The 141524-nt window shown below is 45.7% G+C and overlaps 6 protein-coding genes, 1 long non-coding RNA gene and 1 pseudogene across 7 annotated transcripts; 4 read left to right on the top strand and 4 right to left on the bottom strand.

Annotated features, from left to right (window-relative positions):
* Positions 1 to 23672: 23672 nt before the first annotated feature.
* On the bottom strand, positions 23673 to 36239 carry Zbtb8b (zinc finger and BTB domain containing 8B). Its single transcript, XM_048434305.3, has 4 exons — positions 36126 to 36239; positions 32997 to 34000; positions 26557 to 26735; positions 23673 to 26140 (listed from the first exon to the last, which is right to left on the bottom strand). The coding sequence occupies exons 2-4, from the start codon at positions 33958 to 33960 to the stop codon at positions 25826 to 25828; spliced, it is 1458 nt and encodes a 485-aa protein (XP_048290262.3). The 5' UTR covers positions 33961 to 34000; positions 36126 to 36239; the 3' UTR covers positions 23673 to 25825.
* A 14626-nt stretch (positions 36240 to 50865) lies between these two features.
* LOC146895185 (uncharacterized) lies at positions 50866 to 52699 on the bottom strand (annotated as a pseudogene).
* Positions 52700 to 61176: 8477 nt separating this feature from the next.
* Positions 61177 to 85906, top strand: Bsdc1 (BSD domain containing 1). Its single transcript, XM_087904577.1, has 11 exons — positions 61177 to 61228; positions 61439 to 61499; positions 64797 to 64913; positions 66729 to 66896; positions 68968 to 69022; positions 71298 to 71413; positions 71788 to 71856; positions 72016 to 72094; positions 72623 to 73093; positions 82836 to 82939; positions 84641 to 85906. Exons 1-11 carry the CDS (start codon positions 61218 to 61220, stop codon positions 84671 to 84673), a joined length of 1284 nt encoding a protein of 427 aa, XP_087760703.1. The 5' UTR covers positions 61177 to 61217; the 3' UTR covers positions 84674 to 85906.
* On the top strand, positions 61506 to 63833 carry LOC148122676 (uncharacterized). Its single transcript, XR_015737489.1, has 2 exons — positions 61506 to 61689; positions 61794 to 63833. It is a non-coding gene; the product is annotated as an uncharacterized LOC148122676 (long non-coding RNA).
* Tssk3 (testis specific serine kinase 3) lies at positions 85758 to 87763 on the bottom strand. The gene is made up of 2 exons (XM_048434303.3): positions 87619 to 87763; positions 85758 to 87072 (listed from the first exon to the last, which is right to left on the bottom strand). Exons 1-2 carry the CDS (start codon positions 87761 to 87763, stop codon positions 86411 to 86413), a joined length of 807 nt encoding a protein of 268 aa, XP_048290260.1. The 3' UTR covers positions 85758 to 86410.
* Positions 87764 to 88334: 571 nt separating this feature from the next.
* Fam229a (family with sequence similarity 229 member A) lies at positions 88335 to 89091 on the top strand. The gene is made up of 3 exons (XM_048434304.3): positions 88335 to 88483; positions 88562 to 88708; positions 88827 to 89091. The coding sequence occupies exons 1-3, from the start codon at positions 88347 to 88349 to the stop codon at positions 88927 to 88929; spliced, it is 387 nt and encodes a 128-aa protein (XP_048290261.1). The 5' UTR covers positions 88335 to 88346; the 3' UTR covers positions 88930 to 89091.
* Positions 89092 to 109835: 20744 nt separating this feature from the next.
* Positions 109836 to 112175, top strand: Marcksl1 (MARCKS like 1). The gene is made up of 2 exons (XM_087904576.1): positions 109836 to 110111; positions 110921 to 112175. Exons 1-2 carry the CDS (start codon positions 110025 to 110027, stop codon positions 111434 to 111436), a joined length of 603 nt encoding a protein of 200 aa, XP_087760702.1. The 5' UTR covers positions 109836 to 110024; the 3' UTR covers positions 111437 to 112175.
* A 147-nt stretch (positions 112176 to 112322) lies between these two features.
* Positions 112323 to 138130, bottom strand: Hdac1 (histone deacetylase 1). The gene is made up of 14 exons (XM_048434297.3): positions 137997 to 138130; positions 130837 to 130949; positions 125489 to 125606; positions 119834 to 119908; positions 118552 to 118690; positions 117954 to 118095; positions 117076 to 117168; positions 115329 to 115437; positions 115108 to 115248; positions 114473 to 114581; positions 114265 to 114395; positions 113637 to 113789; positions 113137 to 113185; positions 112323 to 112877 (listed from the first exon to the last, which is right to left on the bottom strand). Exons 1-14 carry the CDS (start codon positions 138043 to 138045, stop codon positions 112850 to 112852), a joined length of 1449 nt encoding a protein of 482 aa, XP_048290254.1. The 5' UTR covers positions 138046 to 138130; the 3' UTR covers positions 112323 to 112849.
* Between the last annotated feature and the right edge of the window lie 3394 nt (positions 138131 to 141524).

Raw genomic sequence — 141524 nt, 5'->3', positions numbered from 1 at the left:
GACAGGCATGAGCAGCCGTGTACCTGACTTTCTCCCACATGCTAGGATGACAGGTGTGAACAGCCATGTTCATTGCTTCACACCTTTTTTTTTAAGGATTGATTATCAGCTGCTGTTTTGCTCATGATCAAGATTATTACCAATTTTGACTTGTCTCCTTCCCTGCCCCCCACCACCACACTTTCTTTGAGACAAGGCCTCTCTACAGTCCTGGCCAGCCTAGAATGCATTTATTTAGACCAGACTGGCCTCAGACTCACAGAGATCCATTGGCCTCTGCCTCCTGATTGCTGAGATTAACATGTGCCACCATGTCCTACTCTTCTTTAAAAAAAAAAAAATCTCCATTTCCAAGTCCACTTGGAAACTTGGTGACCAAAAATGAAGTCAGGCTTTATTGTGAAAAGTATGTGGCTGTAGAACTCAGATCTTAGGTTGGTTACATATTCTGTGTTGTTTGTGGTATCTGCCAACTCCTTTTTTAAAAAAAAATTATGTGCATGGCTGTTTTGACTGAATGGATCTGTACACTTGGTGCATGGTGTCTGTGAAAGTTAGAGGAGGGCAAAAGATCCTTTAGAACTGGAGTTACAGACGGTGGCGAGCCATCATGTGGGTGCTAGGAATAGAACCCGGGGCCTCTGCCAAAGCAGCTAGTGCTCTTAACTGCTGAACCATCTCAAACTTAATTAAAAGTCTAAAGTTCAAAGTCTCTTCTGAGATTCATGCAATCTCTTAACCATAGTTCCCTAAAAAAAATCAAAATCAAAAAGCAGATCACATCCTTCCAACATATAATAGCACAGGACATACATTACCATTCCAAAATGCAGAGAAGGAAGCATAGTGAGGAAATACCAGACCAAAGCAAGACCAAAAACCAGACGGACAAACTCCAAACTCTGCATCTCCATGTCTGAAGTGAGAACGCTCTTCAGATCTCCTTTCAGCCTGTTGACTGCACACACTTCTCTCTCTTGGGCTGGTTCCACTCCCTGTTAGCAGCTCTCCTCTGCGGGTGTCCCACGGCTCTGGCATCTTGAACATCTTGGGGACTTCAAGGCAACTCAGGCATCAGCTTCAAAGCTTTGTGCAAGGGTTTCTCTAGAATCAAATAGGGACACCCCTGACACATGCCTGGCTTCAGTGGCTTTCCTTAGGCATGGAGGCAAATTCTGTAACCTGTTTCTTCTATCTAACTAAAAAAATGTCTTTTTTAGAAATTTATTTGTTTTTTATATATGAGTGTTCAGTTGTCATGTACACCTGAGGGCCAGAAGAGGGCATCAGATCCCATTATAGATGGTTGTGAGCCACCATGTGGTTGCTGGGAATTGAACTCAGGACCTGTGCAGAAGCAGCCAGTGCTCTTACCTGCTGAGCCATCTCTCCAGCCCCATTCTACCCTATCCTTAACTTTAAAGTCAGCCTCACAGTGACTGAAGCTGTCAGGCTCTGCTGTCTGCTGGGGCTGGAACATGGCCCCTCGTTCAATGACGTCATCACCAGCTTTCAGTTTCCCACAGCTTCCTTCACTGCCTAAGCTTGGCTGTTGTGGAACTTGCTGTCTAGACCAGGCTGTCCTCAAACTCAGAGATCTACCAGCCTCTGCCTTCCGAGTGCTGGAGTTAAAGGCATGCACCACTACACCTGGCTCTGGGCTCGTCTTTAGTTCCTTTTCACAGGTTGGAAACTCAGCTGGGTGGGATTGTGTCCTGCGGTCACCGCTCCCTTTATTACCTTTCTGATCTGTTTGTCTTATTGAATACAGGACTCAGCTTCATTCCACCTTATGGTTCTCCTTTTCTCCTCCAATATTTTTTCCTTGCTCAGCTTGCTCCTTTTCATTACGTATTTTCATTAGAGTTAGCACTAGTAGCCACAGGACAGAATCTGTACTAGGTTGTTTTGAGATGTCCTCTGTCAAGGGAATTAATCTTTAAAATTCTCAACTTTAACCTCAGGCAAACTCCTCAGACCAGGGCAAAAAGCAGTCGTACTCTTCCCCAAAATATCACAAGAACGATTTCTAGGCAACATGCTAAGATTCTTCTCTGAAACTTCTTGAGCAGTCCCCACAGTTCAACTCAATCTTAGTACCACTGTCTCCCATGTTCTTACTAATGTGGCCCATTAAGCAGCACTTAAAGCATCCCACTGCTTTCTTACCCAAACTCCCAAAGTCCAGATTCCTCCAAAGAAAAGCATGGTCAGGCTGGGCGGTGATGGCACACGCCTTTAATCCCAGCATCCGGGAGGCAAAGGTAGGCAGATCTCTGTGAGTTTGAGGCCAGCCTGGTCTACAAGAGCTAGTTCCAGGACAGGCTCCAAAGCCACAGAGAAACCCTGTCTCAAAAAAAAAAAAAAAAAAACCAACCATGGTCAGGTGGTCGGGTCTTAGTTAGAGTTTCTATTGCTGTGAAGAGACATCATGACCAAGGCAACTCTTATAAAGGAAAACATTTAATTAGGGTGGCTTACATTTTCAGAGGTTTAGTCCATTATCATCATGGTGAGACAGTGGCATGCACACCGTGGTGAGGGAGAAGGAACTGCTACATGTTCGTATGCAGGCAACACGAAGTAGGCTGTCTCAGTCGGCGTGGTTTCAGAATATATGAGATGTCAAAGCCGGCCTCCACAATGACACACTTCCTCCACCAAGGCCATACCTCCTAATAGTGTCACTCCCTTTGGGGGCCATATTCTTTCAAACTACCAGTTTGTGAATTTTTTTAAAAAAGTATTCACTTACTTATACACGTATGTATGTTTTGCCTGCTTGTATGTCTGTGTATTACATGTGTGTCTGGTACCCATAGAGGCCAGAAGAGGGCATTGGATTCCCAGGTACTGGAGTCACAAATGGTTTAGAGCTGCCATGTGGGTGCTGGGAATTGAACTCAGGTCCTCAGGAGGAGCAGCCAGTGCTCTTAACTGTGGAACCATTTCACCGTCCCTGGATTTTAAAAGGGATTTTATTTTTAAGTGTGTATGTATGTGTTTTGTTTGTGTGTGTGCTGCGGGAGCTCCTTCCACTCCTTCAGCCAATAGCTGCTGAGATACCAGCCCATTGGGGCGTGGTCTCTCTCTCTTTAAAAAAGCAGCGGCTGTCCTCCACTCACTCTCTGGCTTCCGGCTCCGCTTCCGGTTCCTAGACTCCTTTCCTGTTTGTGCAGAGGAGCTGTTGTCTGGGACGGTAATCTGTAAGTTTTTTCCCCTTTGAATAAATAACCATTCTATTGATCATAATTCCAAACTGGTGTGGGATTGTTTGTGACTTACGCCTTCATCTGGCACCCAACGTTTGGTTGTAGAACCCTCCCTTCACCCCACTCAACTGCTTGCCGCCAGCTCGGCTAGTCACGAGCCCTCCCTCAGCTGCAGCCTGTGCCCTGTGTGTGGAGCCAGCAGTTCAATTAAACCCCACGCCTCCCGAGCTCCACAGGCTCGGGACAGTCTCTGCCTGCCTTGTTTGCTCTTTTCTGAGTTGTTTTAAAATCTCCCTTGTAAGTGCGGAGCTTGAGTGGCGTGAATCAGAACACAAACAGTTGCCAAAAGCTGCAACCCCTCGGGGCGACTCGGTCACGTGGAGGCACACGCGGCTTCCGGGTTCCTCTTTTCTACCCCTGGATTCTGGGTTTCTGGTTCCGTGTATGGAATTGATTTAATCACATTTTCTTTGTTGAGCAACTTATATTTCCTAGTTTTTAACAAATACTAAGGCAGACACTGAAACAGGACCCCGTTTCCATCACCTTTGCAGTGGTTCTAGTCGCAACTTGACAACAGCGCCGCCTACTAGACAAGAGGTAATATGGCAGTTTTTGTTTCCAACGCCAATTTTACTGTTTTCTTTATTAATACAATGGATTATGTCATGCAAGGTTTATATGACTATGGGGATACATTAATTTACTTGTTACTAGGTTTCAGTTTTCTTTTCAATATTTTATCATTAAGAAAGATACGATTTTTATGGACTAATAATGAACAACTAGTTGAAAGGATTAAAATTATTAAAAATCAGGGGTTATCTGAACAAGTGGATACTATGATAGACAAAACTGACTCCATATCCAAGGGTACAAGGAAGTTACCTGAAAGGGTTCAGGCTGTTGAATTTGACGTTCAGACGTTACCACAAAGTTTTGATAAGGTAACAGATAGAATGTACCTCCAGAATGGGAACCAAAAAACTGATACCTTAGTGAAATTCCTAGAAACACGGGTAGGTCAGGAGATTCAGGATTTAAGGGAGACAATGATAAAAAGATTAGAAATGATTGAAGAAATTATTAGAGCTGGTGAACAGAGTAAGAAGGCACAAGGACAGAATACAATGCCACCACCAGCTGTTAGAACTGGCTTACCCAGGGTTCTAACGACATACCCTGTAATTTATTCTGACAAAGGGTCAACTTCTAAAGGCTCAAAGGGAGTTAAAGAAGCTAGATGGACACCAATAGCAATGAATGATTTAAAAGAAATTAAGCAAGCTGTCGTTAATTATGGCTTGCACTCTGCATTTGTTAAGGAAATGATAAGGACTTGGGCTTCTAATGTCAGAACTACCCCCCATGATTTCTCTCAGCTAGAGTCTGCAGTTTTAGATGATGGGCCTTCCTTGATGTTTGGAATTTATTTCAGAGAAGAATCCAAACATATGGAACAGCAAGGAAGAGCAAAAGGTGTGGAGGTTTCCCAAGATCAAATTCTTGGTGTAGGAGCATATGCTGATCCACAGGTCCAAGCTCTTTATGATGAAGAAGTGCTGTCCTTATGTCACAAAGCAGCCTTGAATGCTTTGAATAGAATACAAGATCCAGCAAAAAGGGTCGAATCATATACCAGGGTTAGGCAGGGACAGAGAGAACCATTTACTGACTTTGTGCAAAGATTAATTAAGGCTCTGGACATAGGGGTAACAGACCCAGAAGCTAGACGAATACTTCTTGAATCTCTAGCTTTTGAAAATGCAAATACTGAATGTAAAAAGATAATTGGGCCTTTAAGATCTAGATCAGCACCTATGGAAGAATGGATACAGCATACAATGAATGTTGAGACGTTTAGCTATAATGATGAATCCTGGGTAGGAGAAGCGATTTCAAAAGCTATGAGGAGACATCAAACTACCAGGTGTTTTAATTGTGGTAAAAATAGGACATCTGAAAAGGGATTGCAGGCAAAGAAATTCTAGGAATAATATCTCCTCTGGGAATGACAAAAATAGGAGACCTCAGCCTTCAGGTATATGTAGGAGATGCGGTAAAGGCCGACATTGGTCCAACGAATGCAGGTCAACAACAGACAGACAAGGCAACCCGATACCATCGGGAAACTCCTTGAGGGGCCTCTCGCAGGCCCCCAAGCCAAAAGTGGCCCAGTCATTCCCAGTTACAGTGGAAAATGTGTCTCACCAAGAAAATTAAAAACTCCAATGTCTGTCATAAAAAGTAATACTGGTCTAAATGATGAATTACATGTGGAGAATGAGTCAAAAAACTCAGTAGGACAGAGTAAACGTATATTTTGGCAGACTTCTATTAACGATCAAAGACCAAAGCTAAGAGTCTGTCTAAATGGCATTTTTATTGAAGGCTTATTAGACACAGGTGCGGATGTAAGTATCATTACTTCAGAATCTTGGCATCTGAATTGGCCTCTTCAAGAGGTAGATGTTCAGTTCCTGGGAATTGGAACCCTATCTCATGTAAAACAAAGCACAAGATGGGTGGAATGCATAGGGCCTGTAGGGCAAATAGGAAGACTAAGACCATACATAGCCGATATTGCAATAAATTTATGGGGCTGTGACCTGCTACAGCAATGGAATACCCAGATTAACATTCCTGTAGTTCCAGGAACTCGCAATTCTGGGAAGGATATAATGAGGTATTATGGAAAAAGGTCACCAGCCATTCAGGCTGTACAAGAACATACAGCCAATAGCAAACCTTTAGAGGTATCAACAGCCCTACCTTTAAAATGGCTAACTGAGAAGCCAATATGGATCAAGCAGTGGCCTCTAGCTGAAGATAAGTTACAGGCTTTGGAACAGCTGGTACAAGAGCAACTAGATGCTAACCATATTGAAGAATCAACCAGCCCTTGGAATTCTCCTGTGTTCGTTGTAAAAAAAAATCTGGTAAATGGAGAATGGTGACAGATCTAAGAGCTATCAACAAGGTAATTCAACCTATGGGTCCGCTACAATCTGGAATTCCTTTGCCTTCTCTATTACCAAGAGGATGGCCTCTTATAGTTATTTATTTGAAAGATTGTTTTTTCACTATACCTTTGCAAGAAAAGGATAGAGAAAAATTTGCCTTCACAGTGCCTACTTATAATAATTCTCAGTCTACTAGGAGATATCAATGGACTGTCCTCCCACAGGGGATGCTCAATAGTCCCACATTGTGCCAATATTTTGTTAATAAGCCATTGGAAATAATTCATAAGCAATTTCCCAAGTCCATAATTTATCATTACATGGATGACATTTTATTATCTGATTCAAATAAAGATACTTTGGAAAGTATGTTTGAAGAAGTAAAGAAAGTCTTGCCTAGGTGGGGATTACAAATTGCCCCTGAAAAGATTCAAAGAGGAGATTCTATTAATTACCTAGGTTACAGAATAGGGTTAGAGAAAATTTGAACGCAAAAGGCACAAATTAGGAGAGACTGGTTACGGACTCTTAATGACTTCCAAAGATTGTTAGGAGACATTTCCAGTCTACGACCAGCTGTTGGGATAACACCTGATTTAATAGTTCATTTAAACAAAACCTTAGATGGTGATAAAGATTTGAATAGTCCCAGAAAATTGAAAGTTGAAGCAGAAAAGGAATTGACAATGATTGAGGAAAAATTACAGGAGGCACATGTGGATAGGGTGAACCTGAATCTTAGTTCCATCGTAGTCATACTGCCTTCCAGAATTTCTTCTACAGGGATTTTAATGCAGAGGGAAGATATTATTTTAGAGTGGATATTTATACCTCATAAACCAAGTAAAAATTAAAAACTTATGTAGAAAAGGTCTCTGAATTAATTATAAAAGGTAAACTGAGACTTCATCAACTAGCAGGTATAGACCCAGCAGAAATTATAGTGCCTTTTACTACTGAGGAAATAAAAAAGTTATGGGAAGATAATGAACCATGGCAAAGAGCTTGTGCTAATTTTCTGGGAGAAATTAACAGCAACTATCCCAAAAGTGATAGGCTTAACCTCATAAAGAGAACTTCTTGGATTCTTCCTAGAATTGTAAGTGATGCTCCAATAACTGGAGCCCGGACATTTTATACCGATGCAAATAAATCAGGGAAAGCAGGTTATAAATTGGAAGAATTGAGTAAGGTGGAACAAAGCCCTTATAATTCTGTCCAGAAGGCAGAATTATATGCCATTCTTATGGTGCTAAGGGATTTTAAAGAACCTCTTCGTATAGTTACAGATTCACAATATGCAGAAAGAGTTATCTTGCATATTGAAACCGCTGAATTCAAACCAGATGAAACAGAGTTGACTTCATTGTTTATCCAGTTACAGGACATAATTAGGAATAGGCTTTGTCCAATGTACATAACACACATCCAGTCCCATACAGGTCTGCCTGGCCCTCTAGCACAAGGTAACAATGAAATTGACCAGTTATTGATTGGAAGTGTTCTGCAGGCCTCAGAATTTCATAAAAGCATCACGTCAATAGTAAAGGCTTAAAGAAAGAGTTTTCCATTACATGGCAACAAGCTAAGGACATTATAAAGAGATGTCCTACTTGTTCTTTCTATAATCAAACACCATTGCCTACAGGGAGTAACCCAAAGGGTACTCAAAGGAATAAAATCTGGCAGATGGATGTGTTCCACTTTATGGAATTTGGTAAATTAAAATATGTACACCACACCATAGACACGTATTCAGGTTTTCAATGGGCAACTGCCCTGAGCTCAGAAAAGGCTGATTCGGTAATCACACATTTATTGGAAGTTATGGCCATCATGGGTATACCTGCACAAATAAAGACAGACAATGGTCCAGCATATGTATCTAAGAAAATGAAATGCTTTTTTGCTTATTATAATATAAAACACATTACAGGTATACCAAATAATCCTACAGGTCAGGCAGTTATAGAAAGATCAAATCATACTATAAAGGATATGCTGAACAAACAGAAAGGGATGAAAGATATCCCCAGAAATAGATTGCATAATGCTTTATTAACCTTGAATTTTCTTAATGCTAATGAGAAAGGAACAACAGCAGCAGAGAGACATTGGATAATGGAAAAAACTTCTGAACTAAACCAACCTGTTTATTTCAAAGACGTGCTGACCTCTCAATGGAAGCCAGGAGATGTGCTACATTGGGGAAAGGGTTTTGCTCTTGTTTCCACAGGAGAAGAAAAATTGTGGATACCATCAAAATTAATAAAGGTTCGATTTGAAGAAGAGAAACCTCTTGGAAAGGAGAAATGACAGCTCATCTACAACAATGATATTCATACAGGTAGTAAGAAAAACATATAGAATGGGGGCAGGGTTCTGTTCTTATCTCCACAGGAAAACACTCATCTTTGAAAAATTCAAGAGACCCTGGATATTTGAATACTGACAGATGGAAAATAACGGCCTAATAGGGACTATCAAGAAAACTGAATAAGTTCTGTAAGTAAAATATACTAAATCATATTTCTAAATTTATAGAGCTGGTTTTGGAGTTGGACTCTGGCTCAGTCCCTCTCTAATTCTAAGCCTGTTGTTAAAAGAAAAACCCAGAGTTTCTGGAGTTTCTGTCTCATGTCAAAAGCCATGATATGGGACAGAAAGAAATATGAGTTTAGGAAACATCTTTACTTTTCTTCATATCTATCATACCTTTCATTAAATATATCTATCATGCCTTCCATTGAATATATGTATGTCTGTATATGTCTATATGATTACTGTTTAAGTTTTCCACAATGAACAATGAGTTTTTCCTGCAGTGACATTTGAAGTTTCCAGGAAGAAGATGGGGCCCCATAACAACAACTCCACCCAGTTGAGATGACGTCATGATACTGATAGCGCTACTACAAGACCTGTTTTGGGTACCAGCTGCAAAAGACGGTTCCAACGTGGTTAGCTGAAATGGTGCACATCTTGTACAACATTCTGGCCAGACCTCCACAAAATACTCAGAGACTATTTGCAATTTTAAAAGACATTGATCTTGAAATTTAACCATCATTTTACTTTCACAGGATCCCCCAGAAAGAACGTTGCCCCCATGACAGCTGGAAGTAATTCTAGAGAACGACATCCCCTCTCCCAGTAAAGTTTGTCCTTGGGTTTAAGGACATCATTTAGGGGTTGGTTATAATTAGTATATGGTTGAGGGTTGGGGAGAAATTTTATAAGCGCAGGAATCTTTAAAAAAAAAGAGGGATAATTGGATTATGGGATAATAGATTTGTACTTGTAAGTTATTGTTTTTAGACAACTATATTGGTATAGATTCTTATATATTGATACAAAGTTAAATTATGTTGACTATTGTATACATGCATGCTTCTACCTCTGTTTAAAACATTTTTATGTATTGATATATATATTGTATTGATATATGTATATTTACCATATTGCATTGTAGACTTCTACCTCTGATTAAGATACTTATATATTGTTTATGTATTGATATATATATATATATTTACCATATTGCAATGTATACTTGCACATTGTTTATATTTGGAGGTCATATTGTCCTCATTTATTGCACAGTTGTTTATTGTCTCAGTCTTTAAGTTAGATAGGTATTGAGAATTATATAGATCAATAGTCATCTAAGTTTGTCATTTATAATTAGACTAATCAGGTTCTTTAGATACATAGAGATTATATTCAGTATAGATAAATAATTTTCAACCTCTTCAAAGAGCTGTAGAAAATGGCCTTTAATCTAATTCAGAGTTCTGTGGTAGTGAGACACAATCGCTCCTGGCAACACTGATCTATTCCCGAGAGAATGTTGAGCACCAAAGACACTCCACCTGGAGCCTTTCTTCTTGCCAGAACTGGCCTTTGGGTAAAGAAATGCCCATACCTCAACTACTGACAGAGTTGCAGAATATCTGTAAATGGATAAAACAGGACTGTCATATCCTGCCAAGACAGGGTAAGATAGTTTTGAAAAGTTTCTTGCCTTTGAAAATGGTATGTCAGTTTCGTCAGGCCTTAGCCAAAGTTGGTTGCTTCAACGCTGCAAACGTGACTTTGGGTGTTTGCCCAGGTAGCCAGCTATCTCTGTGATTTGTTACATGTTCTGAAAGTTGTTTGATTGCACTTCCTAATTACTTAGGTAACATTATTTCCCTTCTCAGATCTTCGATGGGATTGAAGATTATATAAATGTAGTTACTTTCCTCTCATGACTTGGCCAAGTTATTTGTTATACAAGACTTAAGCTAGTTAGAATAGGATATTTGTATTTATTGTATATAATTTTGTAGGTTTGTACTTATTGTATATAATTTCGTAGTAGGCTTAGAACTCTCTTACTTAAACAAAAGGGGGAGATGCTGCGGGAGCTCCTTTCACTCCTTCAGCCAATAGTCGCTGAGATACCAGCCCATTGGGGCGTGGTCTCTCTCTCTTTAAAAAAGCAGCGGCTGTCCTCCACTCGCTCTCTGGCTTCCGGCTCCTAGACTCCTTTCCTGTTCATGCAGAGGGGCTGTTGTCTGGGACAGTAATCTGTAAGTTTTTTCCCCTTTGAATAAATAACCATTCTATTAATCATAATTCCAAACTGGTGTGGGATTGTTTGTGACTTACGCCTCATGTGTGGGCATGTGTGTGTAGATATGTGCACAAGTGTAGGTGTCTCTGGAGGTCAGAGAGAATAGATCCATCTGAAGCTTGAGTTATAGACAGTTATGAACCACCCAACATGAGTGCCGTGAAACACAGTTGGGTCCTCTGCAAAAGCAGTAGCTGCTCTTAACAACTGAGCCATCCATCTCTCAAGCCTGTATCTGCACATATGCATATGCACATGCACGCGCACACGCACACACACACACACAACTGTTTGAAGGTTTATTTTTATTTTTGAGTGTTTAACCTGCATACATACATACATACACATATACATATGTACCACCTGCCTGCAGTGCCTGAAGAGGCCAGAAGAGGGAGGCACAACCCCTGGAACTGGAGTTACAGATGATTAGGAGCTGCTATATGGGTGCTGGGAACTAAACACAGGTCCTTTAGAAGTGTAATTACGTGCTCTTAACTCATGTAACACAATCCTATGTAATTGAGGATAACCTCAAACTTCTGATCTTCCTGCCTCCATCTCCTAGGAGCTAGGAATCAGGAGCTCCATGCTTGTGAGGCAAGCTCACTACCAACTGAGCTACAGCCTCTGTCCTGGAAAAATCATTTCAAGCCAGATGGTGGGGGTGCACACTTTTAATCCCAGCACACAGGAGACAGAGGCAGGTGGATCTCTGTGAGTTATAGGCCAGCCTGGTCTACAGAGCAAGTTTTAGGATAGGCTCTAAAGCTACTCAGAGAGACCCTGTTTCAAAAACCAAAACCAAAAACTTTAATAATAATAATAATAATAATAATAATAATTTCAAGAAAATGTTGGGCCAGGCAATGGTGGTGCATGCCTTTGATCCTTGCTCTCGGAAAGCAGAGGCAGGTGAATCTCTGTGAGTTCAAGGCCAGCCTGGTCTACAAAGGGTGTTCCAGGACAGCCAGGGCTGTTACACAGAGAAACCCTGTCTTGAAAAAAAGAAAAGAAAGAAAAGAAAAGAAAGAAGACATGTTGGATATTTTTACTTTCAAAAGTTTTTAACAAATAGAATGAACAGACTAAGATAAAATACATGATGTATATTAAGTAGTTAGACAAGCCAGAAATTTCGATTTACAATATATGTGTGTGTGAATGTGTGTATGTGTGTGTGTGTGTGTAAATGTGTGTGTATGTGTGTGTATGATGGTGGTGGTAACAAAGCTACAGATCTATGAGAGTGTTATAAGGCAAAGAAATTACATTAACTTCCCCTACACTCAACCTGCGGCTTCCCCGCTCCCTGACTAAGCATGACAAGAATGCAGGCCATGATCACAGGAAGCTGTGATCTTTATCATACATACTTTATCATACAGCCCAAGCAGCATTTTGGTCCTATAGGTAACCAAGGAAACAAATGTTATCACTGGGTGGGATTTTCTGCCTGCCCAGACGTGTTTGCTATCAGCATAAGACTGTCAGGACCTGGTTTCTGACCTTACCCAGCCATTGGGGAACTAGGAACTTCACTTCAGGTCTCTGTAAAGTAGAGCGTGCTTCAGGTCCTTCCTACCGTTCAAATCCTTTGACGGTCCTGTCTGAGAGCTGTCCTGTGGGTTCCTGAGGTGCCGAGGAGCTCCCATGGGTGGCCGAGCCCTGTCCAGAGGCTATGGGCTTCTCTATTTGCCATAGTAGTAACAGTTTCCTTCTTTCTATCATATGAAATTAACCAAACAATAGCTGTTTGCTGTTGCTTTAAATCTAGTTTCAATTGAAAAATAAGTATCGTTTTCATTTTTTTACATTTTTACAATGAGTGGTTTTACTCTCTTACTTTCTTACGTAGACCCTGATGGTTTGTTTGCTTGGTTGGTTGAGTTTTGGCTTAGTTTTTTCCAGACAGGGTTTCTCTGTGTAGCAGTCCTAGCTGTCCTGGAACTTGCTCTGTAGACCGGGCTGGCCTCAAAACTCACAGAGATTCACCTGCCTCTGCCTCCCAAGTGCTGGGATTAAAGGTGTGTGTCACCACTGCCTGGAAATACTGATTTTTTTTCTTTAAAGAATTCTAGAGTGTCTGAAATATATTTTCTAAAGATTAGAATATTCTGCAATCAGTAGTTTTTTGTTTTTTTTTTAAACACAGGCTAGCCTCAAATTATATACAGTTGAAGACAACCTTGAATTCCTGATCCTCCTACCTCCGCCTCCCAAATGCCACAATGCCTGGAACAAAAGGTGCTGAGGGTCACACTATCAAGAGAGCTACATGTCTAGCTCTGAAGTGTGTACACTTTGTTTCTATCCCGAAACAATGGGGAGTTCACTGCCGTGGGGTCACAACAAAGGCAACTTGGTCAAGACAGCTTGTGCTGAGGCTGTAAGCCTGTGTGAGGGCTCCCACCTGCCTGTTCCCCGAGCCCCTGCTGGCATCCACCACACACTGTCTTACAGCGCTTTCCCTGAAAAGCACGGTGCTTGCTCACTGAAAAAAATCAGAGTCTGACATACGGTTAGAACTTCATAAATTATTGTTGGGTAACTGTTGAATAAATAACCAGCTATCATCACTTTTTGATGGGAAGCAACTGAAGTAGGCAAGGGCACTTCATGACATAGCAATCATGGAAGCCAGTGTTTGCTGGCTTCTGGGTGAATACAGGTTCCCATCACAGTACGACAGGTGGGATCCTCAGGAGCTTCCAGTCAATAATCTCCCTATAGTAAGACGTATACACCTGTACATCATACATACGACTATGTATGTATGCACCAAAGAATATAGGATTTTTAAAAAGAGTTTCGTTTGTAGATAGATAGATAGATAGATAGATAGATAGATAGGTTTTATTTTTAAAATCAAACTGAATTATTTTTAGTTATTTATTTTTATTTTCCATACAATGGTGTTTTGCCTGCATGTATGTCTGTATGAAGTGGCAGATGCCCCGGACAGGAGTTACAGGCAGTTGGGAGCTGCAATGTTGGTGCTGGGAATTGAACCCAGGCCCTCTAGAAGTACAGCCAGTGCTCTTAACCACTAACCCATCTCTCTAGCCCCTAAGGAGAGGTTCTTAGTATTCCTGGTAGGCCTCAAACTTACTATGTAGCAGAAGATGACACTGGATTTTTAAAAATAAGTATTTTATTTATTGGTTTTTTGAGTCAGGGTTTCTCTGTGCAGCTTTGGAGCCTGTCCTGGAAATAGCTCTGTAGACCAGGCTGGCCTCGAACTCATAGAGATCTACCTGACTCTACCTCCTAAGTGCTGGGATTAAAGGCATGTACCACCACCACCCAGCTTATACCACATTTTTTAAAATTTTTTGAGACAGGGTTTCTCTATGTAAGAATCCTGGCTGTCCTAGAACTAGCTCTTGTACACCAGGCTGGTCTCGAACTCACAGAAATCCACCTGTCTCTGTCTCCCAATTGCTGGGATTAAAGGTGTGTGCCACAACTGCCCAGCTTAACACATATTTTCTTTTAAGATTTATTTATGTAATATATATATATATATATATATATATATATATATATATATGTACAGTGTTCTGCCTGTGTGTATGCCTACAGGCCAGAAGATGGCATCAGATCTCATTATAGATTGTTGTAAGCCACCATGTGGTTGCTGAGAATTGACCTCAGAACCTCTGGAGGAGCACCCAGTGCTTTTAACCTCTGAACCATCTCTTGAAACCCTATAACACATATTTTTATATGTATTATACATGAGTGCTTTGTCTGTATGTACATCTGCACATCAGAAGAGGGCATCAGATAGTTGTAAGCTGCCATGTGGGTGGTAGCAACTGAACTCTGTAGACAGAAATTTCTGTCCAGCCTGGTCCTACAGCCTTTCAGTTCCAAAGAAACACACAAAGGCTTATATAAATTATAAACTGTATGACCCATTAGCTCAGGATTATTACTAACTAGCTCTTACAACTTAAATTAATACATAATTCTTATCTATGTTTAGTTGCGTGGCTTGGTACTTTTTCTCAGTAAGACAGTCTCATCTTGTTTCCTTAGTGTCTGGGTGGTGATTGCATCTCTGCCTTTCCTATTCCCAGAATTCTCCTAGTCTGGTTGCTCCACCTATACTTCCTGCCTGGCTACTGGCCAATCAGCATTTTATTAAACCAAAACAAGTGACAAATCTTTACAGTATACAAGAGCATCATCCCACAGCATTTCCCCCTTTTTTCTTTTCAAAACAAGACTCTGAATGCAATCTCCTTTAGGTTTTTTTTTTTTTTTTGACCATTTTTCCAAAACAACTTGTAACCAAACCAACACACTAACTAAACAAAGACAAACATCCATAATCCATTTTTGGGGGAATGTAGGTATAGTTTTCTAGGCTACTTCCTGCTGACTAGAAGCACTGATAATCTTATAAGGACCCAAAGAAAGTTTAGGATTATGGTTAAGTCCTGAATGGAGTATTCTGTGAGGTTGGATTATTTAGCCAGTAGTCTTGAACCTGTGATGGGTATAGAACTCAGAGGAAAATGCAACAGAGGTCCTTTGAAATGTTGGATCATCTGGGTCATCTGTTCCCATTGGAGATTTTTCAGGGAGTCTTCCTTGATCAAACATTATTTTTATTAATTAATAATGAATCCACAGCCTCTCATTTCCTGTGGAAACAAAAGCAAAACCTCTTTTCCAAAGTAACATATCTTTTGACTTAAATTTTGAAGACAAGGCATTTTCAAAATATATAGGTTGGGTTAATCCAGCAGAATTTATAATCAAGTATCTTTTAGCAGCTGCTGTTCCTTCCTCAGCAGTCAAACAATTCTAAGACAATACAATAACAGACAGTATCCAGATTCTCTGTGTATTTTCCATATTGATGTGACTTTTTTTCCCCTCTACTTCTTTTATTATTAATTTTTGGTTTTTGAGACAGGGTTTCTCTGTGTATCTTTGGTTGTACTGGAGGTTACTCTGTAGATCAGGCTGGCCTCAAACTCACAGAAATACACCTGCCGCTGCCTCCCCAAGTGCTGGGATTAAAGGCCTGTGCCACTACCACCCAACTACTCTATTTCTTTTTTTTTAAAGCACTTCCTTTTTTCTCCCAAGCCTACATATATTTTTAAACACATTATAAGCCATTTAGAGGTGTTTTTTTTTATCTGAATCTGTCTTTACTATATTTCTCTTTTTCTGAACCATGTGAATCTTCAATCTGCTAAACAGCATGGCGAGAATTAAAGCAGCAGTTTTGGTGGCTGGCTCCACCCCATTCCTTATCTCTGAGAGTCTAGCTTCTTGGCAGAGGTACTAGTGGGAGCCATGTTTATTGCCACAACTCTGTGGAGTTTCAAGGACCATGCCACCACCAAGAAGACTGCTGCCATCTGCTCAGAAACACCATTTAAGTGTTTGGTGGCAGAGCCTCTTAAAAGAGCTTCAAGGTTTTTGCCACTAATGCTGAGGTGGGAAGCCTCTCTTAAAGGAGACACACCTCTGCTTGCCTCTGGCAAGCAGAGCCCACCCAAGACAATGCTGCTATCAAGAAGCTGTGCTTGATTCTTTGTATCTAGAATCCCTTCTTAAGTTCTCTCAGGTTTTTTGTGGATGTAGTTGCCGATCATTGGATGCCATTTGTAGACAGAAGTTTTTGTTCTGCCTGGTCCCACAGTCATCTAGTCCCAAAGAAACACACAGAGACCTATATTAATTATAAACTGTTTGACCCATTAGCTCAGGATTATTATTAACTAGCTCTTACAATTTAAATTAATCCATAATTCTTATTTATGTTTAGTCACGTGGCTTGGTACCTTTTCTCAGTGAGGCATTCTCGTTTTGCTTCCTCAGTATCTGGATTGTGACTGCATCTCTGCCTTTCCTCTTCCCAGAATTCACCTAGTTGGTTGCCCTGCCTATACTTCCTCCCTGGCTACTGGCCAGTCAGCATTTTATTAAGCCAATATGGGTGACAAATCTTTACAGTGTAGAAGAGTTTTATCCCACAGCAGAACTCAGGACCTTAGGAAGAACAGTAAGGGCTTCTATTTTTTATTTTATGTGTATGTATTTCATGTTTTATGTTTTGCCTGTGTAGATATCTGTGTACCATTGATGTGCATGGTAGCCACAGAAGTCATAAGAGGGTATTAGATTCTCTGGAACTGGAATTACTGATGGTTGTGAGCCATTATGTGGGTGCTGGAAATCAAACCCAGGTTCTCTTTAAGAGCAGTTAATGTTCTTAACTGAGTCATGCCTCTAGCCTCATGACATTTTTGGTGGTGGTGGGTTTTTTTTTTCCGGTGGTGGTGGTGGGGGTGTTTCAATACAGGATTTCTCTGTGTAACAGTCCTGGCTGTCCTGGAACTCATTTTGTAGAACAGGTTGGCCTCTAACTCACAGAGATCCTCTTGCCTCTGCCTCTACCTCTGCCTCTCGAGTGCTGGGATTAAAGTTGTGCACCATCACTACCTGGCTTTATGGCATTTTTTTAAAGAATATTTTCCACTTAAATATTTTGATCATGCCAGGAACACCTTTAATCTCAGCACTTGGATACAGAGGCAGGTGAATCTCTGTGAGTTCAAGGCCAGCCTAGTCTACACAGTGAGTTCTAGGACTATCTCCATGGCTCCTGGGAAATCCTGTCTCAAAACACCAAAAAAAAAAAAAAGGAAAAGGAGAAAAAAGAAAATATTTGATTATATTTCCTCCTCAAATTTCTCAAAGTTCCTCCCTACCTCCCAACTTTGTTCTTTTTTACTTCTCTCTTTAAAAACAAATAAATAAAAGACAAAATAAATAAACAAGAAACAGACAAAAAATAATCCCACAAAAAGAAATGAGGCTGGGGCTGGTGTTGCACGCCTTTAATCCCAGCACTCAGGAGGCAGAGGAAAGCAGATCTCTGTGAGCTTGAGTTCTGGTTTATATAGTGAGTTCCAGGACAGACTGGGCTATGTAGAGAGACCCTGTCTGGAAAAAAAAAAAGACAACTTAAAACAGATAGAAAAATAAACAAGCAAAAGACCAATAAGACAAAAAAAATGCTAAACAAAGCAAAATGAGACAAAGTCTACAAAAATACTACTTTGTTTTGTGTTGATGAACTGCTATTGGTTAATATGCTCAGGGAGACTCCACAGAAGAAACCTGGTTTTGTTTGTTTGTTTGTTTGCCAGCAAGCCTCAGTTGAAGATTAGGGGTGGGGGTCCTGGTTGGGGGTGGGGTTTGTGTCCCCTTTCCCCTTTCAGTGCTGTTACCCTATGTTGCTCGAACCAGCGAAGCCTTGTGTGTGTTACTACAGTCTTTATGAGTTCTTATATGCATCAGTCCTGTTGTATCTGAAAAACACCGTTTCTTTGGACTCACTCATCACTTCTGCCAATTACAATCTTTCTACCCTCCTCTTATTCACAGATGCCTGAGCCTTGTGGGGCTTGTGTGTGTGAGGTGTGGGGTGGACTTTGATGAAGACATCCCATTAAGACCTAGTGCACCAAAATCTCTCACTCCTCCACACTGCCCAGTGTGGGTCTCTGTGTTAGTTCCCATCTACCTCAAGAAGAGGCTTCTCTGATGACTGAGTGAACAACTGGTGTTTGGCTATAGCAGAATGTCATTAGTGGTCCTTTATTGGTATGTTCCTTTGGCAGAGTGACGGCACTAGGTTTCTCCCTAGTTCCATGACCTGTCTAATCGCAGGTTCTCAGCCCCTTTAGCAGTGTCAGGTATGGGTTCCATCTCTTAGAATACACCTTCATGTCTAATAAAAAACCGTGGTTGGTTACTGAGGTGACATCTGTACCAGTACTGCGCTGGTCTATCCTGCAGGCAGGTCACTGTTAGGTTGCAGAACTTGTAGCTGGGAGATACTGATGATTTCCCTTCTCCTCTGGTAGCATGCAGGGTACCTTCAAGTACCATGAACGCTTACTGATGCACAATATTTTGATGGTCTCATTTTGATTGCTTATCCAACTCTTACAATACTTCAGAGCAAGCTGGGCAGTGAGAGTGTACACCTTTAATGATGTGGGATGTCCTTCTATGTGTTGCTTTTATTGGTTAATGAATAAAGCTGTTTTGGCTGATGGCTTAGCAGAGTAAAGCCAGGTGGGAAATCTGGACAAAAATATAGAAAGAGAGTAGGCAGAATCAAGGAGACGCTATGTAGCTATCAAAGGAGAAAGACACTAGAACAGAACCTTACCCAGTAAGCCGCAGCCTTGTAGGGATACACAGATTAATAGAAATGGGTTAATGTAAGATGTAAGAGTTAGTTAAAGAAGCCTAAGCTATTGGCCAAGTAATGTTGTAATTAATATAGTTTCTGTGTGGTTATTCGGAAACAAAAAAAGAGGTTTCCACTTACAGGCAGGAGGATCAGGAGTTCAAGGCCCTCCTCAGCAATATAGCTAGTTCCAAGTTAGCCCAGGACATAGTATCCTATCTCAAATAATAAATAAATCCCTTGTAAGTCTTAATTTTGTTCCTATCTTCTGATAAAGAAATCAAAGATAGGAAATGACTTAGCTATGACAGAAGCAGGACTCAAAACTGGGTTTTCGGGTGTCAACCAATGGATCTTATGCACTGCGTTCGATTCTCTTCAAGGTTCAAATGGCAGTTTCCTCATGGTGATACATAGATTAATAGAAATGGGTTAATTTAAGATATAAGAGCTAGCTAGGAATACATTTGAGCCATTGGCCAAACAGTGTTATAATTAATATAGTTTCTGTGTGATTATTCAGGTCTGGGCAGCTGAAAAACATAAACAGTCTCAGATTATGCTTTAATCCCAGCACTTGGGAAGCAGAGGCAGGTGAATCTGAGTTCAAAGCCTTGGTCTATAGAGTGCGATCCAGGACAGCTAGGGCTGCACAGGGATCTCCAAAACCCCCCCAACCAAAAAAAAAACCTTCAGAACAATTTGTAAACAACGTATTACTCATAAGTAGCTAAACACAAGAATGAACATTACTCAAGAGAGGAAAACTGAGTTGGTGATGGCTATGTATTTCTCTCTCTCTCTCTCTCTCTCTCTCTCTCTCTCTCTCTCTCTCTGTGTGTGTGTGTGTGTGTGTGTGTGTGTGTGTGTGTGTGTGTGTGTGTGTGACTTAGTACAGATACCCAAGGAAACCAGAAGAGGGAACAGATTCCCTGGAGCTAGAGTTATAGGCAGATGTGGGTTGTCTAGCATGGGTTCTCTGGAAGAACAGCAATTTTTTTTTGTTTGTTTTTTGTGGGTTGTTTGGTTGTTTGGTTGGTTGTTTGGTTGGTTGGTTTTTAGAGACAGGGTTTCTTGTACAGCCTGGCTGTCCTGGAACTCACTCTGTAGAGCAGGCTAACCTCAGACTCACAGAGATTCACCTGCCTCTGCCTCCCAATTGCTGGCATTAAAGGTATGCACCATCACCACCTGGCCACAGCAAATGTTCTTAACCATCAAGTCATCACTCCATCCCTAAGTGCTGGCTATATTTTGGTAAGAAAATCCTCTGGTTCTAAGAATTAGGCAGAGTACCTATTGTGCAATTACTTCATATATCATTTGATAAAAATGATTCATTTGCTTTCTGTATGGGATTTTTGACCTTTAGTTAGCTTTCCTAGCTCGGTTCCCCTGACAACCTGATAAGAGTTATACATTTTAAAGTATAAATTTTTCAAAATATTTTCAAAAGGGGGCTGGAGAGATGGCTCAGTGGTTAAGAACGCTGAAGCTACTCTTTCAGAGGTCCCAAGTTCAATTCCCAGCAATCACATGGTGGCTCACAACCATCTATAATAGGATCTGATGCCCTCTCCTGGCATGCAGGTGTACATGCAGAGAGTTCATACATAAAATATAAATAAATAAAATTAAGAGTCCTACATTTACTATGTTGCTAAGCAATATCATATATGGTAGAAATGTCCCTAAACGGTAAACTACACCTGGAATGAGAGAACTACTACATACACCTTAACAGAGCCCCAGCTCTGGGGTTTCCCGAGTATGGTAGCTTTTGGAACAGGCACGTCTGACTGAGACCCTGGAAGCTATGTCTGAGGCTGTATAGAAGGTTTAGAATCCCAGGCAGCTGTGTCATCTGCATAGGGCACCCGAGCCACGCCATACGGACAGCTTCGGGGACCTGATAGGAGCATAGTAACCGGTTCTGACCTGCTACCCAGCTGAGCCCCACATCTACCTTTCCATGCCAACCTGGTGCCAACTATCTGATGCTCATGCATCTGGATGGACCTACCTGCAACCTACAGAGCCCCTGGACGGCACAGTAGTCCTGTTTGTTTCCTTTTTCTGAGAGTAGAGGACGCCCTAGGGCTACGGATGGATAGTAAAAGATGCGCAAGTGTCTGGAATGTATCTTCTTCTTCTAAAGAAAAACCCTCACCACACCCCGCACAGCCCTCACCACACCCCGTACAGCCCTCACCACACCCCGCACAGCCCTCCACAGCTGGTTCACACCCGCAACGTGCCACCAAGGTGTGCATCTCAAATGGATGCCTTCCCGTGAAATCCCCACGCCTGCTCTTTCCAACTCATCGCCAAAGCACAGAGTTCTCACCCTAAGCTAGTGATTCTTCTCTCTCTGGTCCGACAGCCACTAACAGCAGAACAGCATCTTTCTTCTAAATGATCAGAAACCACACTCAGAGTAATTTCTTCATTTTTCCCCCTTTGGAGTCTTACTTACTGTATAGCACTGGCTAGCTTAAATTGCCTACATAGACTGGGCTGGCCTCAAACTCATAGATCCACCTGCCTCTGGAACCCAAGTGCTGGGATTAAAGGTGCGCGCCACCACAGCCTGAGTTCAAAATCATTTCTTAATTACAAGTTATGGGTCTTATGTACATTTCTTCCCTCCCCTCAAGAGAACCAGATTCCTAAACAGGCATTTTTGAACTTCGCTTTAAGTTTGTATCTTAGACTCATCCATGCACTGAAACTACTACGAGACAAAAATTGCCTTTTATGAACTTGGACTGAATGTGCCAGGATGATATAATATAAACTCAAGTCAGTCGTGGTCAGTGTTGGGCCCAGCTGTGAATCTACTCATAAAACGTCATCATGGACAGCCAGAGTGCCACAGAAAATCTGTCTTGAAAAAGTTAAAAAAAAAGGTGGGGGGGGAGGCCATGGGCTGCAGGTGTGGGTCAGTGGTACGCTGATTGCTTAACGTGTGAGCGGCCCTGGGTTCAATCCCCAACACCCTACACTTTTTAAACCATTAACGCCATGAGATACTAGGATGATAATGACCACTAAATGCGAAAGCATGTTTAAAAGGGGATCCGCTTATGTTCTGACAGTACATAACAGAGAAGCAGCTCTCTTTGAAACATGACAGACTACATGGGTTACTGTAATGTGCATTACACAAACTCCATACAGTCAATTAGGAATGAACAATCTGAGACATCACAGAGTAATAACACAGTACACACAGGGGGCTTTGCAGCCTGATTTCCTCCCAAGATTCTGCCACCGCGAGGCAGTCACCCAGGGGCCAGAGGCAGGCAGGTCTCTCTGAGTTTGAGGCTGAGTCCCAGCTGAGCTGAGGCAAAGAGTGAGGTCCCATCTTGAAACAATAAAACAAAACAAAACAAAAATGCCAAAAGGTCAGAGCCAGGAAAGAACGATTCTAGGCACGGAAACCAGAGCTGGAGTCTTTTCTTTCTTTCTGGATTTTGCTCTTAGATGTACCTCTGTATAACTGTGTGGGTGCTCTTAGATGTACCTCTGTATGACTGTGTGGGTGCTCTTAGATGTACCTCTGTATGACTGTGTGGGTGCTCTTAGATGTACCTCTGTATGACTGTGTGGGTGCTCTTAGATGTACCTCTGTATGACTGTGTGGGTGTGAGTATATGCACACGAATGCAGCTGCCTGCAGAAACCACAGGCATCCATTGCTCCTGGGGCTACAGCTACAGGCAGCAAGGATGCTGGGAACCGAATTTGGGTCCTATGAAAGAGAATGAGAGCTCTTTAACCACTAAGCCAACTCTCCAGTCCCTCGATCTTATTCTAAGTTTTTGAGGCAGGCCCTCTTGGCCCTGGAATTGGTTATGTAGACCAGGCTGACTCCAACTCATAGAGATCCACCTGCTTCTGCCTCTGGAGTGCTGAGATTAAGGGTGTGTGACACTCTAGCCTTGAGTGCCTTTAGGTTGACCTTGAACTCCTGTCCCTCTGGCTGAGACACCTGGTATTTCCTACCCGTACCTGGCTGGATGTCTAAGTTTCTGCATTATAAACCTACATCAGACATTGGGCAAACTGTGAAACATCTGGTCTCAGAAACAGAACACAAAATTTGTTTGGTTTGTTTTGTAAGACAGGGTTTCTCTGTGTAACAGCCTCAGCGACCAGGACATTGTAGACCATGCTGACCTTGAACTCTCAGAGAGTGAATTCTGTCTCTGCCTACTAAGTGCTGGGATTAAAGCCACACCACCCAGGACAAAACACAAAATTTAAAAATGAAAGATCATTTTTAAAACCCCGATTTATCATATACCTAGAATTTCTCAACCTTGGTACTACTGATTCTTTTTAATTTTTATATTTATTTATTTTGAGACAAGGTCTCACTATGTATCCCAAGTTTGTTTTGAGGTGGCTATGTAAATCAGGGTGGCCTCGAACTCACCTGTCTCCGCCTCCCTGGGTACTGGGATTAAAGGCGAGCTGACTTTCTTCTGGGGCCTCTCCTATGTAAGATGGCTCAGCCACATCCCTGGCCTAGACCTACCAGACACCAGAAGTTCCCCGCCCTGCTTCTAACAATCAAAGGTAACCCAGATGATGTCAAATGTCTGTGTAGGACAAAATTATATCCAGCGAGAAGCACTATCTTATGGTAAAATCTTTAAATTGATTTTTTTCTTACCCAGAGACATGAAGAAGTCACAAGATAGCTGAAAAAGATCAGTCATGGCTCTACCCAAGGAGGTAGGAAGCAGGCAGAGAAGTTGAATTGTGAGGTAGAAAGGTCATATTAAAACAGAAACAGATTAAATACAGAGCAAAAATATCAACTACAACTCCTGTAAGATAAATGTATACATCCATCTGAGTGCCCATTCTGTTGAGATCTCTCATAGTCTATTAAAGACAGCGTCTCACTACGTACTACATGGCTCTGACTAGCCTACAAATCCTCCTGCTTCAGCCTCCTCAGGACTAGGTTCACCGGTATGGGCCAACATGTTCCACTGCAAATAACAGTTTTGTCTCAGGCAAGAAAAATATTTCTGGATGCTGATAACGTTCGAAGTGTAACTCTTGATCTAGTCAGTGAGTTGGTTTTGCAACACTGAGGCCTGAATTCTCATCCCCAGCACCTTTTGTCATGCTTCAGATGACACGTGGTAGAAGGCTGGCTTAAAAGACTTTCAATACTTTTAATAAAATTTCAAAGCTTTATTTACTTACTTATTTATTTGTTTTTGAGATCAAGTCTCACTATGTATCACAGACCGGTCTGGAACTGTATAGACCAGGCTGGCCTTGAACTTATAGAGATCTGCCTAGTCTACACAGTAAGTTCAGGGCAGCCAAGGCTACACTGAGAGACCTGTCTTGAAAAACAGACAAATGTTTTAACCCTTCGATGACCAGATAATACCTACAAGTCCATTTATAAATTCTTCTGATTATTGTTCAAGAGGCAGAAAGATGGAAGATTTCACTGCCTTTTGAAAGTGTATTAAAATTAAAGGAAGACAAGGGGATTTTTTTTAATCCACTTTGGATACTTTACACAAGAAAATGGTATGAAAATGTCTTCTAGCACTTTGTTTGCCATGGTCCTTCCTGCTAGCTGACGCTTTAAAGATGCTTGCTTTGCAACAAAAGAGACCTCACTGCAGGGTAGGTGAAAAGCAGACCAGCCTTAAAACCTGTTCCAGTCGACTCCTTCCTTCTAGAAGATCTTCTAAGGACCAGGGTTGGAGAGATGGCTCAGAGGTTAAGAAGTCCTGAGTTCAATTCCCAGTAACCACATGGTGGCTCACAACCATCTGTAATGATATCTGGCGCCCTCTTCTGGCCTGCAGGCATGCATGCAGGCAGACCACTGCTTTACAAAATAAATAAATCTTTAAAAGAAAAAAAAAGTGGAAAGACCTAGAAATACAGCGTTAGACAAGCCTGTGCTTCTCCCTAGCTCAAGTGTGGGCGTAAACTAGGTGAATGTCAGTGGGACATACATCTCCAGGTGCACCGCGTGGCCACTTGGAAATGACTACAAAAAGCAGGGGATCATTTTGTGTTTTGCCCAAACAACTTGTTTTATGATCGCAGAATAGGGTATTTGTGTGTATGTATTTGTCAAATAGCCTACTGGCCTGGCTCACGGGCTCTTTGGGGGAGGGGGGAAGGAAGCTTGTTAATTTAATTTCATCCAGTCCGGCAAGCCTGGGGGCCCTAATGAACTTGCTAATCATTTCAGAGTTTGTCCGCACACAGCTCCCAGCCTTCAGGAATGCAGACTGCAATTTAGGGAGGACCTTTATGACCACAGAGCCGGCCCTTCCTGCTTCTTATCAAAGCAGGTTCCCTTCAATACTTCACAAGAAAATTAAACCGTGGAACTTGTTATGAAAAGCTTGGCAGGGGAAAGACTGGTGCCCTGCCAGCACATTTTGCCACCTTTTCAGAAAAAGTAACGATAAGAGAATGCAGAAGGTTGAAAGAGTGGTAAGCAGGGAGGAATTTCTTATTTTCCTCCTACCCAGAATCGGCTTCTCAAAAAGGAAATTAGGAAGGCTCGGGACCAACCTTGATTCATTCGGAACCAAGGTGAGGCCCACAGAACCCGCAGAATCCATGCTAAAAAAAACCCATCCATCAGTCTTCTGAGTCACGACACCCAGACTCGGCAATGCAGTCTAACAAGATGGAGGGGGAAACGGCCCCTAAGTTCCACAAAATTAGACAGACGGTCGCTTGTACTGTAGAACAAGCAACAACACCTAAAACCACTTTCCCACCGATTGATTCACTGCTACGTAAGTGTCTCTCGGTCTGGTAAATTGGGCCGAACGTGCGGCTTGTCGTCAGACTCGTCCACAGCTGGGTCATTCTCCTCACCGGACTCCACATAGATGGGCCAGTCGTCCGCGTCACTCTTCCCATGGCTTTCGGAAGAAGCCTCCCCCAAGCTAAGGTTGACAGGCATCAAATCGTCATCTTCATCATGGGCGTCTGTGACACACGTGCAGCCGTCACACAACCCGAAGCGCCGCAGCCCCTGGGACAGGTGGCTGGTAAAGGTTCTTCGACAGCCTTTGCAGATAATCGGACGGTTGGATCTGTGGACCTGACAGCAGAAGCGGAGGCGGTAAACGCAACAGAAAAGGGGTGGAGAGACGGAGAGATGACTCAGCAGTTAAGAGTACCGGAGGTACAAATGGGAGTACATTGCTCTCCCACCCCAGGATGCTGAGTCTGGTGGGAAATTGGGGATACAGCTTACTCTATATCCATATCAGGGGGAAGAGGCCCACAGTCTGCTGGGCCTGTCAGTTCTGGCCTCATGACAGCCAACCTTGAGAAAATCTGAATGTTCCCATGCCAGTGTTAACTTTCTAAGCACCGCCAGCCCAACTTAAATCTGGTAAAAGGAAACACCACCAAGTTCTCTAAAAACCTACAGGGAACAGAGACATGAAAGACAGGCTTGCCCTCAGATGAGAAAACAGACACAGCCCTTGCAGCATCGTCACCGAAACTTACGCTCAGGGCATGGCTCCGAAGGTGCTCCTGCCGTGTGAACCTCTTGCCACAGGTCTCGCAGGGGTAAGGCCGCTCACCAGTGTGCGATCGGATATGCCGCTTGAGGATGCCCTTCTGCTTGGCAGTGTAAGGGCAGAAAGGACACTTGTGGAGCTTGATGGGAACCACCAGCACGTCACCTGGGGAATCCAATAGACTATAAACAGCATCAACCACAGCCAGCTTGCAGGGTGGGCCTGGGAAACCCCATAATTCCAGACAGAGGGAGAGTCAACAACTCGACCTGCTAGCAAGCGGCAAGATGCCAGTACGTGTTCAATTTTGTCTGGCTCCCGAAAGATCAAAGGTCAAGTTTGCTAAATGGGCTCTCCCCCACCACGCACACACTTTTCCTTCCCTGTTCTAGAGACTGAAGTCAGGGCCATGAGTGTGTTACACAAACAAGTCTGTCACTAAATGTCATCCCCACAGGCCCAGCTTGGTTTCTAGTCTTGAGTACTAGGTTTTAACAGCTGAAACAGCTCTCCAGCCCATAAAAGTTTTTTGCTGTTGTTTAAAATTTATTTTTTTATGCTGGGCAATGGTGGTACATGCCTTTAATCCCAACACTTGGGAGGCAGAGGCAGGTAGATCTCTATGAGTTCAAGGCCAATCTTGTCTTCTGATGTGGGATTCCCCTCTGTATGCTGTGATTACCACTGATTAATAAAGAACCGCTTTGAGCCTATGGCAGGGCAGAACAGAACTAGGCAGGGAAAGCTAGGCTGAATGCTGGAAGAAAGAAGATGGGGTGAGAGAGAAGCAATGTAGCCCCCAGCAGAGACAGACACCAGAACTTTACCCAGTAAGCCACAGCCTTGTGATGATACACAGATTAATGGAGATGGGTTAATTTAAGATATGAGTTAGCCAGAAATACGCTTAAGCTATTGGCAAACAGTATTGCAAACAATATGGTTTCTGTTTTGATTATTCGGGGCTGAGCAGCCAGGAGCAGTCTCCTACAACTAATTGGCACCAACGTGGCAAACTAAAATCCACTTAAAACCTGAAAGAATTTGGGAAGAAATTCTAGGCACAAAACAAACAAACAAACAAAACAGAGTTAAGCATGGCTTAACGTCATGGCTCCTTTAAGAGAGGTTTTCTTGATTCAGTGGCAGCAGGAAAAAGCCGCATAGTTTTAAAACTGCAGCTTTCTGAGCCCAAACTCTGGATCTTCCAGGAGGCCAAGCATTTAAATGGGGTTTGTGGGCTGTGTGCTACAAGTTACTTGGTGGCAGCATGGGTCAACTGGTTATCAGTTGAGGTAGTGAAGACAGCTCACACTGGGCAGTCTCAGAGGCAGTAAATATGCTTCCTCCATGTTGGACTGGGCAGAGCAAGCAGGCAGGGCCATGTTGTCTCTAGCCACACCCACTTAGCATTTTTTTTTAAAAAAAGCAGTTCTGGTCAGAAAAGGATTACAGATATACAATAAAGACAAATTCAGATTTTAAAAAAAGACCTCTAAATGGGTCACAATGTTGAATAAATGTGCATAGTTGGGAGAAGAAAAAGAGTACAGAGAATTATAAAAAGAAGTAAATGGTTTTTAAAAAATAAAACAAAGTCTTTAAAGAGACAGAGTAAACTTGTAGAAAAGGTAATAGAAATAAGGAAAAATAAGCCATGGAATATACACAGAGAGTCTGGATTATGTATATTATTGTGTTTTCTTTGAATTTGCTGACTGTGAAGGAGCTAAGAACAGAGAGACATTTCTGCTAAGATAAACCAACTTATATGTTTTAAAGTTTTTGATTTCAAAATATGGGTCTAAGGATATGTTGCTTTGAAAAGAGGTTCTTCTTTTGTTTCCACAGAGGATGAGAGCCTGTGGAATCCTTCCAGACTAATATGTTTGATGAACCAAGATCCCCTGAAAAGTCACTGTGAACACCCCAAAAAATTACTTTGCCCTACAAAAATTAGAAAGCAGTCTGGAGAGAACTATGCCCAAATTCCCTAAATGACTGTTTATAAATATTTGTTTACATTTAAAGGGGGTATGCTACAGAGATTTGTATTGGTATGGATCTTGGTTTATTGATACAAATTTAAGATCAATTTTGTTATATATGTATATTTCTGCTCTTGATTAAGGTAAGGTGTTTATGCAGCTCATTTAAAAATGTAATGTATAATTTTAAAATATAGGTTAATAGATAGTCATCTATAATAGTCAAGCTTGTAGTCATGTTAGTTAGGTTTTCTAGATCTACAAAGATATATTTCAGATAAATAGGTATTCTTCAGATCTTTCAAAGACTACAGAATATGGCATTTAAAATGTTTTAAGAAGTTAGTACTTTTCATAACAGTGAGATACATCTGCTCCTGACTGCACCAATTACTTCAAGAGGAAGATGGGCATTGAAGAGGCTCCTCATGGAGCTTATTAGCCATTTGGGGAAGAAACTGCTCTTGCCTGAACTGTTTAATGGGCCTGCAGGCCGAAGATGGATGCCCCAATGGTACAGAAGAACTTTGGGTGACTGTCCAGGCAGAGAGATGTCTCTGTCAATTCTAGAGTTTTGGAAGTTGCTTACAATGCACCTCCTGTTTAGTTAGGTAATATTATATCCTTCTGGAGTCTTTGATGGAGTTGAAGAATATATAGTTATAGTTTTTCTTAGTTATGATAAAGATAAAGTAGATATAAATATTGTAACTATAATTCTTGCTTGATAGCTGTCTTGTTATACGTAATTTTACTATGTTAAAGTTAAAACCTTCCTTTTTATTTAAACAGAAAAGGAGAGGTGATGTGGGATTCCCCTCTGTATGCTGTGAATACGACTGGTTAATAAAGAAGTTCTTTTGGGCCTGTGATAGAGTAGAGCAGAGGTAGGTGTGGAAAACCAAACTGAATGCTGAGAGAAAGAAGGCAGAGTCAGGAGAAGCCATGTAGTCCCCAACAGAGACAGACGCCAGAACTTTACCCACTAAGCCACAGCCTTGTAGCGATACACAGATTAATGGAGATGGGTTAATTTAAGATATGAGTTAGCCAGAAATATTCTTAAGCTAATGGTCAAATAGTACTGCAAATAATATGGTTTATGTGTAGTTATTTTGGGGCTGAGAAGCCAGGAACAAACAAACAGTCTCCTACAACAGTCTACAGAATGAGTTTCAGGACAGTCAGGGATACTCAGAGAAACCCTGTCTCATCCTGTATTGAAAACAAAACAAAATGGAATAGGTGTGGTCTGCTTGGAAGTGTGTTCTTGGGGGCAGACTTTGAGGTTTCAGAAGATCAAGCAAGGCCTAGTGTCTGTCATCTTCCTGCTGCCTGCACATCAGGATGTAGAACTCTCAGCTCCTTCTCCAGCACCATGTCTGCCTGCACACTGCCATGCTTCACATCACGATAATGGACTGAATCTCTGAAACTGTAAGCCAGCTCTAATGAAATGTTTTATAAGACTTGCCTTGTTCATGGTGTCTCTTCAGAGCAACAGAAACTCTAAGACAAGCAGTGAACTTGGGAATACATGTGCCATAAGGCATGGCAAACTTGTACCTGCTCCAAGAAGTTTATATTTTAAACACAATGAGCCTGGGGTTCCTTGGTAACCCTGAAAGAAACCTAAAACCTCACCAAAGTCTCAGGGAGAGGCATGCTTTCACTTTAATTATTGTTGGCATTGGTTCTCCAGAACTAGCTCCAAAGCCAGGAAAATGCCAATATGCACCAGGCCCAGAGGCCAGACACCCACTGGAATGCCAGGACCACTTCCGAGATTAGGAGGGCTACTTCCCAAACCAAGGGGCCATCTAAACTACCAAAGCTGTGTCCCACAACCTTGAGAACCCTCTCCAAATTCTAGGAGCCCACTGAAACAACCTGGCCCCAAACCAGGACCTTCTAGTCTCAAAGGAGGCAAGACAATATTTCAAACCGAAGGCCTACTTCCCGGGATCAGGAGAGGTCCCTCCCCACTCTGCTGGAGAGGGCAGTGGCTCAAAGTCACCAGGGAAGTTCTACGGAGGCCCTTGTTGGCCTTCCTTTATCTTACAGTCAGTAAGGCAAGCTCCTCCCCTTGGGCACCAGGCATTTCAGCAGCAGCAAGCCCTCCTTAGGCAGGCATTCCTGGTCTGGCAGGATGGACCCCTCAAAGGGGTCCTTAACCCCTTCTCTGCGAGCCAAGAGATTTTTCTCAAGACCTCTCATGACTTTTAGAACAACATGAACAAGAGCCCCTCACCCTTATTAACTGTTCAAGTTGCCCAATGTTAACGTGTAACACCTACATCTAAAACTTTCTAAATGTGATTGATCACCATTGTTACTAGCGTATGTTCACGATGTTTGTGTGAACGTGGATGCACATGCGTAGGAGCTGTAGCACACTTGGAGAGGTCACAGGACAACTTCTGAGAGCTGCTTCTCTGTGGGTTCTGGGGTTTGAACTCAAGATGTCAGGTACGAATGACAAGTGTTCTTACTCACTGAGCCATCCCTCTGGCTGCCAAAGCCTGCCATAAACCATCCTATTATCTGCGAGAACCTTCTGGGATTCCTTCTGGGCATTGAAGAACACCCAAGTAATGCTCTACAGAATACCTGCTATGTGGACACAGCCTTTGGAATAGAGGGCTCACTTCATTCATTCATTCATCTATTCATTCATTTATTGGGAAGTAGGTGGCAGGGTCTCTCTGTAGCTCAGGGTGGCCTCAAACTCACGATGCACCAAAGATCTTAAACTTCTGATCCTTTACCCCACAAAGTGTTGGGATTCCAGGCAGGAGCTATCGTGCCCTGCCAGACTTCTTCCTTGTCCCTATTTTCCTAAACATTAACAACTATTCACATAGCCTGTTCACATCCTGCCAGGGATTATAAATAGCTGGAGGATGACTTAGAGGACATGGGACATCATAAACAAACAATGCATCACTTTATTTATATTTTCAAAAAAATATTTATTGATTTGCTTATTTATTTATTTGCTTGTTTTTGGTTTTGAGGCAGAATTTCTCTGTATTACAGCTCTGGCTGTCCTGGAACTTGCTTTTTAGATTAGACTGTGCTCAAACTAAGAGATTCACCTTCTTCTGCCTCCTGAGTGTTGGGATTAAAGGCATGCACCATCACTGACTGGCTAAAAAATTTTTCTTTTATGTGTATGAATGTCTTGCCAACATGTATGTCTGTGCTTTGTGTACATGCAGTGGCCATGGAGGCCATAAGAGGGCACTGCATTCTCTGGAACCAGTTATAGACTGTTAGCTACCATGTGGGAGTTGGAAATTAAACCCGGGTCCTCTGCAAGAGCAGCAAGTGCCATTAATGACTGAGCCCTCTCTCCAATGATTACTTTTTTTTTTCAAGACAGGGTATCACTATATAGCCCTTTTTGTGCTGGAATTTGCCATTTGCAGCAGACTAGCCTTGAACTCACTGCCTCTTCCTCCCAAGTGCTGGTATGGAAGATGTGCGGCCACCACACCTGTCAAGAGAGGACTCAAGCAATCGGTGAATTTTACTTTCCAAGGGGAGTCTTAGAACCAAGCCCTCAGGGACATCCAAGGAGAACCACACTCTGTACAGGTAAGGCAAAGACACAGAAAGAGGAGCCAGGCAAGTAACTGCGCCAGTGAAGCGCTTGCAGCATAAGCAGGAGGACCTGTGAAAAGCCAAGAATGGCGGCGGTAACCCCAGCACAGGGAAGCTGGAAAGAGCTGGATCTCTGGGGGTCACGGGCCAGTCAGTTTAGCAAAATTAGCAGGCTGAAGGTCAACAAAAGATGCTGTCTCTAAAAACAAAGTAGGGGCTAGAAAGATGGATAAACAGCTTAAAGCACTGGTTGCTCTTCCAGAGGACCCGAGTTTGATTCCTAACATACCACAAGGCAGCTCACAGCCATCAGTAACTTCAGTCCAGCTGGATCCAATGACCTCTTCTGGCCTCTGTATGCACATGTTGTACAGATATTCACGCGGGCAAAACTTCCACACATATAAAATAAAATAAAATAAAATAAATTTTCATTTAAAAAACAAAGTTGGGTGGTGGTAGCTCATGCCTAGAATCCCAGCACTTGGGAAGCAGACATAGTTGGAGCTCTGTGAGTTCAAGGCCAACCTGCTCTACAGAGTGAATTCCAGGGCAGTCAGGGCTATACAGAGAAACCCAGTCTTGAAAACAAAACAAAAAAACAAAAACGAGGAGGACATCTCTTGTCCCCTGGTCTCCACATGCATGCACACACACATGGTACACAATAGTCTTCATACAACAAGTACTCAATTAGTACCTATTGATACTGGCGGTGGTGGCAGCAATGCCAGCGGTGGTAGCAGCGGGGAGATGGTGGTGCTGACTGTCATGATGGGAGAACACAAGGTACAGACAAATGGGAGACAGAATGCCTGTGATTGGAACTCACCTGAGTCCTCTCTATACCAGTCATTCTGAACGTCCATCACGGAGCTCATGGCCGCTCCTACACCTTCCAGTCTTCCCTCCCAACTATGAGAAAACTGATGATCCGAGTCATCTTTGCTCTGGACAGCACCGTTGCGCAGGAGAGCTTCCAGGAACTGCTTCACATGGTAGTTGCTGTAAGTCAAGTCCAAGGCCTGGTTACCAGAGAGGCCATCCTCCGCATGGATCAGTGGGGCGGCATGCTGCTGCAGCGGCTCACTAGCCTCCACCTCCACTCTGACTACATCAAATTCCACCTTGGGTTCAACCCGCCTGGGCACAATAGAAAGGTCACTGTCAGAGGCGCCAGAGTTCTGGCTGTCTTTGACCACCAGTTCCAAGGGATGACAGTCATCACAAGGGGATGCTCTCTTACACTCTACACTCCCTTCTCCCCCCATTGGGGAGGAGACAAAGCTCTTGGTACCACCGGAAGTCCCCTCCAGTCCTGAACTTGGACTTTCACTGTCTCTCTGATGAGCTGCGGCTGCTGCTGCTGCTGCGGCCGCTGCCACGGCTGCAGCCACAGCGGCTTCTTTCTCCATCTTTCGGCAAATGTCAAGGGATGACCTGATGTACGCCTTGCAGAAGTTGACCACGTCATTCATCTGCAGGTAGCTGGCAGCTGACATAACTTCAATCACATTCTCACCACACAAGTCCAGCTTCCCAGAGTAGAGGAAATCTAAGATGGTGGAGAAGGCGTCCGAGGTGACAATGTCCAAGGAGGCTGTGCTGTGCCGCCCACTGTCCTGAATGTAGTGAAGGAGCAGGGCCCGGAAGTAGCCACTGTTAGCAAACAAAATGTTCCTGTGGGCCTTGAAAATGCGCCCTTCCACGATGATGCTGCAATCACAGAAAAAGTCCCTTTTCCGCTGCTCGTTCAACTCCCCCAAGAGCTTGGCGCAATAGGACTGCGCCTCCATTTCTCCACCAGCCACTGCCGCTCTGGAGGGGCCTGAAGCTCTGCCAAGATTTTTATAGATATAAAACTTTAGATTCACCAAGATAAGATAGATAATAGAGTATTTTCTCTAATTTTGCCAAATACAAATGGACTATTGTAACTGTAATTCTTACTTTATAACTATTTTTTGTATATAATTTTACTATGCTAAAGTTAAAATCTTCCTTTTAAATTAGAGAAAAAGGGGAAATGCTGTGGAATAATCCTCCTGTACAGTGTGTGAATATATGTCGCTATGATTGGTTTAATAAACAAGGTGACTGGCCAATAGCTGAACAGGATAAGGTTAGGCAGAAGGAATGGCAGAATCAGAGGAGATGCCATCCAGCTGCCAGGGAAGCAGGACATGTAGAAAATGAGGTAACAGGCTATGAGACACATGGGGGCTGGAGAGATGGCTCAGAGGTTAAGAGCACTGGCTGCTCTTCCAGGTGTCAATTCTCAGTAACTATATATATATTATAGATGAAGATATACATCTGGTGCCCTCTTCTGGCATGAAGGCATGCATACAGACAGAACACTATACATAATAAACAAATCTTAAAAAAGAAAAAAACAAAAAGAAATGATAGTTAACTGTATGTCACAGTACTTGGTCTAGCATTGAAACTGTCTCAACAAACAAAAAAAATCTGGGGATGTGGCTCAGTTGGCAGAGTGCCTGCCTGGCAAATATAAAGGCCTGAGTTCCATCCCCAGTCCCTACAAACTGAACATGGTGGCAGACACCTGTAATCCCAGCACTAGTGAGAGAGATAGGAGGATCAGGAATTCAAGGCCATCTTCAGCAGTATAGCTGGTTCTAGGTCCCAGGACGTAGCATCCTGATGTAGGTGGGTCTTATTTCTATTTGCTGCTTTCATTGGTTAATTAATAAAGAAACTGCTTGGCCTGATAGGTCAGAACATAGGTGGGTGGAGTAGACAGAACAGAATGCTGGGAGGAAGAAGGCAGTGAGGCAGACACTGTAGCTCTCCTCTCCAAGATGGACGCAGGTTAAGATCCTTCCTGGTAAGCCACCACCTCGTGGTGCTACACACATTAATAGAAATGGGTTAATCAAGATGTGAGAGTTAGCCAATAAGAGGCTGGAACTAATGGGCCAAGCAGTGTTCAAAAGAATACAGTTTCCGGGGCTGGAGAGATGGCTCAACGGTTAAGAGCATTGCCTGCTCTTCCAAAGGTCCTGAGTTCAATTCCCAGCAACCACATGATGGCTCACAACTATCTGTAATGAGATCTGGTGCCCTCTTCTGGCCTTTAGGCATACACACAGACAGAATATTGTATACATAATAAATATTAAAAAAAAAAAAGAATACAGTTTCCATGTAATTATTTCGGGTAAAGCTAGCCGGGAGCCAGGTGGCGGGACACAGCCTGTCATTCCTTCTACAGCATCCTATCTCGAATAAATAAATAAATCCCTTGTAAATCTTAATTTTGTTCCTATTTTTCTGATAAAGAAACCAAAGATAGGAAATGACCTAGCTATGGCAGAAGCAGGACTCAAAACTGGGTTTTCTGGTGTCAAGTCAATGGATCTTATGCACTGCATTCTATTCTCTTCAAGGTTCAAATGGCAATTTCCTTTTCAGTGTCCAGATCTGAACGAAGAGATTAGCTTAGATTCTTATCTTCTGCAGTAGTCTGTTGTATGAGAGGCTGCTTGTTTGTTTCCCGGTGCTCAGGCTTCCGAAATAACCACACGGAAACTATATTAATTAAATCACTGCTTGGCTCATTAGTTCTAAATTCTTATTGGCTAGCTCTTACATACTAATTTAAACCATTTCTATTAATCTGTGTATCACCACAGGCTATGGCTTACCGGGTAAAGTTCTGGCATCTGTCTCCAGCGGGGCTACATGGCTTCCCTTTGACTCTGCCTCCTTTCTCCCAGCATTCAGTTTAGCTTTCCCTGCCTAGCTCTACTCTACCCTATCAGAGGCCTAAGACAGCTTCTTTATTAACCAATGGTATTCATAGCATACAGAGGGAAATCCCACATCAGTAGTCTGAATAGGAATGACCCCTATAGTAGTTTGAATGTATTGGCCCCTATAATCTCACTGGGAGTGACACTATTAGGAAGTGTGGCTTTGTTGGAGTGAGTATTACCTTGTTGGAGGAAGTATGTCACTGTGGGGGCGGGCTATGAAGTTTCCTATGCTCAGGATACCACCCAGGGTCTCAGTCGACTTCCTGTTGCCTGCATGCCACCATGGAATAAACACCTGAAAATGTAAGCAAGCCACCCCAATTAAATGTTTTCTTTAAAAGAGTTGTCATGGTCATGGTCATGGTGTCTCTTTATAGCAATAAAAACCCTAGGAAAGCCCCCATAGACTCAGGAGTTTTGATTCCATGGCCATAGGGAGTGACACTATTAGGAGTGTTGAGGATCTCCAACTAGGGGCCCCATTACACATTCTGGTCTCACTCCTCCTACTCACCCCATCTCTGAGAAGGCCTACCAGAAGTCACCATGAAGGTCATATGATGTGGGATGTCCTGTATATGTGTTCCTTTAATTGGTTAATGAATTAAGTTGTTTGGCAAATAGCTTAGCAGAGTAAAGCCAGGCAAAAGCAGTTTCTTTCTCAAATGGCTAGCAAACTCCATAAGGAGCCTCTTTGATGCCCATCATCCTCTTGAAGTAATTGGTACTGCCAGAAGCATACATGTCTCACTGTCAAGAAAAGTCTAAGTTTTAAAACATTTTAAATGTCATATTCTGTAGGTCTTCAAAAGGTTTGAAGAACACCTACCTATCCATCTGAACTATATCTCTGTTTATCTAGAAAACCAAACTAACATGACTACAAGTTTGACTATTATAAATGAATATTAATCTGTAATTTTTAATTTTAAAATACATTAATTTTTTAAATGAACAGTATAAAATTAATTCCTTAAACAAGAATAAAAATGTACATATAAAAAATTGACCTTAAATTTCAATAGACCACGATCCATATCAATGTAAAGTATTCATTTCTATATCATATTCCCCTTTAAATGAAAACAAACATTTATAAACAATCATTTTGGGAATTTGGGCATTGTCTTCTCCAAACTGCTTCCTGCTGTTTGTTGGCAAAGTATTTTTAGGGTTCATAGAGACCTTTTGGGGGGGGTCTTGTTCCATCAAACCACATTATACTGAAAGGAATCCACAGGTTTCCATCCTCTGTGGAAACAAAAGCAAAACCTCTTTTCCAAACATCCTTAGACTCAAATTTTAAAGTCAAGATACCTTTAAAATATATATGTTGGTTTAGCTTAGCAGGTCCCACAATCAAATGTCTCTCTACAGTTAGCTCATTAACAGTCAAAAAATTTAAATACAATAATACACATAATCTAGACTCTGTATATTTTAATCTTTATTTGGCCTTTTTTCTATTACTTTTTAATATTTATTATCTTTACACCTTTAATCTATGACTGTTTGTGTTGCAAGGAGGGGGCCTGCTTGTTTGTCCCAGCCGCCTGGCTAGCTTACATCCGAAATAACCACACAGAAATTGTATTAATTAAATCACTGCTTGGCCCATTAACTCTAGCATCTTAATGGCTCTCACATCTTGATTTAACCCATTTCTATTAATCTGTCTATCGCCATGTGGCAGTGGCTTACCGGGAAAGATTCAGCATGTCTCACGCTGGCAGCTCTATGGCAGCTTTCCTATTCCGTCTCTCTTCCTCCCAGCATTCAGTTCTGTCTTCCCCGCCTACCTAAGTTCTGCCCTATCAACTAGGCCAAGGCAGTTTCATTCATTAACCAATGAAAGCAACATACAAACAGAAGGATCTCCTACACCATGTCTGTACTCTTTTATATTACTTTTACTGTCTCTTTAAAGGCTGTTTTTTTTAATTATTTACTTCTTTTTATAACTGTCTATACTCATTGTCCTCTCTCTCCCAAGTCTATGTACATTTTTTTACTTTTATCTTTTCATTAATTTTTAACCAAATATCATTTCACTGGCAATTCTGATATAATTTACAGCTGTAATATTTCTGACAGGGATACCTACCTACCATGGCCTATCAAATATAATCTGCATTTTGCAAATCAATACAAAAGTTATATCTTTTACATACTTTTTTCTTAAAAATTAGGTTTTATTGCTAAGTGAATTTAAAATTTAAATTAAATTTGGAAACCTAATATAATGATGCTCTTCAAACTTCCTGTTCTTTTAAAAAAAATTAAACATTGGAAATAAGTGATTATCAAAACGTGGCTGTAACTTAAGCCATCTAAAAAGGAAAACTAATCAGGTGCCGTTGGCATTTTATTTCAAAAGTACATTTTATCTGAGTTTTCTCACTAGCAAGAGACTAATACACAAACATTTCCCCCATAAATATGACTACAGTAATCGTAACACAGAGAAAAGTTGATGAGCATTGCTTAGATATTAAAACAAGAAAGATGCTTTACCACTCACCTAAAAGAAAACAATACTTCTGATTACATATTATGAGATTTGCTGGCCATCCTACATACATTTTTAAATACACTGTGTCTCATTTAGGAGGTCTTTTATGTCTGAATCTGTCCTATTATATATCTGAAAATCCTTTTCTAAAAGGAGCATTTTAAAATGGTAAGCAGTGTGGACTAGACCTCTGAAATGTAAGCCATCCCCAGTTAAATGTTGCCATGGTCAGAGTGTCTCTACACAGCAGCGGAAACCCTAAGACATCTTCCATCACTGTTTTGTGGGAAAATCTGGTAGATTCTTGGGTCTGTCGGCACACACATTCCCTTCTAAGGGTTCTGGAATCCCTCAGGCTGCTACAGAATCATTCTCCCCTCTCTCTTGGCCAATGTGTTCTGTATGAAGCTGGCACCTTCCAGCTCAGACTCCAAGTGTTTCCGTTATCACACAGCCTGCTACAATCAATGAATCCTACTCTCTGACCATCATTGACTCTGAAGTGGCACTGTGGCTTGGTCAGAACCAACGAACAGCAAGGGAACCTTTGTTGGACATCTGAAAAGGAATTCGCAGATGAGGAGCATGCTGCTAAGCCACCAGAGGAACCAGCCTTACAAAGGTGACATCAGGACTTATCTGACTGAACCTGGGGACACCAGATAAGCCCCGGCTCAAGCTGTGCCCCACCAGTTAAGTACCTTTTTTGATTAGTTCCTCTTAGTGACTGAACTCTCCCTGCAACCACTGCCAAATACCTTCCTACTGTTTCAGTCCTGACCAGCTGTCTGAAGAAAGCAAGCTCTTGAAAGGTACAGGCATGTCTTATTAAATTCGACAGCATTCATAGCAGCCGGCAGAGTGAGTGTTTGCTCATAAAGAATGTTTGCTAAATTAAAAAGCACGCTCCTATTTTTAACTGCCAGGCAGAACAAGTATAATCAAGCTTGGAATCTTCCTGGTGGTGAGGAAAAAGGAGGTGCGTTCTCCCCCCCCCCCGTCCCCCCCTCGCATCACACCGCAACCATTCATTAAGCACTCCTCCTTCTGATCCACTGAACTCAAAGCAGTCCCGAAAATGAACACAGCAGGCTCTCTGTAGCAGGGGCTTCTACGTCCATGCATTCAGTCAACTGTGGACTAACAGTGTTTGAGAGGAGAAACATTTTTGATTGATTTTATTGACTGCTTTATTGACTGATGGATTGGGAGGGGTACTAAGGGGCACATGTGCCACAGTATTTGTGTGAAGTTCAGAGGACAAGTGGAAGTTGGTGCTCTCACCATGCGAGTTCTTGGGAATGAAACTCAGGTCATCAGGCTTGGCAGCAAGCGCCTTTTACCCACACAGCCAAATCACAGCCAATTCCTATATTCTTAGGTTCATCTTAAACTCAACAAAATTGTATCTCCATTTAAAAAAGTTTCCTCATCCAAAGTAGATAAAGTGAACACTATTTTAAAAGGAAAAGCACTTCCCAGGCAGTGGTGGCATACACCTTTAATCCCAGCACTCAGGAGGCAGAGGCAAGTGGATCTGTGAGTTCGAGGTCAGCCTGGTCTACAAAGCAAGTTCCAGAACAGGCTCTGAAGCTACAGAGAAACCCTGTCTTGAAAAACAAAACAAACAATAAATAAAAATAAAAAAGAGTACCATCTTGTATCTATAGAATTCTTTTTGCTTGTTTGTTTGTTTTTTGTTTCTTAAGACAGTGTTTCTCTGAGTAGCCATGGATGTCGTAGAACTCACTCTATAGATCAGGCTGGCCTCGAACTCACAGAGATCTGTCTGCCTCTGCCTCCAGAGCACTGGGATTAAAGATGTGCGCCACCAGTGCCCAGCTGAAGAATTTTTTTTAAAATGTACTTATTTATTTTTATTATATGAATGTTTTATGTGCATGTATGTCTGATTGCCACCCATGTCTCCAGTCCCTGTGGGGGTCCTAAGAAGGTATCAGATCCCCTGAAACTGGAGTAATAGGTGGCTATGAGCCACCATGTGGGCAACAGGAATTGATCCCAGGTCTTCTGCAAGAACAGCCAGTGCTCTTAACCACCGGGCCATCTCTTTAGCCCCACAACTGTAGAACTCTATTGCTTCTAAATAAATCAATCTGAATACATTTCTCCAGAAAAAAAAAAAAGCCTCATTGTGTCCTCATTCCTTTCTCTGACCATTCTCATATTCTTAGCAGCTGTTGTCAATTAAAACACTAAGGGACAAAGACAAACAGAATCTAAAAAACAAAACAAAACAAAAAAAAAAAAAACACTTAAAAAAAATACAGGACCTTGCTAGGTAACACTGGCTGGCTTAAACTCTCTATATAAACCAGACTAGCCTCAAATTTGTTTTGGCCCTCCTATCTCTGCCTCCAGAAGGCTGAAAACATTTAAATATTACTTTCATTCTCCCACAGCTCCAAAAGCAAGCCAGTCAAACTGAAAACATCAGATCTTTGTGCAAATACCCTGTGTGGTTGGGGATAAACTTTGAACATGATTTTAGAAAGGGAATTTGACAATATTTTCCAAACTGTAAAAGGTAAACCAGGAGCTGGGCAATGGTGGTGTACACAGCATTCAGGAGAGGCAGAGGTAAGCACATCTCTGCAAGTTTGAGGTCAGCCTGGTCTACAAAGTGTGTGAGTTCCAGGACAGCCAGAGCTGTTACACAGACTCTATCTTGGGCGGGGGGCGGGGGGGGGTGCCAGGAGGTGGTGGTGCATGCCAGGCGGTGGTGGCACATGCCTTTAATTCCAGCACTCAAGAGAAGCAGAGGCAAGTGGATCTCTGTGAGTTCGAGGCCAGCCTGGTCTACAGAGTGAGTTCCAGAACAGTCAGAGATACACGGAGAAACCCTGTATCAAAAAATAAAAAATAAAAAATAAACAAACAAATAGGAAAAAGAAAAAGCAAAAAGGAAGAAAATGAAAAAGGCACAAACTATATATACAAACTATATATGTAGAAAACTATATATAGTCAACTGAAAATGTCATCAAAATATACAAATAAATAAATAAATAATGCCCTTCTGCATGCTGTGAATATGTTTTATTACCATTGGTTAATACAGTAGCTGCTTTGGCCTATGGCAGGACAGAATATAGTTAGGCAGGATATTTAAACAGAGATAGAGGGAGAAAGGAGGCAAAGTCTCATCCCTGGGCTGTGCTAATAGCCACCATATCTTACTGAGAAGCGCTGCTCGCACACACATTTACCCACACTCATGGCACTCAGTCTACCCATGGCTCCAATTCAACACTCACTCAATACTGGGCCAGCGAGACAGCTCAGCAGCACTTGTTACCAAGCCTGAGTGCGATGCTCAGGACCCACATGGTGGAAGGCGAGAAACAACTCCTAAAAGTTGTACTCAGACCCCCACATGAACCTGTACACACACATAAAATAAATAAATAAGATGTAATTTTTAAAAATAAGCTGGGTGGTGGTGGTGGCGCACACCTTTAATCCCAGCACTCGGGAGGCAGAAGCAGGTGGATATCCATGAGTTCACGGCCAGCCTGGTCTACAGAGTTACAGGACAGCCAGGAATACATACAGCAAAATCCTGTCTTGAAAAAATAAAACAAAGTCAACTACTAAGTATGGGGGCTGAAGGTGTAGCTCAGATGGCTGGGTATTTGTCTTCCTTGTACAGGTCCTGGGTTTAATCCCCAGCACTTCATACACTGGGTGTCATGGTTTATACCTGTATAATCCATGCAAACAAGAGGTAAAGACGGAAGAATCAACATTCAGAGGCATCTTTAGCTACAAACCCTGTTCTAATACAGCCTGGGCTAAGACGCTATCTTCAAAAACAAAACAAAACAAAACAAAACAAAAAACAGTTACTCACCATGCTAACCATGCACATTGCCTGATGAAAGGAAGCTATCGGGAACAGCAAAGATAACCAGATCTAGTGATGTCCCCAGAGAGACTATAGGTGAAACATAGTACAAACTCCTCGACCCCTAAAGACATCCTAGCCAGACTACAGGTTTTAGTCAAGAGCCAAAAACAGGGGCTGGAGAGTTGGCTCAGTAATTAAAGAGAAAATACTGCTTTCCAAAGGACCTGAGTTCAATTCCCATTGCTCAAATCAGGTGACTCACAACTGTCAGTATCTCCGGGGGTATCCACATCTCTGGCCTCTGTGGGCAGCAGCATTCCAAGGCTCATACCCACACACATACATTTAAAAAAAAGCCTCCCAGGGCTGGGGAGATGGCTCAGTGGTTAAGAGCACTGACTGCTCTTCCAGAGGACCTGGGTTCAATTCCCAGCACCCACATGGCAGCTCACAACTGTCTGTAATTCTAGTTCCAGGAGACCCAACACTCATGGCAAAACACCAATGTATGTAAAATATAAATAAATAAAAAAAAAGAGAAGAAGGGCGGGACGCAAAGTACATTATATATGTGTGTATGAGATTTAATGGAATTAAAATCTTAAAAAAAAATAAAAAAAAATAAAAAATAAAAAAAAAGCCTCCCAGGTGCTAGGATTACAGATATACACCTCCACCGCTGGGCCAGCCTTCTCTTTCTGACAACTCTCCTCCAGTCCCACCAACCTGAGAATAAAAATAGCTCCTCAATTACTAGAACTTTCTGTGTCATTCATTAAGAAGCGCTATTTACTTGCAGAGGCAGGAGCAAACGGATCTCTGTGAGTTCGAGGCCAGCCTGGTCTACAGAGTGAGTTCCAGAACATCCAGGTCTGTTACACAGAGGAACCGTCTCAAAAAAACAAAAAAGAAAGAAAGAAAGGAGGGAGGGAGGGAGGGAAAGAGGGAAAGAGGGAGGAGACAAAACGCTAAGCAAACTCCTTGACAAGCACATCATGCTCACACTAACACTGTGCGGTGCATTTTCATTTTTCGGGGTGAGGCAGGGAAACGGAGGCTCAAAGATAGAGATTACACGTCCAGGATTTAGAATCCACAGTCAACTGATTCCAGAGAGGAGATTCTTAACAACTATTTACCGATCTCCCTAAACCCTCTACCAAGTCCAGCGAAACCGGGAAGCCACTCCCTCCTCTGACCCATGGAAAGGAGGGTGACAACCGAAGAGTTCCCATTTGAGGGAGAAGGAATTCTGACCAATTGCATCTCCGGTTCTCCTGCTAAACTGCTCTCAAGACAGAGGGAACAATTCATCCAGAGTCAGAGGACCAGGGGAGGCCACTGTAACCAGGTACTGGGCACAGTTCCTGGTGTGTGGGTGTGGAAACCGAGGCCTTGCCTCTCCCATGTCTTTCCGCCGGCAAAGTGACCATCGCCGAGGCGGACGCTGGCCCAGCCTGACCAAGCCCTGGCGCTCGGGTATCGTTCAGGATCAGAATGAGCGGAAGCTAGAACTCTCACTTGGACCACTCAGGGAGAGCCACCCACAGCCAGGAAGAGCGGGGCATGTGTCTCGTGTCCGTTCGCCCCACGCAAAGAGAGAGGGTCTGCCCCTCCGCTCAGCCGGGGTCCAGGGAGTTGCTGGGCCGGGCGGTCCAAAGCTAGCTGGGAAAGACAAATGTGCTTGCTACCCACACCCGGTCTCCCGAGTCAGCCCTAGGAGGTTCCCGCAACCAACTTCCCCCAAAACCATCGAAAGCCTATCGGATACTGGATTCTCACCTGACACCGGGTTCCAGCTGCCGAAAACGGGCTGCGAGAACCGACACGCCCCCCTTTCATTCACCTGCGCCCTCCTGTGAGAGGCGGGGGAGGTGGCCAATGGTGGGAGACCTTAGGCTGACGAAGGCGGGCCCTTCAGCCTGCAGGTTCGTCAATGGTCCTAGTACCCACCTCTGGAGGATGCGCTCTGAACGCTCCAGCATTGATGGGGTGATGGGAGTTGTGGTCTCAGCGCTCTCTTTTCAGGAACGAGATAGTGGACAAAACTACAAGTACCAGGATGCCCAAGAGGATAAAAATCAGCGCTGGGGGGAAAAAAAAAGAAAGAAAGAAAGAAAAGAAAAGGAAAAGGAAAAGCCCTAATAAAACTGGAGAGGTGGACAGGTGGTGAGGTAGTTAAAAGCATGTACTACTCTTGCATAGCGCCTGAGTTCAGGCTCAGACCACCTGTAACTTCAACTCCATGTAATCTGATGCCCCTTCTGGCCTCAGGGGCACCTACATGCACACATACCGACCCACAGAGGTGAACACACACACAGGTAAATACACATGCACAGGTGAACACATAGGTGAATACACACACAGGTAAACACACACAGGTAAATACACATGCACAGGTGAACACACATAGGTGAACACACACACAGGTAAACACACACACACTGTTTTGTTTTGTTTTAAGCTGTGAGGCGGCAGTAGCCATGATTAGGAAAAAATTAGATTTCTTTCTCTCACAGATTTGACCAAAATGTAAATACATCCATTTTTTAACTTTTCCTGTTTAATTCTGCCTGCTTTCTTCTGGGATCCATGCGCGTGACTGGTGACCGTGGAGGCAGAGAGGGCTATGATCCCCAGAACTGGAGCTACAAACTATCTTGAGGTACCATGTAGGAGCTGAGAATCAAACCCAGGTCCTCTCTGCAAGAGCCGCAGTGCTCTTAAGCCACAGAACCAACACTCAAACACACTGAAACAGACAAGGCTTAGAATATATCATACAATGCTTTCTATTATTATTTTCTCATTTTTGAGGGAGGATTTCTCTGTGTAGCTCTGGCTGTCCCGGAAATCACAGAGATCTCCCTGTTTCCACCTCCTGAATGCTGAGGTTAAAAGCGTGCATCACCACCGCCTGGCTGCTACAGTTCCTTCTTAATAAAGATATTCTCAAGCCTACTGTCTTGCCCTATAACACCATATGATGTCTATCCTAAAGGCTGATAGCTCAGTGCAGTAATATTTTGTTTATATTTTAATGAAGAAAGTTTGCCTGAAGATCAGAGCGCAGACCTAAGCCACTATTAGCTAGCCATAGAGGCCAGGCAGTGGTGGCACACACCTCTAATCCCAGCACTCGGGAGGCAGAGGCAGAGGGAGCTCTGCTGGTTCAAGATTGAATCTGTCTAAGAGAAGCAGAGTTCGCACAAAGGCGATCCCAGCCCATGGGATCTCACATCTTTAATCCCAGCACTGGGGAGGTGAAGGCAGAAAGGGATATGGCCATCCTTTCGGCAATAGAGAAGGCAAAGGAATTCCAAACTGTAGAGAGCCCATTGGTTGAATCACCCTATTAACAGCTCTTAAATCTGTTGCCATTCTTCATTTTCCAGATTTCTTTTTAACAATAAATACGGGAGAATTCCAAGGACTGGTTGATTCTTCAATATGCTGAACATCTAGCTGCTCCTGTACCAGCTGTTCTAACACCTGCAGTTTCTCTAGTATTAAAGGCCATTGTTTAGCTCATACAGGTATGTCTGGCAACCATTTTGTGGCGGCGTGAAACAGGGTTTCTCTATAGCTTTGGGGCCTGTCCTGGAACTCGCTCTGTAAACCAGGCTGACCTTGAACTCACAGAGATCTGCCTGCCTCTGCCTCCCAAGTGCTGGGATTAAAGGCGTGTACCACCACTGCCTGGCATTGTCTATGAACCATTTTAAAGGTAGGGCTGATGGTGCCTGTGGAAGATCAGCCACTCTTGTGCCCTGTTTTTGTGTAGCCTGAATGGTCAGTGACTGTTTTTTACATAACCTTCTAATATTTTTCCAAGAAACATACGTTAATTTATGGTTTGTTTCTAAGATTGGGGGAATGTTAATCGGAGTATTCCATTGTTGTAGCAAATCACATCCCAAATTCATTGCTATGTTAGCCACATATAGTTTTAATATTCTTCTCTGTCCTTCTGGCCCTGTACATTTGAACCATCTCATGCTCTGCTTTACTTGAGAAAAAATTCTGATCCCTAAAATTGAATTACATTCTGAAGAGACCAATTTGGATGCCAAGATTCTGATAAAATTATTGTTACATCAGCACCTGTGTCTACCAGACCTTCAATGACAATGTCATTTATTTGCATTTTAAACTTTTGTCTTTGTTCATTTATAGAAGATTGCCAAAATACTCACTTTATGGTTTCTCCAGAATTTTTGTTCTCTCTTCTATAGCTGTTCTTTTATCCAGAGCAGTGTGGTTTCTTACAGTAGGCATCAGGTTCTTTAATTGCTCTGGGAAGGAGTTTCGTCTAAGATGGCAGGAAAACAACTGAGTCAGATTTGGCAAAGGGACCTGTGAGAGGCCCCTCAAGGAGTTTCCAGATGGCAACTGGATTACCATGACTATTCCTCATTGATTTACATCCATTAGTCCAATCAATGCCTGTCTTTGCTACACCTTCCACATAATCCAGAAGGGAGGGGCATCCTGAATAGATTATTCTTAGAAAAAAACATTGTTTCTAGGGATTCCCTGTCTACAGTCCCTTTTAAGGTAACCTTGTTTGCCACAATTATAACATTTAACATTTTGATTTTTTCTCAAATCTCTGGAAATCACCTCTTCTATCCATGCATCATCATGGTCATGAGATTCAGTATTAATTGTATCTCAAATTTATTTCTCTAAAGGTGCTGACTTTGCTTTTAAATAGCCTAATTATCCTTTTACATAGAGAATTGGCATTTTCAAAAGCCAGAGATTCAGTTGTATTTGTCTAGTTCCTGAATTTGGTATCATTCTATTTACAGGTGAAGTCAATCTTTGTGAGAAATCTGTAAAGGCTTCCTTTGGGCCCTGCCTGTATAATTTTAGTAAATGATTCAATTTTTTCCTATTTCTCCAATTCTGTCTCAATCATTCAAAGCTGCTGCATGGCATAGACCCAGGGTGTGGTCATCATATACAGCCTGCCTTTCTGTAGTAGCATAGTCTCCTTCTCCACTAATGTCATCATGGGAGATTTCCATACCTCTAACTTTACTCCACTGTTTATAGTCTTAGCCTCTTCTCTGGACCAGGTACTCCATTGTAATTGTGAACCAGGCTCTAAAACACCTTCAACCAAATCTATTCAGTCCCAGTTAGTTTCTATTACAAACTGACCCTGAATTTAACATTTGCTTCACAAAAGGTGCATGCCATATGAGACTTTTGCTCCTTTGAATCTCTTTAAATCTAACATTGGCACAGGAGTCCAGTTGGCTGTAACAGAGTTGCTGCCGTCTGGCAATTCCTGTAAGGTTGCTGGATATATTAAGGTTGGTTTTTTGAAAATCTTAGACTGTTTCTCTCTATTCTTATAACGCAACGCTGAAATTGGTTCTCCATTAAATTCCTCTGTCTGGATTTGAATATCTCTGTGATCTGTTTTATTAGGCTTCTCTAAAGCCTCTATCTTAGCACTCAGCTTAACCAACTTTTTTAGTGGTAGGACAAAAATGATAAATCTGGTAATATTTACAATTGACATTACATAAATCTCATTTAAATTAGATAGCTTCTCATTTAATCATTCCATCTTCTTTTGTTAATATTTATTTAACTTTATTTGATGTGCATTTGGTATGAAGGTGTCAGATTCCCTGGAACTGGAGTTACAGACAGTTATAAACTGCCATGCGGGTGCTGGAAATTGAACCCAGGTCCTCTGGGAGTGTGCCCAGTGCTATTAACCACTGAGTCATCTCTCCAGACCTAATTGTCCCATTTTCAAATTGTCTAACATATATTCAAAGACCCAAATCCCTCCATTGTAATGGTTTTTCCTATTTTTTTTTAATGTGGAACAAACTCTCTTTTAGCTAATTCCTCCCTTTAAGAATTTCCAATTGTCCTATCAAATCTGCCAGTGATGTTGATGAAGCTGTGAGGCTGATTGCTGCTGCATGGAACAGTGAAAGACTGACTGGATTTCAAGGCAGCTGCCTAGTTTGGCTACAACCTAAGAAAGGGGTTCAGGGAGAGCCTGCAACTCACAGTGTAGAGGGGAGAGAGAGAGAGACAGAGAGAGAGAGAGAGAAATCTGAAAAAAACGCAGAGGGGATTGTTCAGAAAAAGTACCTTTTGGCAGAACCAGCCAATTTATGGCGGATGAGTCCTGTCGCATTTGGAACCCAAGTGCTTCTGGAATTTGGGTGGTTACTTTGCGTTCTGGTCTTCAGGAAAGCTTTATTTACTAAAATACAAATAAATATCACTACAGTTTATTAGTAGTCAGGGTTTCTCTGTGTTGCCCTGGCTGTCCTAGAACTTGCTCTGTAGACCAGGCTGGCCTCAAACTCACAAAGATCCTCCTATCTCTGTCTCCAGAGTGCTGAAATTAAAGGCGTGCACCGCCACCCCAGCTGAGCCTCTAGTACTAAGTCCGCCATGCCGTGCCTGCTTTCTCTCCCCTCTGAGACGCTCTCTTACAGGCCGCTCTGCTGGCTCCCCAGTCACTGACTGACCATTTATCCGGTACACTCTGAGAAGTGGACACCGGCCCTGGGGGATCTGGAGCAGAGAGTACCTACTTTTGCCCCTGTTACCTGTTTCCCCAATAGCTAGATGCGAAGTCTAGAGGAAGGCAACCTTGCCTACAGGCGCCAGCAGCAGCCTTGCTATTGGCCCAGGAGGCTTCTAAGCTCACCTTTGGTCACCCTCTCTTCTTCCTTTCCCCACCCTAGCTCAAGGACTTCCTGTCACACAAGAGCCTCTCTGTTTCCTTCTAAGCTTCAGCTTTTTCACATTGCCCTCCTAGAAAAATCCCAATGTCTCACTTGATTCCCGCCCTGCTCTCAGCCCTGCTGTACTCTATGCCAAGGCTGCCATCCTCACCCCCTCCTACCTGCAATCACCTGAAACCGATTAACTACAAACCCCACAACATTCTATCTCCCCGCTACCATATCCTGACTGTGCTTGGTTCACAGAAGGAAGCTCACACTAACACATTAAAACTATACACAAAAAGAACAACTATGAGATAGTGTCTAAATAAAAAGGAAAGCTATTAATTTTAAAAAATGAAATGATATACAGTAAGAACAATTATCAAGTAAGATATACATTCACAATTTCTGGTCCATTTGTACTTGGCAAATTCTGAGAAAATATTCCATTATCTATCCTTTTTTTGTTTGTTTGTATTTTGAGACAAGGTTTCTTTGTAGCTTTGGTGCCTGTCCTGGAACTAGCTCTTGTAGACCAGGCTGGCCTCGAACTCACAGAGATCCTCCTGCCTCTGCCTCCTGAGTGCTGGGATTAAAGGCATGTGCCACCACCACACAGCGTATCTATCCTTTCTTGATAAGTCCAAAATTTTGTACCTAATTTACTTTCTATCACGTCTAAGGAATAATGTGACTATAACTATGTAGTCTTCAACCCCATCAAAAACCCAAGAAGGATATAATATTACCCGAGTAAACAGGAAGTGTAGAGCAAGCAACTGCCAAAACTATGAGACATAACAGAAACATCTGGCCATCTAGACAGTCACCCCAAGGTTCCTCTGCCACATTGAAGCATCCATCTCAGTCTAGGGGCCTAAAATATCTGACAGACCCTTCTGTGAAGCAAGAATTTTGAAGGGCTGTCCTAACCTGTCTTGGCAAGGTTTGTCAGTTGTTTTCTTTTGTGTCCTGCTTGTCCAATTGGGACAGCATTCTGTCAGCAGTTGAGGTAAGGGCAGGTTCTTGCCTAGTGACTAACATTGCACAAATGAAAGCAAACTCTATGTGGAGGTTCTTCTATGCCCAACATCCTCTTTTCAAGTAAATTGGTGTTATCAAGAGGGGATGCGTCTCATTGTCATGAAAAACCTTATTGTGATTGAAACATTTTAGCTGGGTAGTGGTAGCACATGCTTTAATCCCAGAATTTAGGAGGCAGAAGCAGGTGGATCTCTGTGAATTTGAGGCCAGTCTAGTCTATCATGGATAACTAACTACTAACCTGTCTTTCTTTATTATCCTTAATAGCTTTCAAGTACTAAAACTTTGCAATTTTAAATGAGCTGTATAGGTACAATATCTTAAATAAATCAACATATCAAAATTTATACCAATGTGAAATATTTGAGACTTGTGGTTGTTTACAAGTAGACTCAACAATCCACCATTTATTTTTTTCCATCACTTCTATATTATATCTAATTTTAGTTCTTTCAGAAAGAAATTCTTGAATCTGACTCCTTTGTTTAGCTTTTTTTTCCTGACCATGACAAACAATAGCTCCTAATCCCCCTAAACAATGACAAGCATCCCATTGAATGACCAAAAACCATCCATCCTACCTCTTGGGTATTGTGTTCTCTAGACTGCTTATTGTTGTTTGTGGGTGATGACATCTTTAAAGAACCTAGAAAACTAAGATAATGGTTAAGTCCTGGTAATATTAGCTATAACATTTGTTGTCCAGTCTCTGTGCAAGATAAACACGAGGCTTACCTGCAATCCTGGCTAGAATAGTCTGAGGCTGGACCATCTCAGCCAGCAGTGTTGAAGCTGTTCTGCATGCAGAACTCTGAGGGACCTACAGCAGAGGCACTCTGAGAGGTCAGACACCTAGGCCACCAATTTTCACTGGTATGTGGTCCCCCTGCTGTGAAGACACACAAACTTTCAAAGGTAACACACATATCTGCATTAACACAATTATAGACTATGCATTATACACAAGCCAGCCAAAGGTGATTTCTTGTTTCATATTTGAGCATGAGTATGTGTCACCTGTCTTGTAGTCTTTCTAGGTTTATTTCTTTATGTCTGTAGCCGGGATTGTCAGGAGGTCTCTCCTGATCAAACCTGATCTCTATCAACCTTGAATGAATCCACAAACTTTCCTCCAACCTGTGGAAACAAATGCATAGCCTCTCCTCCAAAGCAATACATTTTCTGACTTCCATTATGAAACCAAGACATTACTAAAGCTTCTAGGCTGGTTTAATCCAGCAGTCCCTTTCACAATCTAATTAACGTCTCTAAGCAGTATCATTCTCTATTCATTACCATTCAGAGAACTTCAAAGTTCATGAAGTACCACTTAAGGGCCAAACTCCTTGTGTTTAGTATTTTCCATCCTTAAGTGGCTTATCTTTTTTATATTACTTTACTCTCTTTTTAAAGATTTTACTTTGCTATTTTTAGACTATATTTTTTCTACGACTGTCTATACCCATTTTCTTTCCGTTCTTCAGCAGCTAAGCACATTTGTGAGGGGACAGCCCCACCTTTAAACACCAAATCAAGAATCTGGGGGCAAGCAAAGTATTGGGACAAAGGAGAATTGGGCAACCTTCTTTAGTCTGTCCTTCTTCAGGGTGATAAATGATTGTGGTGCCTGGCCAGCAGTACAGAGCAGCAAGGGTTCCCATCCTCAGCAGACTGGTCACTCTTTCCCACAGCCTCCTGAAGGAGGCCTTAGCCAACAGAGATAGGTCATGGAAAGGAGAGAATAGTTAAAAATCAAGGGAGGGCCAGCAGGAACCCCGAATACTGATTCTCCTCTAGATAGAGTTGGGTAGGGTGAAGATACAACTCAAATACTGAGCAGCCAGAAAAAGAAGATGGTCAGAAACAGGAAGAGGGAATCTTGTCAGCTGGAGGTTGGGTGACATTGTCCCAGATCCACACCTACACACCTTCAGGAAGTCTCATAGGCATTGAACACAGTGGGAAAAAAAAAGCCAAAGGGGAAGTCACCAACACCAAAAGAGAAGTGAAAGCCCCAGTATCACTGAACGGCCGGAAACCCCTCTGGTCTCTGGAGTGGTCACTGGCCCTGGAGCGGGGTAGAGTTTTCAATCTGGACCCTGGGGCTTCTGGCTCCTTCACTCATAAAGAGGGACAACCTTCTGTCTGCTGATGCCAGCTTTACACACGGGGCATGATGTGGGATTCCCCTCTGTATGCTGTGAATATGTTTTATTGCCATTGGTTAATAAAGAAGCTACTTCGGCCTATGGCAGGACAGACTATAACCAGGTGGGAAATATGAACAGAGATATATATAGAGAGAGTAGGCTAAGTCAGAGAGACACCATGTAGCTGCTGAAGGAGGCAGCTGCCATGTAACTGCCCATGAAGCAAGAGGTAGCAAACAACAAACCACGAGTCTCATGGTAAAATATAAAATAACAGAAATGGGTTAATTTAAGATGTAAGAACTAGCTAAGAATATGCCCGAGTTATTGGCCAAACAGTGTTGTAATTAATACAGTTTCTCTGTGATTATTTGGGTCCGGGCGGCCAGGAAACAAACATGCCGTCTCCGTCAATAGGGCATTCTTGCCAGTCTGGTCGTGTTTCCAGCCACTGATGAAGACAAAGTCAACAACACAGGTGCCACACATGCTGACCACAGCTTTGCAAAGGGACAGTTGAAGGTCGCACCCGTCCACCCCCACTCGCAGTTTAGCCTATGGAGGGGGCATCCTCCTCCTCTGCTGCTGCCATGGTCAGTTCTGCTTTGTCCCCTGCATCCCTCAGTATCCCCAGATACACATATATATGCACTCACACACACACACACACACACACACACACACACCCTAAGCACATTTTTAAATATACTGTACCTTTTCAGAGGTTTTCTGTGTCTGGATCTGGCTTCACTAAGCACCTGAAGTGTTCTCTGATCACGTGACACAAATCTTAAAGTGCCATGTCAGCTGCCTCAGCACACACCTTAGTGCACGGTGCTCCTGGCTGGCTCCAGCCCGCAGGAAGCCACTGAGAGCCCTGTCTCTGTTTCCCAGTGAGCCTGAGAGACTGCAGGACAAGGAATCCACACCCAGCTTCCTGTCCAGAACTTTTCTTAGCTTTGTCAGGTTCTGTATTTGGATATTTGAGCATCATGCTGGGCATTATATGTTGATTTTTTTTCTTTTTCTTCTTACTTTATTTCTTTCTTTTTTTGAGACAAGGTTTCTCTGTATCTTTGGAACATCTTAGAACTCACTCTGAGACCAGGCTGGCCTCAAACCCACAGAGATCAGAGATCCGCCTGCCTCTGCCTCCCAAGTGCTGGGATTAAAGGTGTGCACCACCACCACCTAACTGATGAATTTTTCTTTGGGTCACCAGTCCACAAAAAAAAAAAAAAGACACAGAAAGTTATTGTTAATTATGAAAGCTTGACCTATAGCTTGGGCTTGTCCTTCTAGCTCTTATAATTTAATCTATGTTTCACCTTGTAGCTTTTTACCTCTCTTCCATCTTTCACTTCCTGCCGCTTCTCTGCATCCTCTGCCGTCTCTCTCCAGCCTCCAAAGGCGGAAAACTTCAATTTCAGAGGAAACTGTTACACAACACTAACTATTTTCTCCTGAAATATTAGCTATTTTCTCCTGAAAAATCAAAAAAAAAAAACAGATATATAATGGCACAAGCCAAACGTTCCTCCTCCATAAAGGACATAGTGAGCAAAGAGTGAGCCAAAGCAGAGCCAAAGCCAGGGCAGAAGTAGCCTGGCGCGCCACACTCAGTGTCTAGAGCACACCTCTGCGGTCCTGCCACCTGCAGCACACTGGGTATAGCGGTGCACACCTGCTAGTCCAGCGCAGGGGAGGCAGAAGCAGAAGGGTCCCTTGTCTTGCTGGCCAGCCAGTCTAGCTGGATAGGTGAGTTACAGGTTAGTGAGAAAAGCTAGCTCAAACAGTAAGGCGGAAACAAAATGAGGAAAACATTCAGCGTTCACCTCTGTCTTACACACACACACACACACACACACACACACCAAACAACAACAGCTACAAACGTGCTTTCAAGACAGGGTTTCTCCATGTAGCTCCTGGCTGTCTACTAAATAAAATGTAATTATTTTATTTACTTATTTATTGGTTTTCTACACAGAGTTGTGTGTGTGTATGTGTGTGTGTGTGTGTGTGTGTGTGTGTGTGTGTGTGTGTGTGGCCTAGGCTGTCCTGAAATTTGCTCTGTAGACTAGACTGGTCATGAACTCACAGAGATCTGCCTGTCTCTGCCTCTGAGTGCTGGGATTAAAGGCGTGCGCCACCACCATTCAGTCAAATTCTGAATTTCTAACAGTCGGTTCTAGAAGTCTGAACAAGAACCACGCAGTTAACTTTCTCTATTTTACCTGTACCAGCTAGGTATATTCACTATGTGCCAGATTACACAATATATTTAATTCTTCCTGACAACTCTTCGCTGTGGAACCAGCGTGGGCTTGTGCCACTGAAACTTGCAGAAGGCCTAGAAGCCTTGAATCACCTCCCAGAACTATCCAAGGCCTGGCTGCCTTTCATTGAGATACCAAATCTCCCCGGGGATCTGGAATTCTTCCCAGGAACACTCCCTGCTAGGATCCTTGGAGAGGCAGCATATGAATGAACCCACACCGCCATCTAGTGGTGTATGCGTGTATGGGCTTCTTAAGAACAGGGCCAGGCTCCTAGGACAAGAACCATCACAGCTCATTTCCGACCAGTGCCCAGCGTGGTGTTAGACTTCGAGGACAGCGATAAGAGGGTCAGACGAGGATAGTTCGCAAGTGCAATCCTCACAACAACCGCAGTTTACATCGTAAGGACGGAGACACCAAAGTCTGGAAAGGCCACACGGCTGGAAATGGCTGGCCTGAGATTTGAGTCCAAATCCACTTGAGGCTGGAAGTGATGCCAGTGGAGGGGGAGCGGTCCGGGATCAAGGCTCGGGAATGAACAGATGAGGAAGATGAGAGCTCTCTGAGTTTCTCTAAGAACCTTGAAGGCTTTGTGAGCAAGCACTGTGCTAGGCTTGAGGGTGAAGCCACGAACTAAAACCGACTCCGCTGAAGGGCAGGAAGTCGTTCTTGCCTGTTCATAGCCTATTATCTGGGTGGGTGGACAGGGCAAAGTAAAGGAGAAGACACTCCTGTGAGAAGAGCAGACACTTGATTTTTAAAAATGTATTTTAGATTGAATTTTTTTCCTTGTGAATGAACATTTTGCCTCTATGCATGTATGTGCACTACTGGTGTGTTTGTTGGATTCCCTGGAACTGGGTGTAACGAGCTCCAGACCTTAGTAGACCCCTGAAACTTTAGCACAACTGACCCCAAGGTAGGAGTACCATTGAGGTTGGAAAACTCAGCATGGAAACAGCGCCACCTGCCAAAACTGAAACAAAGGCCTAATCCATCAAAGTCCATAGCTCTGGGAAAGTCTCTAAATGCACTACCCTTGCTTTTTGGCTTCTATAGTTCTGCTTCCAGCCAACTGTTCTTGTTAACTGAGGTGTATCAACCCTGGACATGGTATTTGTGCCTAAAAACTCACCCTGAGAAAGGCTCGGGGCTACACTGGGATTCCAACACCCAGTGCAGCCACTGGCAGGCTACTAAAGACTTTCGGTTAGCTTAAACCCGTGTCTGAGCAGTCTTCTCCAGTAAATACACCACAGTGTGGGCTTTTAGATGGTTGTGAGCCATAATATGGGTGCTGAGAATTAAATCCAGGTCCTTTGCAAGAGCAACAAGTGCTCTTAACCACTGAGCCATCTCTCCAGTCCCAGGGTCTTAATTTTAATTCAGGTTCCCATCAGAAATCTAGCCTTCCCAGGTGTATTCATAGGAAGAGATTCTAGGTCTCTGAATACCAACTTCTTAATTTATAAAAGATTGGTTTAATAAATGACCCAGATTTGATCACATCATCATTACATAACCAAAACCAAAAACAAACAAACAAACAACAACAAAAAACACAACTTTCTTTGAGGTGGGGTCTCACTATGTAGCCTTGACCGGCCTAGAACTTGCTCTGTGGTTCAGACTGATCCATTCAGAGATCCATCTGCCTCTGCCTTCTGAGTGCTGAAATTAATGGTGTATGCCACTCTGCACAAACAATCTTCTTATCTGATGGTGCACATCTATAATCCCAGAATTTGTGTGGCTCTTACAATTAACCTTGGGTCTACACAGGAGTTGCAGGGGTGGTAAAAAGTGACTCAATGCTGGTTTTGTTTTGAAGGCGGGGCGACGCATTTCAGGACAGCCTAGGCTGCACAGCGAGCTTGGAGCCAGCTATACAGCAAGACCCTATCTTTAAAAAAAAAAGAAAAGAAAAGAAAAGAAACATTTTTACCTTCTGTGTATTTTGCTTGCGTGAATGTATGTGTGAGCTTATGCAAGTGCTTTGTGTTGTGATTTAAGTTAAACTGGCACTGTTCCCCAAGTGGCTGACCTCAGTGGGGCAGCCAGTCCCACAAGGAGAGACAGAGAGTTGGATAGGCATGCCGTACAGAGTGAGGTTGGATATTTATTTAGTGGGTTATGGAAGGGAAGGGGAGAGGGAGGGAGAAGGAGAACAAGGGAGGAAGGAAGGGGGGCAGAGACGAGCCACGGCAGCAGCAACCTCTTTGGGAGAGAGACGGAAAGGAAGAGAGCTCAGGCTCTCTAGAAGCAGAAGGAAGATCTGCCTGCCTGGACTGGGGAGGGAGTGAGTGGGACTTGTCTCTTAAAGGCAGGACAGACCATTACACTTTGTGCTTGCAGAAGCCAGAAGGAACCCTTGGATCTCTTAGAACTGGAATTATCCAGGTTGTGGGCCATCATGTGGATTCTAGGATGTGGAGGAAAATGTGAGCCTATTTCCACACTGACCAAAGGTTAGAGAATTGGAACCTACCTCCAGTTCCTTCAAGGTTATTGTGCTTCTACTTCAAACACAGGTCCCACCTAGATTTAGACCAGAGAGTTCTGCTCTCTCAAGGTTCTTGTCAACAAGTGTGACTAATAACCAGACCTTGTACTCCAGGAATAGGGAAGTAGATCTGTTCCTACCTCAAACAAAAGTCTAAGGATCCAACTAAGTCCCAGTTCCCTTAAGGAGATAACTTTGGATCCCATCCAGGGAGTGGTTTGCGGATAGAATGTTTTGGTCTAGGGTGTGAGTGTGACTTGTTCTAGCACCAGGATGTTTAACTATGGGTGTAACCCGCAGTTTTCAATTGGTATGTTCCTTTCCTCGTATCATGTTAATGTAGTTTTTTTGTTTGTTTGTTTTTTGGTTTTTTTCTTACTCCTACCTTTTGGGGTCAGGGTATTTTAAGCAGTAGGAAATTAAATGCGGGTGAATCTCAGTACTCACTGGAATTCCCTCCCGATACTATTATACATTTCTCTGTTTTATTATTCTCATTCACATCTTCCTATTCTTTACTAATATTTTCTAAATCCCCATGGCTCTACCCTGGCAAGGGGCATTTTTGTCGAGGCTGGTCCCCAACACTAGGAATTAGATCTTCTGAGAGAACTGTGGAGCCATCTCTCCAGTCCCCACAGAGCCTGACTTAAAAGACAAAATTCAGAAACAAAAATAAACATCAAACAAAGCTTTTGGTGATGTCACACAGGTAAGAAGGACGTGCGGTCAGGGGAGAGCACTTGTCTGGCACATTTGAGGCCCCTGGTTCTGTACCCCAGCTCCAGAAAACTAAAAACCATTCTGCCAACTCTCCTCATGTCCAGAAGTCTCAGGTGCTAACAGCCTTTGCTGGGGCACCTCCGTCTCTCTCCTCCCCAGTCAGCTGCTGCAGAGTGTTCCCCAGCAGCCTTGTCTTTGTCCACACTTTCACAGCGCACATTCTTCCATCCACTCGACAACCATTGCGTGTGGATCGCACACCAGGCACTGTTCTAGGCGCTGGAGAACGGACAGGCAGCCAAGACAGACAGAAAGTTCTGTCTTCATGGAAACCACATTACTACACAGAAGAGGCAGGTAATGTCTTTAAAAATATATAGACACTATCCTCTAGGGTGGTTGATTTGGGGAAAAGAATAAAGCAGGGAAGAAAGATGGCGGTACTGGGGATGTGAGCGATGTAAGCGTGAGTCGTTTAGTTTGGGTGGTACTGTTTTTGTCTGAACTCTATGTAAACCCGTCTGGCCTCAAACTCATAGAAATCTATCTACCTGCCTTTGCCTCCAAGTGCCAGTACTAAAGGTGTGTTCTGTACTCAGACACAAGCTTCAGTTTCCCATAAAATGGTCAGAGTGGGTAGGAAGGTGAGATAAGAACATTCTAAGCAGAAAGAAAAATTCAAAGGTCAGGAAAGCACCAGAAAATTTCAGGGAACTCAAACTGGCCAATGTTTATGGAGCAGTTTGTCCAACAAGGGCATCTATGCAAGGTCAGATCAGCCTGGGAGTACAGGGGGGCAGGAGGAAAATGCAGATGTGCACAGGCTCTTCCTGTGAACAGATGATGCCTTTTGGAAGACACTGGAAGACTGTGGGAGGAGGGAGGTGGAGATCTGACTGACATATATTTGTATGTAAGGTAACACAAGGGACCACTTCAGGACTGGGGATGGGACTCACTGATGGAAAGCTTGCCTAGCGCTCACAATACCTCGGGTTAAATCCTCTAGTCAGAAAAACAGAAATAAAAACACACAACAAAAAACCCACACACACATACAAACCCCCTTAACCATTTTGTTTGATCTGTGAGCTGAATTAATCCCACAGCGTGGGGTGTTCACATTGCCATGCGGCCGCCCCTACCCACCTAGCATTTTCATCTTCCTGAACTGAAGCTCTGTTTTCTCTTCTCCCCCAGTCCTTCTACTCCACCGTCTACTTTCTTTCTCTGAATGTGACTAGTTCAAGTGCTTCCCTTAAATGAAAGTCATGCAATAGCTATCCTTTTGTGTGTGTCTGCTTTATTCTGCTTCGCATAACATCGTCAAGGTGCACCCATGCTATAGCATGTGTTGGAATCTCTTTAAGAAGGGGTAATATTCTTTTACATATTCATATTTTATTTATCCATTCACCCGCCAACAAAACCTTGGGTTTCTTTCATGTTTTGGTTATTGCAAATGGCGTGTCTATGATCATGGGTGTTTATCTGTTGAAGTTTCTGCTTTCAGTTCTCTGGGGTCTATGCCCAGGAGAATTGCGAGGTCATACAGTGATATTTTGAGGAAATGCTTGCATTATCACAAAAGCAGCTGTGTCAGTCACTCTCCGAGACTAAGGGTTCCATGGACAGCCGCACTGGATCAAGGGAAGCCCAGGGCCGGTCCAGGCTCTCCCAGCTAAGCGGTACTTGGCACCGCGACAAATGAAGGCGGTTTCGCGTCTCCATGGCAGCAGAGGAAGTGACTGGGTTCTGCCTTTGTTTTAAAGGAGGAGCCGACTGCACTGCAAGGGAGGAATCGAAGATAATTGGCTTGAGCAACTGGAGAAAGGAGGCTGCCATGTATAGACGGGGTTCAGGTGGACACACCAGAAGTTTGTGCTGGGACATGTGACATTTAATATGCTCATTAAACATCTAGTAGATGTAAAGAACCTGGTGTTTTGAGGAGATAATTGGATGCCGAAAGAACCTCATAGTTGCAGGTGGCTTTTAAAATCTTGAGACTTGCGGTCACCGGAGGATTGATTATACTTTGGAAAAAGAGACCCAAGGACTGGGCTCTTGAACTTTCAAGAAGCAAGAAACAAAAATCTATGTGGAAGAGATGTCCAGAGGACTGGTCAGGAGGGCTCCGTGTCCTGAAAGCCCCTAGGAGTCAGTCTTTGGGAAAGGAGGAAATGGATAACTGAGTCATGTAATATATTAATGGTTCAAGTAAGAGGACAGAAAAATGGAAAACAACAGACTCCATCGTTTTTGGAGTCTGACAAAACTTCCGTCAGTGGATGGTGAGAAGGAAAAAAACAAACAAACCAAAAACCTGACTGAGAGAAATTCAAAGTATAATAAAAGAAATGGGAGACAATGAATAATTAAGTCAAGAGTCTTTCCACTATGGAGAAGCAGGCAAATAGTGTGGTGGTCGTTTCTTAAACCAGACACAATGGTGCACACCTTTAATCCTAGCACCGAGGAAACTGAGGCAGAATAGACTTGGAAGTCGGCTAGACTACACAAGTTCCGAGCTGGTCCTGGCACGTGAAGCCCTGTCCCGAAAAAAAAATTTTTTTTGCTTTTTTTTTTTAAGATAGAAAAAATAACAACAAAATCTCTCTCTCGTTAGATAGGCGGCACTAGGGAGAATTAGCATAGCTTGATCCTTACGCAGAAAAGCGGCAGAGGTGACTTTAGATAAGGGGCATCCTTCCAGGAGGGGCGGCAAATTCGTTTTGGGATGAGGGTGGGACTTCTGTAGATTGAAGTAGTGGGTAGGGCCATAGGATCTACGGAATCCCCCTTCCACAATTCAGTAGACCTCAATTCCCCTCTATCAGTCGATCTCAGGATTCTTCCAGAACACTTTCAGCTCACATCTTAAGTTAGGCCACCGAAAGTTGTGACAACTGAATGCGTATCTGCCTCTCCAGATGATACTGGATAACCAGAGGATAACCTGAAGTAACCTCATAGTTTTCCCAACCCTCCAAACTCTGGCTCAGAGCCCCGCAGCCCGTGCTTGCTGAACTAGCCCGGAACAGAACACAGAGCAGCTGCTAGGCAGCGGGTTTCACAAAGGGGAGCGGTCCTAGCCCAGCGTTCGACGTTCGAGCCCAGCCCTCCCCTTTTCTCCCTACTTCCAATCCGCGATCTAGAAAGCCTGAGGAACTTGGCCCAGAGGGGCCACTGTAGTCAGGGGCTCCCGGGAGAGCTAGAAGTTGGTGGGTGGGACCCGAGGGCAAACTTGAATAGGATTGGATCGAGAGTTCAGAGGCGGAGCTAAAGATCAAATTTGAGACTCGGATTAGACAGAGGCGGGGCACATTGAAGGAGGGGGCGGGGATTGGGCGGAGGGCTGGGCTTTGGACGAGGATTGGGGCGCGCGCTTGGGGGCGGAGCCTGAAGGGGCGGTGCCGTGTCGGAAGTCAAAGGTCGGTAAATAGTGGTGATGTCATGCAGGCAAGATGGCGGAAGGGTGAGCCTGTCGTTCCTCCCTTTGACGTCGGGGGCCTAGATTCTCCCAGGGTTGGGACGGTGGGCCAGGATCCCTGTAGGGGACAGGCCGCCCGCGCGGTTGCGGACCGAGCTGAAAGGGCAGAGCGGAGGCGTGGTGCGAGGGGGTAGGTAAACGGCCCGCAGGCCTCACCACACTGCGGGGCCTCCAGATGTGTCTTGTCTTCCACAGGGAGGACGTGGGGTGGTGGCGGAGCTGGCTGCAGCAGAGTTACCAGGCAGTCAAAGAAAAGGTAAGCCGGGCCGGCACCCTCCTCTGTCTCCTTGCAACCGGATCCAGTTAGCCCTGCCTGGGTTTTTCAAGCGTCTGGGAGGCCAGTTGGAAGAAAAGGATGAGACGCCACCACTAGCAACACCTTACCCCTACAGCAATTTAAATATTAGAGTATATGACAATTGCTACTCTCAAGACAGCCCGGGAAGGTACAGACCTTAGCCCGAACTTGGGCCTCACAAAGCTCAGTCCTGTGGCGGGCGGGCAGCCGAACATAATAGCCGCTTAGTTGCTTTTGTAAATACGGTGATAGGAAGGTACCTGACATCTTGTCCAGACTGGGGAGTCGTGAGCATGCCCGGGAAGGTGTAACAGAGAAGGTGAAGAGCCGGAACCAGGTAGAGATGAGGATCGCAGACACACTGGTGCCTGGTGAGCCCTGTCTGAGTGAGAGGTTTGGGATGGTCAGAGAGTGGGGACTCGGGGAAATGACTGGCGAAGTAATCCCTGTGAAGGGAGTGATGCTTGTCCCTGGATAGGCCGTGTCAGTGGCTACTCCTGTTTTGTCCCATGTTACTTTATTTAAAACCAGCCCAACTAAGTTGTGAAAAAACTAATTACTATTTACCCCAAGCAAATGAACTGAGTCCTGCTTTAGGGCAGACTCCAGGAGGCTTCTGATCCCCAAGCAGCCCAGTACTTTAGGAGCGATTTCTGTTTTTTTTGTTTTTTACCTTCCCTGACCTGGGTACTGCTGGATAGTCGCTCAAGCTACCACCCAGCACAGCTGAGCATTTCCTGAGCTGTTTGTTGTGTTGAAGAGGGGGGACTTTTCACTAAAATTTATCATGAGATCTCAAAATAGCGTGCTCCAGCAAGGAAAGTGTGGCAATTCATTCAGCGGGCGGTACAGGATGTCTTCCTGTGTGTTTTGAGGCTCCTCTCAGAGAAGACTGAATTTAGTTACTTACCTTTATGGGAACTTGGGCAACTCATCTTTTTGTTTGTTTGTTTTGAGGTGGTCTGATTGGTTATGTAGCCCGTGGCCACTTTGGAATGCATGTGTAGACCAGACTGGCCTCAAACTCAGAGATCCACCTGCCACTGGAGCATTGGAATTAAAGGCACAAACCACCATATTTGACTTTGGCCAGTCTTTTAGCCTTTCTACGCTGGTTAATAATACCTGTCTAATGGGTAAAGTGAAGTAATAATACCTGTCTAATGGGTTGTCATGAGGATTAAATGATATAGAGAGCCCTAAGGAGCATATGTAGCACTTAAGAACATGCAAGCATTCATTGTTTTTATTGAGGACTGTAAGTAAAGCTTAGACAGCATCACCATTTTTTTCCTTCTACCTTTTTCTTGCTCTTTTGCTGCTTTCCTTGCTCTTGCTTCTCATCCTGGCTCCCTTTGGATCAGTCACTTCTCTGCTCCCTTAACCTTCATTGTCCAGAGCCTACAACTCTGAGATGGTCCAATAATATGCCTTCTGCTCCCATCCTGAACTTCTTGTCCGTCTATATTGTTCATCCAAGTGCACACTGAGACACAGTGTTAGAGAAGACACCACGGTTATGTCTCTCCCCACTCTTAACAGTGTCTGGGTGCTCTAGAAAGGCACGGTTGCATCGGCCCCGCTCTAACAGGGTCTAGGGCACTCCCCAGTAAACCTTTCATTCTCATACTTTTCTCCTCCCCTTGTCTTCACAGACTTTAGAAAATAGGAGGTCAACGATTCACCCCCTCCCAACCCCTGAAGCCACCACACACACTTATCAGTAGTCACGCACGTTTCTCACTTGCCAGCTTATCTTTCTGGAACTTTCTACAGCACTTGACACTACTATGTGCCCTTCCCCACCCTGTTTTGAAACTTAACTCTGTTGAGCTCATGTTTCTCTGCCTGCTGATTAAAGATGGGGCTCTGAGGCTCTTTGTCCTTAGCTCGCAGCTATGGGTAGTCTGCAGACTCTTACTGTGGGTTCCCTCCCCATGGGAATTAGTCTTCTTTCTTTTCCTAGAGTCTTTGGTACTTAAGGATAGCTCTTACTGGACAACTACCCAGATATCCTATGGCCACCTTGACTCTGAATGCCTAAAACTACGCCAGTCACTAATGTAACATATTAAAAATGAAAACGTGCACAGCTTTAATGCCAGCACTCGGGAGTCAGAGGCAGGCACATCTCTATGAATGAGTTTGAGGTCAGCCTGACGTGCAGAGCTAGTTCCAGGATGGTCTCAGCATGTCCTTCCTGCTTCAGTCCTTCAATGGCTCCCCACTGTCTGCTCACACTTATGTCAGGGCAATGAAAAGTAGGCAGCCCCATCACAGGAAAAACAAAAACAGGACACTCAAAACATGCTTTGGCTGGGCATGAAGGTGCAGATCTGTAATCTGGGCATGATATGCAGTCTTGGGAGGGAGGTGGAGGTAGAAAGATCAGCCAACATAGTGAAACCTTCTCAAAGCAAAATTTCTGGTGATTGATCCATGTAAAATGAGGGGACTTGCAAAGTGGGGTGAGCACAGGTGGTTCAGGAGGTCATCTTGAAGTTGGTGAACGTGATATAAGCAACACAGACATAGAAGGCAGCTGAGGACCAGCTGGCTCAAGCTAGCTCTGAAACAGGTTGGTTGGACAGGAGCAAATACCATTCAGTCCAAAGAAACTTAATGGATAGACAGAACCTGGAGCAGTGGGACCAAGACTGAGGGAGAATCCATCCTTCCTTGGAATTAAAAAACAAAACAAAACAAAACACATCCATCCTTATTGCCTGCATGGGTGGTGCCTGTAATCCTAGCACTTGGAAGACAGAGGCAGGTGGATTTCTATCAAGTCAGCCTGGTCTATATAGAGAGTTCCAGGTCAGCCAGGGATAAAGTCAGACACTGTCTCAAAAATATTTTTAATTAAAAAATAATAAGTCACATACCTTTTATTATAATGGAAATTTCAATCAGATAGGACTTACATCAAAGCAAGTTTTCAGTCTGTTTGGAGAATAGGTGTGTGTTCTTCTACTTGCCACTCTGCTTTCAAGGTCATTGATAGGAGAGCAACAGTGACTAAATGAGGCTCACTCCTGGGACATAGTTTCTGAGTGCCTGGGCTGAAACTCAGTCCTTACACTAAAGAGCAGGCGTTTCCCTCTCCGCCGCTGCCAGCTAATCCAGGTCAGGGAATTGGGACAAGTAAGCATTATTCCCAAACCCTGGCTCCTCTGTCACCTGACATTTCACATGCTGAAGCAGACATGTGGAGTGATGGCGCCTGCCAGCTCTGTCCTTCTCTGTCTTTCATAGTCCACTGAAGCTTTGGAGTTCATGAAGCGGGACCTGACAGAATTTACCCAGGTCGTACAACATGACACAGCCTGCACCATAGCAGCCACAGCCAGTGTGGTCAAGGAGAAGCTGGCCGTGAGTACTACCCACCGTGATGGCCACCTTCACAGCGTGGCCTGCTCTGGGATCCTGGTGGGGACCCCCAGTTTATTTCCTTCATAAACAAAAAACTTAGGACCAACTAAATATAATTTTTAAAATAATTTTATTTGTGTTTGTGTGTATGTTTATGTGTTTGTGTGCACACGTGTGCCGGGTTAGAAAACTACTGTGGGAGTTGATTCTCTCCTGATTTCAGGCCATCAGCCTTGGCAACATGTGCATTTATCCACTGAACCTTCTTGTCAGCCCTGAATACTATATTTTTTAACATATTTGTTTTTACCCCTTTGGTCGGTCTGTCTTTCTTCCTTTTTTTCTTCTTTTTTGTTTTTTGTTTGTTTGTTGCATCTCAGAGAGCCTAGACTAGCTCAAACTCAGTTATGTACCAGAGGATGGCATTAAACCTCTGAGTCTTCCATCTTTATCCCCAAATGCATGAACCAACATACCTGGATCTTAACTGATTTTTTTTTAATTAAAGATTTCCACCTCTTCCCCGCCTTAACTGATTTTTTAATTATCTATTTATATATTTAATATATCTATTAAATGTGTGTGTGTGTGTTACCTGCATGCATATCTGTGTACCACAAACATGCATTGCCTATGGAGGACAGACTCATCCCCTGGAACTGCAGTTACAGATGATTGCGAGTCACCATGTGGATGCTGGGAATGGAACTTGTGTACTTAAATGGTTGCAAGCATCGTTCTACAGTATCCAGTTTAACAATAGTTAAATTAACTGCAGTTATCTTCATGGCAGGGATTTTGGGTATGTCTAGGCTAGGCTTTTCTTTACTTCTTTACACACCCATTTGTTTATCTGCATTTTCTACAATGCATTATTTTGCTGAAGGAAAACATTTGTTAAAACAATGCAGGCGTGGAAAAACTATTAACTTATTTGTTTGGCAAACAGTTCCTTCAAACTGGGAGCAAAAGTATCCCTGTCTCCCCACCACTCATCCCAGACCCTCTGCACTCTTTCCTGCTAATGACGTGGACCTTCTTTGACTCTGTGTGTGTGTGTGTGTGTGTGTGTGTGTGTGTGTGTGTGTGTGTAAATAAACATGCTCTCATGTGGGCTTGAAAATATGTGTGGTTCAGGCTGGGCAGTGGCAGTGCACACTCTTTAACCCTAGCACTCAGGAGGCAGAGGCAGGTGGATCTCAGTGAGTCCAATCTGATCTACAAAGCAAGTTCTGGGACAGCCAGGACTAAGAAACCCTGTCTCAAAAAAAAACAAAAGTGGGGATACATGTGGTTCACGTGCTTGTTTGGTTCACGTGCATCTGGAAGCCAAAGGACAACCTCAGGTGTTGTGAACCCTGCCACCTTATTTGTTTGAGACAGTCAGTGTCTCTCACTGGGCCTGAAACTTCTCAGCTAGGTTAGATGATGCCCTCTGGCCAGCACACACCAGGGATCTCCCAGTCTTTGCCTCCTTAATTCTGTCACCACACCTGGCCTGCTACCTGCATGTGAGGACTGGACTCAAGTCGTCATGCTTGCATAGTAAACACTTCTAACTGAACCATCTCTCTACCCCTCCTGCCAATCTTTGACCAGCCAAGTTGACAAGTTGAGCTCTCTTCAGGCCTACCTTGGCCCTGTTCAACATCCCCAGCTGGGACTAGAGGGCTCTACCTACCTCCTCCTCCAGTCTGAGATAGGGAGAAGAATTTTAAACATATCTCATATCCTCACACATAGTGCTCCTCTCCTGATCCCAGATTGCATTCCACTCCTAGGACACTATTTTCCTTTCTTTGGTTTTCTCTGCAGACGGAAGGCTCCTCAGGGGCAACAGAAAAAATGAAGAAGGGGTTATCTGACTTCTTAGGGGTGATCTCAGACACCTTTGCCCCCTCACCAGACAAAACCATTGACTGCGATGTCATCACCCTGATGGGCACACCCTCTGGCACAGCTGAGCCATACGACGGCACCAAGGTATTCACTTACAGCCTTTGCTAAAGATACAAAAGGAATATATGTTCAGTCTAAAAATATAGACAGGGAGACTGGAGAGATGGCTCAGTCAGTGGTTAAGAGCACTGGCTGTTCTTCCAGAGGCCCTGAGTTCAATTCCCAACAATCACATAATGGCTTACAACCATCTATAATGAGATGTGGTACCCTTTTCTGGCCTGGAGGCAAACATGGAGGCAGAACATTGTGTACGTAATAAATAGATAAGTCTTTAAAAATATAGACAAATTTGGCTAGGTGGTGGTAGTGTACGCCTTTAATCCCAGCCCTTGGGAGTCAGAGACAGGTGGATCTCAGTGAGTTTGAGGCCAACCTGGTCTATAGAGTGACTTCCAGTCAGGGCTGTTACACAGAGAAATCTTGTCCAAATAAATAAATGAATAAATAAATAAATGATAATTACTTGGGTTTTTTATTTGTTTGTTTGGTAGGTTTTTTTGTTTGCTTGTTCTATTTTGTCTTTTTGGGTTTTCCTAACCATGTTTCAGTGTCTTTAAATCCTTGCAAATGAGTACTGGAAAGATGGCTCAGCTATTAAGAGCACTGATTGCTCTTCTAGAGGACTGGGGTTCAGTTCCCAGCACCCATATGGCAGCTCACAACTGTCTGTAACTCTAGTTCTAGGGGACTGGACATCCATGGCAAAGTAACAACACACATAAAATAAAAATAATTTTAAAAAATCCTTGCAAATGAATATAGATAACATTATTCAGTCACTTTCTATTGTTACACATTTGGGTTCTTTTCAGCTTTCAGCCATAGTAAAGACCCTAAAAAGAACATCTTTGGGGTCTTTGTTTTATATTTCATTCTTTTAGACTAATTTTCACTGGAAATAAATCTAGCAGTCGGAACCCATGAGTAACAACTAGAGCAGTGTGTTAGTGCTTCTGTTTCCTGGACCATCTCTCTCGAATTCACAGGGTCATAGCATGGCACATGTTGCGTCTTGTCACATTGGATTGCCATTCCAAACTTGCATTGCTGGGACTGTTTACTAACATGTGCCAGAATTTTGAGATTTTCAATGATAAGAGTCTAAGTTATCACAGTGATTCATCACTAAAACGTACGGCTGAAGTTCCTATGCAGACAGCCCATGCTCTGTCTGGTCTGAGGAAGAAGGGCCTTTCTGTTTATAAGCTGAGTTGGCTTCCTGTGGCCCCAGTGGAGCATCACTTTACAGTGCATTTGGTAGAAATTTATTTTTTCTTTTCTATTTTCCTGGATCTAACTTCTTTCCCTGCTATGTTGGCTTTAAACATGCTAAGCAAGGGTTCTACCATGGAATCACATCCCAGTGCAAGATATTATTAATGGAATTGTTATCATCGTCATCATTATTTGGTTTATTAAGACAGGGTTTCTCTGTGTAGTCCTGGCTGTCCTGGGATTCAGTCTATAGAGCAGACTAGCCTCGAACTCAAGAAATCCACCTGCCTCTGTCTTTACTGGGATTAAAAGTATACATCACTATGCCTGGTTATTGTTGATAGATTTGTTTGTTTGTTTTTGATTTTAGGTTTTTCAAAACAAGGTTTCTCTGTGTAGTTCTGCCTGTCCTAAAACTTGCTCTGTAGACCAGGCTGACCTCAAACTTACAGAGATCTGCCTGCCTCTGCCTCCTGAGTGCTGGGATTAAAGGTGTGCACCACCACCACCCAGCCTTATTGGATTTTAATTCGGGGACACTTAAATTATCTCACAGTTTGCCCTTAAGTTTGGATTTTATTAACATAATTACATTTGACTTTTTAAATTTCTTATATTCCAGAAGTTATACTATAATTTTATAATCTGTTTACCATATTTTCTCAGTTCTCAGGGTAGGAATATTGGATAAGAGTATTTTTCTGAGGGTTTTAGTTTTGGGGGCTAGCTGAGTACCACTATATCATTAATAACCTGTGGGTTTGGCAACCAACAAGGGGGAAGCTGGGTTGTAGCTGATTTAATATTATGCACAGAGGGGATTTTCTCTGCATCCACCTCCCCAGAACTTCTCTTCTCTCTTCTCTCTTGCTTACAGGCTCGCCTCTACAGTCTGCAGTCAGACCCAGCAACATACTGCAATGAACCCGATGGTGAGGGGTGGCAGTGGGGGTGAGCTTATGGGGCAGGAAGAGGGAGAAGATGTAGACTGTCTCTATCCTAGATGCCACAGGTCAAGTAGCTCTACATCCTGGGAACAGAGTAGGGCTGATATTACCTTATACTCTGTGCAGGTTGTTGATCCCTTTCTTCCCTGAATCTCAGGCATTTTAACCGTAACTCCGTCTCTTGAAGAGACTTTGCTCTTACAGTCTCTTACAGTCCCTTATCCTCTCTATTCAGTTGTCTGCCGGATAGGATTACCACATCTTTGGTATCCTGTCCACTATGCCCCATGCTAGGAACTAGAGACCAGAAATGAGTTAAGCCTTCAAGCTGGCCATTCCTTCAGAACCAGGCTGCAAAGAGAGAGAAATAGGAGTCCAGGAATCAAGCAGAGGTAGTAAAGGGTAGATTGACTCTGTCTGCAGAAAGGCGGGCAGTGGGTGTCCAGAGGAATGCACTTAGCTAGCTTAGCCTGTGGAGCCTGGGAGTAATCTTTAGTAGTGGAAGCTTATTCAGGCAAGGGCAAGAGTATGTTTAAAAATCCAGAAAGAATAGGGAGCCCATTTGGTGGCACTAAATTAAAGTTCATGAGGAAGTGAAGGCAGCCAGCAAACTGCTTGGGAGAGGGCTTTTGTGTATCAGAATAAGCAGCTAGTGCTTGGTCATGAAAGACCCGTGATAGTGGTTCTAAACTTTCCTTTGGACACAGAGGCCTATAAAAATCTCCTGACAGTAGGTACAATAGCATACTCCTAAAATGCCAGCTACTTGGAAGCTGAAGCAGAAGAATTGAAAGATTGAGGCTAGGCTGATCTATAATAATGAGTTCAGAGCCAACTTGAGCAATTTAGCAAAACCTGTACCAAAGTAAAAATAAAAAGGATTTGGGATATATTTGTCTAGCATACGCAAGGCCCTAGGTTCAATCTCCAATACCAGAAAAGTTTAAAAAAGAAACCAAAACAAAAACCTGATCACAATGATGTGCCCTTTCTCTATAAAAATTTATGTGTAAGACCAGGCATATTGGTGCGTTCTTTGTTAATCCCATGATTTGGGTGGCAGAGGCAGGCATGTCTCCTGAGTTTGAGGGCATTATGGTCTACATAGCAAGTTCCAGGCCAACCAGGGCCGTGTAGTGATACATTGACTCAAAAAAAAATACATATATATGCATACATATAATATATATGTGTGTATACAGTGTTGGAATTCTTTGATTTTTGAAGATTTTCTGTGGACCCTCGCTTTAAAAGCTCACATTATAGAGGACTACTGAAGAGTTTTGAGGCCCCAAGTGATCATCTTTTGCATTTTGTAAAGTAGCCCATGAGGCTGTGTTGTCAAGGAAGAGACAAAGATGGGAGCGTGACATAGGGATGCCTAGGGGTCCCCATGTCAGAGGTAAGGCCAGAGCCTGGGGAGAGGCAGACTGGAGAGAAAAGTATGCACCAGGAGAGTCTAAAGAAGTAGAATGAGAGCACGTAGGCCAGGATGGAGCTGGGATATCTTCTGGGTTTCCAGCAGTAGCCGAGTAGGGACAGACATGAGTGCATGTCATGACGGCAGTTAGACTGGGAGCCCTGGATGGGCTCAGGGTTGCAAAGAAATAGGAATTGTCAGAAGAGGCCAGAATGATTTAGGGAAGACTCATAAGAAAAAACAAGTGGGGGGGCTGGAGAGATGGCTCAGCTCTTAAGAGCACTGGTTGCTCTTCCAGAGGTCTTGAGTTCTATTCCCAGCAACTGTATGGTGGCTCACAACCATCTGTAATGAGATCTTGTGCCCTCTTCTAGCATGTAGTCAGACATACAGGCATAACATTGTATGCATAATAAATAATTTTTTTTTAAAAAAAAAGCAAAATGAGAAAAAGGAGGAGCTCAGGACGACTTAGACTGTTCAGAGGAGGAGGAAAGGAACAGAGGTGAGGGGTGGGGGCAGAGGCTCCTGTCTACATGGCATAGGGAGGACAGAGACACAGCCATTGTCTCTGACGGTATGGGTCCACATTGAAAAATGCTGTTTCAACAGCACATACAGAGGATGAAGTGGCAGCAGAGATGGGAGACCTTGGTCCTTTCTGGAGATCTTGGAAGAACCCACCCAACCCTTCCTGACTCTTCCCCTTGGATAAAATGGCTTTGAAAATAACCCTTAAGCTTCCTTTACTCTTCAAGTCCAGGCTTAAGTGTTTTCTCTGGTCCTGGTGTTCTTTCCCTAGACACAGGAAACTGACTGTCAGCGTTTGTCCCTCTGCAGGGCCCCCAGAATTGTTTGACGCCTGGCTTTCCCACTTCTGCTTGGAGGAGAAGAAGGGGGAGATCTCTGAACTCCTTGTAGGCAGCCCTTCCATCCGAGCCCTCTACACCAAAATGGTGAGGGCCCAGCCGGCAGGACCTCAGCTGACTCTGAGCCTGAGGTGTTGGAAAGTGGTAGGGATGTATGTAGTGGGAGACCCTGTAGAGCCAGATGGGCCATGGGCTGAGCCAGGAAGAGGCTGATTTGCCAGGCTTCTGGCAGTCAGATGGTGAGAAGTGGAAAGATCAGCAAAGTCTTATGGCAGTTCTGGTCTCCTTTCCTGGCCGAACTGGGCCCAGAAGGTGGGTTTGGTTGGATTAAAGTGGAGTAGAGGGGCTTTGTCAGTTACTGTAAAGCCACTTTGTGTATCTGTGCTCTAGAGTGATTGGGAACAGGCTGCTAAGGACTTTCTACATCATTCCCCAATTCTCATCCCCATTTCCTCCCTCAGGTCCCAGCAGCTGTTTCCCATTCAGAATTCTGGCATCGGTATTTCTATAAAGTCCACCAACTTGAACAGGTATGCTGGTCTAACTTGGGAAGACCCCTGACTCAACCCTGGGGGAAGCAGACTTTTGTCAAGGCAAGAAAGAGTTGAAGACTAGTCCTTTCTGGGGGTTATGACAGGGCCTGAGAGGAGGGTGCCATAACCTCCTGGTCTTTACTCTCCCACCCTCAGGAGCAGGCCCGGAGGGATGCCCTGAAGCAGCGGGCGGACCAGAGCATCTCTGAGGAGCCTGGCTGGGAAGAAGAAGAAGGTGAGAGGCCTTTAAATGAGATGGCCCGCGGACCGGCTTGGCTGTGGTGTTCTAGAAGGCCTGAGACAAAGCAGGGATGAGTGCAGCGGCATGTGCTGAGCAGTCAGCTCTGACAGGGAGCTGCCACAGGGCTTGTGGGACCTAGAGTTTGGGTACAGAAATCATATGTGCCAGCTGGGACAGATTGCCGTGTCACACGTGAACCTGCCGTTGCATAATTATGAGAAGCACACTGAAAATCTAGATTCCCTCTCCCCGTGCCCCTTCTACATAAGACTACGGGATTATGGCTCAAGTGACAGGGGAAGGCAGATGTCTATGAGTTCAAGGCCAGCCTGGTCTACATCATGAGTTCTAGGTCAGCCAGGGCTATATAGTAAGTAAGACTCTATCTCAAAAAAGACAAGACTGTAGATCAGGATGTGTGAAATACTTACACTGTATGTTCAGCCTCCACTAAGAGCTTAGTGTGTGGGTAACCTTTAGCAGAAGTCAATTTCCCTTCTCTCGCTACCTTTCTCTCCGTAGAGGAGCTTGAAGACATTGCACCATCTCTAAAAGAGACAAAGATTCCAAAAGAGACCAAAACCTCCACAACCCCTGAAGCTGGACCTGGTCCCCAGAGCCCTTGTGAAGATACTCCAGTGGATCCCCCTGCAGAGGTGACTCCATCAGAGAGCAGTGAGAGCATCTCCCTCGTGACACAGATTGCCAACCCTGCTGCTGCACCAGAGGCACCAGTGCTGCCCAAAGACCTGTCCCAAAAGCTACTCGAGGCATCTTTGGAAGAACAGAGTCTAGCTGAGGACGAGGGTGAAACTGGACCTCCACCCCCAGTTCCCTCCAAGCCTCCAACCCCTGCAAGCCGAGCCAGTGGCCCAGAGCCCAGGCCTCCCGCCAGAGTAGAGACCCTGAGAGAGGAGGTGCCCACAGACTTACGCGTATTCGAGCTGAACTCAGATAGTGGGAAGTCTACGCCCTCCAACAATGGCAAGAAAGGTAGGTCTGGAGGCCTGAGTACAGGGGCTCTATGAGCCGGGCAAGCAGGAGCTGCCACCATGCATGTTGATGTATCTGTGTCTGTTGTCATGATCCTAGGAGCAGATACACTTCATTTGTGATAATGGGGAGATAGCTATATAGGGGGACATATATATTGTCATACTTTACTGGCTGACATTTACATGGTCTTTGAAGGATGTGTTTGGAAGTTGTTTGTATCTTTTTGTTTGATTTTGACTTTTATGTTTTATCTGCTTGTTTATCTGTGTGTACTATCTACATGCAGTGTGGGTTTTTTTGTTTGTTTGTTTTTGTTTTAATTTTGTCTCAGTGAGGGTGTTAGGTCCCCTGGAACTGGAGTTACAGACAGCTGTGAGTTGCCATGTGAGTGTTGGAGATTTAACCTGGGTCCTCTGGTAGTGCGGTCAGAGCTCTTAATTACCATGCGTATGTCTTAGTTAGGGTTTTTATTACCATGAAGAGACACTATGACCACGACAACTCTTATAAAGAGAGCATTTAATTGGGGTGACTTACTTACAGTTTCAGAGTTCAGTCCATTATCATCATGGTGGGAGCATGGCAGCATGCAGGCAGATGCGATGGCTACATCTTGACAGGAAGTCAACTGAGACACTGGGCAGTATCCTAACCATAGGAAACCTCAAAGCCCACCTCAACAGTGACATACTTCTCAACAAGGCTATACCTATTCAACAAAGCCACACTTCCTAATAGTGTCACTCCCTATGAGGTCATGGGGGCCAATAACATCTAAACCACCACACAGTGTCCAGGAGAAGGCATTGGATCCCCTGGGACTGAAATTACAGGCAGTTGTGAACTACCATGTAGGTGCTGAGAATAAACCCAGGTCCTCTAAGTAGCCAGTGCTCTTAATTTCTGAGCCCCTGGCTTTGACTTTTTGAGACAGGACCTCACTATATAACTCAGTCTGGCCTTAAACTATGTAGCCTAGGCTGGCCTTTAACTCTTGGGTCCTAAGCTTCCCAAGTGATGGAGCTACAGGAAAGAGTCATCACCATGCCCAACATGGTAGGGTTCTTTTTTGTTTGGTTGGTTGGGATTTTTTTTTTTTCCAAGACAGGGTTTCTCTGTGTAACTTTGGAGCCTTGCTCCATTGGTCAGTCTGGCCTCAAACTCACAGAGATCCGCCTGCCTCTGCCTCCCAAGTGCTGGGATTAAAGCTTTAGCGTGCACCACCACCACTCAGCTATGATAGGGTTCTTAAAATCAACAAAATCAAGTTTATGTGAGGCCCTGTGATAAATGCCTCATGGTTTTGAGCATTTCCCTTTCCTTGGGTCCATACTAATATCTTCATTTTACAGATGAAAAAAATGGTGTCTAGAAATGTTAAGTACCTTTTTCAAATTTTAATGACTGAGAAGTGGAGATCCTAGCTTCAGCCCCAGGTCTGTGTCTGCCTTTAGTCCATGGTCATGCCATTACCAAACTCTTGGCCCATTTCTACTCTTAAACAATTCAGCTCTGCCCCTGTTGCGAACCCCTGTGTGTGTGTCTTTTCCCTGGAAAAGTGTGGAGCCCTGGGAAAGTTAGCTTCTCCAAGCCTTGTTAGGAGCCATGGAGACAAACCTTGGGCCTAACTTCAGGGAAACTCGGGTGAGCCACCTCCACCATCAGGGCCTTAGCTGCGTCTGTGTAATGGAGTCTTAGTCTGGAGACCGCATCTCTGTGAAGGAGCAACCTTAAAGGCAGAGGCACAACTGTCAGCTTTCTGTGTCTCCCAAGATCCTGCTGCAGATTGTCGCCCCTTGACAGACGCTGCCGTAAAGCTTGCCCTCAGGTGAGGTCTGGCCTGCAGCACGATGACAGCCTCAGGAGATGGGACGTAGACTCACCAGAGCTTCACCCTGCTCCCTGACGGAGACGTCCACGTTTTCAGACCCTAACACAGTGCTCCTGCTAAACTTTGTTCAGTGAGGTCATCCATTCATCCACTGAGCTCCTGCCTGCTCTTTATGAGACATGGAGGGAGGCGGGGCAGAAGGGACAGTCTTTGTGATGGAACATGAGCCGGATGGGGCAGGTTTGATACTGGAGGCATTCAGAGAGAGGAGGACTCTGTGAACATCAGCAGTGAGTCATCAAGGAGACAGAGCTGGAGAGTTGGGGCAGGTGCTGGGGCATCGCAGTCCAGCTTGAGGGGACGTGACTAAAGCCCCCCTCCCATACTTCTCCTGGGTAAGGGAGACACAATAGTGGGAAAGTTGGTTCTCTTTTGTTCTGTTTTGTTTGGAAACTGAGTCTCATTGCATACTTCTAAGTGGCCTGGAACTTACTATGTAGACCAAGTTGTCCTGCCTCTTCCTCCCAAGTTCTAGGATTAAAAGTGTGTACCACCACCACCCAGCCTGAGCAGGTTCTTAAGTAGCAGTTGTTAACTTACCATCTTAAGTTGGACTCAGGTGCAGAGCAGAGGGTCTGGGGACAAGCCCCAGCTGCGCTCATGAGCCACATAACTTAGAAAAGTTACTGCTCTTCTCTAAGCGTCTGCTTTCTCTTCCACAAATGAAAATTGTTTCAGACCGCCCTCAATCAGGAGCAACTCTGGTAGAGCCCTGCTTTGGGGAAATGGTGGTAGCCATCATAGAGTCCTTTCTATTGCTGTGATAAACACCATGACCAAAAGCAACTTGGTGTGGGAGGGTTTATTTCATTTTCTGTGTCCAGGTACCAGTCCGTCACTGAGGGAAGTGATACTTGCTTCAGGGCAGGAACTTGAGGGAGAAACCTGGCAGCAGAAGCTGATGCAGAGGCCATGGAGAAGTGCTGCTTACTGACTTGTTCAGTCTGCTTTCTTACATACCCAAGACTACCTTCCCAGGCAGTTGCCACTCACAGCAAACTGAGCCCTCCCACACCAATCGTCAATCAAAAAAATGCCCACAGAATGGCCAGTCTAAGTGAGGCAGTTTCTCCATTGAGGTTCCCTCTTCCTAGATGACCCTAACCCTAGCTGTATCAAGTTGACCAAAAACATAAAAACAAAACCCTAACCAGCATAGTGCTGATGATTGGTAATATTCTCAGAGTATTCTGTCCCAAACTGTGCTCAGCGCTCTGTCTGCCTCTCACTAGAGTCTCACAAAGCCCTTGACAAAAGCCGGGCATTGGTGGCGCACACCTTTAATCCCAGCACTCGGGAGGCAGAGGCAGGTGGATCTCTGTGAGTTCTAGGACAGCCTAGTCTACAAGAGCTAGTTCCAGGACAGGCACCAAAGCTACAGAGAAACCCCATCTCAAAAAACAAAACAAAAAAAGCCCTTGACAATCTGTGCGGTTCCCTACCTCTCTACTGGTAAAAGTTTACAAAGCTGCAAAGGTGGCTTGGCAGTTAAGAGCACCTGGAGGGTCCAAGTTCAGTTCCCATCACCCTCATCAGGCCTCTCCAAACCACCTGCATTTTCAGTTCTGAGGGGTCTGATACCCTCTTCAGACCTATGGACACCTGCACTCATGTGTACAGATAACATGTAGGTAGAAATAAAAATAATTTTAAAAATTAAAGAGAAAAGCCTGTCAGCCCCCTGAAGTCTACAGGAAGATCACATTGAAGACTGTGAAATAATCTATAGGAAGGTGAACGAGCACACAGAGAACCTGATAGGAGTGGGGTGCCAGCTTTTGAGATTATGGTCGTGACTGTTGTGCCCGCACCCCCATTGTTTTCGGGTGGGGAGTTGAGACAGGATCTTACTATGTACCCCAGACCGCCCTCATATTCCCTTTATTTTTATTTTTATTTTATTTATTTATTTATGTGTGTGTGTGTGTGTGTGTGTGTGTGTGTGTGTGTGTGTGTGTGTTGGTTTTTGGTTTTTTTGAGACAGAGTTTCTCTGTGTAACATTTAGGCCATCCTGGAACTCACTTTGTAGACCAGTCTGGTCTTGAACTCACAGAGATCCTCCTGCCTCTGTCTCCCAAGTGCTAGGATTAAAGGCCTGTATCACTACTTCCCAGCTTCTCCCTTCTTGTTTTAAGATTTTAGTCTTTGTTTTTGCTTATGTGTATTCAGGTGCCGTGGTACACATACATACATACATAATGAATAAGCTGTTAAAAAATAAAATAACTATGGTTTGTGGGGACAGGAATGGCTCAGCAGTTAAGAACACTGCTCTTGACTGGGTGGCGGTGGTGCAAGCCTTCAATCGCAGCACTCAGGAGGCAGGAGGATGGATCTCTGTGAGTTCAAGACCAACCTGGTCTACAAGAGCTAGTTCCAGGACAGACTCCAAAGCTACAGAGAAACCTTGTTTTGGGGGGAAAGAAAAAAAAAAAAGAACACTGCTCTTGCAGAGAACCTGAGTTCACTTCCTAGCATCCACATCTCAGGAGGATTAAACTGCCTGTAAGTCCAGCTCCAGAGATCTGCTGTCCTCTGGTCTGTGAGTAACTGTGCGCACAAGCATAAACCTCCACACAGACACATACAAATACACATGATTAAAAATAAATCTGTAGGGCCAGACATAGTAACACATGCCTTTAACTCAGGAGGCAGAGGCAGGCAGATGTCTCAGAGTTCCAGGATAGCCAAGGCTACACAGAGAGACCCTGTCTTGAAAAAAAAAAATGTAATAGAATAACTCTTTGAAAAAAGTAGAATTATGATTCCTGATGCTCAAAGTTCCCCTCTGGCCTACACATGCGCTTGTGCACACATCCACTTGAAGAACTACAGTTCCATTCAGAATTGGGCTGCAAAGCAAGTGATCAGGAAAGTAATAATCGAAGCTGTACAGAGTTGTAATACTAATGCTCTTAATCGTCTGCTGTGCACACTTTCACACGCTTGACCTGGGGATATGATACCCCTAAAACACGTGTGAGGAGAAGCCACAAGATTTATTTATTTTATGTATATGTGTTCTATCTGCATGTACAACTTTATGCCAGACGAGGGCATCAGATCTTATTACAGATGGTTGTGAGCCACCATGTGGTTGCTGGGAATTGAACTCAGGACCTCTGGAAGTGCTCTTAACTGTTGAGCCATCTCTCCAGCCCTCTAGATAATATTTTTGAGACATGGTCTCGTCCACCTTAGCATGAAACTTGTCAGATAGCTGAGGAAAACCTTCAACTTTGACCGTCTGGTCCTTCTGCTTCTACCATGCTGGAATTATAGATGTGTGACACCATGACCAGTTTACACAGTGCTGGGGCCAACTGAGAGCCCCATGCACACTGGGCAAGCATTGAATTGACTGAGCTATAACCCCACTGTCTTAAGTCAGGCAGTGGTGCAGTGGTGGTGCACAACTTTAATCCCAGCATTTGGGAGGCACAGACAAGCATCTGTGAATTTGTGGCAAGCCTGTCTATAGAGTGAGTTCTGGTACAGACAGACAGGGCTAATCAGAGAAACCCTGTCTCAAAAAAAAAAAAAGAAAAGAAAAGAAAAGAAGAAGAAAAGAAGAAGAGGAGGAGGAGGAGAAAAGGGGGTCTTTTTAAAGATTTATTTATATTTTGTGTGTACAAGTGTTTGTAAGTATGTCTGTGCACCACACGTGTGCCTAGTGCCTGCAGAGGCCAGAATTGTGCCTTGAATCCCCTGAAACTGAATCTATAGATAGCTATGAGCTATTATGTGAATGCTGGGATCTGAACCCAGATCCTCTGCAAGAGCAGCAAGTGCTCTTAGCTACTGGGCCCCTGGTTTTGGGTTTATTTTTGTTTTTTTGTTTTTGTTTTATTTTTAATTTGTGTGTGTATGTGTGCGTGTCTCTGTCCATGAATGCAGGTAGCTGCAGAGGCCAGAAGAGACTGTCAGATCCCCTAGAGCTGAAGTCTAAGCTGACTGTTTTAGTCCATGACACGAGTGCTGGGAAACTGAGTCCTCAACTAGAGCAGTAGACATTCTTAATTGCTGAGCCATCTCTGCAGCCTGAGCCTTCGTGAACTCTTGATCCTCATGCCTCTACCTCACAAGTGTGTGTCCCCACACGTACATGAGTGTACTTTGTTTTTGCGTTGTTTTCTTCAAGACAGGGTTTCTCTGTGAAACAGTCCTGGCTGTCCTGGGACTCACTCTGTAGACCAGGCTGGCCTTGAAAGAGATCTGCCTGCCTCTACCTACCAAGTCCTAGGATTAAAGGTGTGCGTACTGCCGCCTGGTGTGTACTTTATTCTTATTCATAGTGGTTTTTATTCTTAGACACATAGCTGGCCTGTTTCCAAAACCTGAGCTCTGGGCATGGGGGTTGTATTTGATGACCAGTACCACCAAAATGGAGGGGCAAACAACAGTGGACAGTTGGGTACTGACTCCTCTTCCCTCTTAACACGCACACCATATCCTAGGCTGACACGAGGCTGGGTCTGTGTGCAACAGAGCTGCTCCAAGTGGCACTTGCCTCTTCAGATTCTCTGCAGAGCAGGGAGAGGGAAGTTGGGATGAGTGTGTGGCCTATAGCTCTGGGTTAAAGGCCCTGCTTCACCATTACCTGTGGAACCTGTTTTTAATCTCCATTTATCTGAGGAAGTAGAAAAGCTAAAAAAAATTACACTGTGGGTGATAGTGCCTTCAAGTTAGTAATTACCTGAAAAAGCACACCAAAACAGAACAGACTCAGTCGTGAAGGTTTTGGTGGTGTTTGATTGATTGGTTGGTTGGTTTTTCAGGACAGGGTTTCTCATACCTTTGAAGCCCCTCCTGGAACTCCCTCTTTAGACCAGGCTGGCCTTGAACTCATAGAGATCCGCCTGCCTCTGCCTCCCTAGTGCTGGGATTAAAAGTGTGGGTCACCACCACCCAGCTCATCATGAAGTCTTAATGTTCTTAAACAGATCTTGTTACATGCTCTTGTGTGACCAGACAGGAAAGTAATTCACGTCTATGCCATGTGTCAGTCAGGACTGTTGATACCCGTCCTAGAAGGTAGAAGTGGAACTCCCAAGTGTCAGTTGATGTGTTTCCATTTCTAGAATGCTCTACCCTAGCATTTAAGCCTGAAGAGAGTTTTGGGTTCGAGAGATCAGGGAGGCTGTCATGGCCACAGCCATGCAAGGAATTGGCCAGGAATCTGTCTTTTGACCCACAGGAAGCCACACTAACTGATAAACACATGTGTGTCCCGAGGGCACAGCACACGGAGTCTTTGGATACAGGATCAGAACTTGGCTGTAGGTCTGCTCTGACTTGCAGTGGGACCACATGTAAAATTACTTAACTCTGAGATAAGACCTTTGAAAGAAATATGACCCTACTTCTCCATTTGTTAATTATCTACTACATTCAGTGTAATTGGCACTTGACACTCATACCCCTAATTCGAATGCCGTTGTTTCTCAAACAGCAAGCTTATTTCTTTGTAGAATTAACCAGGATATCTAACACAGAATCCTGGGCTACACCTGCCTGCTGAGTCAAAATGCAGGACAGGGAGAGATCTGTGTTCTCTAGTAAGCTTCTCCGGTGGCCTCGCAAAGAGGGTGATTTGCCCATGTTACACTTTTGCTATTTATTTTTAAGACTGGATCTCATGTGTCCTAGGCTAGCTTTGAACTCACTAAGTTGAGGATGAACAAGAACTGCTGATCCTCCTGTATCTCCCAAGTGCTGAGATGACAGGGTGTGCCCGTACTCCTGCTGCTGTTTGTCTTCGGTGCTGGGGACTGGACCTAGGGATTTGTCCATGCTAAGTGCTTTACCAACTGAGCTACTTTCCAGACCTTTTCCCAGCATAATGAGAATGATTTGCAGCTCAGAATAATTTGCCCAGTACTACACAGTAGGATAATGATCAGTCCAGGTCTGACATGCTCCACAGACCTTGATTACACTGCATGATGGGGACAAGGAGCCCACAAAAAGCTCTCCATGCAGAATATGCATCAGGACAGCTATTTTTGTAGGTCATTTCTTTTTTTTTTAAATATTTATTTATTTGTTATGTATACAATATTCTGTCTGTGTGTATGTCTGCAGGCCAGAAGAGGGCACCAGACCCCATTACGGATGGTTGTGAGCCACCATGTGGTTGCTGGGAATTGAACTCAGGACCTCTGGAAGAGCAGTCAGTGCTCTTAACCTCTGAGCCATCTCTCCAGCCCCTTGTAGGTCATTTCTTACTGACATATATGGTTTCAGTATTACTTAGAAGAAATATTGTCCAAGTATGTTTAAAGCAGTCATTGCACTGTATCAGATTTGCATGAAGCACCAAGTGGTAAACTTTGTCTGAGCAGGGACAGGTCTTAAATACTCTTGAGCCATAGGCCCTCTGCTGAAACTCTTGAGCGCTGCCTTTTTTTATTTTTTGTTTTTTGAGACAGGATTTCTCTGTGTAACAGCCCTGGCTATCATGGAACTAGTTCTGTTGACTAGGCAGGCCTTGAACTCAGAGATTCTTTGCCTCTGCCTCCCAAATGCTGGGATTAAAGGATTGCACCACCACTGCCCTGCCCCAAAAGAAATTTTCTTAAGACTTTTAAATTTTTTAATTTATTTTTGAGACAGGGTCTCTGTCTCAAAACACCAAAAAAAAGGATTTTGCCACTTAAAAGATTTTATGAGTGTTTGCCTGCATGTATGTCAGTGTTCCACATGCGTGTCTAGTGCCCTCAGGTCAGAAGAGGGTGTTGGATCCCTTGGAACTGGAGTTATAGAAGATTGTGAGCTACCATGTGGGTGCTGAGAATGGAATAACAAGTGCTTTTAACCACCAAGTCATCTCTCCAGCTGTGTGTGTGTGTGTGTGTGTGTGTGTGTGTACCTATGCGTGAACAAGCTTGGAGTGAAAACGTGTGAGTTGGTTCTCTCCTTGGGGATTGAACTCAAGTTGTTAGACTTGACAACAAGTATCCACTAAGCCACTCTGAAGGCCCTGTGTTCCATAGAAACAGTGGATTGAATTTGATATGGGTAATAGTTGTCCAGCTGCTGACTTAGATAAAAGGTCTATGAGTATTAAGTATCAACTTGATGTTCTAGACAACAGGAATTGTAGAAGGAAAAAAACACAAATATTCCTACCCTCTTGGAGCTCATGTTTAGATTTTTTATTATTGGATAATAAGCATAGTTAGCCTGAGTATATGTTAGAAAAAGTTTACATCCTTTATCCTTGGACAGTAAGTATAGTTACTTGAGTATGTTAGAAAATAAATGCAGTGGGGAAAAGAGAGTAGTGAAGGGGAAGGGTTGTGTTTTAAAATAAGGTGGTAGAGTTTGAACTCCTGATTCTCCTGCCTCTTATACAGTCCTGGGGACAGAACCTATGGTCTTGTGCATATAGGTAAATGCTGAGCTATATCACCAGCTCTAAGTGTAAGAGCGTGTGTGTTTCTAGGGATCTAACTAGACCTTGGTTGTGTTGTTATCTTACTACTGAGTTATATCCTTTACAAACTAAATTTTCTTCTACTTCCAGGATTTTCCTTAGAGTTCTACAAGTAAGATCATTGAGCCCAATGAAAGTGATTATAAAGATGTTGTATCATGCCATCCCCTTTGAAGGTTGCCACCAGACTGGATCGTGGTGGCACATGCCTGTAATCCCAGCACTCAGGAGGCAGAGACAGGTCTATAGAGCCTGGTCTATAGAACAAGTTTCAGGACAGCCAGAGCTGTTAACACAGAGAAAACTGTCTCAAGAAACAAAAAAAAAAAAAGATTGCCAGCACAGACACACAAGTGAGCGTGCCTAAGTAACCAGGCTGCTTATTACATGTGGCTTATGATTCCAGGCTCAAGCACGGACATCAGTGAGGACTGGGAAAAGGACTTTGACTTGGACATGACTGAAGAAGAAGTGCAGATGGCACTTTCCAAAGTGGATGCCTCCGGTGAGGTAAGTCGGTCTGGTCAGCCAGAGCAAGCTAGTGCAGTGACATCAGGGTAGAAGTCCTTTCCCAGAAGTTCTTGTTCCCTGGTATGACTCCCTACATCCAAGTGAACTAATGGCTGCAGGAAGGGATGCTGCTGCTCAGTCCTAGGCTGGAGGCATGAATGAGTTCTTGATCTTGGGTCTGTATCACAGCACCCAAGGAATAAGAAGAAAACAGATGCTAAGCAGGGCATGGTGACACATCCCAGTATAAACCCAGTGCCCAGAAAGACACGGAGATTGCTGCCTGGAGTATGTAGCAAATTCAGGCTGACCTGGGTCTGGATTAAAATAGAGAGATATAGATGTTAAAGCCTGCCCCTGGTCTTATGACTTATGGGACCTTAGCAGGTTCCTGGCCTTGGAGACAGAAGGCCTTTGATTGAGATCAAGTCATTTAACTTCTGTCCTCATCTAAAGTACAAGATGGAAAGTAGGTGGCTTAGAATTCTTAGCGAGGTAAACCAAGTAAACACTCTAAGTGTCATGTGATAGCATCCAGTAGACATTAGTGACAAACACCATAAAGCCCATTCCTGATATTAAGTTTAAATGGACCTTTGATTGTTTTCATTCTTTGCTGCCTTCCCAAATCAAGGGTTGGTCCAGTGTCAGCCGAAAATGATGGCACACACCTTTAATCCCACCAATCCCACCACTGAGGAGACAGAGGCAGACAGATCTGTGAGTTTGAATTCAAGGACAGCATGGTCTACGTATCGAGTTCTAGAACAATTAAACAAGAGATCTGTCTCAAAACAAAAGAAGTGGGCAGTTTAGAGAGAGACACACATAGGGTCTTAGTCTTTGTGTTTCCCTCTCCCCTCTTCTTCCTCTCTTTCCTTTTCCCCCATGGTGGGGGTTATGGATAACTCACTGTATCCCAGGTTGGCCATGAATTTGCAGCCATCCTCTTGCCTTAGCCTCCTGAGTTCTGGGATTGCAGGCGTGAACCACCAGGACCTGGTTTTTCATATTGAAAAGCTGGGGGATTGATGACCTTTTTGCAACTATGACCTCACTATTACAGTAATTCTATTTCTGCTACCCCATGTCCTCTTACGTCTTTTAGCTCTCTAGAACCTGATATGCTTGGCTGCGAATGTGACTCTGTGCTCAAGCACTCGCCAAAGCATTCAGGAAGTTCTCTGAAAGAATAAGCAAACATACAACAAAACCTACTAGGCAGTATACCTGAGCAGGCCACTCAATCCCTCTGCAGCAGGAGTCAGCTGGAAACAGGCCAAGAGCGACAAGGCAAGAGGACGAAGTTAGGGTGCAGAGCCCCTGGAGAAGACCTTGTGCAAAGAGAACATCCAACAGGAGGGGAAGGAAAGAGTCCATTGACCTGTGATAGATGGATCCAAGTCGAGACTGCCTAAAGCTTGCGTGACTCCTTTAAAGTTGACAAAAGAGATAAAAGTTTTAGCTATATTAGCATCTGCAGCACCCTGCAACCCTGGTGACACTCTCAGTTCTTGGCTTTTAGAAAACATGACCTTTGTCTGCTCAGCAGGAAGCAGGTTCTCCTTTAGGGGACTGCCTAACTTCTCAGGCAGGCCATCCCTTGCAGAGGCAGAGCTGGGTTTAGTTGTGGGAATGGGCCCTTTGCAGTGGTGGGCTTGAATAACTGTTCATACTCTCATTATCTCCTCACCTTTGCAGCTAGAAGATGTGGAGTGGGAGGACTGGGACTGAGGAGAGCCAGAGCAAGCAGCTCCCCACCCAAGACATATCCCACCTCCTTCTCTCGCTAATCTCAGCCAGCCTTGGAAGACATTGAGAATGTCCCCCCCAAAATGGCCTCTGCCATCCAGAACTTGGTGCAGATTCTGATGGCTCCCTGCTGGCCCTCTGCTCACACCTTGGAAGAACCTTTCCAAATACAAATCCAGAAGTCTGACTTGTGCCAACTTTCGGATGACTTAAAGGGAGGACCCGAACCCCACCGGAGAGCCTGCATTTCTCTACTGTTCTAGGGACTCCTGCTGGGAAACCTCCTGGGGTAGCTGTCTTCTGCACACACAGGAGCTGAAACACAGGTCTCTGAGAAGACCATAAGCTAGTGAGCTGCGCTTGGCCACACAGGGACAGTGAATAGCGTTTTGGTTCCTGTCCCAGTGAGTAAGAGGCAATCATCTCTGGGAAATTTGCCTCTCTCTGGAATCTCCCTCCCAAGTGTTCTCCACTCCTGCAAAGGTCCCGTGGGTTCAGAATCTAAGACCAAACCTTGAGTCTCCTTTAGCCCTCACCGGGATATCCTACATCTTCCCAGGGCCTTTTCCTGTCAGATGCACCCAAGTCCTTAGCCCAGCTGTGCCACTGCAGGAGTCTGCTCTTGTTCTTCTCCCCTCCCCATAGCTTAGGACAAAAGCCAGCTGTGAGCTCTGTGAAGTGCTGAGCAGAAGCAGGTACTCACAGCCATCTGCAGGCTGCTCCCCTCAGCCCTCTGTGAGGAAGGACCTCCTTCCTGAAGACTTTCAGCCTGGGGCTCGGTGAGGGCTGCACAGAGACCTGGTGCTTCACAGATAGAATTCTGGTGATTCTGTGTGCTGGTGCATCCCCTAGTGACTTAAAGGGATCTTGACGGGCACCGTGGGTAGTGGGCACCTCACTTCAAACCTTCAGAGAAGAGGGTAGGATGAAGAGAATGCTAAATCTTTTCTTTCTTTCTTTTTTTTTTCTTTTTGATGGGATGGGATTTTTCTCTTTGTAATTTTTAGTTTAATTAACCTTTTGGTTGTTTGTGCAATATTATATATTTTAAATTATGATGCATCTCCCCAGAGTATTTTGTAGCTGGGAAAAGAAAAAAAAAAAAAGAAAAATTCTAACAGCTGTTAGTTTTGTAATTAAAAAGGAACAAAAAACAAAGTTTGTCCTGAACCTTTTACAGATTTGTCTTAACAGCATTAAAGTGATTGAACAGAAGCCAGAAGTGTCTGGGGATGTTTCTGTCCCCACAGCTGTAGGTGTGACTTCCTGCCTGGAGCTGGGACTATAGGTGGGGTATAGCCTGAGTCCTGAGACCTCTGGGTTGAGAAAGGGATGAGCCCAACCCACAGAGGCAGGAGGTCTCGAGGACCTTTGCTTTTATTTGGAAAACAGGTTGTAATACCTGAGCAGCTCCAGTGGGGACATTTTCCTTCTCTCTTCTCCCTGCTGCCCAAGATGGTTTTAGGGTCTAGCTTAATGAAACTTAACTAAACACCTATAAACATTTTGAGAACCATTAATAAAAGGAAAATCTAAGTAAGACCCTTAGTTCTAAGATCTTTAGAGGGAAAGATGTCCCGGTAAGGGGTTTGTGGGACCTCCTTGGGAGACAGAAGTAAGCTAAGTTTAAGTGTCAGATATAGATCACCATTTTAGAAGCAGGTGTTTGGGTTTGCTTTCTCCCCCTACTTTATTGGGGAGGACTTGCCATTGCTTTTATCAAGTGCTTGCTAGCCATGGGTGCCAACTAACTTCTTCGATTGAAGGCCGGATTATCATATCTGGTTCCAGGAGCCGCTTGAGCAGGTCCTGGCATTCGGTTGAGATGCCCAGATGAGTGGGGAAGGATACCCCCTTCTGTTGCTGCCACAGCATCTTGGGGATATCTGTGTCATCAAAAGGTAGGCTTGCACAGAGCATTACATACAGGACCACACCCATGCTCCAGACATCACCTTTCTTGCTATCATGGGGTATGCCCTGCAGCACTTCGGGAGCGGCATAGGCTGTGCTGCCACAGAAGGTCTGGCTCAGCTCCCTGCGTGACTTGGGTAGGACCTTGGCAAAGCCAAAGTCGGTCAGCTTCAGGTTAAAGCCCTGCAACAAGGCGTTCTCACACTTAAGGTCCCGGTGGGCCACGCCACAGCCATGGCAGTAGCGAATAGCCTCAACCATCTGGCGGAAGAGGGCCTTGGCCCGGCTTTCGGGAAGCGGCCCTCCGTTCAGCACACAGTCAAAGACATCCCCTCCCTCAGCCAGTTCCATCACCAGGTAGATTTTTCCATCTGCTGACTCCAGCATCTCATACACCCGGATGATGTTTTTGTGGTCCAGGGTACGGACAATCTGGAGCTCCCGGGGCAGGAATCTCTGGATAAACTCTGAGGGGGAAAGTGGAGAGGCAAAATGGACTATCAGAAAAGAAGGGCCTAATTCCTCCCTCCTGTCTCCCTTTGGCTTCTGGACACCCACCGTGTCTGTGTGTCCCTCCTTGACTCCCTGAGTAGTCTCAGATGTTCTCGCAGCAAATATCCCCTTCCATTACTTCAGAGTTAGCTCACACTTGGAACCTGCTCCCTGCAGCCTGTGAGACCACAGATAAGGGGGGCTTGGGAACTTCAAACAAAGCTACTGAATCCCAGGGCTCTTTCCAGGAGCCCTGTTTTCCTGTCCCTTTTCCACCTCTCCTCACCAGTTCCTGTCATCTAGCCAGTACCTCCTGGGATAGGAGAAACTGAGGCCCCTTTGCCATGTATTTTGTGAATATGGATAGTGCAGCGGTCCCGGATCTTCACATCCGTCTGTTACAGACCTGAGGGCAGTAATCTGGCTTGTTTTGTCAGTCACCAAAAGGGAAGAACTATTTCTGACTGAGCAAAGCACCTACCCACATCGGCTAGCCCACCCTCCAAAGGGCCCCTGCTCACCTTCTGGCCCTCCCATCTTGTCTATAATTTTAATTGCCACTTTTCTTTGATGTTTTTTGGAAAATGCTTCTTTGACTTTTGAGTAGGTCCCTTCCCCAATGGTTTTGCCCAGCTGGTACCCATTGGAGAGAAGAAAGTCCTCCATGCTGTGTAGCGCCTCCTTTTGTCACCCTCTCAGCTCATGCTGCCTCCGCGAGGCAGCGCTACTCCACCATCGCCCTTTGCCTGCTTCTTTTCCCCCCAAGGACTTCATCCACAGCCGCCTCCAGGGCTAGAACATTCTCCGTCTGGACACAGCCACAGGTGGTGGGGAGGGAGAGGACCAGACATTTTTAAACTCCTGCCCAATTGTGATGTAAATGCTGTGTGACCCTCAGACAACATGGGCAGTGTCCCTATTTGCCCTCACCACCATCAGCAAACCCAGCCTGAGTTAAGTCATTCATGAGTTGAGTATGGCACCGAATGGTAACAGTGCCGGAGAAGGGACCCCGGTGGCTGTTGTAGGCCAGGGAAGCCAGGCTCTGCGTCCAGGCAAGTCTCCCTCATCTCCGAAGTCTCCATCGAGCTGTTGGGAGATAGTGCAAACCAGTCACCAAACTGCAGTCGCCAGAGCCCTTTGGCTTCAGGCCCCGGACCCTCACTAAATGCCCAAATGGTCAAGGGTGGCCTAGAATTTCAGCGAGGAATAGGCTGTGTGAGGTCAGAACGCAGAGCCCGGGGTCACAATGCAGCCCTCCCCTTCGACGCTAGGGCCCCTGCGCGCAGCAGACACCTGCCAGGCTCCGCCTGGACCGGAGCGTCCTCCCGCCGCCAGGGCTCGGGCAGTTGCTTCCAGCCTGGGACCGGCCTCGGCCTCCGGCAGGTAAGCCACAACCCACGAGCGGCACGGGCAGGGAGCGTCCAGGGCTCCGGAGCTGCCTGACCGTCACTCCCCGCGCAGAGTGCCCCGGGCCCTGGACATGAGTGCCCAGGAGACCCCACAGGGTCGAAGATTCCCCATTGAGGCCGGAGACTCCCCTGGCCTTGCCTCCGCCCCCGAGTCCCAGGACAGCCCGGAGCCAGTAGCTACGGATCATAACCCTGTCAGGTGAGGCCGATGTCCTATCCCTCGGCCCCGCTCCATCTCCATCCCCGGGGCCCTACCCTAGAGGACCCCAAGCGCGCCCCAACACTATGCGCCCCCTGTCGCCTGCCGCTTTCGCCAGGCCGCTCCGACGCTGCCCGGGCTGCCACTGTCTGACGCTGCTGCACGTGCCCATCGACGTCTACCTGGCCATGGGCGGGAGCCCCCGGGCCCGTGCCACCTGAGTGCGCCTGTACACGGCAGCTCCGCAGGAGCCGGGCAGGACGAGGCCAGACGCGGGCCACCACGCTGAGGTCGTACGCGCCGAGCACGAGACAATGATGCACATTTTAAAATAAAAGAATGATGCACATTTTAATAAAGCACAGCATAAACTGTTCTTTCCACTCCGGGCTGGCCGTGTATGTGTATCCGTCGGATCGAGCTGCTCTGCTTTCCACTCCGGGCTGGCCGTGTATGTGTATCCATCGGATCGGATCGAGCTGCTCTGCCCTAGCCAGCATCACCCGACTAGCCATCCCATGGGGGTGGTCCTCCCTCGAACCAACCCTCGACCCACCTCCACTTCCCAGCTGACCTCCCTCTAAGTTAGTGGTTCTCACCCTGTGATTGGCGACCAGTCAGGGCTCGAATGACCCTTTCACAAGGGATCGCTTAAGACTGTAGGAAAACATACATATTTGCATTACAATTCATAACAGTAGCAAAATTGCAGTTAAGAGGTAGCAACGAAAATAACTATGGTTGGGGGTCACCACAACTTGAGGAACTGTGTTAGGAAGGAACTGTATTAACTGCATCAAGAAGGTTGAGGACCACTGTTCTAGGTAGCGGCTTGTCACCCTCTTGCGAGGAATTCTTGTAACTACCCTTTTCCCTTTACCCGCAGAGTTCTCCAGTTGTCCCCCCTTCCCTGTCCTGGGTTCCCCAAAGAAATCTTCATTCTCTGCAGGACACTGGCTGCTCATACCTGCTTAAGACTGAGCAAGGGAGGGAAAGATGAGCAGACAATGTAGAAGAAAAGCAAAGGCTGACCACAGCAAGCCCATGTAGTTCTTCCAAGCTAGCCTTAGATTCAGCTCCCTGCTGTGCCTGGGCCTGCTGTAGGGGTCAAGGGTTGGCCCCTCCTGCTTGAGCCTTTGGTTTCAGTTAAGACTAGTGGGGCTGCTGACTGAAGAGAAAATTATTGGGGAAATGTGTCTTAATTTTTCTAGATGTTTATTTTGCTTTATGTGTAAGAATGTTTTGCCTGTTTGCTTGTGTGCGCATCACATGTATGCCTGCTGAATTCCCGGAGCTAAGAAGGTTAAGGATGTTTTTGAGCCACTGTGGAGATGCTGGAAATTGGGTCCTTTGCAGAGCAACAGCTGCTTTAACCACTAAGTCACCTCTCCGATCACCACCCACCCACCCACCCACCCCACCTTCCAAGTTTTTGTTTCTGTTTTTTTCTTTTCTGTCATGGCCTAGAACTCACTTTGTTGATGAGGCTGATAAACTTTTTTTTTTTTTTTTCGGTTTTTCGAGACAGGGTTTCTCTGTAGCTTTGGAGCCGGTCCTGGAGCTAACTCTTGTAGACCAGGCTGGCCTCAGACTCAGAGATCCACCGCCTGCCTTTGCCTCCTGAGTGCTGGGATTAAAGGCGTGCTTCACCACCGCCCAGCCTAAGGCTGATGAATTTAAGAGATGCACCTTCCTCTGCTCCCTGACTGCTGGGATTAAACGTGCACACCACCATTCCTGGGCCCTCCAATTTCTTTCATTTTTTTTATTCTTTATTTTTAATTTTTTATGTGCATTGGTGTTTTGACATGGGTGTTGGGTCCTCTGAAACTGAAATTAAAGACAGTTGAGAGCTGCCATGTAGGCGCCGGGAACTGAACCCTAGTCCTCTGGAAGAGCAGTTGGTGTTCTTAACCACTGAGCCATCTCTCCACCCCACCCCCAAATTCTTTAATTATCTGTTTTCTAGATGAGGAATTAAGGTTTTCTGGATAATGGGTTGTGCTGGGCATAACAACTAACTAGTCTGTGTCCTCAGATTAGCTGTGAGTAACAACTAGTCTGTGTCCTTGAAACCTACCTCCTCCATAACGGGAACCATGACAGGAAGGTGCCCAAGAAGGGAGCCCATTTAAGTGGAACATGTTCCAATTTTGCTATCGTTATTCTACAGAAATAATGGTGGTGATGGTGGTGGTAGTTATTTGGGGTTTAGGTTGGTTGGTTTGTTTTTAACAGAAACTTACTTTGTAGTCCAGGCTGGCCTTGAACTTTGATCCCTAACTCAAACTCCCAGGTAAACCACAGGTGTGTGCTACTACAGCAGGCCTTATGATTGGTTGGAGTATTTCTTTTCTCTCTTTAAATATGAAGAGATGGAACCCAAAGGTCTAGTTCGATCAGCAACCCTTTGAGATCTGGAGTAAATTACTAAAATACCCTTCCCCTGGCCCACCATGGTCATCTGAAAAAGGCAATTTACTTTTTGGTTGCTTTGTTTGTTATTAAAAAATGGAAACAAAAGCTGGGTGGTGGTAGCACACGCCTTTAATCCCAGCACCTGAGAGGCAGAGGCAAGTGGATCTCTGTGAGTTCAAAGCCAGCCTGGTCTACAAGAGCTAGTTCCAGGACAGGCCCCAAAGCTACAGAGAAACCCTGTCTCGAAAAACCAAATAAAATGAAAACAAAAGCAAACAAACACAGCATCTAATATAGCCCAATCTAACCTCGAATTCACTAGGTAGCCAAGGCTAGCCATAGGTCTGTGCCACAGGCTTGTGCCATCACCAGTTTTGTTTGGCATGGCATTGGGGATCCAGCCCATGCTTTGCACCTGTCAAGTAAGCATTCCACCAACTTCAGTTTCAGTCTCTCTCTCTTTCTCTCTCTCTCTCTCTCTCTCTCTCTCTTTTTTAACTTTTTTTTTCAAGACAGGGTTTCACTGTGTAACAGCCCTGGGTGTCCTGGAACTCACTCTGTAGCCCAGGCTGGCCTCGAACTCACAGAGCTCTGCCTGTTTATTTGTTTGTTTGTTTTTCTTTAAAGACTGATTTATTTTTAGTTTATACGCGTGTATGTTTTGCCAACATGCCAGTCTGCTCACCATGGGCATGCACTGTCCCCAGAGACCAGAAGAGGGCGTCAGATCCCCTGGAACTGCAGTTACAGGCATTTGGGAGCCACTGTGTGGATGCCGAAGATCAAACCCAGGACTTCTGGGACAGCAGCCAGGCTTAGCTGCTGAGTCATCTTTCCATCCCCTTTTTAATTTGTAAGGCAGCTTTTCTGTGCAGCGCAGGCTAGCGGGCACTCGGCAACCTCCTACCACCTTCTCAGGACTGAGATCACAGCACTACCACACCCAGCTAAAGTACCCTTGTGTTGATTTCCTCACAAGCTCGCCCAGGTGGTCCTTAAATGTTAGGCTTTGTGGACTCATCCAGCCCTGAAATGCCAGATCCTTCCACTCTCCCTTTTTCTTCTCATCTCTGGTACTTCCTTCCCTGCCCCACCCTCTCTCAACCTTCATTTTATTTAAAAATACCATAAAAATACTAAATATATAAAAATACTAAAAACAAGCAAACAAAACCCCTAAAATCCTGTAGCATAGACATTTCCTGTACCTCCCATATGGTTGATTTGTAAGGGAGCCTGACTTCAGGCACTGACCTTGCCGGACAGATAGCGACTGCGCTAACTTGCTCTGTGAGCCAGAGAAAGGGACATTCCAGGTGAAACACTGTGGGCAAAAGTTTTAAGGCAGAAAGGTGGAAAGTGATTTCTGGAATGAAGTTTTCACCTCTTCAAGCCCAGACTGTGCTCATGCTGAGAGTCCGGGTCTACTGCAGAAACTCTCGGGACCGCTCGACAGAAGAAAAGGTACACAAGGAAGCCTTGAGGCCCAAGCTGAGGAGTTTGAGCTTTGTTCTGCAGGCAACAGACTAAGCTGGGTTCCATCCTCCTGTTTCTCTCTGTCTTCCGTTCTTCTCCGTCCTCCTCCTATCTAGAAAAACCTCTGGCTTCAACTCCAATCCTGAATTCAAGTCCAGTCTCTGCCACGCACTGCTGCATGACCTTGGGCCGATATCTAAGCCTCTCTGAGCTTGAAGGGGGGGATGTTATGTCCCCTCTATGAGGTTTTGGTAAGGTCATATCTATCTATATCATACCAGGTAGGAGGCCAGACCCAGCTCTTGGAAAAGGCTGAAATCGCTGGCACTCTGACCTTTGATTCCAAGGGGCAGCAGAGAGCCAGGCATCCATGGATACTGCCACCATTCTGCAGAGGATTGGATCTGGAGCCTAGGGAAGGAACAGCTTCTAGAAAAATCCTTAGTTAGAAAGGTAATGCTACATGCCTTGTTCTCAAGGGTAGGGCTGCCCAGAGACAGGACCCCCTGCTCCCAAGCCTTAGCCTGGGCCTGAGCAATGACAAGGGACCCAGAAAAAGACATTTGAATCGTGGCCTTCTCTGACTTCTCTCACAGATACCTTATTAGCTGGCCCCTCCCTAAGGGACCCCCTTTTAGAAGGAAGGGGGCGAATCGAAGTACAGATGGACCCCCCAGGTTTCCATGGAGACGGCAGGGAAAGGGTTGCTGCATCACCATGGCAACAATTGACGTCAGCACTATTTCCCATCTCTTGATATGAGAGGGGGGCAGCCGCCCCAACCGCGAGCAAATCCCCCACAAAGCCTCCTCCCCTCGCTGAGCCAATCAGCTGAAGGGTGGACAGGCTTAATATAGCACTAGAGGTAAAAAGCAAGGCTCTGATGTGTGTCAACCCTCGGTTCAAATCCTTGCTCTGCCTCATCCTAGCCGTGGAACGCTGAGCAGATTCCTTAACCCCTTCAAGCTTCAGAGGTACAGCCAGGGATAAGCTAGCCTTCCTTCAAGGGCTGCAAGAGGTGCAGGTCGCACACTGGGACCAGGCCATGGGAAGCGTGCAGTGACAGTTTCTCATCTTGGGATCTGTCAGGGAGTGGTGCCCTTGCAGATACAGTCTCAACCAAGCGCTAGAGGGGGGCCCCAGGATGATCACGTACCAGACCCCAGGATGTGTGCTCTTGACGAAGTCAGTGCCAGTGGAATTTCCAGGCTCTGAGGAAACCACAGATGTCACGGTCCCTGAAGCCCATCACATCCGGGCTCTGACCCAGCTTCCTCTCTCTCCTCCTCCCCAATGCCCCGGACTGAGCCTTGTCAGCAGTCTTTGACTTCCTGAGCCTCCATCCGCTCCTACAGGGAGAAAGATGAATGGGAGGATCGCGGGAAGACAGGGGCCAACCCTGTAGCAGGTCGGACAGGCAGGGCGGCAGGCATGGAGCAATGGTGGGTGTTCCACAACCACCGCCCCTTCCCCAAACGCCACTGGGAACTGAGCCTCAGAAGCACGCCGTTCTTGCCCGTTTCCTCCAACCCAGGCAAACCCCGGCACCATTCTGAGTGAGATTATGTCACCAGCCATCCAGGCTCCTCATGTGGCGGCCCTAACCACTCTCAGCCTTCTCCTTGCTTGGTTGTCCCGGTCTTCAGTCTCAGGATTCAGCTCTCCTGAAATCTCATCAGTGGCTTATGTCACTTGTCCAGCCACATCAGATACCAGGCAGCTCCTCACAAAACTATCTTCCTGCCTTTTTTTTCTCCAGAGACAGGATTTCTTTTGTGTAGACCTGGCTGTCCTGGAACTCCTCTGTAGACCAGGCTGGCTGGCCTTGAACTCACGGAGATCTGCCTGCCTCTGCCTCCCGAGTGTTGGAATTAAAGGGCACCACCACTGCCTGGCTGTGTTTTTTTTTTTTAAACCTGCCTTTAACCCCAGCCCTGGTGTGAGTGGAACATGAGGATCACTGAGGCTTGTAGGCAGTGAGGGGCTCTTGTCTCAGGGGAATAAGGAAGAGTCCACACAACAGGGCACCCAATGTCAATCTCTGGCTTCTGCCCTAGAATGTGTGCACGTGCACACATATACACAGATAATAAATACTTTTTTAAAACAGTAAGAGTGATGTATACACTGTTAATCCCCAGAGCCTGTCTCCAAATAAGCAGATAAATAAATAAATAAATAAATACCAGTCACCTGTGCTTTGTATATTTCATTGAAGATGCTGGGCTGGAGAGCTGGCTCAGTGCAGTGGTTAAGAGTACTGGCTGCTCTTCCAGAGGACCCGGTTTAATGCCCAATCCCCAAGGAGCAGCCCCAGTTACAGGGGACCCAATACCCTCTTCTATGCTCAGGCTAATGAGCAGAGCACAGGCATACATGCAGGCAAAGCACCACATATAGTATGTAAACGAGAAGACGGAAGAGGAAGAAGAGGAGAAAGAGAAGTGAGCCTAGACTTCTGATTCAAGTAAGTATTTCTACAGGAGGACTTGACTGCCATGAGGTAGGAGCATGGCTGTCGTGGTCACACTGCCCTGGAAGCCTCCAGGAGACAAGTAGGGGTCGGGCAGAAGCCAGCTTGAAAGACAGTAGGGTCTCTGACACCCACTGGAAGCCTGAGGACCTAGACTGGGACTTGCCCATGCCAGGGAGAGAGGGCAAGCCAAAGACTGTGAACCAGCCACACCGCAAAAGCTGCTAAGATAGTAAGAACAGGAGCGCACAGTGTCCCAAAAACAAGGGCCCCAAAGTATCTCAAGTGGGAGGGAGGTTCTGACTGTACGAGTGTCAAGTAGGCCACCGAAGTGGGGTCAAGTCAGATAGGCTCTGCGCATCCCTTGGATTTAGCAACAAGGAGGTCAGAGGATGACCTTGAGGAGCTGTTCCCACGGAATGGTGAATGCGGGAGGAAACCAGATTGCAGCAGAGGCTACACAGCCAAGTCCGCTTCTTCAAGAATGCTGGTCTGTAAGGGAGCTGGAGAAGGGGGTGGAACAGGAAGGCTTGCTTTTCTCTCAGAGATAGGCAAGCCCAGATCCTGCTGACTGACTGGAAGGAGCCATCCTGGAGGGAGGGGCTGGTAGAGGGAGACTGTCCAAAGAGAGAGAAAAGATCCCTAAATATGGCTGCATGATTGGGGAGGGGGCAAGTCAGGGCCTGTGCTGGACCCTGGGGGCTCCAAACTGCTGCCCACTCTCTCCTGAAGCCTATGTGAGTCACTAAAAGCACTAAAAGCCGAACTGGCAGTGTGGGGAAGGGAGCTAGGCCAGGACATTCCTCAGAATCTCCAGGTCAGGGAGCAGGGCCCAATCTGGGCTCAGAGCCCTGAATACCAGGCTTCAAACCGGACAAGGGCACACAGACCCCTCACCCGTTTGTTTTTTACTGTTCTCCAAACTTTAGTTTCTTTTTCAGCCAAAAGAGCGAATTTGCACAGATGGCGAATTTGTAATGATTTAGAGCTGAGGTGAAGGAAGGCATCATGGAGTCTTCCTCTTCTATAGTCTCGTCAGTGAAACTACGCAGGCGGAGAAGGCCTTTGCGATGTGGGTCCCTGTGAGCACGGCAACACGGGTGTGGGATCAGGCTGGAGGCCTCTGGTGGAGTGAGGGGGTTCTCTCTTTTCAGCACTCCAACCTGTCCTTCCTTTAGGCCTAAGGGGTTGGGGGTCGTTATCTTGGAAGCTGAAAGGCCAATGGGGACTAGATCCCACCAAAGACCAACTCAGACATAGCTCCCTCTGCCAACTGATGCCCAAAGCGGTGAGCCAAGGGGAACTGTGGGCTGTCAGGCCTCCCCCTCCACACCTAGGCGGCTGTTAAATGATCCAACACTGGGTCAAGAGGACAAGACATGCTATTCGCTGAGCCTGCCCACTGCGTGGTGAATTCTCTTGTGCCGACGAGGACTGTGGGAGGGTGTTGCTGGCTAAACCACCCTGGCCAGGCAACAGTTTGGGGGTTGGAGTGAGGGGCCCAGATCCAATCTCCCTGAGAGTCCCAGTCTCTCTAGGCTGACTATAGTGATCTCGACCGGTGAGATCGATGAGAGAAGAGAACCCCTAAGTTGTGTCTCTTAAGTGACCATCCCGCACTGCCTGGACCAGAAGTGTATTTCTGGGGCCCCGTCTCAGCAAGGGCAACTATTGACTGTACCCGCAGCGCCACCGCCGGCTGCTCTGCCCGGCCACCCGCCGTCGGTGCACCGGCCACTGATTACTGCACCCAAGCGGAGGAGCCCACAATGGATCCGGTAGGGGCTCTCGGGAATTCAGCGGAGGCTTGGGAGGGGCGGGACTCTGGGAGAAGGAGGCGGGGCCGGACCGGGGCGGAGCCCTCGAGGAAGTCGCTGGGCCTTGGCTGGATGCGGAGCCCTTCGGGGAATTCGAGCCCTTAGGAAACGGCGGGGAGTGAGATGGAGACGAGTCCTCGGGGGAAAGGGGTAGGCCCAGAGCAGGGGCGGGGCCTAGAGAGGAGGTGGACTGGCAGCCTGGTCCCCACGGCGTCTGCCCCAGTTCCAAGCCTCTCCGGGTGGAAACTCTAGCAGAGGAGCGTTAACTACCAGTTCCTAGGAAGACGTTGGGTTTCCCCGCACCCGCCGGGACTGGGTGAGGGACGGGACTTGGGCGGGGCCGGGGTGGGGAAGGGCGAGGCAGAAAAGAAGTTCCAGCCTATGTAGGCCTCCACCGTGATTTAAAAAGTAGCTTCCGCTGGGTCCTCACCTTTAATCCCAACACTCTAGAGGCAGAGGTCACCTTTTTTTTTCTTCTTCTTTTTCTTTTTTTTTTTTTTTTTGAGAGGTGTGAGCCACATCCTGTGTGTGAAAATCAAAGGACAACATGCAGAATCAGTTCTCTCCTTCCGCCATGTGGATTATGGGGTTGAATTTAAATAGTCAGGCTTATCGGCAAATGCCTTTACCTTTTGAGCCAACTTGCACGCCACGAACGTTTTATTTTAAAAGCTGGCATTGAAATACCTATTCAGCAAAGAAGGTGCTCCAAACAGGTAACAGGCTGGAGCAATACCTCTGCTGCTCTCCAGAGGATCCGAGTTTAGTTCCCAGTATGCATGGTTGTGACTCACAACCTCTTGTAACTCTAGCTCTAAGGGATCCTACATTCTCTTTTGGCTTCTGGGGGCATCTTCACCCCAGTGATATACACACACACAGATACACATATACACATTTAAAAAAAAGCCTGGCATGTTGTCATGTTTTCAATCCCAGCACAACTTGAGACAGAGGCAGGCAAATCCCTGTGTGTTGGAGGTCGGCCTGGTCTACAGTGTGAATGCCTGGGCTACATAGAGATACCCTGTCTCCAAAAGTAAGAGTGCCAAACATAATGCCAGCTGCGTGCCCAGCACAAGGAATTAAGGACCAAGATATCCTCAGCTATTATCTAGGTAGGCCTCAGAGCGAGAGTGATTTCATCCCAGGGCCTGGTAGGCAAGATAAATGGGCAAAGAATAAAATCTCAGAGTTGACTTGAAGGACACAGTGGAGGCCTCCTCCTGTGTGTGCCTGTGTGTGCCTGTGTGTGCCTGTGTGTGCTGCTGCTGCTGCTGCTGCTGCTGCTGCTGCTTCTGCTTCTTCTTCTTCTTCTTCTTTTCTTCTTCTTCAGTTTTTCGAGACAGGGTTTCTTTGTGTAACAGCCCTAGCTGTCCTGGAACTAGCTCTTGTAGACCAGGCTGGCCTCAAACTCACAGAGATCCGTCTGCCTCTGCCTCCCGCGTGCTGAGATTAAAGGCGTGTGCTACCACCTCCCAGTCTGTGCTTCATATTTCTGTGCAGCTCTGAAGTCTGGTCTCTATGTCCATTTATTTATAAGTCCTGTTTTGGCAGCTTGCTAGTTTTGTTGTTTTTTTTCCTCCACTGAGTTCTTGGGCACACTGGTGAGAGAGTGGAGGTCCCTCCTTCCCTAGAGTTTACACTCCTCCAGGAAACAGGCCATAAAAAGGTATCAGAGATAAGCAACATGTGTCCTGGTTGAGAACAGGGAGGGGCCAGGTGCTGCTTCACGCCGGATGGGCAGGGACTATCTTGCTCACAGGTCTAGACAGTGCCTGACACATACTGGACTCAGTAATGCTGAATGAGTGCATAGCTTGACCAGGAAGTTCTGTGAGCTAGAAGGCTGAGGGTATCAGCTATTTCTAATCCTGAAGGAGTGTTCTAGATGGAGGCAACAGCATGTCTCTGGTTGGTGACCCATATCCTGTGGCTCTGCCCCTTTCCACTGTCATCTCAGAGGACCTGGATTGGGTTTAAACAGGGCTCAAAGGGTCCCCAGGACAACTGCCCTGCTGATTTACTCCAGTAGAATACTGGCCTAGCCAGGTGGAGTCCTGGCTTTTCCCTGGAAGCAGCCCTACCCGGAAGTGCGCTGACTTTTCCCGGAAGCAGCCCTTCCAGGAAGTGCATCGGTCCCTGGACCTTGGCTGTTTTCCAGTGTGGCATCCTGCAGCCCTCGAGGAAATCCTTTGTCCTGTTCAACCACAGCCCCTGCTGAGGCGACCCCAACCTTTCCTGTCATGCTGCCTTGTGGGCGAAGGGGAGGAGATGGGCTGGCTGGGCAGTAGTAGGTTCTGGCTAGACATAAAGTTCAGGGAAGACCTGACAAGTGTGGGGAGTGACAACTGCCCGAAACTCCTGGGAGGTGATGAATCTCGAAGGACAGAGATGATTGATCATGCAAGCATCTATAGCATCCGAAGACCTCGCTGTATGCATGGGAACTCAGCAAGGCTCAGTCCTCGCTGTATGCATGGGAGCTCGGCCAGGCTCAGAGGGGAAGGATGACTGAACTGAGACACCTTGGCCAAGATGCCTGAGCTTTGGTTTCCTTTCTTCACTGCTTTCCACTCTAAGCATCGTCTCCACCTGTAGATGGAACCATAAACACCTAAGCGGTCCTCGGATGAGGAGCCTGAGGCCTGCAGATACTAAATGACTCATCCAAAGACAGCAGCCCATCTCTGGCGGGGCTGTTGGAGCTCCGGTCCCTGGAATGCTCAAGGAGACTCCGAGACTCCCCGCGCCTTGTAGAGCCAGAGGAGTGGTCGCAGGTGTTTGTTTTCTAGGAATCTGGGGATACAAACTTCGGGCTTGCCTAATGATCTCGAGACCGACCTGTGTCAAGCCAAAGATGAACAAAGGTGGCCTGGCAGCATCTCACATTGGGTGTCCCCTCTGTATGATAAATTACCCACCTCCTTCCTCCTACCCTCCCCCTCCCACGGACTCTGAGTTTTTGCACTACATGCCCCTGTTAAACACCCTGTGTTTCCCTTGAGCTGTCTCCACTTTGTGTGTTTTTGGGGGGAGGGGTCTATCCCCACGGCCCTCCCGTCCCTCCTGTCTCATCTGTGTGTATCCCCTATCAGAGCAGGCTGAACTCACGCCAGAAACACAGGCCAGCCGGGTGAAGGGTCTCAGGAGGGCGATAGGTTCTTTGGGGCATAGTGGATTCTCTGAAGAGTCAGGAAGGCTCGGGGGCGGGGGCGTTGCAGAGGTGGGGAGGGTGAACACAGAGAGCAGCATTCCAGGCAGGAGGTCAAAGTGAGGGAGGACAGATGGAGCAGTTGTGAGCCAAAAGGGGTCACCAGTCATGCCGCTAGGTTTGCTTGCCAGCTAAGGTCAGCTGAGGGTCAGAGTTGTAGAGAACAGGGGTGGGACATGCTGGAGGAAACTGAGAGCCATAAACAGGTTTAAAGTAGGGGAGGGCCATGGTCCACGCACATCAGGTCAGTGCGGCCTCAAGCACCCGTCTGTGCTTTCCCATGCACAGGTCCTATGTGGCACTGAGGCCAGTGGTGGTCCTACCCACTCCTCCCCATAAAGGTATGGCGGAAAGTGCCATGGTCAGAAGACAGAAGTCTTAGGGCTGCCATCCAGATAAAGACAGGTAGTGGGGGGGGGGTTGCAGCAGGCATGGTGACACATGTTTTTAATCCCAGCACTCAGGATGCAGAGGCAGACAGATCTCTGTGTGTCTGCCAGTCTGGTCTAAATAGGCAAGTTCCAGGCTGGCCAAGACTACATAGTGAAACCCCATCATTAAGTAAAAAAGAAAAAGTATTGACAATTGCAGTACCCCACTCCGGAGATCAACAGACTCCCAGACTGTCTCCTCCACCTGTCACCACCCGGTCCCCACTGGCTGTCTCTAGCCTAAATTTTATGGCCCCTGACCATCCTGGAACTCACTCTGTAGACCAGGCTGGCCTCAAACTCACTGAGACCCTCCTGCCTCTGCCTCCCAAGCACTGGCTTTCACTGCCCTCCTTTAGATCAGTCCAACCGATTCTTCCCTGGATTCTTGCTTCTTCCTGTCTCCTCCGATCTCTGTTGACTGGGGCCTGCTTGTCTATGTCCTATAGGTCCCTGTGGGGACATCCAGAGTGACCTCTAACAGCAGCTGGGTCCAGAACAGGACTGGGCTAGGGACAGAGATCTCAGTCACCACCATATAGTGAGAAAGGGAGAGGAGACACAGACAGACAGACAGACAGACAGACGGATGGATTATTCCTCTGCCTGCAATACAGATTTTTACTCCAAACTCACAGATCCTAGTGACATCCCAAAGGTACATCAAGTCATCCTGACCCTGACGATCCTGCTTCCACACACAGCCCCCAGCTCTGCTCTAGGCTTGTCCTGGGTCGCACTGCAACCCTTACCCACTGGCCCAAGCCTCAGGCCACCCTTAGCCTTCTTCCTCTGTCCTTTCCCATGGCCTCTCAACACATTCGGCAAGCGAATAAATCATTCACGCCTTCCAGAAACTGCTTCTTCCCTCTGTCTTGAGGACACCCCAGCCCCAGGGTCACTCTCTCCTCACTGGCCACCACCAATAATCCCTCCAGGTGCCATGCTTCGAGTTCCTGCACTGCCTTCTGGAGCCAAACTTTGCCCTTAATGGGTCCCACTCTATCCGGTGGCTGCAAATGTGGCCTTGTCCCCTGGTGAAACCTTGAGAAAAGAGCATCTCCCATTCAGTTCAGGTTCTCCAGCCACTAACTGCCAGCCTGCTCTCTCCATGGACTTCTCTGGGCATCTTCAAGTTCAGCTCCAAGGTTATGCCCTTAGTTCCGGCCCTGAGAACAGTGAGAACAGGCAGCGCAGGGAGAGCCGGTGTTGGCTACATCTCCGGAAGGCTTCAAGGACTGCAGCAAGCCTTAGTCCTTACAAGACACAATATGGAAAACAATCAGATGCAGGCCAGTGGTGGTGCAGCCTTTGATCCCAGTACTCAGGAGGCAGAGGCGGGCGGATCTCTGTGAGCTCGAGGCCAGCCTGGTCTACAGAGCGAGTTCCAGGATAGCCACAGCTACATAGGGAAACCTGTCTCGAAAAAAAAAATTATAAAAAGGAAGAAAACAATCAAGGAGAGGGATCATGGTGCAAAGACTTGAAAAAGAGGGGACGTGACTGGGCTGAAGCTAGAGTGTGTGGTAGGGGCCAGATTGTGCAGACCTTAATTGCTAGGTGCAGAGCTACAGAGGCCACTGACAAGGCCAAGTGAAGAGCATGTTAGTTTTTGTTTTGTTGTTGATTGATTGATTGGCTTTTTTATTTTATTTTATTTTATTTTATTTTATTTTATTTGAGAAAGGGTCTGTCTCTTTGTAGTCCTGGCTTTCCTGGGACTAACTGTGGAGGCCAGCTAGCCTCAAACCTGCAGAGCTCCTCCTGCCTCTGCTAGGACTATTGGCATGCATCACCAGGTTTAGACTCAAATGGTGTACTTTGATTTCACATTTCATTAACCTTTCATTCTTTCTCTTAATTATTTAACAGAAATTGATTAGTGGTATAATGCCGCTGGTTCGGGTATAGTTCAGTGGATACTGGCATAGCTCAGGCGGGGGTCTATCTGGCTGGGCTGGGGTGTATCTCACTGGGTTGGGGTATCTCGCTGGGCTGAGGTGTATATAGCTCAGTGCTGGTGAACATACCTTGAGGATGGGCTTGGGCTGGCTCAGATAAATGGGTTCCATGTCCAACACTGAAAAAGCAAAAGTTGCACACCTTTAATCCCAGCAGAGGCAGGAGGATCTCTGTGAGATCAAGGCCAGCCTGATCTACAAAGTGAATTCCAGGACAGCAGGACAGCCAGGGCTACACAGAGAAACCCTATCTTGAAAATAAATGAAGGAAGAGGAAGGAAGGAAGGAAGGAAGGAAGGAAGGAAGGAAGGAAGGAAGGAAGGAAGAACAAGCCGAGCAAGCTACACTGGAGGTGGTGGCCCTGGGATTGTGGAGAGCAACTGGGGAACAAGTCTAGTGGCAGAGAGAGCACTGAGATTGTACGGCCCCAGAGAAAGCAAATCTCCCTCAGAGCCGTAGCTAAAGAAAGGTGAAGAAAAGACAAAGCTGAGTTGAGCTGGGCAACGTCTTCACCCTGTTTCCTGTGTGAAAAGCGCTGAGCAGAAGCCCTAAAGCCCAGAATCATGGAGTCATTCTTTCCCCTAGAATGTTGGTGAATCTAGAAAGTTCCTGGGCAATGCTTTGAGCAGGGAGTGGTGGTGCCCAGGTGGATCTCTGTGAGTTCAAGGCCAACCTGGTCTACAAAGCGAGTTCCAGGACAGTCAGGATTGTTTCACAGAGAAACCCTGTCTCGGAAAGAAAAACAAAGTAGAGGACAGAGAGATGGTTTAGCAGATGAAGCAGAAAAGCTCGGCAGCCTGGGTTCCAACCCGGGGATTCCACATGAATGCAGCACACACAGACACATAAGACACTCACACAAACACAGATAGATGTACAGACACAGACATATAGTGACACACACAGGCACACACACACAGGCCGCACATACACAGACTCACACAAACACACATACACAGACACACACACACAGGCACACAGAGACTCACGCAGACATAGACACTGGCACACACAAACACACACACACACACACACGCACGCACACACACACACACACACACAGTAAGAAAAGAGAAGAGGGTAAAGTCAGAGCCTGAGGTTTTCTCTATGGAGGGAAGGGGCATGTTCAAACGCCCTGGGGTGGCAGGAAGTTTAGCACTCTAAGGGAATGAATAACTGTGGAGTTGAAGCTTGTGAGTCTGAACAGAAGAACTCATTCCCCAACGCCCCCAGGAACTGTGGCCTCAGGTGCGGGGGTGGTGGGGTGGAAGGGGTTCTAGGCTTCCCTTAATGTCCCTACCTCATTCAACTCACAATAAATAGTCCTAGGGGGTGTGTACAGTGACGAGTCCCTTTTTTATAAACGTGGATGCTTAGGCTCAGAGACGATAGAGCCACCACTTCACGCTGCCGTCACCTCCATACCACACCACCACACTGAACAGCAGCCTGAATGGCTCCCAGAGTCCTCACCTGAGAGAGATAGCCCAGCAGGACTTAGGGGAGGGACCTTGCCTCTGGTTACAAAACTGGAAGGGAGCAGGGAGCAGGGTTTAGCTCACCCTGGGGGAGAGGCTGACAGGGAGAAGGAGAGGGAAAGGCTGTCAGAGAGGTTATGTAGAGGAAAGGGTGTGATTGGAGATGGACTGGGACTTTCAGGTTCCCTGGTAGAGGGACTTCCCCTTCGTGGGGGATTTTGGCTGGAAAATTATAAGCAATCCAAATTTCACTGTCCAGAGAGTCTTTCCTCAGAGGTGCCTAGGAGTTGAAAAGAAACTAAAAGTCATGAAAAGGGAGGGAGCCCGGGCAAGGGCAGGCTCGCCACAGCCTAGATAACCGGGTTGAGTTTCTGGTGACCTCATCAAGCTTGGGGAATTGAGCCAGGAGCACGAGCCTCTGCTATCAGGGCAACTGAGCCCCACAGAACTCACCTGGGCAGAGAATGTGCCCATCCGACCAACTTCTGTGCCATCATCCCCGCCCTGGTACCAATAACACCCGCCCCCTCCCCAAACCCTCTCGAATACACTTCAGAGGAAAAGACGGGGAAGGAAAAACAAGCGTTCAGCACAGCCTAAAATTCTGGAAGGGAATTTTCAGGCCTCTCCTGAGGTGAATCCATAGGAAGGCTCAAGGCCTAGAATTGACAGGCGGGTCCCAGAACTGATTCCTGCTGACAGCTGAGCCCAGAGAGCCCAGGCTCATGAAAAGCAACCCTGGGTCCAGAAGCCAGGATTTGAGGGTCGTGGCCCTCTCGTCGATGGACTCCCCTTTGCCGAGCCCCTAGCCACTGCTGTCCACCTGAAGTGTTTTTTCTGGCTGCCTCCAGCTGCGCCTAGCACCTGGTGCCTTTGCTCTCTGGGCTTCTGGAAACGCCTTTTTTTTTTTTTTTTTTTTTTTTTTTTTTTTTGCTGGTGCTGGCCTTTGTAGTTATACGCCTATCAAAGCTCCAACACTGGGCTTCAGCTTCCCAGCTTCCTTCCTCTGTCAATGGGAACTCTGATGGCTGTACCTCCGGGGTCCCGGGATAATGTACTCAGTCAGCGCCATAAGCCACCAGCGTTACCATCTGTCAGGCCTTCCCTGCCCGCTGAAGATCTCTCCCGTGTTCAAGGATTTCCTTCACGCTACACCCGCTACACCCGGGAAGTTCTTGTTTCACGCAGTTAGCTTCTTCCCAGGCCCTCCCCTGCTGCCTACCCCGCCCGGCAGTGCTCTGAAGCCTGGGTCCTTCCTGGATGACCTCATGCACAGCAGAAACCAGAGGCCCAGATTTCCCGAGGAGGGGGGTTAGTCCTGCCATAAAAACCTGCCTGTTGTCCCTCTCGGGTCACTAGCCTTCGGCTCAGGAAATATGTGAATCTATGTACAGAAGCAAGTCAAGTTCTGGTGGCCTCCTGACGCCTTCCGGGACTCCCCTGAGTCCCTCAAGGCACGATTCAGCAACTGCCTGAACTCCTCTCCAGTGCCCAGCCTCAGTCAATGGATGTTTCACTGGCTCTCATCCAAAATAGGAAAGGAGGGGGCAGCATCACCCTCCCCCGACTGTCTCTACACTCGTTCTCTGTAGCCTAGATTCCTGTCTCCCGGACTTGTCCCAGGCTAGGCCCTTCCTTCCACCCCTACCCACAGTGAAAATTCGCTGCTTCCACTCTCTCCTCCTCCTCCACAAGGCCCACAGGCCTCATCTAACCTTGAATCTCTCTCTTTCCTCCTTTAAGTCACCAAAGGTCTCTTCAACTAGATAGAAAACGCCTGTGAGCAGGGACCCTGCGGTTCAGCACCAAACCCTTTCTAGTGTGAGCAGGAGAGATTCTGCTAAGTCTTCATGAGTGTGGATTAGGGGCTCACCTTCTCACTGTGTAACAAATTGAGGCCAAAGGAGAGAGAAAACAAGCAATGGAGTCAAGCAAGAGACTGGTTCAGACCAGATCTGAGTTTTCTAGTCAGACAGATGCTTCAGGAGATTCGAACCCTGGAGCTGAAAACCGGACAGTGCAAAGTAGGACTCCCTAGAGTCTCTAGGAGAACCAAGCCCCCTCAGAAGGCTCCTCCTATCCCAAGGCCTCATGTCTGCTATTTTTACCATTAGAAAGCTCACTGGCATCTATTCTGAGGCCTGCTAGAGGGTGCCTTTTGTTTGTTTGTTTCAAGATAGGGTTTTCCTGTAACTGCCCTGACTGTCGCCCCAAAACTAGCTTTGTAGACCAGGCTGACCTTGAACTCTGTCTGTCTCCTGAGTGCTGGGATTAAAGGTGTGAGCCACTGAGCCCAGCGTGGGTGCCTTTTTAAATTTTCTTTTTAATTTTTATGAGTCTGGGTGTTTTTGCCTGCTTGTCTGTGTGTACCTACAAAGTCCAGAAGAAGAAGAAGGCAGCATCTGACCCCCTAGAACTAGATTACAGACAGTTGTGAGCCACCATATGGGTGCTGGGGATTGAACCCAGGTCCTCAAAGAGTTCCTTTTATTCATTTGTTTGTTTATTTCAGCACAGGTTCGCATTATGCAGCCCTGGCTGTCCTGGAACTCGCTCTGTGCACCAGGCTGGGCTTGAACTCAGAGAGTCCGACTGCCTCTGCCTCCCAAGTGCTGGAATTAAAGTTTTTGTTTATTTACTTTATGTGAATTGGTCTTTTGCCTTTATATATGTGTAAGGGTGTCAGAACCCCTGGAACTGAAGTTACAGACAATTTTGAGCTGCCATGTGGTTGCTGGGAATTGAACCCTGGTCTTTTGAATGAGCAGCCAGCGCTCTTAACCACTGAGCCATCTCTCCAGCCCCCAGTGCTGGGATTAAAGGCTTATGTCTCCACCACTTGGCCCTATTCTTTATTTAGAGAGAACATCCTCTTCTTTCCTCTGCCCTTTGATAGGCCTGCCCTCTGTGCAGGTCCCAGGCTCCTGCCAGGGGGTTCATTTCCCATGGCAAGGGTCTTTTACCAGAACCGGGACAGATGGAGATGTCAAGGTCTCTAGTTATGACAGTTTCATGTCCCCACCCATCCCAACCACTGAGTCATCTCTCCAGTCCCCTTCGCTTTCTTATACAACTCAGGACCTACTAAGACATGATACTGCCCACAGCTGCCTGAGCCCTTCTACAAGTAATCCAGGGACCCTCTCAGGCCAGTCTGATGTAGGCCGTTCTTCAGCTGAGGCTCTCTCTACTCAAGGGACACCTCCAGGTTGTGTCAATTGGACCTGGACAGCCCGCTGTAGTCTCAGTGGCCACAGAAGTGCACAAGCCCTCTGGGACGGTTCACAAAATAGTTACTCTTGTCCCGTTGTGGTGGCACACACCGTTCATCCTGGCACTCCGGGAGCAGAGGCAGGCGGATCTCTCAGTTCAAGACCAGCTTGGTCTACAAAGCGAGTTCCAGGACAGCCAGGAGTGTTACCCAGAGAAACCTTGTATCTGGAAAAAAAAAAAAAAAAGAGGGGGCCACTTTTCAGTCTCTGCACTTACAGATCTCCCTCAGCCTCACAAACACTCAGCACAGACCCACCACATTCAGAGTCACCAGCGCAGTCTCAAGGAAGGCCAAGCATCCACACACAAAGTCTCAGCGTCGCCAGCTGTCACCAAAGCTCCCTAACTCTTGAATACACAGAACCAAACAGAGCTGCAGACGCACCCAACAACAAATGCACCCACCTAGGGTCTCACGAAGTCACACACGCACAATCACAAAGCCATACAAAGTCACACACAGCGAACAGACACACAGTTGCACGCAGATTCTGGGAGTCTCGGAACAATGGGAGCATTGTCTGAGTTGGCAGCAGCTGGGGAGAAAGGAGCCACAGTGTGGACAGGAGGCCATGGGGGCTGCTGGACGTGGACTCCAAAGTTTCAGCATCTTTCCTTTTCCAGAACTTAGGTTCTGCCAGGACCTCCATTTGCTGAGGGCCTGACACCCCCTCCTCAGCCTCCTGGGATGTTTGGTGAAGACGCAGAGCCTCTGCCGTGAACCAGGCTCTGAGGGGATCTGGACCTTCATGCTCTTTCTTCTGGAATCTTCCCAGAGACTTGTCTCTCTCTCCACCAGGCAGTGCCTGGAAAGCAGGAGCCTGGAGATCTACTCCTGACCTCTGAGTCCAGCCCCTCCAGGACTCACACACACTATCTGAATCCTGCTAGGCGGTCCAGGCAGCGCCTGGCAGCACTGTGGGTCTCCTATTGTGGCAGAGACAGAGAGCATGTCAGGACGTCCATCCCTTAGTGCTGTGAGTGCCCTGCAGTGGGAACATGGTGCCCTTCCCTGTCCCCAAATAATTTTCTTGCCTCTCACCCTCATCGGATAGCCCAGTTCTCAATAGGAAATTATTCAGGGGTTTTTCACCCTTAGCTATTGGTAGCTGCTGTATGCCTCCAGACATGCCACTCTCCAATCCTGAACCCGGAGTAAAATGAGAGCCTAGTCAGGAGTGTCAGAGTCAGGTGGGATTGAAGGGCACAGGAGTAAGCAGATGCAGAATGCAGATGCCATGCCACCTCACCCCTCTATGATCACATCTGTGGAGAGTTCCCTGATTTCTTGGGCCCTGGAGTGTCTCCATACCTCACAGCTTCTAGCCTCACAGGAGGCCTCCCCTAGGAGGGAAGGACATGCCGAGCAGTTCAAGACACAGCCTGCTTTTGCAACACTTGGCTTCCTCCAGCCCCCATTCCTGTCCCACTGGGAGACAAGAGGAAGTAGCTGTCCATATGCGAACACGTATCTGGGCCCAACCAAGAACTCTGGGGTTCTCACGGGCCCACCTGGGCCAAAGAAGGAAACAGAAAAGGACCAAGGTCTCCAAACAGGGTGGGTTTTTGGGGGGTTATCCCTAATGTGGTGTCACAGATGTGGAGGAAGTCCAAATGTCTTCCCTCGCTTTAGGGAACTGACTGTAGTTTGCAGTCTGCGTGGTCTCGCTGGCATAATGTTACCTGTATGGGGAAGCCAGGCATGTGAGAGAAGGGGAAACCAGGCCTAAACCAGGTTATATAAACCAGTTATATGGCAACTGCCTCTGAGCCTCAGGGTCTTTTGCTTCAAAGTGGGATAAAGATACACAGACACACACACAGAGAAAGACACACAGAGACAGACAGACGGACAGACAGACAGACAGACAGACAGACAGACAGACAGACACACACACACACACACACACACACACACGCAAAGCAGCCCCTGCCATGGACTTGGTAATGGACCCAGGCTGCGGGAAGGAGAAACTGGCCACTAACTGACAGAGAAGAGAGACTGTAGGATCTCACCACTCTGGCCAGAGGGATCCCAAGTTAGGTTAGACCCCCAGGTTGTTTGCAGTAGATTGGTAGCAATGTGACTTCTGGCCCGAGGGGGCGTCGAACTCAGAGGATGGGAAGGTGTGGGGTGCTGCGGGAGTTGGGACAAATTTCTGGAGCATAACTCAGGACCAGCCGTCTGACGAGTCTGGACATGTGAGCCCTTCCAAGAGTTCAAGGAGCCGGAGTAGAGCCAGGGAATGGGGGCCTCTCCCCTGTGGAGCCGGACTCAGGCTGAAAGGGAGGCGGTGTGAGCAAGGGATGACTGAGTGCTTCTTCCTCGACGGTCTCCTCCCAGTCCATCTCCCGGCGAGACCGGGAAGCTCTCCTTCCCACACCGAACCCTACCTGTCCCTAGTAATGCCTTGTGATGGGGGAACCAGACGGCTGGCTTTGCCCGCTGCACGAGAGGGGCGCACGAGAGGGGCCCGGGCCCGACCCCGCCTCCGCCCCCGATTGGGTGCTCATTTAAATGTCCGGCCCCGCCCCGAGCCCCGGGCGCATACATATAGGCGGCTCGGCGGGCGGCGGGCGGCATTCTGGCGCGGAGCGCAGCGGCGGCGGGCGCAGCTAGCAGGTCGGCTGCGGAGCGGGGGTGCAGCGCGCTTTGCCCCTGTACCCCTCCCCCTCGGACGCAGCCCCACCCCTCCGCCCGCCCGGCAGTCCCAGCCGAACTATCCCGAGGCGCCAGCGCGGGGCGGCTCCGGGCGCCCCCAGCAGACCCCCATCATGGGCAGCCAGAGCTCCAAGGCTCCCCGGGGCGACGTGACCGCCGAGGAGGCAGCGGGCGCTTCCCCCGCGAAGGCCAACGGACAGGTGGGTGCGCTTGGCGCGGCGGGCCCCGGTCCCCTACCCGCGCGCCTCGCCCCCTCTGGGGCCCAGGGCCGGGGCCGCGCGCTTTGTCCGGCCCGGGACACGCGGCGCCCCCTCCCCCGCCCGGTCCCTTTGTTCTCGGCGCCGCAGCCCCCGCGGGCGAACGAGGGGAGGGGCGGGAGGGGGCGCCGGCCGGGCTCGCCGCCTTCTTTGTTCGTGCCCGGACCGCGGGCGCTGCCCCCAGGCCGCCCCGAAGGCCGCGCGTGAAACAAAGGCGCTGCTAGGCCGCGCCAAGGGGGCGTTCGAGGCCGCGGGACCGGTGCTGGGCCCCCAGGGCTCCCCATCTGCAGCCCGGACCTCGGCGGTCCGCGGTGGCTTTTGAAACGGCGGGGAGCAGAGATGTGGGGAGACTCTGGGGTGGGTGGGGGCTGTTCACACAAAGCGGGAGCCTGGGAAAATAGGCCGTCCAGGTGCAGGGAGGCAGCGCCCCGGGACTGCTTCCCGCCCAATAGCTCCGGGCAAGGCTTGCCCACCAGCCAGGGATCCGGGCACGGTGAGGTTCCGCGCGGAAAATAGAGAGCGCGCCCCGGGGAGGGGGGTGGGGGCCCGTACCCCAGCGCCTCCTGCTGGCTGTGACCGTTCCAGCGCGCCTGTGAGGGGCGAGGGCGATGTTGGATGGGAGTGAGGCCAAAGCCAGACTTGGGTTACTGCAGACCCCGGTGGTAGGGTCCGTCGCCTGCAGGGGACCAGAAGCGGGCTGTGGGAGGGAGAGAAGGGCCCCGGCCCTCACTGCTGTCTCCTCTGCCCCGCAGGAGAATGGCCATGTGAAAAGCAATGGAGACTTAACCCCCAAGGGTGAAGGGGAGTCACCACCCGTGAACGGAACAGATGATGCAGCTGGGGCTACTGGCGACGCCATCGAGCCAGCGCCCCCTAGCCAGGAAGCTGAGGCCAAGGGGGAGGTCGCCCCCAAGGAGACCCCCAAGAAGAAGAAGAAATTCTCTTTCAAGAAGCCTTTCAAATTGAGTGGCCTGTCCTTCAAGAGAAATCGGAAGGAGGGTGGGGGTGATTCTTCGGCGTCCTCACCAACAGAGGAAGAGCAGGAGCAGGGGGAGATCAGCGCCTGCAGCGAAGAGGGCACTGCCCAAGAAGGGAAGGCCGCCGCCACCCCTGAAAGCCAAGAGCCCCAGGCCAAGGGGGCAGAGGCTAGTGCAGCCTCCAAGGGAGGAGACACGGAAGAGGAGGCAGGGCCCCAGGCTGCAGAGCCATCCACTCCCTCGGGGCCGGAGAGTGGCCCTGCATCAGCCAGCGCTGAGCAGAATGAGTAGCTGGGTGGGGGCAGGTGGGTGATCTCCTAAGCTGCAAAAACTGTGCTGTCCTTGTGAGGTCACTGCCTGGACCTGGTGCCCTGGCTGCCTTCCTGTGCCCAGAAAGGAAGGGGCTTGTTGCCCCCTCCCAGCCACGTTCCCTCCCTCCTGTGGATTCTCCCATCAGCCACCTGGTCTTACTCTTAAGGCCAGTTGAAGATGGCCCCTTACGGTTTCCCAAGTTAGGTTAGTGATGTGAAATGCTCCTGTCCCTACCTCCTACCCAGGCCCCACCCCTGCAGAAGGCAATTGCTGGCTTTTCTCCCAATTCTTTTCCAAGTACGTTTTGTTTATTCTACTTCCGAAGCCCCTGAGCCAGAAGTGAGGGCTTATACTCCCAAACCCTGAGTGTCCAGCCTTTCCCCTGTTGAGTTTTTAGTCTCTTGTGCTGTGCCTAGTGGCACCTGGGCTGGGGAGGACATTGCCCCTGTCTGGGTTTTATAACTGTCTTACTCAAGTTCAAACCTCCGGCTTGTGAATCAACCGCCTCTGACTTGATAGGCAAGTATTAGGCTTCGGGGCAGGAGGAAGGTCTGTGATGTGAAACAACTTTTTGTTGTCTTTTCCCCCTCCCATCGTTGTAAATAACTTTTAATGGCCAAACCCCAGATTTGTACTTTTTTTTTCTAACTGCTAAAACCATTCTCTTCCACCTGGATTTACTGTAACATTTGGAAAAGGAATAAATGTTGTCCCTTTAGTGGTGATTTAATGAGTGATCTTCTGGGGCATGGGATAGGGTAGAAGACTGGGGCAACCAGAAGATGCCAGGTGAGTCCAAGGGGCTTTCTGGGGGTGAGAATTAAGAAACAGGGACATTGCCAGGAAACAAGCTTGCTCAGGAGGGTATAGAAATGTGCTGTTTTATTACAAAGAGTCTCACAAAATGGAAATATCTCAAAAAGTAAGCTAGGCTAACACCTCCACCTGCAGAGTTGGGGGAGACAGGGCAGTGGGCGTTTTTCTGCTTGCCTGGGTCCAGTGGGAAGAGTATAAACAGAACCGATCTAAAAGTGGCTGATTTTACCTACGCCTGAAAATCAGGGGTCCCAGAAGACCCAGTCACCCCTTCTAGAAAGCTTAATAAGGGCATCTTAACAGAGCTCCTAAAGCAGGCACTTGGCAGTTCAGGATCTTATCTTCTGGTTGTTTTCTTTCCACTCAGACCCTATGTGGTTGAAAGCTAAGACCTGAGCAGGATGGACAAGGTGTCTTTGGGAAGAGTTTCCCCATATCCAATGCCCTGGGCTCTGGTCCCTGGTTCCTATCTAATCCTTGGAGACATTATATTTAATATATTTTATATAAATACACAGAGGAATAGAAAATATAAAATCTGAGAGATTGGGAAGAAGCCAGAGTTGTAGATCTTGCTCAGGCTAACTTGACCTCTTCTTTGACCCTGTGGAGAAAACAGACTGCCATGAGAAAACCACCTCTAGAGGGCTGGAAGCAGAAGGATGTCTACAATGACTTCCACAGGACCCTGGCTACCCCAGGTGACTGCTGGGGGCTGGGGCTTCCTAGTTATGCAGAGACCCTGAAAGGGGCCTTTGTATGCGGAACCAGCTGTCCCTGCGCCTTCTCTACCCTTCCCTTGGTAGGACACAAGGGGGGTGATGCTCCAATGCCAGGGAGATGGCCAGCAGCTCCTTCCTCACCCTTTGGCTTCTGGCTTCTCCTCCTTGGTTTTTTCCTCTTCTGTGACTTCTAGAACATAAAAGCAAAGGGCCGGTTGAAAGCCTCCGAAGACCCAGGTCAGGCAGTGCGATCGTCTATCCTGAAACCCCATCTTCAACATTACAGTTCACAGGTTATAGAAAAATGAGAAAAGCCCATCCCAGGTCCTCTGGTGAGTCTGGCTGAAAACAAACAGGTTAGACCAGTTTCCCAGCCAGTTTCAGCCAGAACACAGGCAGAGGCAGCCCCCCTGGGAAACAGGGCAAAGTGCTGGGAAAAGGGTTTGGGTGGTATGTGAGAGGCAGGCTCAGTCAGCCAGCAGAGACCAAGAGTCGTTGTTTTGTGGGTCTTGCTACTTCTAGGAGCCACTGAAAGTCTCAAGGAATCCAGTTAACACTTCACAGAAGTTGGCGGGGCCCATGTCAACCCTTTCCTGTGCCCTACATGGACAGACCCACGTCCTGGCCCAAGGCAAACTCACCCTTTTTCTCTTCTGGATCTTTTTCTTTTTCATCCTCTGTTTTGACTCTTTTGGCTTTTTTGAAATTAGAAGAGTTCTTGCGACCACCTTCTCCCTCCTCATCTGAATCAGAGAATTCTTCCTCACAGGCAATCCGTTTGTCAGAGGAGCAGACTGGGGAGACAGTGCACAGAAACATGGGTATGAGAGTAAGGGGCTATTTCAGGATCTATGCCCAATGTTTTGAGTGTTCTTCAGGAAATGCCACAGGGAATGAGTGGCAGAGTGGTGCCTGGTACATGAGAAGGTGCTGGGTTCCATCTTCAACATTCCTCCAAAGACACCAGAAGATACCAAGACAGGTGGGATTAAGGAGTCTCAAAGCTAAGAATCCCCCCCCCCCAAGACAGGGTTTCACTGCTTAGCTCTGGCTGTCCTAGAACTCACTCTGGACCAGGCTGGCCTTGAACTCACAGAGATCCTTAAGAGATTCTGCCTCTTAAGAGTGCTGGGATTAAAGGCTTATGAAATCGACACCTGGCAAAGCTAAGGATTCTTAATAGGTAGAGTTTGGAAGAGATGAGAAGCGAAGGGAAGTTTAGAGCTACCTACTGAGCAGGGCATACAGGCCACTGGATCTAAGACTTACTGGAGATGCGTTTGTCAGGGTCTTCTTCATCCTCGTCACCACTCTCCTCTGGGATGGCATCCTCTGGGATTGCCTGCATTTGGACGCCAGGTGCATGGGGCAGCATTCTCAAGTTCTCAAAGAGCCGCTGCCTACAGTTAACGGATGGGCTGTGGTTAGAGACAGAGCAAACCTGGCCTGTCAAGAGGCAGCTTGGCAATGCACTCACTTGATCTTCTCCAGGTATTCGTTAGTGTTCTGGTTAGTCATATTGGAAGGGCTGATGTGAAGTTTGAAGTCTGGTCCAAAGTATTCAAAGTAGTCATTGTATGGTAGTTCTGAGGGAGCACGGGAGAGCAAAGTCAAGACACAGCCAAGACAGGGCCCAGAAAGAAGCATATGGAGCTTCCTCTGGGTCCATTTACTCACCTAGAAAAGAATGCCTCCAAGAGAGTGAGAGTTGGACATCTACAAAAGTTTAATTTTTTTCTATTGTGTCTTTTTGAAGACAGGACCTCTCTGTGGCCACACTGGCCTGAGTTTCTTCCAAGGGCTGGAATTACCCTCAGGACCCACTGGACCTGGCTAGAACAGCACCCTCTTCTATCAGCACTAGCGGAGTGTGTGTCTCTAGGATGGGAAAGGTCAAGTCCTAGTGTAGAATAATACTTGGCAATCCTCTACTCACTAGCCTATGCAGTGGAAATCCCAAACATCTAAATAATTGATAATCGAAATAATAACTGATAGGGAAAAATTGATGGTTACACTCTGCCTATCATGAGACCAAATGGGAAAGAAGTTGTAAATGGGGAATATGAGGCCCAGCTCCCACCCAGCCCAGCCTGGTCTTGGAGCTAATACCATTAGGGATTTCTGTGTCCAGGGCCACAGCTGTTTCATAAGTCCAGCACCGAGCAACATTCCGGATGGTATATCCACCTCCTCCCAGCATCAGCATAGGCAAGTTGAAACTCTTGACAAACTCCACACACTTGGCATGCCCTTTGGAAGAAAAAGGGATGGTGGTTTACAGGGGAACTCAGTAGACCCTGCCCACCTGCATGTGTGCTACCTGGTCTCACCTTTGATGGTCAGATTGAAGCAACCTAACCGATCCCCAGATAGGGAATCTGAGCCACATTGTAAGACCACTGCACTAGGCTGGAACATCTCCATTACTTTGGACATGACCTAAAAAGATACACCTTGATATCAAAAAACAAAACAAACAAAAACCCCAACTGGTACAGCACTTTCTTCTTTTTCACTTCCCTCATACTGTGTGGTGTGTGGCAGACAAGAATTTTCCAATTTGAACACATCTGTAAAGATACAGCTCTGACTGAGCTTTGAATGATCTCCTCCTCGACTCCCTAATCTACCTTTCTTCACTATCAAGCTCCCAAGCTGCTTCCTTCTGGAAGCTTCACAACCTCTAGCTGCATCTGCTCTCGTCATGTGGCCCTACAGATTTAAGCCATATATGGAGCCATTTTATTTTTGTATATTTTATTCTCAAACCTAAGCATATTTCACTCAGAAGCCCAAAACTGAAGCTTCTGTCATCTTTACTACTAAGTACAAAACATGTACTTGTCTAAGTGACCACATGACTAACATTAAATAGTGTATTAAAAGTTTATTAATTTTTGTTTGTCGGTTGGTTTTTTGAGACAGGGTTTTCTGTGTAGCTCTGCTACCTGCCCTAAAACTTGCTCTGTAGACCAGGCTGGCCTTGAACTCATAGAGATCCACCTGTCTTTACCACAAGTGCTGGGAGGCTGGGCACCACCACAGCTTGGCCTGTTTGTAAAATATAATACTTCAACATGTCATTCAAGGTCCCTTTGAAATACAGATCCTGATATGCAAGGATTTTTAAAGCTCCAACATCCATTTCCTACCAGCTCCTTCCATTCCTCCCAGACACATTAACACAGCCTGTCTCTCACTCCATACTCATGCTAACCACCTCTATGTTGCAGATACTCCTTTTGTCCAATGCCATCCCTTTAGTCTTCACCTCCTTCCTTCACATAGGTACCTCCTTAACTTAAAAATAGCTGGGCGGTGATGGTGCACTTGGGAGGTAAAGGCAGGTGGATCTCTGAGTTTGAGGCCAGCATGGTTTGTAAAGGGAGTTCCAGGACAGCCAAGGTTGTTACACAGAGAAACCCTGCCTTGAAACCCCAACCCTGCCCAAAAGAAAAGGAAGAAAAGAAAAACATTAGTGTTGTGTCACAGTCTCTGATTCCATCCTACAGGGAAGCTCCTTAACAGGAAAAGAAGGTAAAGGACTCAAAATTGCTTTAGGAAGTTCCTGAAATTGGAACCACTCCCCGTCAGAATCAGCAGTAAAAGCTGCAAAAGGGGTTATCAGACCAGACCAGTTGCCTGGAAGAAACAGAAACCGGGTGAGCTGCCTAAGGCTGTGCACTGTGCTTTAGGTTCCCAGTTTTTGTAAACTGTCACCCATGCTCGGTCGGCTCTGGTGTCCTGTAAGCAACCCCTTACCAATACTCCCACCATAAGTAACCCCAACAAACCTAACTGATTCATCAAGTTGGACTTTGGTGGTGTCTGTACTTTGATTTGTCATGGGTTTCCTATCTGGGATGAATAGACCTGTTATGTCTCCCCAGGAAAAGTTTTGGCACACGACAACTGACCACAAACTGTTGGGTACATATTGCTTACCTCCCACAAAGATTGTGCCTTACATGTTACGGTTCTAAGCAAAGGCTAGACTCACTGAAGAACAATGTCTTGGCTATAGTGCATGCTTTGTTACCTTCTCAGAGTAGCCTGAGAGGTGACTTGGGCACTTACTGGCTTGAAAATGGCTTCATAGGACTCGTCATCGATCCCATCTCGGAGGGGGTAGTTAACAGCATAGTACTTGCCTTTGCCAGCCCCGATATCCTAATCAGAAGGAACATTAAAATAAAATGGATAGACAAATAGAAGGGGATTCAAAGATGGGGTAGGAAGGCTAAGGAAAGAGACAGTGGTTCTATGAGAGACAAGATGAGCCCATGAGATGGGCAAGGCCATATCCCATAGTACAGTACAAGATTTCTGGTGGATCACACAAGTAAAGCCTGCCCCAACAACTCTGCCCAGAGTTTGACTGTATGTTCCTCTCTACTTTTACTCTTTCTAGGAAACTGTGAATGACAACAGTAAGAGAAGAAAACTTCTTTCAATTGGCTTCAAAAAAGCTTCTTATTTGGATGTTCACTGTATCTAACAATTTAATCGGTACCATTTTCCCACCTAAGGGTGACTGGCAGGGCAGAGTTCTCACTGTATTCATGCTAATAGAAACAGGTGGAGCAGACTTGGGAAGGGCACAAGTCCATTAACGTCAGAGTCAGGCTTCCATGCAGTGTTCTGGAGAGTCCACTGCTTTCAGTTATATGGCTAAAGGGGAAGGAGACCTAAAAATAGAGAACCCTGAGATGACTCTCAGTACCCTAATCCCTCACTCCAAATTCAAGCATAAATGGCATAATAGTGTGATCCAACTGAGCTATGGTAAGGAGGGAGGACAATGAACCACTGACTCCTTGTGTCCCAATATCCCTCTTCCAGAATAAAGAAAGAGATTGTCTAGGAGCCTCAGATGATAGTATGGTATTCTGAATGGCACAGGACAGGACCATTAGAGCTGAAGGTGAGGCGGTTGGTCTTGAGAGAGTTCTCACCCGTAGGTCCCCAGTTCCTGGGAAGTACTCTCCGTATTTATGAAAGGACACGGTCATGACCCGGTCTGTGGTATAGAAGGCCTCTTCCACACCATCGCCATGGTGAATGTCAATATCAATATACAGCACCCTCTGGTGATACCTAGGATCAAAAGGTGGTCAGAGGTCTGGGGCTCTTTGAAGATGGGACGCGCCAAGGGCGCCAGGTCCCAGCTTACCAGGCTAGCTGCCTCCCTCAGGTATCTCTAAGCACCAGAGACGTGGAAACTGGCTGAAGGAAGGTGGAAGAGCGGCCCGGTGTCTCCAGAGGCCTGACCAAGCCGACCATGTCCGATCTTCCTACTCTACAGCCAGGGTCAACTCCAGTCACACAAGGACACTCTGGAGGCGGGATCTGAGCAGCACCTGCCCCAGATCTTGCCGTGGGCTCAGATCAAACCAAGACCCCGTCAAGGAGAGGGTGGCTAGAGACACTCATGGAACATATCCTAGCCAGCACACCGTAAGAAAAGCAAACTAGGGAGGCAAGCCCAGGGGAAAGGGAAGTGGGAACCTGGCCTAAGATGCTCCTCCAAGACAAAAGGCCAGGCAGGCATACTTTAGCAGTTCCAGGATGGCCAAGACGATATCATTGACGTAACAGAAACCAGATGCTTCAGACTTCTTTGCATGATGCAGACCCCCAGCCCAGTTCACAGCGATGTCCGTCTGCTGCTTATTAAGTTTCACAGCACTTGCTGGGCACAGAAAGAGAACACAAGTCTGTTACTACACCATTCCCCTTCCCCCATGAACCCAGAGAGGTAGTTTATCATACAATGCAGACTATAAAATTCACTAGTCACCCACTTCTCGTTTCAATAGGGAATAATAATTTTTTTGTTTTAGTTTTTCAACAAAGGGTTTCTCTGTGCAGCCCTAGCTGTCTTGGAATTAGCACTGTACCAGGTTGGCCTTGAACTCACGGAGATCCACCTGCCTCTGCCTCTCAAGTTTGGTCTACTTAGTAGTTCCAAGTATGTCAGGGATACATACTGACCGTGTCTTAAAAAAACAAAACAAAACACTAAAACAGTGCTTCAGTACACATGTATATTGCGTTTACTGTTGTATGAGTGTTTTGCCTGCATGAATGTATATACATGCCAGCATGGATGTTATGTGCATTGTTAGTGCCTGGTGCTCTCAGAAATGAGTAGAGCGCACTGGACACCCTGAAACTGGAGTTACAGTTGTGAACCAAACCCCTGTGCAAGAATAGGAAGTATTCTTAAATACTGGGCCATCACTCTGTATTTCTTTCTGATATCTGATCTAATCTCATATTATTCATCTAGGTCCTGAGACCCTATACTATATTTTAATACAGAGCCTAGATATGTAAGAGGTCACACCATCTAAGTGTATCTATACTGTAATATTTATACAACAAAACTGTTTTACAACACATTTCTCAAAAACATGTCCCTATCCTTAAACCATGTACAACTGCATGTTTAGGGTAACACTAAGGAAACCCAGAAGTCACTACGGAAATGAACTGTGAGGAATATTATGACATCAGATGCTAATGACCTCACTTTTTCATAAGACACAGATGTTGATCTTTTGTTTACAGAACTTTGTGGTTCACAAATTGCTTTTATATACAGTGTCTTCACAACCCCTTAAGGTCTGCAGAGGATTCCTGTATATCACCTCTCCTGGCCAGAGAAGGGAGTTAAGAACACCCAGCAGCACTGTGTCAAATATCTAAAGTAAAAACCCACAGCACCACCTTTGTGGCCATAGGTCAGCACTCAAGGGTTTCTTTTCCTCTACAAGGCAGATCTCACTGTAACAGTCTAGCAGTGTCTCAGGAACTGATTTTGTTTCCTTACCCACAGAGCCACCAGTAGACAGCTGACAGAACTCAAACAAACCATCGAATACAGGACAGTCCTCACCAACGTTGACTTGAAAGAAATAAGCAAAAGGTTAGTTTCAACAATTTCATTTTTTTAATTTAGATATTTATGAACCAGTAAGAAGAAGAAAAAAAACCCAAAAAACAGATTCAGAAGGCTTGAGTTCTAGCTTAGGTTAACTTCTTGGAGATTTAGGCTATCAATTATAATAAGCAGTAATGATATTCACTTCAACCAGTCAGTGAGAAAATTAAGAGACCTCGCCCCATTTTAGAGACATGATCTCACTGTGTCCACAATCTGGTCTTGAACTCCTGGCCTAAGTTATCCTGCTGCCTTCTGAGAAGCTAGAACTATGGCACACACAGCCTTAGAAATCTTATAGGAAAAAAAGCATTTTGCAACTTGGAAAATGCTGGTGAAGAGGAACCTACACAATAGTGTTTACGGCATGCCGCTCACTTCTAAGCACTTTAAATACCTGATGCACTTATCCTCACACAATCTTCTGAGGTAGAATTTATTCCCATCTTATAAATAAAGAAATAGGCTCAGAAAGTGAGCAGAGAGAGACCTATATAATTATTTGCTGAGTGCCAAAAGCATTCCATATGTTGCTGAGTGCTTTAAATACCTGATGCATTTATCCTCACACAATCTTCTGAGGTAGAAATTTGTTCCAATCCTATAAATGGGGAAATGGGCTCAGAGAGGTGAACTGCTAACAAATATGGGAGGCAAAATTCAAGCCTTTGTGCTGTGCTGTCTGTCCTAAAGGCATGAGAAAATGTATCCTGATGTTTTCCAAAGTGTTGTCACATATACATCCTCATTTGATTCTTGAAACTCCAAGAATTGAACAAGACAAGACTCGAACCCACCATATACTGTAACAGGGATGTACAAAGGAATTAGTGATTTGCGGAAGGCTATCTAACCAGGTAGTGTCAGACCCAGAACAGGATCTAGGTGTCATGACTACCACAGTCCAGTGCTTTCTACTGCACCAAGTGAAAACTGGAGCTATTTCAAGCCCATGAGGTGAAAGCACAAAGTAGGGCATCGTGTAGAAAATACATGCAAACAAGAATGCAAATGAAACAACAGACAGGAAGCACACCTGGAGGGCGGAGTGTCAGAGAAGCCCCAGGTTATTTCCTCACAACAACGACACTATTGGGGTCAGGGGTAGGAGTGGGCCTTTATCCTTATCCCCGTCCCCAGCCTTTCATCAACAGGAGTTCCCGATGCAGAGCAAGAAGAAGGGAAGGGCCAACCTGGATTATGGTAATATTGAGACAAAGGTATTATTTGCAATAACCTCTAGAAATATCAACTCTGTGCCAATGAGCTGGCTCAGAAGATAAAAGTGCTTACTGTGTAAGCCTGGTGACCTGAGTTCAATCTCTGCAACACACAAAAATGAGTCAACTCTTGCCTCCACCCATAAACTTTTAACATACTCACACACACCTCCATCACACATAGAAATCAAATTTTTTTTTAAAAAAAGTTACCAACTCCAGTGCTACTATAACTTGAAGAGTGCCCCAAGCCGGGCGATGGTGGCGCACGCCTAAATTCCAGCACTCAGGAGGCAGAGGCAGGCGGACCCCTGTGAGTTCCAGGCCAGTCTGGTCTACAAAAGCTAGTTCTAGGACAGGCTCCAAAGCTACAGAGAAACCCTGTCTTGAAAAGCCAGTCCCCCCCCCACCCTTTGCCAACTCTGGCTTACTTAAGGAGTGAGCCGTAGATGACTTCTCCCTACTTTCTTGGTAAACACTGGGAAGAGGCTATGTCAATAAGAACTTTGGTCCCTGGAGTCAGGCTATTTATCCAAGGGCAAATAAGTCCCGCTCTGGCTTTTTCCCTGCAGGAAAAAGTCTTGGTACCTGAGTTTCCAAAGGTTGGTTTATACCCCTTTGAGGGATATGACATTCCCGACATCCCCATGATGTAGGGGATGCCCTGTATATGTGTTGCTTTATTGGTTGATGAATAAAGCTGTTTTGGCCAATGGCTTAGGTGTATTCCTAGCTATTCTTACATCTTAAATTAACCCATTTCTATTACTCTTGTATCACCATAAGGCTGTGGCCTACGGGTAAGGTTCCCATGTCCTTCTCCTTCAGGAGCTACATGGCATCTCCTTGACTCTGCCTACTCTATCTCTGTTTGGATTTCCCCTTGGCTAAGCCACTCTGCTAAGCCACCGGTCCAAACAGCTTTCGTCTCACATCATCCCCATGGGAGAGAATGGGTGTTTTAGACATGAGAAGACAAATAATCATCAGCACCCAATTCAACATATAGCTCACACAGCCAGTCTGTTTATTTTCAGTTCAGGAAGTTATGGGGCTGAGCAGTGACTCACACTTGTAATCTCAGCACCTGGGAGATAGAAGAATGATGAAGATTCAATTTAGATACATGGTTCGAGATCAGCCCAGACTACAAAAGGCTACTGTCGTTAAAAAGCACCATTCTAGGAGGGAGGGTCATGCCTGTAATATCAGCGTTTAAGAAAGTCTCCGTGAGTTTGAGACCACACAGCAAGTACCAACCAGGTCTAAATAGTATTAGACCTATCTCAAACAACATAGTGCAGCATTGTAGAAACCTGCATAGGATTAAAGACTAACTCTGGGATACAAGTTACACCTTGGCAATAAGGTCACAGAATGGGGAAGGGGATTGGAGAACTGGTAAAGTATAGAAACAAGAAGCTGTGCCAGGGGTCTTCAACCATACTCATCGTGTCTTCTTTCTTGGGCTGTGAGGAAACACGGGTGTTTATTATTTTTGATAACTGTTTTTTGTTTTAAAACAGGTGTCACACTGTAGCCCACTCATTCACTACGTTGCCAGGCTTCAAGTGGAGGCCATCCTCTCACTCGGGCCCCCTGACTTCAGCATTACAAGCATGTGTCGCCAAACCCCACGGCTTGATTTTTTTTTTTTAGAGTCAGGGTCTGTGTAGCCCTGGATGGCCTGAACTCCTGTATTCTAAATCATCTCTAGAATAGTCATTATACCTAACACAACGTGCATGTTACAAAAATAGTTGTTACAGCAACTATTGTTTAGGGAATGACAGAAAACAAACCTGTTCAGTACAAAAGCATTCTTTGTTTTGATACAAGGTCTTACTCTGTATCCCAAGATAGCCTCAGTCTCCCAAATGCTGGAATGACATTTCTGGCTACAAATGATTTTTTTTTTCAAGAGTGGTTAACAGAACCATAGACATGGAATGTAGGGACAGGAGCTACCTTGCCAATCTGACTGATAAACTCATTTTACCACATGGATCAGTCTGCCCAACAGGACAAAAATGTTACCTGACTGCTCCACCCCCTGAATCTTTCTCACGTCTCCCCCCCCAATTTATTTATTTTTATTTTATTTGCATTGGTGCTTTGCCTACATGCATGTCTGTATGAGGGTGTCAGACGAGTTACAGATAGTTGTGACCATGTGCAACGTTATGTCAGATCTGATTACAAGTGGTTGTGAGCCACCATGTGGGTGCTGGGAATTGAACCCAGGTCTAGGACCCAGGTCAGCACTCTTAACCGCTGAGCCATCTCTCCAGCCCCATTCTCATCATCTCATCAGCTTTATGTTCTGAGTATCTGCTCCAGAAATTACATTTATTTAGGGTGCCATTTTAATTTACTAGATATGAGCACAGCAGAACATTTGATCAAGTCTCTCAAAGTCTCAAACGATTTTTACGTGCACCAAGAGCACACATCAACTCAGTTGGTTTAGCTCAGACCTAACTCCTTAGGTTAGGTATTATTAAATATTAATAAGAGCCTGTAGGTTTTGCTTACTGCTTCAGTAGACATTTCAGAAAGCACTTCACTGAATGACATCTTAAGTTTTTACTACTTTGATTCTTCAAACATTATGAACCAAATCTAAGGATTCATGAGGTTGAGACCATCCTATTTATCTTTTCATTTTTTAAGATGAATTTTGATTTTGTTAGTGGGTGTTTTGTCTGCATGTAAAAATGTGTACTGTGTACAGTGCCCAGACACCAGAAGAAGGTGTTGGATTATCTGGAACAGATGGCTAGAAGCCACCATGAAGGTACTAGGAATCAGACCTAGGTCCTCTTGAAGAGCAATCAATGCTCTAGCCACTGTCCAGCCCTATGACCTACTATTTTAACATAGAACCTTCTATTTTCTAAGAAACCAGAATACTGGCACAGAAGCTATACATTGCTAAAGGCCTTGTATTGTCTGCCCTGACAAATTTGTGAACAACAGAGATATCATATAATACCAAAAGCTACTGTTCCTTGAGGTAGGTACTATGAATGCATTGGCCTCAAATATAAGATAGGGAAGGTCATTCTCAGAGAGGCCCGAAAACTTGGTCAAGACAAGTAACATAGTTGAGCAAGAAAGATGGCTCAGTGGGTAAAAACAGCTTGCCATACCCCATGACTTGAGTTCGATCCTGGGAACCCATGATAGGAGAGAACCCATACCCCAAGTTGTCTGTCCTCAGACCTTCATACCTGCCATTGTCACATATATCACCTACAATGAAATACCTGTATGGTTAAAAGTAAGCAAAAAGCGACACAAAGGGAGAGGTGAGCACCTCAGTGGTACAGCATTTGCACAGCAAGTTTGAGACTCTGGTTCAGCACACCCACACATACAACTAAGTGGAAAGTGGTAACTGAGTATTCTAACCAAGACACAAAATCTCGGGACCATGAAGAAAGATCAACATAAAGGTGCTTTCCAGCAAATCTGATGACATGATCTTGATCCCTAGATACCACAACACAGTAGGAAAGACTCAACTTCAAGTTGTCCTCTGACCTCCACATGAGCAAACACATGAAAAATAAATGTTTTTAAAAAAATGAAAACTCATTTTCTTGCTGTAACACGGACTGCTTCTCTGAGAGCTTGTTTTGTTGACAACTGAGCTTGGTTCTATTGTCAATGTTTCATGGAAACCTCTAAAGTCATCTGCAGGAAAGAAATGAATTGATTGCCATGAAGTCAGCAAGACTCTGTCAATTCAGAAAGCAAACACACTTCAATCACAAAAGAGGATTCAGGTGTGACAATGTAGTTCCAAGTTTGAACAACACTTTCCCACGGCTAAAAGCAATCACAATGCCTAAAAATAAGGTATGGCTTTTGAGATGGGATATACTCTGCAGTTCCAGGTCCCAAGGGCAGGGGTAGAGTCACCTCATCTAAAGTGTGTCCTTTGTGGCCTCTAAATTCTAAATACAAAGTTAGATCAAATACAAATGGACAGGAATCAAGAAGCCACACAGCTCATCCCAAACAGAAATCTTAGGGGAAGTGCTTTGTACAATCAGTTAAGAGCAGAACCAGTGTCTACTGTCTGCTTTTAAGCCAGAGCCTTTCCCATTAGTTAGAGCACACCTGGGAGAGCATTGTAACCCTAACTGGACAAAGTCCAACTCTACTATTTACAATGAGATGAGAAAATAATACACTGGTACCTTTGGGGGACAAGACAAACCAGCTATGAACTAAATGGGGGCCAAGGTGAATTTCCCCATGTAAATAGAAATCCAACAGGGAGCTTTAGAGTGGAGTGGGGATGGAACATACTTACATCTCTGCATCTGCTTGCTGTACTCAGACATGTTATCTGGGCGAATGGAACGCAAAAATTTAATGTAGTCATCACTGTGGTACTTGGTCATCTCCTCAGCATTGGCTTTGTGAGGACGCTAGAGAGTACAGAAAGAAGGGCGTGTCAGCCTTGACCAAAGTCAGTCTTTACTCTTCTAGTTGAATCACTTGCATTTTTCTCCCAGCACCTACAGTCTGCTTTTCTGCACAACGCCTGTCCCATTACAGCAACAGCTCGGTGCTGGACAAAAACTAATATGCCAAGCTAAGTGCCTCATAAATAATGACTTATTATTCAACATGTGTCATGATCCAAAAGGCTCCAGGAGTTCAAGGGAAGGTTAACTAAAGATGATTAAAATATCTGGGAATTTTGTTATTTTGAATCTTTTAAGACAGGGTCTCATTATGTAGCATGGCCTGCCTTGAGATCTACCTGTCTCTGCCTCCTGGGTGCCAAGATTAAAGATGTAAGCAACTATATCATTTATTTTATATATATAATTTATTTATATGGGGGGGGGACTGTGGTTTGAGATGTGGTTGAGTTTCTCTGTCGTCCTGGCTATCCAGGAACTTGCTCTGGAGACCAGGCTGATCTTGAATTCAGCGATAGGACTGTCTTTGCCTTTGTCTCTGTGAGTCCTGGGATCAAGTTGTGTGCTATTATTCCCACCTGGAAAATATTTTTTTTCCTTTTTTCTTTATTTTTCCCCAAGACAGGGTTTCTCTGTGTCACAGCTCTGGTTGTCCTGGAACTAGCACTGTAGATCGGGCTGGCCTCGAACTCACAGATTCGCCTGCTTCTGCTTCCCGGGTGCTGGTGTTTAAAGACATGAGCCACCACCACCTGGCACTGGGAATTCTTTTATAAACCACTGCACCAAGAATTCTGATCAAGTCCTTCCCACTAAAACTTTGACATGTTAGAAATTTCCTGATTACCCCAACATATTTCCTCACAATGTTATTTATTTCATTGTATGTGTGAGTGTTTTGATTGCATGTATATACACCACATGTGAGCAGTGCCCATGGAGGTCAAAAGGGGCATTAGATCTGGAGTTGGAGTTACAACAGTTGTGAGCTGTCACATAGGTGCTGGAAATTGAATGTAGGTTTTCTGGAATAGTCAGGGCTCTTAACTGCTGAGTCATCTCTCTAGACCCCAAGCCTCCTGTGTGACTATGCAGTTAAAGTTGACCTCAAATCCACAAGTCTACCTTAGCGCAAGTGCTGAGCTTATAGTGTTCACCATCACCACCAATTCTCCTTCCTCCTTCTCAAAACGTCTCAACTGACCATGGTAACACACACCTCTACTATAGCACTCAGGAGGCAGGGGAAGATCACAAAGACCAGGACCACATATACAGTTCAAGGTCAGTCTAGGATGTGTAAGACTGTCTCAAAAACAAACAAGCCCTTGGGAGACAGGACAAGTGGATCCCATCCAGAGTTACGAATAAGGTCAGCTGGGGCTTTCTACAGAGAAGCTTGTCGGGGGGGGGGGGGGGGGGGACGACAGACTCCCTTCTCCCTGTCCCTTCGAGAAAGGTCACCCTGAAAGATGGCCCTCTTCTCTATGTTCTGTCTGTGCCCTTCATGTACATAAAAGTTAAAGTTCAGATTTTATTGGCTTCACTTGCAGTAGAATTTTGCAAATTATAACAGAAATGGCAAAACTGGGGGTACACTTGGCTAGAAATGCAAATAGCTAACTCTGGACACTATTTTGAACCTCATTTAATCCTTAATGTAGGGAGAAAATTAAAATAATGAAATTATTAAAAAAAAAAAGAGGGGCTGGAGAGATGGCTCAGTGGTTTAGAGCATTGCCTGCTCTTCCAAAGGTCCTGAGTTCAATTCCCAGCAACCATATGGTGGTTCACAACCATCTGTAATGAGGTCTGGTGCCCTCTTCTGGCCTGCAGGCATACATGCATAAAAAGAATATTGTATTGTATAAATAAATAAATATTTTTTAAAAATTTAAAAAAATGAAATTAGTTTTCACCAAAAACACTCAGAGGCCAGGCAGAGTAACTCATATTTGGAATCACAGGACTGAGGAGGCTGGGACAAGAGAGGGAGTTTAAGTCCAGTCAGGGTCACATAGCAAGTTCCAAGTCAATGGAAGCTACAGAGAAAAGGGTTTTGTTTTGTTTTACATTTAGTTTATTTTGCATGTATAGGCGTGTGAGTGCCATAGTGCACAAGCAGACTTCAGAGAACAACTCTTCAGGGCTTGATTGTCTTGTTCCACTATGTCGATTCTGGGGATTGAACTTAAGCTCGGCAACAAGTGGTCACCCAGTGACCCATCCTGTCAGGGCACCACAACTGTGTTATAATACGCCCTTTGCCATCTTCAAAATATCAGCAGAGCAAGTTTTGCCTATGGCTTCTAAGATACCATGTAAATTCTAACTGAATTGAAGACTCACAATTATTATTATTTTTTTTTGAGACAGTCTCACCCTGTAGCTCTAGCTGTTCTATAACTTATTCTGTAGACCAGGATAGCCCTGAACTCAGAGACTGGTCTGCCTCTGCCTCCTAAGGGATTAAAGGCATACCCCACTATGCCCAGCTGAAGGCTCACAATTTTAATACATACCCAGCCAGTTCTACTACCCAGTTAGCCTTGAAGACTTTAAATTCAGTAGTACTAAACAATTTCTTGTCACATGTCCAACAGCACTTAAGTTCCATTTCTCTTTCAGAATTTCTCTTCTTCCATTTCTGTTAATGAACCCAATATCCACCCAGGGTGAATGTGTCATTTAAAGTCTGGATGCATACAAACACACACAAAGAGGTGGTACACACAATTCTAGCACTTCAAAGGCTGAGGTTGGAGGATCATGCTGAAGGTTACATAGTGAATTCAGGGGGAAGGGGCCCAGTGGAAAGAGTGCTCAGAGGTGAAGGCTGCTCATCTATAGGATCAGGGTTCAGTTCCCAGCTCCACATGGCTACTCACAACTGTAAAATCCAGTTCTAGATTTGACACCCTCTTCTGGCCTGCATGGGCACTGCATGCACATGACATACAGACATAGATGCAGTCAAAACAAAACAACCATACAAAAATAAAATGTAATATAGAGCCAGACATGGTGGCACACACTTTTAATCTTTTAACCCCAGGACTGGGGAGGCAGAGGCAGGTGGATCTCTCTGAGTTCTGGGCCATTCTGGTCTACAGAGTGAGTTCCAGGATAGCCAGGGCTATAAAGAGAACCTCTGTCCTGAAAAACCAACCAACAATATGAAAAATTAGAGGACAGAGGAGAGTGGCAGGAGGAGGAAAAGAGGAAAAAAGGAGAGAAAATGAGGGAGGGAAAAAAGGGAGCTAGGGCTGGAAAAAGGGTTCATCGGTTAAAAGTACTGACTGCTCTTCAGGAGGACCTGGGTTCGAGTCCCAGCACCCATATGGTGGTTTACAACTTCCTACAACTCCAGTTTCAAGGAATCAGATGCCCTGTTGACTTCTCTGAGTACTAGGCACTCACTGATACAGCAAAACACCCATAGCTATAAAATAAATTGATTTAAAAAAAAATCTCACAGAAAAAATAAGAAAGAATGTCATACAGAAAGTTATCTCCAAGAAGATCTCCTGGCAGACATGGTGACAAAGACCTTTAATCCTAGCATTCAGAAGAGGCAGGTAAACTTCTGTGAGCTCAAGGCCAGCTTGGTCTACATAAGCAAGTTCCAGGACTGTGTAAACCCTTGTCTCAAACAAACAAACAAACAAATAAATAAATACATAAATAAAAACCCACAACAATGCCAGTGGTGGCACACACCTTTAATCCCAGTACTTGGGAGGCAGAGGCAGGCGGATCTGTGAGTTCAAGGTCAGGCCAGCCTGGTTTACAAGAGCTAGTTCCAGGACAGGCCCCAAAGCTAAGAGAAACCCTGTCTCAAAAACAAAAACAAAACTCTTAAGGCAGACCCTACTAGTTGCCTCTGAGTAGTTACTCTTTCTCTTCATCCTTGGAAATAGATACAAATTTGTTTGGGTATTGATAAAAACAGCCCAAGAGATCAAATTGCAAAATCCATTAAAGTGGGAGGATGGCTGGAAGATGGTGAATGATCAAAAGACAGCAAGGCAATTCTGCTAATAAGTTTCTAGAAGAGAGGGAATGGGATGTAGCTCAGTTGGCATGGCACTTTCCTAGCAGGCCAAGGCCCCAGCACCTGGGAGATGCAGGCCCAAGGAAACCAATAGTTCAAGGCCATCTTCCTCTGCCAGTTTTCCCTCCTACCTTTCTCAGGTGTCTCCCCTGGCTCTGAAAACACAATAAAGGCATCTGGGAAAGAAAATTCATCTACATTTAGTCTCTGAAATGCTGAAGATGTTGTTATTGCTAGGTTACTCAAGCTGTGAAGATAGCCATTAGCAGCCAACTGTAAGATTAAAGTAACAGGTCCTGAGCCTGCCTTCCTCATTCCAACTGTAGAGATAACTCCAAAGGTAATTGACCCTGCCATTTCTGTTGTATGATTTTTAAATTTTATTTCATTTTAGAGACAGGGTCTCTCTGTGTAGTCTGTGTAGAAAAGGTTGGCCTTGAACTTACAGAGATCATTTTTCACAACTTGGAAGCCAATATGTATTTGGGAGGCTGAGGGCAACAAGAGTGCATGAGGTTGGGGACAGTTGGGACTACACACACAACAAACCCTGCCTATAAGAACCAAAAGAAATCAAAATGCTCTCCATTTGTTCCTCACTGCCTCCAGAAGAGGTTAAACTAAAAAAGAACTGAGCCAAATTTAGTCTACAGGTATATTGGTGTGTTTTCCTTACACACCTGTTGGTTATAGCCTATGTGTAAGGTTGAGTTTTTAACAACAAAAAAATAAAAACAAAGACAAAAACCTTGAGCCAACATTTTAAACTTAGGAAGATATTATATAATCCAAAGTTCTAGTTTTTCTTTTAAAATTGTAGGTTCAGACAAAATTCGTTAGAGCTGTATCTGGAAAGGACACATGAGCACACTGAGGCCGGAGGTGCAGCTCGGCCAGGATAGTCTTCCAGCACATGAGGACAGAGACCTATGCTCAAGACCTCAGCACTGCACAAAGATAGCCATGGTGCGTGTGCCTGTGAAATTGTAATTCCAGAGCTTTAAACCCAGCACTCAGAAGGAAGGATCTCAAAAGGGAAAAAAAGAATCTTTTTTTTTTTTATCTACATGCCAAATAATAGCCACCGAGTGAACGAGCAGCTGAAGAGAGGAAGATAAAGACTACGGGGACCAGAGCTCACAAAGTTAGGCAGGGGCAGATACTCCAGTAACTCACATAGATTTCCATTTTTCGGTAGAGACCATAGTTGAGCAGTAAATTGTGAGTCATGCGGATTCGGTGAGGCTTCATCGGGTGGCCTTGTCCATAATAGTAGTTTCCAACATCACCTGAAGCAGAGAAGTGTGGTTTCATTTTAATTAGGCTTATTGAGACAGAGTTTCTCTGAGTAGCACTGGGCGTCCTCACTCTTGAGACAAATGCTGGGATTAAAGGTGTGCGCCATAACTTGCAATACATATATGTGGGGATATGTGCATGCATGCCAGTGCAGGGGTCTGTGGAAACAATCTCCTGTGAACCATCTAATGTGAGTGCTAGGAATTGAACCATGGTCCTCTGAACAAGCAGACAGTGCTCTTAACTGCTGAGCCATCTCTCCAGCCTTGAGAAGAGGCTTTAATAACATAGTTAAACACTCTCCTAGGAAAACCCAGCAAACTCCCAGAACAGTAATATACATTTCTAATTTCCATGATTCTTTCCCACCTTGAATAAGAGTAATTCCTGGAGTCCCCATATAACCAGCACTTACGGGTGAGTCTAGCCTATTTTCTCCTTCTAAAGCATAGGAACTGGATAAAATCTACTAGGAAAGAAGGAGCAGACAGGGAAGGGACTCACCTCACCATACCTCTAAGGAATTCTTTCCCACAATAAACCAATCACTATTACTTGGAATTATAAACCACAGCCTATAGATAAAACCATTCTTGGGGGCTGGAGAGATGGCTCAGTGGTTAAGAGCATTGCCTGCTCTTCCAAAGGTCCTGAGTTCAATTCCCGGCAACCACATGGTGGCTCACAACCATCTGTAATGAGATCTGGTGCCCTCTTCTGGCTGGCAGGCATACACACAGACAGAATATTGTATACATAATAAATAAATAAATATTTTAAAAAATAAAATAAAACCATTCTTATTTGTTTCATCTATAGAAACAGCTTCTAACTGGTCCTTGGCTTGTGACTCATGCCATCTGCTGTGGTATCACCAATTACCTTTCCTAATATATAGCTCTGTAAAAGAGGCTGACCTTGAACTCAGAGATCCACTTGCCTCTATCTCCCAAATGCTGGAATTAAAGGCATTCACTACCACCATCTGGCTCCAATAATACATTTTTAAATGGCTTCTCATGCTTACAGGCTATGATTTCAATAGGCTTGGAAGTCAAGATTTGTTCAATCTACCCTGTGCTGTCTATATCTATGTCAGCTTGACACAAACTATAGTCATGTGAGGAGGGAATCTTAATTGGGAAGATGCCTCCAGAAGATCAGGCTATGGGGCCAGCCTGTAGATCTTTCTTTATTGTCTGTTTTGTTTTTGTTTTTTTCCTTCTCCTTGAAACAGGATTTCTCTGTGTAATAGCCCTGGCTGTCCTGGAAGTCATTCTGTAGATCAGGCCAACCTCTAACTCACAGATCTGCCTGCCTCTGCCTCCCATAGCACCTGAATTAAAGGCATGAGCCGTAGTCACCTCCACCACCACCAAGACCCAGTAAATTTCTTCGTTAACAATTGATGGGTGAAGGTCCAGCCCATTGTGCAGCATCCCTGAACTGGTGATCCTGGGTTGAATAAGAAAGCAGTCTGAGAGCTGTAGTGGCTCATGCCTTTAATCCCAGCACTCAGGAAGCAGAGGCTGGGGTCTCTGAGTTCAAGGTTAGCCTCGCCTACAGAGTAGTCAAACCACGTGGGGATGGGGAGATGGACAGACTGACATCTTGCACTAGGCATAAAGTAAGTTCCAAAAAATTAAAACAAAAAGCAGGCTGAGCAAACTATGTGAAACAAGCTAGTAAGAGCTCCCCTCCATGTCCTCTCCATTAGTTCCTGTCTCCAGGTTCCTGCCCTGTTTGAGTTTCTGCCCTGACTTCCTTCAGTGATGAACTACAATGTGGAAGCGTAAGCCAAGTAAACCCTGTCTTCTCCAACTTGCTTTTTGGTCATGGTAACTAACTAAAACACTGTCTTTCCATTTTCATCTGCTGCTGCTCACCATCACCCTGGTTGTCTATTTTTGTTAGAAAGCTTCTGTTGGAAGCTGAGCTCAGTAGTTACTTAAATAAACCAGGTATGGTTATTGACACGCATAATTCTTGCACCCAGGAAGCTAAGGTAGGAGGTTAGAGAGATAACCTGGGATGCATGGTGAGATACTGCCTCAAAAACAGAAGCATCACTCAGGAGGTGGAGGCAGGTTGATCTTTGTTGAGTGGTCTACAGAGGAAATTCTAGAACAGCCAGGGCTAGGTAGAGACTGTCTCGAATAAAATAAAACGTAATATTACTAACATCATGTGTGTGACCAAAATGTATGTGTGCTACAGAGTGCACATGGAGATGGGGCAACCTCTTAAGTAGTTTTTTCCACTTATCACACAGGTTCTAGAAATCAAACTCAGGCTTTTGGGGAAAGCACTTTCACTTGCTTTTTAATTATTTTTTGACACATAACCTGTTTCAAAAGCCCCAAACACTTTAGGGATCCAAGTGATTGATCTTTTTCTCTAAAAGAAATCTATATATAGCACTTTAGTCATTTTGTTTTGCTTTAACATACTTATTTATATTTGTAAGACTCAAAGGCAAGGACTAATATACTTTACATCCTGAGGCTCAATAAACAATCAATGAATTAAACTGAAACTCAGGCAAATTGTCTGCCTAAGATCACTCAACTCTGATTCCAAATCTAGAACACAAAAAGGCACCTTAGGTTTCTGGGCCCCTACTTCAAGTCTGCATTTACTCTGGAAAGCTCTGTGAAACCAAAAATGGAGGCTTGCAAACGTAGATTGATCAGAGGGGAAAGGAAGTTCAAGGCCAGCCTGGACTACACAGTAAGATCCTGCCTCAAATTGACCAGACACACGGAGGGGAAGGATGACTATGTGCACCTTATTTGTAGAAAGTCCTTAAACAGTGTCCCAAACTCAAGTGGTCATTTTGTTGTTTTCAGACAGGGGGTCATTATGTAGATCGGGCTGAGCTTGAATTTGCAGCAATCTGTCTGACTCAGCCTTCCAAATTTGGAATTACAGATTCAAGGCACCACTCACAGCTTAATGGTTTTAAAATAGGTTACTTTATAAAAAGTAATTATTTTGACTGGGCGTAGTGGCACACACCTTTAATCCAAACATTTGGAAGGCAGAAGCACGCTATTCTCTGTGAGTTGGAGGCCACCTTGGTCTCTCAGTCAATTCCAGACCAGCCAGAACTACAACAAATATAAATTCCTTCTATTTAGACACTAACTGTTTTCTTTTAGTACTGGGGATCAAATTAAGAGAATCTTGCTGGGCCATGGTGGTGCACATCCCAGCACTCGGGAGACAGAGGCAAGCCAATCTCTGAGTTTGAGGTCAGCCTGGTCTACAGGAGTTAGTTCCAGTACAGGCCCCAAAGCTATCCATAAAGTGGCTTATATAGACAGATCTGAGTTTGATGCCAACCTGGTTTACAAAATAAGTTTCAGGATTGCCAGGCCATACAGAGAAATCCTCTCAAAAATAAAAACCAAAAATGGAAGGAAAAAAAAGTGCCCTATAAAAAGTAGAGTGACTTGCCTACAACTGCCAAGCCCACCGGTAACAGAGCTGTAAGCCTGCACATCTAGCCCCTTCTCGAAGGTCTACTTTTCTCCTGGCTCCCATTTCACAGCTGCTGAAGTTCCTACTCTCCAAGTGTCCTACATCACCTTCATGAAAGGAATGCTCCTGTATTCACTGCACTGCAATAGGCTAGTCGAAAAGCCAAGGTCTTTTTGCCTCTGGCTTCCAGATGCTGAGATTACAGGGCTGTGCTCTTCTGACTGGCTCAAAGAGTATTCTTACCTCACCTTGAAGACTTCTTACACTTTCTCCCCATCGTCTTCCAACTTCCACACAATTTCCTCGTCACTTGTCCCCTCATCACAGACCAGCTGATGACTAGTACTCCTGTATTGATTTTGCTCCTAGCTGACCTGTCTCCTCCGTAACCTCTATCACCAGCAAGCAGCTTTTTGCTGTGTCTGCAACTTCTTTGGTTTATTTTATGTAGACTGTTTGTTTATAGGGGATGTTTTTGTTTTTCCAGTGGAGTCTCTGTCCTGGAACTCACTCTGTAGATCAGGCTCCCCTTGAACTTGGAGATCCACCTGCCTCTGCCTCCCACTGCTGGGACTTAAGGCAATGTATGATCACTGCCTTTCTTTTAAGGATTCAAAACAACAAAACTATGTCAAAGACTTGTGTGGTGGTGTCCAGCCTTAATGTAAGCACTCTGAAGGGAAAGACAGGTGATCTGTTAGCTTCAGGCCAGGGAACACAGCAGAGGCCCTGTCTCAAAGAGAAAGAAAGAGTCCCAAGCTAAAGTGGCCTTTCCACTCTCTACTTATTCTGACTCTACTGCTTTTACACCCATCCTTGCTGGCTTCTTCACTCTCTGTCTTTTGGGTCCTGCAACTCAATACTTCCTAGTGTACTAACTTCTCTAGCCATTCTCTTACGTATTCTTTGTCCACTAAAAAAAATTCTTCTTTCAGTCGGGGCAGTGGTAGCCCACACCTTTGCTCCCAGCCTGCAGGAGGCAGAACTCTCTTGAGTTCAAGGCCAGCCTGGTCTACAGAGTTCTAGAACAGTTAAGGCTAGAAACCTTAACTTAAAACCCTGTCTTAAAAAAAATAAAATAAAATAAAAAATAACAGGGGCTGAAGAGATGGCTCAGTGATTAAGAGTTCTACTTTTCCTGAGGATCTGGGTTCAATTCCCAGCATGCACACAGCAGCTCACAACTGTCTGTAACTCCTGTTCTAGGGAATCCCCTGTCCTTATACGGACATACCTGCAGGCAAAACACCAATGTACATTAAAAAATAAATGAAATAAAAATTTATCATTTATTTTATGTGTATGAATGTTTTGCCTACATGTATGTTTGTGCACCACATTAATGTCTAACAAATGAAGCCTGAAGAGGTCATTGGATCCCTTGGAACTAGAATTACAAATGGTTGTGAGCTACCGTGTGGGTCCTGGGATTTGACAAATCCTTAGTACAAAGTGTTCTAAACCTGCTGAGCTATTTATCCAGTCACTCTATCTTATATTTTAATTATGTGTGTGTTGTATGTCTGTGTGTGGGGTATGGATGGATACGAGTGCAGGTGTCTGTGGAAGCCAGAAGAGGGTGTTGTAGCTGGAGTTGGTCACCCAATGTGGTGACTCTATGCACTACCAACTGTTAAACCATCTCTCTAGGCCCTCTCTTCATTTAAACAACAAATATTTATTGAAATATTGAAAGGGAGGAGAAAATTATGTAATCCTAGCAAGCTCAAAAGAAAAAAAAATAAGTCTATTATGAGCTACCTGACATTTTAGGAACTGGAGATACAGAGATTTTTCCACACTGGCTGCTGTTCCAAAGGAGCCAGGTTCAATTCCCAGCACTCACATGGCAGTTCCCAGCTGTCTATAAGTCCAGTTCCAGGGGTTCTGGCATCTTTACATAGGGATACATGCAGGCAAAATACCAGTGCACATAAAAATAAATAAATCTTTAAAAAAAAAATGGCGACCAGACATGGTAGGCCAAGCCTTTAATCCCAGCACTCTAGAAGCAGAGGTAGTCTGATCTCCTGTGAGTTTGAAGCCAGCTTGGTCTACAAAGTGAGTTCCAGGGCAGTCAGTGCTACCCAGAGAAGCCCTATCTCTAAAAACAAAACAAAAAAATATAAACAAGAACAAGGGCATCACTGGTCCGGCACTGGGTAAGACTGAAACAGGAATGTGGCTAACAGCTGGAAGACAGTCTGGCAAATGAGCAATCAGGGCCACTGAGCCTTCTTAGTTGGCTTCTTTAGATTTCAAACTGGCCAGGTGTAGGTGTAGTGGCCCATGCCTTTAATCCCAGCAGTCCAGAGGCAGAAAAGTGTTGACTATCTCTGAGTGGGAGGCAAGCCTGATCTACAAAGTGAATTCTGGAATAGCCAGGGATACATAGAGACCCTGCCTCAAAAAAAAATAAAAATTACAATAAAAAAAGAAATAAAAAAGCAATTTCAACATAGTTTCTTCACCCTCTACAATCTGAGTGATGATCTTTTCCTAAATCAACTATCTGCACTATTTTATGCTGACAATTACCAAAAGTAACTGTCTTGTAAACTTCTGACCTAAAGAGCCAACGGCCAACTGGCTGGCTACACGTCCCCTCAACAAGTTACTCCTAAAGCATGAAAACAAAAGGCTAGAAAAAGTAGGGCACGCTTGGAGTGGGCACTCAGAGAGATGAGGAAAAATTTCTGAGCTACACAGTGAGACCCTTTCTCAAAATAAAGGTGTTGTCCCCTTCACCATGCTGGCACCTCGACTTCCCTGGGCCTGGCGAGCCACTCAGCTCTCAGGTCCTAAGCCCTGACACACGTCTGTCTGCTCCTTCGCCACCACCGACCATCCCCTGATCCCACACTAACCCAGAAAGGTACTTGTGACATAGTCTAGCTCCCCCTTCAGACGGGAACTCCAGGCAGGAAATGTGACTCGCTGAAGCCCTCCAGCCCCAACAGGAACACAACCCAGAACAGAATAAGCCGCTCCATACTGGATCAATGAAAAGTCGGTTTTTAACAAGTTACGTCTTTCCCCCCTCGCATCCCCGGGGAGCCCCATCTCCCAACTAGTAACGGCCGGCCCGACTCATAGACCTGGGTGGGGGGAGGGGAAGCGGGTGGCCGGTCCTGCAGAACTCACCAAAAAAAAAAAAAAAAAAAAAGACAAGGGGACAGTGAGGAACCTTTGTATTCTCAGCAGAAAAAGGTGTCCTGGCAAACCGTCTCCATCAAATTGTGCTCCCCGTGCCAGGCTCAACCCTCCCTCCGGGAGTCCCACTCCAACTTCCCGTCGGATTCCCTGAGAACCTCCCCTACCGATTTACTCCAGGCTACCCCTTCCGCGACCCCCGGTCTCGGCCTCAGCCTCGACTTTCTCTCCTCAACCTCCACCTTCAGCCTCGACTTTCTTCCACCCCCCAGCCTCCCCGCCCCAGCCTCCCCCTCAGCCTCGACCTCCTCGCAGGCTCCTCCTTCCGTCGCGACCTCTTCCCAGCCTCCTCTCCCAGTCTTTCCCCACCGGCTGTCCCCCACCGCCGGGCCGCCGCTCACCGTCGTAGTAATAACAGACTTTCCTCTTGGTGCCCTGAGTCTGCGCCATCTTGCCTGCCGCCCGGCCCTCCCGTCAGTCGGTCCGCCCGCCCGCCCGCGGCTCCTCAAGGCGTCCGACCAGGGGGGGAGGAGCCAGCACTGTGGCCCCGCCCCCCCAGCCACAGATTCACCTATAGCCGCACAGCCCGGGATCCACTCCCGCCAAACAGCTTTCGAGGGGCGGGGCCCGGAACTCGGAAGGGGGCAAGGGCAGCCTGGAGAAGCCGCCGCGGGCCCCCTGGGCCTGTACCAAAATCGGCCGCGGAGGGGGTCTGCCCGGGGCCGTACCATCAAGTCCCGGGGGAGGGAGTCGGCTCCGTGAACTCCGTGGCCGCGCTTCACAGTGGGGAGCGTGTGTAACGATCAAAGGCCATCTTTCTTAATTTACCTAGAAGACGCGGAGGCTTCCCAGGGGAAAAGACCTGCACAGGTTACTTAGCTCAAAGATTAGGTTGGGTCTGGATTAGAACTCGGGAGAGAGACGTAAATGGTAAGGAACAGAAAGAAAATATTCAGAGGCCTGCTGTAGTGGGTGAAGCAAGAGCTTTTCATATTCATAAGCTCTGATGATGGACTTTTTCTTTAATGAAAAAACTCCATTTTATTTGGGCGTGGTTGCGCAAACCCTGACACACACACACACACACACACACGCACTCTGGAGGTGGGGGCAGGCCTCGGATCTCTGTAAACTGAGGCCAGCCTAGTCTTCATACTGAAACCCTGTCTCAAAAAATAACTCCCTCCCCCACACACAGTTTACAGGTGAGGCTGAAGAACTTAAGGTCTTTGTGAGTTACTCAATGCTACAAATTAAATCCCATTTCCAATTATACATATATATATGTATGTATGTATATATATTAAAGTTTACATGCCCCAGCTCTGTGATAAAGTGGCAGAACTTGGTGTTTTGTTTCGTCTTTAATTGATTGGAAGGAGGTGCTTCTATGCAATGAAATGTATGGGAGGTGAGTCAGAGGACAACTTGCAAGAGTCGGGAATTGGTTCTCTCCTTTCACTAATTTAGGTCTGGGGGATTGAACTCAGATCCTGAAGCATGATAGGAAGCACTTTTGTCCACTGAACCATCTCACCCTCCCAGAACTTAGTTCTGTAAACTCAGCCTACCTCACTCTATGCGATCACCCAGAATGACTGAGGAGTCTAAGCAGGAGGTAACCGCATGGTCCCCCGCCAATGAATTAGGACAGCAAAGTTTCTGGGGCACTGTGTGGTTTGGTTTGGTTTTTCAAAACATGGTTTCTCTGTTTTTCCCTGGCTGTCCCAGGACTCACTCTGTAGGCCAGGGTGGCCTTAAATTCACAGAGATCTGCCTGCCTATGCCTCCAAAATGGTGGGATTAAAAGCAGGTACCACCATGCCCAGATAACAGCAAAATTGATTGGTTGACTGAGTTTTTCAAGACAGAGTTTCTCTGTGTAAGAGCCCTACCTGTCCTGGAACTCTTATCTGTAGACAAAACTGACCTCAAACTCCAAGAGCTCCCCCTGTTCCTATCTTCTGAGTGCTGGGATTAAAGGTGTGCCACCACTTGTCAGTGAAAGCAAACTTTCTTAACCTTGCTACTCACGATGTTTGGAAACAGAATTCAGGTTCTGTCCTAGGCATTGTGGATATTAATTGGCATGCTTGACCTCCTTAGACGCCAGTAGCAGCGCCCCCCCCACACCTACACTGTGACAACCAAAATTGTCTTTAGACATTAACCAATGTCTGAGGATCTCTATGTAGGTTCAAATCATCTCTCACCTTCCTTCAGAACCACTACACCAGATCCCGAATCCAACAGTCATCACAGAGCCGTTACTGATAGACCAGTAGGCTTGTGCACGGCTTTTTTTAAAGAGGCACAACATCTGGCCATAGCAGCACATAACCCTTAATCCCGTCACTGGGTTGATCTCTGTGAATGGTCTGTCTACAAAGTGAGTTCCCAGGACACCCAGAGCTAATAATGAGACCCTGTATCAGGGGGAGAAGAGAAGGAGGAGGAAGAAGCCTTACTATTTCCTGACTTCTTACCATACAGCCAATATTGTGATGAATTAGTTGCTTATTAGTATTCCTTAAGGCAATAAAACATATATTTTATGTTTTGTTTGATTTAAGTTAGGGCTTTACTCAGTTGCCCAGTTTAGTCTTGAAATCTTCCTTCTTGATGTTGTTTGAGACAGGGTCTCAGTATGTATTAAAGAGTTGTGCCATGACCCAGTCTGGTTTTGAAATCTTGAATTCAAGGGATCCTCCTGCTTTTGCCTCTCAAGAGCTAGAATGGTCCTGCTGTGAGGTTCCTGTCTTTAATCTCAACACTTAAAAGACAGGCAATCAAATCTCTAAGAGTTCCAGGTCAGGTTAGTCAATATGATGAGTTCTGGAGACTACATAGTGAGATTCTGTCGCAAAGTAAAGCAAAGCAAAGCAAACAGAAGAGCTTGCCAGGCATGGTGGTGAACACCTTTAATCCTAGCCCTCAGGACACAGGCAGGTGGATCTCGGGAGTTCCAGGACAGCCAGGGCTACACAGAGAAACCTGGTCTTGAAAAAACAGCAACAAAGCCAGCCGGTGGTGGTGCACACCTTTAATCCCAGCACCTGGGAGGCAGAGGCAGGCGGATCTCTGTGAGTTCGAGGCCAACCTGGTCTATAGAGCTAGTTCCAGGACAGGCCCCAAAGCTACAGAGAAACCCTGTCTCGAAAAACCAAATAAATAAAATGCAAAAAGAAAAAAAGAAAGAAAGAAAAAAAAACAAAAATAGCTGGGTTTGAGGCTTGCACTCTGTTTCATTTCCGAGCTGCTGCCTCCCTACTGACTCCATGTGGGTCTTCGTACCCTTTCTAGGACTCCATTTCCTTCTTTACAATATGGAGAGAATAAGACCCCAGAATTTAGCAGCTCCATTGCCGCATACAGGACCTACTATGGAATCATGGAGATTGAAGCATTTTGTAAAATGGAGAACAAGGGTTACAACTTTAGATGTCCAGAGGTCAGGTGGGAGGTATAAACGGCCGGGCTTATAGTCCTGTGACTCAGATATTGTTTGTTTGCATGTTTCAAAACTTGGAGATTTTGGCAGGCGTGGTGGCACTCACCTTTAATCCCAGCAGTCAGGAAGCAGAGGCAGGTGGATTTTTTATTAATTCAAGGCCAGCCTGGTCTACAGAGCAAGTTCCAGGACAGCCAAGGCAACACAAAGAAGCCCTGTCTCAAAAAAGAAAGAAAGAAAGAAAGAAAAGAAAGAAAGAAAGAAAGAAAGAAAGAAAAGAAAAGAAAAGAAAAGAAAAGAAAGAGAGTGAGGGAGGGAGAGAGAGAGAGAGAAAGAAAGTTGGAGTGTCTTTAATATTCTCCTTTCTTAGTAGGCCAGTGGTGATTCACTCCTTTAATCCCAACGCTTGGGAGACAGGCAGATGGATCTCTGTTAGTTTGATGCCAGCCTGGTCTACAGAGAGAGTTCCAGGATATTC

Source organism: Myodes glareolus, chromosome 3 (assembly GCF_982192425.1).
Source record: "Myodes glareolus chromosome 3, mMyoGla1.1, whole genome shotgun sequence".
Taxonomy (NCBI): domain Eukaryota; kingdom Metazoa; phylum Chordata; class Mammalia; order Rodentia; family Cricetidae; genus Myodes; species Myodes glareolus.
Note: the sequence above shows the minus strand (reverse complement) of the source record. Positions and strands in the feature narration are given on the sequence as shown.

What these genes read in the sequence shown, in the direction of transcription:
- Marcksl1 (XM_087904576.1), top strand. Translation starts at nt 110,025, where the DNA reads ATGGGCAGCCAGAGCTCCAAGGCTCCCCGGGGCGACGTGACCGCCGAG. An exon ending in CCGCGAAGGCCAACGGACAG is followed by an intron (nt 110,112 to 110,920) that starts GTGGGTGCGCTT and finishes TCTGCCCCGCAG; the next exon opens with GAGAATGGCCATGTGAAAAG.
- Fam229a (XM_048434304.3), top strand. Translation starts at nt 88,347, where the DNA reads ATGCAGCCCTCCCCTTCGACGCTAGGGCCCCTGCGCGCAGCAGACACC. An exon ending in CCGGCCTCGGCCTCCGGCAG is followed by an intron (nt 88,484 to 88,561) that starts GTAAGCCACAAC and finishes CTCCCCGCGCAG; the next exon opens with AGTGCCCCGGGCCCTGGACA. An exon ending in ACGGATCATAACCCTGTCAG is followed by an intron (nt 88,709 to 88,826) that starts GTGAGGCCGATG and finishes CGCTTTCGCCAG; the next exon opens with GCCGCTCCGACGCTGCCCGG.
- Bsdc1 (XM_087904577.1), top strand. An exon ending in AAGTCCACCAACTTGAACAG is followed by an intron (nt 71,857 to 72,015) that starts GTATGCTGGTCT and finishes TCCCACCCTCAG; the next exon opens with GAGCAGGCCCGGAGGGATGC. An exon ending in TGGCTGGGAAGAAGAAGAAG is followed by an intron (nt 72,095 to 72,622) that starts GTGAGAGGCCTT and finishes TTCTCTCCGTAG; the next exon opens with AGGAGCTTGAAGACATTGCA.
- Zbtb8b (XM_048434305.3), bottom strand. Translation starts at nt 33,960, where the DNA reads ATGGAGGCGCAGTCCTATTGCGCCAAGCTCTTGGGGGAGTTGAACGAG. An exon ending in CTGGTATAGAGAGGACTCAG is followed by an intron (nt 26,736 to 32,996) that starts GTGAGTTCCAAT and finishes TGGATTCCCCAG; the next exon opens with GTGACGTGCTGGTGGTTCCC. An exon ending in TTCGGAGCCATGCCCTGAGC is followed by an intron (nt 26,141 to 26,556) that starts GTAAGTTTCGGT and finishes TTCTGCTGTCAG; the next exon opens with GTCCACAGATCCAACCGTCC.
- Hdac1 (XM_048434297.3), bottom strand. Translation starts at nt 138,045, where the DNA reads ATGGCGCAGACTCAGGGCACCAAGAGGAAAGTCTGTTATTACTACGAC. An exon ending in AGTCTGTTATTACTACGACG is followed by an intron (nt 130,950 to 137,996) that starts GTGAGCGGCGGC and finishes TCTCTGCTTCAG; the next exon opens with GTGATGTTGGAAACTACTAT. An exon ending in CAGGAACTGGGGACCTACGG is followed by an intron (nt 117,169 to 117,953) that starts GTGAGAACTCTC and finishes CCTTCTGATTAG; the next exon opens with GATATCGGGGCTGGCAAAGG.
- Tssk3 (XM_048434303.3), bottom strand. Translation starts at nt 87,763, where the DNA reads ATGGAGGACTTTCTTCTCTCCAATGGGTACCAGCTGGGCAAAACCATT. An exon ending in CAAGATGGGAGGGCCAGAAG is followed by an intron (nt 87,073 to 87,618) that starts GTGAGCAGGGGC and finishes TTTCCCCCTCAG; the next exon opens with AGTTTATCCAGAGATTCCTG.